Here is a 124,844-nt window from a genome sequence, read left to right on the forward strand (position 1 = left end):
ACAACCTCTGCCTCCCGGGCTCAAGCGATTCTCCTGCCTCAGCCTCCCAAGTAGCTGGGATTACAGGCACATGCCACCACGCCCGACTAACTTTTGTATTTTTAGTAGAGACGGGGTTTCTCCATGTTGGCCAGGCTGGTCTTGAACTCCTGACCTGAAATGATCCACCCACCTCAACCTCCCAAAGTGCTGGGATTACAGGCATGAGCCACTGTGCCGGGCCAAATTAAATAACTTAACCAAAGATGGAGATTGTCAGACTGGATAATAAAACAAGTTCCAATGGTGTGATATTATATATACAGGATATACACTTTAGATTTAAAGATGCAAACAGATGGTAAGTTAATTTTTTTTTTTTTTTTTGAGACGGAGTCTCTCTCCGTCGCCTAGGCTGAAGTGCAGTGGGGCAATCTCGGTTCACTGCAAGCTCCGCCTTCTGGGTTCACGTCATTCTCCTGCCTCAGCCTCCCACGTAGCTGGGACTACAGGTGCCTGCCACTGCGCCCGGCTAATTTTTGTATTTTTAGTAGAGACGGGGTTTCACCATGTTAGCCAGGATGGTCTCGATCTCCTGACCTTGTGATCCGCCTGTCTCAGCCTCCCAAAGTGCTGGGATTACAGGCGTGAGCCACCGTGCCCAGCCAAAGAAAAAAAAATTTTTTTTTTTAAAGATATACTGGCTGGGCACAGTGGCTCACATCTGTAATCACAGCACTTTGAGAGGCTAAGGCAGGCGCATCACCTGAGGTCAGGAGTTTGAGACCACCCTGGCCAACATGGCGAAACCCCGGCTCTACTAAAAATACAAAAATTAGCCAGGCATGGTGGTGTGTGCCTGTAATCCTAGCTACTCAGGAGGCTGAGGCAGGAGAATCGCTTGAACCTGGGAGGTGGAGGTTGCAGTGAGCTGAGATCATGCCACTGCACTCCAGCCTAGGCAACAGAATGAGACTCCATCTCAAAAAAAAAAAGATATACCATCTAAACAGCAACCTTAAGGGAGCTGTAGTGGCTATATTACTATCAGAAAAGATAGACTTTAAAACAAAAAAATGTTATTCAGGTATGGTGGAATGCACCTGTAGTCCCAGCTACTCAGGAGGCTGTGGTGGGAGGATTGCTTGAGTCAAGAAGTTTAAGACTGTAGTGTGCTATGAGCGCATTTGTGACTAGCCACTGCACTCCAGCCTAAGCATCATAGTGAGTCTCCATCTCTAAAAAAATGAAAACAAAAAATGCTTTCCCTGATAATCACAAGTAAAGCTCCATCTTTCAGAGAAAGAAAACTTATTTATACAGTGGTATTGATGCAAATTATCAATATGTACAGATTCTCATAGCTGACAAAGTAAGCAGTAAGCCTCCTCTGGAAACAATGGTCACCTTCAAAGCATGCTATGAGGTCAATGAAGAAGGATTTTTCAAAATGCTAAGGAATCATGATCAAGAACATTTTCCATGTCTTACCTTTCATTTCTCTATACATTTTCACTCCCTATATGACATAAATTTCTTTTTCTACAGCATTACAAATTTGTCACAAGCCTGCTAAATTTTCCACTAGAAATAACGTATATTCCATAGTTAATCCCTCTGTATTAAACATGCTGATGCAGGTCTCCAATTGGTGAAAACCTGATACCAAGTTTTCAATGGGATTTTTGTTTGTCTGTTTAAGAGATGGGGTCTCACCATGTTGCTCAGGCTGGCCTTGAACTCCTGGGCTCAAGTGATCCTCCTGCCTCAGCCTCTCAAAGGCTGGGACTACAGGCATGTAGCCCTTTGCCTGACTCAAGGGGAATTTTTAGTAAGAGTATATAATCCAAGTCTGTAGCAGTTGGAGGATGTCGTACCACGCTAAAATGTCACACATAACTGATGACTCAGTCCCCCAAGCCTATTTTATCATCGTAAAGAAAGCTATTTCTTTGATTATTCCAACTCGTTCAGCACCAGGACTGCTGTAGGGGCTGGATTCATGCTACCTGTAGTTGCAGTGTAAATTATGTGTCAGAGCCAACATCCTAGGAAAGTCAGAGACTAGGTTACAAGGACGATTCTTTCTAATCCTTGGTAAGCCAGTTTTTAACAGAATGAAATGCTCTTGGATTGACTGACTTGATTGGGCAAGTATTCATTATGCTCTTGTTCCATGCAAGGGCAGTCTACAAGGGCCTAGATATGGGGGCCCCCAAATAAGAAAAATCGGGTTTTCATCCTATCTTCTGGTTGACTTTCTTCCTTTATTATATTTGTTACATATGTTATTAAATTATTTCCATAAAAGAGGTTACGCTGAGCAGGTAACCAAATTCTTGTTCCCCAAAAAGACATGTATAATTTAGACGATTTATGCAATTAGAAGATGGGAGACTTAATCAGATAATAAAGTCTAGAACGTGAGAAAGCCCAGTCATTTCCAGGACCTTCAGATGCCCAAGCTGGATCCAGGTTTTCCACCCCAACAGCTCCAGGGAGCACGCTGGAGAGAGAGACTTCACCAACGGGAAGGCGCGCAACCCTACGCGCAAGGAACCTCAAGTCCCAGAATGCCATGAGGACTCCAAATCCCAGAAACCTGCACGCAAATCTATCCCGGGTGCCAAGTCGGCCGACCGCAGGCGTGACCAAGTTGCGAGGCTAGGGTGAGGTGTCGTAGAATTTGTCCCTACCATTGTTCCTCCAGGGAAGAGACTTTAGTGATCTAGAGCTGGTCATTGTCTCTTTCACAGCTCGCGTGAAAGCACCCCTCCTGGCCTGTTTGATGCCATAAGCAGCGTCTCCCATTCCCTCTGTCTCCTTTCTCTGCCCCCGTAAGGATGGTTCAGCCCGGCATTGAGGCTCCTTGAGCTGGCTAGATGGTTGCGCCCGCCCTACCCCGGAATGTGGGCCTTTGGAGCGAGCGAAGTGGGAGGGACCGACGCAGGAGGTGTCCTGGGCCCGGGCGGCTGTAGAGGCGGCGGCGCCTACGGGGAGTGGGAGGAGCCGCGCGGTTCCGGCTGCTCCGGCGAGGCGACCCTTGGGTCGGCGCTGCGGGCGAGGTGGGCAGGTAGGTGGGCTGACGGCCGCGGCTCTCCGACAGGCGCGGGCGGCGGAGTCCCCCACGGGGTCCGGAGCGCCCCCCCGCACCCCCGGCCTCCAGTGTTGAGGCGGGGGAGTGAGGAGATGCCGACTCAGAGGGACAGCAGCACCATGTCCCACACGGTCGCAGGCGGCGGCAGCGGGGACCATTCCCACCAGGTCCGGGTGAAAGCCTACTACCGCGGGTGAGTGTCCTGGGGCAGGGCGCGTGGGCGGGAGGGGACAGGCCGGCTCCACTCGGCATGGAGGAGGGGAGGGTGAGGGGCTGGAGGTGTTGTAGGCGGGTTGGGCTGGGCGGGCGGGCGGCTCCGGTGACTCAGGGCGAATGACGAAGTGATGGGGGTGGGGGCGAAGCAAGGGGACGCAGGACTGGAGGGGTACCCAGGTATGGCAGTGCGGGGACCCAAGGGGCCAGAGTAGGGTCCGAGGAGGAACCTAAGGGATAGAGTAGGTGCACCTGGTGTGGACGAGAGACTCGTCTACTGAGAGCTTTGTAGTGGCCTTGCATCCTTAAGTCTGGGTGTATTTGGGGTTGCGAGTTGAGGATTCCAAGCGGTGCTTTAGTTAACTCTGTTTGCTGTGGGGATAGAAAACGGGACTACTTCAGTTAGCTGGCCGTTTTGATTACCAGCAGGCCTAACGCCTCTTGTTCTCTTAGATATATCTTCATCCCCGTTGTGTTCACGTAGTGTATCTGCACTGCCAGTATATTAGACATAGGGGTTGTATTTAAGAATCAAGTCGATGCGTTTTCAGGGACGTGCAGTGGGTACTTATGTCTCGTCAAGATTAAGTTGCATGTGTGTAAATCAAAATTTTGTGAGCCTTTCTTTCTCGGTGTTGTTTGAACGACTACCCGATAGGGTGAGATACTGCAAAGTGCGACTAGCCTAGTTGCAGTTTTAAATTCTCTGATCTTCACTCTTACTATGGTTACAAGAAAAAACCCAGTTCTGAGTTCATTGTGTTAAATCATTTTCTGTCAGTGACGCAAAGTGTCCCCTTCCTTTAAATACAGTTGTGGTTTGAATTTTTTTTTTTTTTTTTGAGATAATTATGTTTAGGAGCATTAGAAATGTGAAATGTTAGTGTGACCATAAAGGTTTGAGACTGAGAAGTCACAAAAAACCCAGCTACTTTGACTTGCCTTACTGCTTGTCCAGGTAGAAGTAAATTGCTTTAAAAAACTCAAGCAGTGGTAGGTTGAAATTGTAGTGCATACTTTTACATTCCTGAGAGGATCAGTGAAGATAGCAAACTCTCAAACTGCCTCTCTTGTTTTGATTTCAAAGAAAATCTAAGCCCCTAAATGTTGTGTTGATTTGATGTAAGGACTTACTAGTTTGCTGCCATGAAGCCTCTGGCCTCTGTTTATTGTTAGCCTGACTGTATGCAGGAGTAGTTTATTGGAGTTATATAGGACAGTATGATACCTTTGTGTTTAAACAGGTAAAATTGAATAAGGAGATTTTGATTTTAAATCAGTACCAAGAAATCTGTGTATGTTTTTTTAAAGTTTGTAGTTGTCACAAGAACTGTTTTGACTTGAGGATGGTCAGCCATGAACTTTGCAAGGTGAGAAAAAAGCTTCCTTTGCTTTTTTTAAAAACCCTTACTTGTAATTTGATGAATGAGATGTTTCACTTTATTTTATTTTGTTTTTGTTTGTTGGTTTTTGAGACAGGGTCTTACCCTGTTACCCATGCTGGAGTGCAGTGGCATGATCTTGGCTCACTGCACCCTCTGCCTCCTGGGTTCAAGCAGTTCACTTGCCTTAGCCTCCCCAGTAGCTGGTATTACAGGCATGCGCCACCACACCGGGCTAATTTTTGTGTTTTTAGTAGAGACAGGGTTTCATCATGTTGGCCAGGCTTGTCTTGATCTCCTGGCCTCAAATGATGCGCTCGCCTTGGCCTCCCAAAGTGCTGGGATTACAGGCATGAGCCACTGCGCCTGGCCCTAAGGCTTTCAGTACATTCTTGGCTTATTAAATTGAGATCATCTTCTCCAATGAGTCTATGAAAGGTAAGAAATTAGTGCTTCTTTCTATTTTCCCATTTATATTAGTTTGACACATGTAAATAGGCCTAGTTAGTAAATGAAAATCGTTGTAAACTTCTCCTTTGAGAAGAAATCAAAGTCTTGCTGTACTTCATGAATTTAGATAGCAAATTATCTTAGCGTATTGCTCCAGTTATTAAAAAGAAGAGAATAAGGACATACAGCTTCTGTAGTGTTTGACTAAAAATTTTCGAAGACATTCAAGGTAACATTGTCTTCTAAAATCTGTGAAATTTTGCTGAGGCACAGATAACCTCTTGCCCATTGTATACTGGTCTTTGTTCAGTGAAAGCTTTCTAATGGTACCTTCATTTCAAGCCTCATTTAAAGACAATATCAGCACTCTAAATTGTACCAAATTTCTGTCCTCTGAAATTAGATCTGTTAAGATTATGTGTTTGTATAGTCTAAACTGATGATTGTGGTATTACATAGTCAGCTGCTCATTAATATAGATGAAGCTAAAATGAGTCACGGACAAGGATAGTTAATAAACAGGTTGGCTAACTAGAACACCTACCTGATTTTAAAATAGAAAATGCTTCCTTTATTCCAAGAAATGTAAGAACATTCTGCATTTGAAAAAGTTTTCTTTTCTCTCCAATCTTCTGAAGGGCCATTATTACATAGCATTTCCTCTATCCCTCTACCCTTTTCTTTCTTTCTTTTTTATATAGAGACAAGTTCTCACTGTGTTGCCCAGGCTGATCTCAAACTCCTGGGCTCAAGTGATCCTCCTGCCTCACCCTCTCAAAGTGCTGGGATTACAGGTGTGAGCCACCGTACCTGGCTCCACTACCCTTTTCTAACAATATTTCCTTCCAGTGAATGTTGACTCATTTAATAGCCAGCATTTTTTAGTGAATAAATTGCCCTCTCTTTTCAAAGGTGTGTATAGTGTTGTTATTCTGTTAAGCTTGATCTCAGTGAAAACGTGTTATCTCTAGATCAAATAACATTTAATTTTTTTCTAGTTTTTATTTTTATTTTATTTATTTATTTTTTTGGAGATGGTGTCTCGCTCTGTCGCCCGGGCTGGAGTGCAGTGGCGTGATCTCAGCTCATTGCAAACTCCATCTCCCAGGTTCAAGAGATTCTCCTGCCTCTGCCTCCTGAGTAGCTGGGACTACAGGCGTGCACCACCACGCCCAGCTAATTTTTGTGTTTTAGTAGAGACGGGTTTTCACCATGTTCGCCAGGTTGGTCTCGAACTCCTGACCTCAAGTGATCTGCCCACCTCGGTCTCCCAAAGTGCTGGGATTACAGGCATGAACCATCTTGCCCAACCAATTTATATCTAATTTTTAAGCAAGAGATTAATAGCACTGAAAATTCAATTTTATTGGACACCACATCTTAGTTAGATGCCTTTCTCATGGCCTGCACTCGTCGTTTCCTAGCAAGGAAGGTTTCCAGTGAGGGGCCTTCAATTATTACCTAGTGTTATTAGTTTGGAGGAAGAGAAACAGGTTTTGCTAATTAGTGATAAACTGTCAATGTATGTGCTTATCCTTATATAAAATTACTTGAAATTATGGGATAGACTTTACCAAGGCAACATCTGGACTGCTCGTATCTTTACATTATATGTGTATGGAAATTTTTGCAGAAAGCTTGTAAAAGTTCTTTTTAAACCACTGCTGCCAAGCAGTAATAACAATACAGAGGATTCCTTCTGTGCACATCTAGAAATAAAAGATTGTTAACTCTTTGCATATTTGGAATAGCTGCTTCAGTGAAGAAGTATGTAGAGTTTTTCTTACTGTGAACAAGTCTTGGCAAGACTTGTTTTTGAAAGAAATGCAAGATTATTTTAGAAATATACTTTAGTAATGGTTCTGAGGAAATACGAGTAGTATCTTGAGGGTTGGGGGGATGTTAGCTGATTGGTCTTGGAGCTTCAGCCATGGCACCTAACCCTAGGGCAGCTTATCCATAGCTTGGCCAGAGAGAGAAAAAAATAGAGCATGCTAGCCTGGTGCCAAAAAACCAAAACCAAACACAAAAAACCCTCAGAAATTTGAATGAGATAATATGGAGATAAAATTGGTCAGCACTGGGAACTGAAGCTGGAGTTGCAGAGAGAGTCTGATGAGGCCAGAACTGACAATGTGCAAATGAAAGTTGTGAAGAAGCAGAAACTGAGGAAGCAAAGGAGAAAGAAGCAACTCTGTATAGAAAAATTCTCCCCAGAGGTCCTTAGTTCATGATGGCTTTTGAATGCAACTCCCACCCCCCTTTTACAATTTTAGTGTCTGTTGTTTTTTTTTTTATGATTGAAATGTGCCTACTTTAAACATGAATTTTAAAAATTCCGATCTTGCTTAAGATTTCAAATATTACCAGAGATTATTCAAACTGAGTTTAGTAAATATTGTTGAACATCTGTAATCCAGGCACATGATGCTGTCGTAGCGCAGAGAATGCAGAGATAGGTAAGGCTCTGCCTTTAAGGAACTAAGAGACTTGCGGAGGGAAAGACATGAGTTACAATAGAAACAATTAAATTTGAAGTACGTATGTAAGGTATTTGCAGGAATGGATATTGGGGAGGAGTTTGGGATGATGGAAACCTCCCTGGAGGAAATGTCTGAGGCTTTTAAAGGATAACTAGGAGTTTGCCTGGTGAATAATGATGTTAGATGGGTGTTATAGGCATTAAACAACCACTAAGTTTGGAGAATTAAGATCAGTTTGGTTGTTAGTCTCATATTCATTCCTTATTAGGATATAAAGTATGAAGTAGGCACTGGTGAGAGATGAGGCCAAGAAAGTTCATAGGGGCTAGATTGTGAAGACACTTGAATGTCATAGTGCAGAGTTCAGACTTTTTCTCATTGATGAAAATTTTAAGTAAGAGAAATACATAATCAGATTTCCATTTTAGAAAGATAACACTTGAAATCAGCATGGGAGATGGATTGGTGATGGGTGAAACTGATTTGGAGGCTTTTGAAGTAGTCCAGGTGAGAGATTTTTTTTTTTTTTTTTTTTTGAGACAGAGTCTCGCTCTGTTGCCCAGGCTGGAGTGCAGTGGCCGAATCTCAGCCCACTGCAAGCTCCGTCTCCCAGGTTCACGCCATTCTCCTGCCTCAGCCTCCCGAGTAGCTGGGACTACAGGTGCCCACCACCTCGCCCAGCTAGTTTTTTGTATTTTTTGTAGAGACGGGGTTTCACCATGTTAGCCAGGATGGTCTCGATCTCCTGACCTCGTGATCCGTCCGTCTCGGCCTCCCAAAGTGCTGGGATTACAGGCTTGAGCCACTGTACCCGGCCCAGGTGAGAGATTTTAAGGAGAGAGAAAAGAGTATATGGATTCAGTGGAAATTTTAAGGGGTAGTATCAGTAGAATTAAAGGTAGTCTTATGGGGGTGACGGGAGTTGGGCAATCATAGGTTTCTTGTTTAAGAGAGACTGGGGAATGTGGAAGAGATCTGTGGGAGAAGTTAATTTATTGGCTGAAACAGTTCCCTGAATTTTGAGTTCGAGGTGCTTATGAGGTATTCAGGAGGAAATGTCAGAAAGAACGGAACAATTATTTATTGTCTGTCTGCTCTATGTTGCAAGCACTGTGCTTGACAGCTAACCTATGTAGGAATGTGACTGAGAATGATAATAGAAACAAAAATGACACCAGTGGCCAAATACAGATCACAAAGGCAAGGCACTAAAACTAAATATTAAAAATACAGAAATACAGAAAGAGGCTGGGTGCGGTGGTTCATGCCTGTAATCCCAACATTTTGGGAGGTCATGGTAGGTGAATCACTTGAGCGCAGGAGTTGGAGACCAGCCTGGGCTGAATGGGGTGAAACCCTATCTCTACAAAAAAATTAGCCTGTTATCCTAGCTACTTGGAGGGTGAGGTGGGAGAATCACCCGAGGCCAGGAAGTCAAGGCTGCAGTGAGCTGTGATTGCACCACTGCACTCCAGCCTGGGCAACAGAGTAAGACCCTGTCTCAAAAAAAAAATTTTTATATATACACACACACACATAAAGTTCCCCTGTAGTCTCTCACTCCCACCTTATTTTATTTTATTAGTTCATTTTTATATATTTAAAGGGTACAAGTGCAAATTTCTTTCTTTCTTACATGCTTATATCATGTAGCGGTGAAGTCTGGTCACTTAGTGTACCCATCACCTGAACAGTAAACAGTAAAACCTAGAAAATTACCTGTACCCGATAGGTATTTTTCAACCCTCATGCCCCTCCCACCTTTTGTAGTCTCCAATGTCTGTTATTCCCTCTTTATGTCCATGTGTGTCTTTTGTTTAGCTCTTGCTTATAAGAGATTATGTTGTATCCGGCTTTCTGTTTCTGATTTTTTTCACTAGGGATAATGGCCTTCAATTCTATCCATGCTGGTCTAGAAGACGTGATTTCATTCTTTTTTATGGCTGTCTCGCTCCCACTTTTTAGAGGTAGCCATCGTTAACAGTTTGGGATATTCCATATCATATCGGTATATTTATAAGTATAGATATATATGTGCATACACACACATAGACATACCCTTTCATTTTTCCAATAAATGAGTTCATATTTCCACACATGCATCTGCAACTTGATTTAAAAAATCATGGTCATCTTTCCATGCCAGGATAGACAGACCTCTTTAAAGTTGGTAATATAGTGTTCTACAATTGTTGTTGTTGTTGTTGTTTTAAGAGACAGAGTCTGATTCTGTTGCCTACGCTGGAGTGCAGTGGCATGATCTAGGTCCTTTGCAGCCTCAACCACCTTGTCCTCCCACCTCAGCCTCCTGAGTAGCTGGGATTACGGTGCGTACCACTAGGCTCAGCTAATTTTTTTTTTGTATTTTGTAGAGACAGGGCTGGTCTCCAACTCCTGTGCTCAAGTGATTCTCCTGCCTCGGCCTCTCAGGGTGTAGGAATTACAGACATGAGCCATTGCACCCAGCCACCATAATATGTTTAATCTTTTTTCGGGTTGATGAACATTTAAAGTTGTCTTCATCAACTCACTATTTCAAATAATGTTGAAGGAATCTCCTTATATTTAATATATATTCTTGCAAATATAGTCAAAGATATGCCTATCTCAAAATTTGATATTGTTTCCCAAAAGAGCTTAATTTACATTCTTAACAGCAGGACTAGTGAAACTTCTTCCTTATATTCCCATTGCATGTTATCTGTCTTTTAAATTTTTGACTGTCGGATTGGCAAAAAAATGGTAACTTATTTTTACAAGTATCTTTTATATATTAATGATAATTTATATTTCTTCTGGATTGTTTATTCCTATTTTACCCATTTGCTGTTGTATTATTTTTCTTATTAATTTGTTGACAGGACATTGACATTTTGTTAAATTTCCCAGCATTTCCCCAATCTGTTGCTAGAGTTTTTTGTTTTTATTTAATCAAATCTGCCCTTTTTAAGAATTTCCTTGATAGTTTCTGGACTTGCTGTCTTAGGTAGATATTTTTCATTTAAAAATATTCTATTTTTCTTCTATTATGCAACTTTTTTTTTTTTTTTTGAGACAGAGTCTCGCTTTGTTTCCCAGGGTGGAACCCAGTGGTGTGATCTCGTCTTACTGCAACCTTTGCCTCTTGGGTTCTAACAATCCTCCTGCCTCAGCCTCTTAAGTAGCTAGGATTATAGGTGCACACCACAACACCCACGCCACAACACCCAGCTAATTTTTGTTTGTTTTTTGAGACAGTGTCTTGCTCTGTCGCCCAAGCTGGAGTGCAGTGGCATGATCCTGGCTCACTGCAGCCTCTGCCTCCTGGGTTCAAGTGATTCTCCTGCCTCAGCCTCCCAAGTAGCTGGGATTACAGGCATGTGCCACCATGCCTGGCTAATTTTTGTATTTTTAGTAGAGACAGGGTTTTGCCATGTTGGCCAGGCTGGTCCCAAACTCGTGACCTCAAGTGACTCACCCGCCTTGGCCTCTCTAAGTGCTGGGATTGTAGGTGTGAGCCACTGTGCCTGACCTATTATGAAACTTTTAAAGTGATTATCTTTTCAGTGAATCTGGTATTTTGGGGTTTAGTCATTTATAAGGTACTGACACAACTTTTTATTTTTCAAAATTTATTCTAATACCATTATTGGACAGATTGTCCTTTTATCACTGATTTGAAATGGTAACTCTGTTATATACTACATTTCTCACAATGTGCATAGGTACTTTCTGTTGTTTCATTGATTTTAGGGGAGAGATCTATTTTTGCACATACCACTATTGGTTTAATTATTGTAGTATTATAGTTAACTTTGATATATGTTATGGAATGGCTTGATTCATTACTTAATTTTTTTCTTTTTTTTTTGAGATGGAGTCTTGCTCTGTCATCCAGGCTGGAGTACAGTGGCATGATCTTGGCTTACTGCAACCTCTGCCTCCCGGGTTCAAGCGATTCTCCAGCCTCAGTCTCTTGAGTAGCTGGGATTACAGGCAAGGCGCCATCATGCCTGGCTCATTTTTGTATTTTTAGTGAAGACAGGGTTTCACCATGTTGGCCAGGCTGGTCTGGAACTCCTTACCTCAGGTGATCCATCTGCCTTGGCCTCTGAAAGTGCTGAGATTACAGGCCTGAGCCACTGTGCCCGGCCTGTTCCTGTATTTTATAATCATGTGCTTTTGTTAATGGGGTCTTCTCATAGACCTATTATATACTGTTTTCTTTTTGTATGTTTAAATTAAACTTTCCACCTTACTAATAATTTACCTGTCTTAGAATTTTTAAGGTAGATAATGTCATCTGCAAGTAGCAGTTTTGCCTCTTCTTTTCTATATCTTATTTATTTATTTATTTATTTTATGTTTTCTGAGACAGAGTCTCTGTCACCCAGCCTGGAGTGTAGTGGTGTGATCTCGGCTCACTGCAACCTCCGCCTCCCAAGTTCAAGTGATTCTTCTGCCTCAGCCTCCTGAGTAGCTGGGATTACAGGCACGCACCACCATGCCTGGCTAATTTTTGTAGTTTTAATAGAGATGGGATTTCGCCATGCTGGCCAGGCTGGTCTTGATCTCCTGACCTCGGGTTATCCACCCACCTTGGCCTCCCAAAGTGCTAGGATTACAGGTGTGAGCCACTGCACCCAGCCTTTTTAATTTTTTTAATTTTTTTAATTTTTAAAATTTATTTTATTTTATTTTATTTTTTGAGACGGAGTCTCGCTGTCCCCCAGGCTAGGGTGTAGTGGCGCGATCTCGGCTCACTGCAAGTTCTGCCTCCTGGGTTCACGCCATTCTCCTGCCTCAGCCTCCCGAGTAGCTGGGACTACAGGCGCCCGCCACCACGCCCGGCTAATTTTTTTTGTATTTTAGTGGAGACGGGGTTTCACCGTGTTAGCCAGGATGGTCTCGATCTCCTGACCTCGTGATCCGCCCACCTCAGCCTCCCAAAGTGCTAGGATTACAGGCATGAGCCACCGCGCCCGGCTGCCTTTTTTATTTTTAATCATTGGCTAGGATTTTCTAGACGGTATTGAATTGTAGCAATAATCTCTTATCTTAGTGAAATATAATAGAAAAATTTCTGTCAATTAAAGAAAAAAACTTTTAAAGAATTAAAGTTAGTGTTATTCAGAAATGTTACTGAGACCGAGTGCAGTGGCTCACGCCTGTAATCGTGCCACTGCACTTCAACCTGGGTGACAGAGCGAGACTCTGTCTCAAAAAAAAAAAAACCTCAGCCAAAAAAAATGGAACAAAAGAAAAAGAACTGTGATAAGTATTTGGCACTTTTTTTTTTTTTTGAGGCACATTCCTACTCTGTCACCCAGACTGAGTACAGTGGTATAATCACGGCTCACTGCAGCCTTAACTGCCCAGGCTCAAGCAATCCTCCTACCTCAGCCTCCCAAGTAATTGGGACTGTAGGCACGCACCACTATGTCTGGCTCATTTTTAATTTTTTTGTAGAGACAAGGTCTGCCTATGTTGCCCAGGCAGGTCTTGAACTCCTGTACCCAAGCAATCCTCCCACACTGACCTTTCAAAGTGCTGGGATTATGGCATGAGCCACTTTGCCTGGCTGCACTCATTTATTTTCATTTATTTTTCATTTTTTGAGTCAGTGTCTTCCTCCATCACCCAGGCTAAAGTGCAGTGACATAGTCACAGTTCACCGCAGCCTCAACCTCCCAGACTCAAGCTGCACTTATTTTTATTTAGTCTTCATGATAATACTCAGAGGCAGATGTGATTATCTCCATTTTTCAGATGATAACATTGAGACTTAGTAACCCACAATACAAAGCTGAGTGTGTTTTTTTTTTAAGAGACAGAGTCTTACTCTTTTGCCCAAACTGAAGTCCAGTGGCTCAATCATGGCTCACTGCAGCCTTGAACTCCTGGGCTCAAATGATCTTTGTGAGTAGCTGGGAATACACTATGCCTGGCTAATTAAAAAAAATTTTTTTTAGAGACAGGGTCTTGTTCTATCACTCAGGCTGGCCTTGAACTCCTAAGGCGATCCTCCCACCTCGGCATCCTGAGTAGGTGGGATTACAGGCGCAAGCCACCTTGCTGAGCCAAAACTGGACCTTGAACTTCAAAGAGATTTCTCTTTTCCCCTTATTACATTGACAAAGCTTTATAACATTGCTTTTTTACTTTATTGTCAAATTCATATTTCATAATTGTTATTTTTGAGTTCACTATCTTTTTGATTATTAAAAGGTGGAAATTGCTTTATGACTTTTTTATAGTTAATAATTTGGGAGGTGATTCTTTGAGATTATATGAATACTCTAGTCCCCCAAAACATTTTGCCCAATGGTCTTACCATTCATGGATAATCTTGCCTAAACCAATTATTATAATGGTTATTGCAAATAAAAGTATTTTTTCTGAATAGTCTAATTTAGGAGAAAAACTTACAGTGAGGTAGCAGAAGGACTGAATTTGATTCTTTTGGGGGTTTATTTTTTAAAAGCAATTAGTCCTAAGGAAAAACTTTATAATAGATTCTATATTTTAGAATATAGGCACATTGAAAGCAGTTTGTCTTCTGAAACTCAATAGCAAAATTAAAAATGCTTAAAAAAATTCAGCTAAAACCATATCTAAATTCACCATTTTGGGAATCTTTGTGATATAGGAGACTATATTCTGTTGAAGATCAGTGGTAAAATAATTTGTGCTAATGCTGAAGTTAAACTAGAAAAAAAATCATGCATGCATAATTTGTTTTATACCTTTAGAATGTAATATCTTTATTTTGCAGCTCATTTTTAGCTTTGGTACTGTAACAAGGATCTGGTGATTGTGGAATGTTATGAACATAGTGGTTTCGCAATTACTGAGAGAAGTGTTTATATAAAACTCCCTTGAATGTTTTAGTTCCTGGAACTTAAGGAGTGGTAGTTGATAAAGCATAACTCCTTCATTGAGTCTCTGATGGGTGTCTATACTTGAACTTTTTTTTTTTTTGAAACAGAGTCTCACTTTCTCGCCCAGGCTGGAGTACAGTGACGTGATCACGGCTCACTGCAACCTCTGCCTCCTGGGTTCAAGAGATTATCTTGCCTCAGGCTCCCAGGTAGCTGGGATTATAGGCACCCACCACCAAGCCTGGCTAATTTTTGTATTTTTAGTAGAGATGGTGTTTCACCATGTTTGTCAGGCACCAGCCTTGGTCTTGAACTCCTGACCTCGAGTGATCCGCCCGCCTCAGCCTCCCAAAGTACAAAGTATAGCACCTGGCCTATACTTACACATTTTTTTTTTTTTTGAGATGGAATTTTGCTCTTATTGCCCAGGCTGGAGTGCAATGGCTCAATTGGTTCACTGCAATCTCCGCCTCCCGGGTTCAAGCGATTCTCCTGCCTCAGCCTTCTGAGTAGCTGGGATTACAGGCATGCACCACTACACCTGGCTAATTTTGTATTTTTAGTAGAGACGGGGTTTCTCCACGTTAGTCAGACTGGTCTCGAACTCCCAACCTCAGGTGATCTACCCGTCTTGGCCTCCCAAAATGTTGGGGTTACAAGCATGAGCCACTGCACCTGGCCTTATACTTACACTTTCAAGTATTACACAGATGTTTTAAAAGTATTTGTATGTTCTGATAAGTGTTTTTTAGCTTTTGAAAAGTAAAATTTATGTAAAAGCCTTGCTGTTTACAAATGTTTACCTATGTGTTAATTTTAAATGTGGACTTTGATAAGGAAGTTATATTTTCATGATATCCAGTGTAACTAATTTTTTTCCCACTTATTCAAGAAAGATAATTTTACACTTATTCTTTGACAGAGAAATTCTATAGAAATTTTCTTCTTCTAATTTAATTCCAGAATACATTCTTTCAACCCTGTGCCCTCACACTAGTAACCTTGAGGGTTCTTTGACAGAAAGATTGCTTTAAAGCAAGCAATTCTCTTTTGTCATTAAAATAAACTATTTTCTATTTTTATTTTTAAAAACTATTTAAAACAGTATAATTATTCAAGTGTATATATATGTATTTGATTTTTTTGTTTTTATTTTTTTTTTTGAGACAGTCTCCTCTGTTGCCCAGGCTGGAGTGCAGTGGTGTGATCTCGGCTCACTGTAACTTCTGCCTCCCATGGTCCCAGCCTGAAAAAGGATCCTTCCACCTCAGCCTCTTGCTAATTTTTTTTTTGTATTTTTAGTAGAGACAGGGTTTCACCATGTTTCCCAGGCTGGTCTTGAGCTCCTGGGCTAAAGTGATCTGCCCAGCTCAGCCTCCCAAAGTGCATGAGCCACCATGCCCAGCTTGATATTTTAATTTTTACTTTAATGAAATCATTTACTGGAAGCAGTGCATGTTGATGCACACACAAAATGACTGAAGTTCATCAGATTGTCAAGCATTCAGTAATATGTAGATCATTATTTTTAATCATTTTCAAACTTAAAACTCCTTTTCTTTTTCAGGGATATCATGATAACACATTTTGAACCTTCCATCTCCTTTGAGGGCCTTTGCAATGAGGTTCGAGACATGTGTTCTTTTGACAACGAACAGCTCTTCACCATGAAATGGATAGATGAAGAAGGTGAGTGGTAAAGGCAGGGCTGCCTGTGTAAGCATTTTATTTAAGATCTTATTCTATCATTTGTTCTAAAAATATATTAAGAGTCCTAAAAAGTTTAAAAGGAAAGACTATTAGAAATTTGATGTCATTCTTATTTTTTCTTAAAGTATTTAAAAGAATACTGAAGAGTTCAATCTTTGTTTTGCCCCTTTTATACCAAAATGATGTGAAATTAACTTGACTTTTTTTTTTTTTTTTTTTTTTTTGAGACAGAGTCTCTCTCTGTTGCCCAGGCTGGAGTGCAGTGGCCTGATCTCAGCTCACTGCAACCTCTGCCTCCCAGGTTCAAGCAATTCTCCTGCCTCAGTCCTCCGAGTAGCTGGGACTACAAGCGTGCGCCACCATGCCTGGCTAATTTTTGTATTTTTAGTAGAGACGGGCGTTTCACTATGTTGGCCGGGCTGGTCTCAAACTCCCGACCTCATGATCTGCCCACCTCGGCCTCCCAAAGTGCTAGGATTACAGGCATGAGCCACCTTGCCCAGCCTAACTTGACTTTTTTAAGCATGAGGTAAGCATCTCATCAAATAGTGTGATATTTTACTTTAATTTTGTTTTTTATTTGAATTAAATTTTTGTTTGTTTATTTATTTATTTATTTATTTAGAGACGAAGTCTCGCTCTGTCACGCAGGCTGGAGTGCAGTGGCGTGATCTCGGCTTACTGCCAACTCTGCCTCCCGGATTCACGCCATTCTCCTGCCTCAGCCTCCAAAGTAGCTTGGACTACAGGTGCCCGCCACCATGCCCTGCTAATTTTTTGTATTTTTAGTAGAGACGGGGTTTCACCGTGTTAGCCAGGATGGTCTCGATCTCCTGACCTCATGATCCGCCCACCTCAGCCTCCCAAAGTGCTGGGATTACAGGTGTGAGCCACCGTGCCCAACCTTTTTTTTTAATTTTTAAAGACAGGGTCTTGCTAAGTTGTCCAGGCTGGTCTCTAACTCCTGGCCTCAAGTGATCTTCCCACCGTGACCTCCCAAAGTACTGGGATTACAAGCATGAACCACTGCATTCAGCTTCACTTTATTTTTTTAATTTAATTTTTTTTTTTTTTTTTTTGAGACAGAGTCTGGCTCTGTCGCCCAGGCTAGAGTGTAGTGGCAGGATATCAGCTCACTGCAATCTCCGCCTCCCAACTTCAAGCAATTCTTGTGCCTCAGCTTCCCTAGTAGCTGGGATACAGGGGTGCACTACCACACCCAGATAATTTTCGTATATGTAGTAGAGATGGGGTTTTGCAGTGTTGCCCAGGCTGGTCTTGAACTCCTGGCCTCAAGTGATCTGCCCACCTAGGCCTCCCAAAGTGCTGGGATTACAGGTCTGGGCCACCACACCCGCCCCCCAGCTTCACTTTAATTTTGAATATGTGTTGTCTTACATTTTAAGAGATTACGTGTTTTTAAGCTGAATATTACCTTAAAGAAAATTTATGGAATGAAAGTGATTTTGACAATCATTATTTCAAAGTAGCGGCAGAAACCTGATACCTCAGTGACTTGTACTCAGAAAACATTTATCATATATGTAGGCTTACGCCTGTAATCCCAGCATTTTAGAGGCTGAGGTGGGAAGATTGCTTGAGGCCAGGAGTTCGAGAAGAGCCTGGGCAACATTGTGAGACCCTGTCTCTACAAAATGTTTTTAAAACTTAGCTGGGTACGGTAGCGGGCACCTGTGGTCCCAGCTACGTGGGAGGCTGAGGTGGTAAGATTGCTCAAGCCTAGAAGGTCAGGGCTGAAGATGGGCCCTGATTGTGCCACTGCTCTCCAGCAACAAAGCAAGCAACTCAAGACCCTGTCTCAAAAAAAAAAAAAAGGAAAAGCAAAAAAGAAGCAAATATCTGTGTTCTGAGGACAGACATTTCCTATCTTCAAACCCGTAGTCTGATTGGGAGATGGACACATGTGTAACAAATGTGATAAATTCTGGAACATAAACGCATTGGGGCCTTGAGGAATACAAAAGAAGACACATCTGTAATACATCTGCAGTGTTTTACCTAAACCTATAACAGAGTAAAAGTTTTTGAGGTAGAGGAGGTGAGGAGAAAACCATATAGGCTGAAGAAGAATACATAGAAAGGCACAGGAATGTGAAGAACATGATGAGTGAAAATCTGTCATTCACTGTATCTGAAGTACGAAGTGATGAGGTATGAGTTTGGGCTAGACCCTCGCTACTCAAAGTGTGATCTACTGGACTTGTTAGAAATGGGGACTCTTAGGTCCCGCTGCAGACTACTGAATTGGCCTACAGTTTAACAAGATCCACGGGTGAGCTGTATGAATACAGAAATTTGTTTGAGAAGCGTGAGACTAGATCCCCAAGAGCTTTGCAGATCCCATTAAATTTTATTTTACAGGACTGTTGTTGAAGTCTAGTTAAAAGGTACCCTAAAGGAAGGGTGGGTTGGGGGTGAGGGATAAAGGCCTACATATTGGGTACAGTGTACACTGCTCAGGTGATAGGTGCCCCAAAATCTCAGAAGTCACCACTAAAAGAACTTGCTCATGTAACCAAACACCACCTGCTCCTTGAAAACCTATGGAAATATAAAAAAAAGAGAAGATACCCTAAATAGACTACTTTTGTACAATAGTTTTCTGTTAATTGTTATACAAATAGAATTTCATTTTAAGGAATGTCATTATAATATTTAGCTCAATATTTGGGATAATTTCTATCTTCCCTGATATAAAGAGCTCTGGAAAGTCATTATTGAGGCTCCAAGCTATAGGTAAGTGCAAACACATTCTCATTTTTTAAAAGTGTTCCTGGAGTAATTCATGTTCACTGTTCAGGAAAAAAAGTAGTGCAAAAAATTATGAAATGTAAAAGAAGCCCCCTGTTTTTCCTTTTTTCTCTCTCTTCCCTCACCAATTCCCATTGTAAGAGAAGAATAGCTTAGTATATATCCTTCTATATATTTTCTATGCATTTGCAAACATGTATGTTTCTATAAATTCTTTATTAACAGTTTTATTAACATGACAAATGATATACAGCTGATATTTTGCAGTCTTGGTGGACATGGGGAGCTTGGGGCTCAGTGCCACCCATCTTGGCCCTCCATGGCCTTTAAAAAAAATTATATGGGGCGGGGCATGGTGGCTCATGCCTATAGTTCCAGCGTTTTGGGAGCCCGAGGCGGGTGGATCACCTGAGGTCAGGAGTTCGAGGCCAGCCTGACCAACATAGTGAAACCCCATCTGTACTGAAAATACAAAAATTAGCTGAGCGTGGCGGGTGCCTGTAATCCCAGCTACTAGGGAGGGTGAGGCAGGAGAACCGCTTCAACCTAGGAGATGGCGGTTACAGTGACCTGAGACTGCACCATTGTACTCCTGCCTGGGTGACAGAGCGAGACTCCATTTAAAAAAATATATATATATGTGTATATATATGTATATATATGTGTGTGTGTATATATATGTGTGTATATATATGTGTGTATATATATGTGTGTATATATATGTGTGTGTGTATATATGTACATACACACACACTGTTATTCAGTGTTTTCCTTTATAGTGTGCACTGGACATTTTTTCATTTCAGTGTATTTCAATTTGCATCATTACTCTTTTTTTTTTTAGTACTGCATAGTATTACATATTATAGATGTTTCTTGATTAATCCCTTATTGATGGACATTTGGACTATTTCTAGTTTTTCACTACCATAAACAGTATATAATGATTTTTTTTGTGTGACAGTCTCACTCTGTCGCCTAGGCTGGAGTGCAGTGGCTCGATCTCCTCTCACTACAACCCCCTCCTCCTGGATTCAAGCAATTCTTGTGCCTCAGCCTCCTGAGTAGCCAGGATTACAAGCATGTGGCACCATGCCTGCCTACTTTTTGTATTTTTAATAGAGATGAGGTTTCACCATGTTGGCCAGGCTGGTCTTGAACTTCTGGGCTCAAGTGATCCACTTGCCTTGGCCTCCCAAAGTGCTGGGATTACAGGCATGAGCCACCACTCCCAGCCTTATTTATTGATTTTTTAATATAGAGGCTGGGTTCTCACTATGTTGCCCAGTCTAGTCTTGAACTCTGGCCTTAAGTGAGCCTCCTGACCCAGCCTTCCAAAGTGCTGGGATTGCAGGTGTGAACCACTATGTCAAAACATATGTATATCAAAACATCATGTTATAAACCACAAATATAATTTTTGTCAATTAAAAAATTCAACTAGTTTTTCACACAACTACATGAAATGAGAGGATTTTTTCATTCTTGCCCTTACCAACCTTAGATATTATGAATCATTAACATTTTTAAAAATCAGTAAGTGAAATGCTAACCTGGTATTTTAAATTTTGCATTAAGAGGAAGGTTGAGTATCTTTATCTTTTTGACCTACTCTATCACAAAGATAGTTTAAATATGGTTACTTATAAATTTCATGAGTGTCTCACAGTATGTCTTCAGCCAGAAAATGAGACTATATATAATTTAGCACAGTGTGCAACTTATGCTTAGCATTCAATAAAATGCTTCTTATAAACGAATATTATTCTCATTTTAATCCTGTCCTGATCATTTCATACCATTTATTTGCTGATTAGAGTTGTTTTTCAGTCACTGATTTTCAAACTGCAGCGCATGTAGGAATCACTGGACAGTGCTTTTTATTAGAAGTACTTAGTTTAGCGATAGTCCATTAAACATTTTTATAATACCTTTGTATTATCCTTGCCTGGAGAGTTCTGTTCCCAGATTGTCACCTCGCTGTCTCTCATCATTCAGGTTTTAACTTCTTGTCATGTCCTCCAAGAAGCCTTCCTACCTCCATTCACTTTGTATCTTCTTACCGTGTTTTTTTCTCTTGTTTTTCTGTTTTTGGTGGTTTTTTTTGTTTTTTGTGGTTTTTTTTTGGTATGGTAGAATGTAAACTCCATGAGAGAAGAGGTCTTGTCTGTTTCGTTCATGTTGGAGCTGCGTGCCTAGAGCAGTACTAAATAATATTATGCTCAAAAAATATTTGTGACTGGGTGCGGTGGCTCACGCTTATAATCCCAACATTTTGGCAGGCCAAGGCAGAAGGATCCCGTGAGCCCAGAAGTTTGAGACCAGTCTGAGCAACATAGTGAGATAGTGAGACCCTGTCCCTACAAAAAAAAATTTTTTTAAATTAGCTGGGCATGATGGTGCGCACGTATAGTCTCAGCTACTCAAAAAGCTAAGGTGGAAGGATCGCTTGAGTGTGGGAGATCGAGGCTGCAGTGAGCCATTGTTGTGCCACTGCACTCCATCCTAGGCAACAAAGCAAGACCCTGTCTCCAAAAAAAAGATATATTTTTGTGTGTGTGTGTGTGTGTGTGTGTGTGTGTGTGTGTATTTGTGAGTTGTACAAAAGTCTAGGAGCAAGCCTTTCCTGGTTTAATTTTACTTCAGTTATTGGAGACTTAAGCATTGGCAGTTACTGTTTGTTCTGTTTTTTTTTTTTTTTCTTAAAGTAGCATATTTTAATTAACAGATGTACTTAGTAAATTCACTTTCTGATGAAACAGTCCTGTTATAATGCATTTCATACTTCTTTCTCCCTGAGTAGCTATTAAGTTTCCTAATTTTCTGGAGAAAGCTATGAAGCTGTAGGCTTTGTCTTGTTCCAGTAAAAGGTTAAATTTTTCATTAAGGTCTGTTGATTCCCATGTGATCCTTCTTACCTTGCTTAATTCTGATACCAATCTTTTCTTAATTTTAGACATACAGAGCCAACAGTAATTATTTTTAAGTTACTTTCAATTATTTTTCAGTTGTAATTTTGTCACCTTTGGTTTTAATCATGTAGGCATTGGGGCATGTCGGTCTGATCTGGAGAAAAAAAATTCTCTAGGATCAAAGACAGGCCAATCATTTGATTTCTTTGGCATATGAGAAGTGCTGTTCCTCAAGCCAAACGTTTAATTGTTGGGATTTTATGTTGGAGCAAGTAAAGATCTTAAGCTTTCTTCATCTGTTTAAAGAGATTTAAGACAACTGCCTTTTTCCCTTACACTCAAAACCAGTCTTAGTGATTTGTTTTACTGTGGAAAAACTGGTTTGCTTAATCTAACTAAACATTTTAGAATGAGTAGTAATTTTGTAACCATCATGCCACTCTCTTCTTGCTCATAAATTCTTGTGTAACAAAAGTGTGGGACAGGGAATGACAAATGTGACTTGATTTTTTTAACAAAGGTGAGTTTTCAGTTTTTAAAAAAATTTTTAATTGACAGATAATAATCGTATATGTTCATGGGATACAGTGTGATGTTTCAATATATGTATATGTTGTGGAATGAAAAAAATCAGGGTAATTAACACATCTATTACCTCAAATGCTTATTTCTTTGCGGTGAGGACGTTTAAAATCCACTGTTTTTGTTATTTTGAAATACGCAATACATTATTATGAATTGTAGTCACCATACTGTGCAATAGATCACCAGAACTTACTACTCCTGTCTAACCACAACCTTGTACCCTTTAACTGGCACCTCTCCTTTCTCTATCTAACCCACTCCCTCCAGCCTCTAGTACTCTATACGTGTATGAGTTCAACTTTTTTAGATTCCACATATCATGTGGTATTTGCCTTCGTATGCCTGGCTTATGCTTATTTCACTTAGCATAATGTCCTCTAGGTTCATCTGTGTTGTTGAATATGACAGAATTTTCTGCTTGAGGCTGAGTAGTATTCCATTGTGTATATATGCCATATGTATTGTATCTGTTTATCCATTGATGGGCATATCTTAGCTATTGTGAATGATGCAGATGCTATAGTGTAGTTCACCTTTGTTTTGAGAGAGAGAGAGAAAGAGAGAAAGAGAAAGTCTCACTCTGTTGCCCAGGCTGGAGTGTACTGACGCGATTATAGCTCACTGCAGCCTCAAACCTATGGGCTTATGGGATCCTCCCATCTCAGCCTCTTAGCTACAGGCGTGTACCACCACACCTAGCTACTTTTAAAAAATTATTTTGGCTGGGTGCAGTGGCTCACACCTGTAATCCCAGCACTTTGGGAGGCCGAGGCAGGAGGATCACCTGAGGTCGGGCCAACATGGAGAAACCCCATGTCTACTAAAAGTACAAAATTAGCCGGGCGTGGTGGTGCATGCCTGTAATCCCAGCTACTTGGGAGGCTAAGGTAGGAGAATTGCCTGAACCCGGGAGGTGGAGGTTGCAGTAAGCTGAGATCACGCCGTTGTACCTAGCCTGGGCAACAAGAACAAAACTCCATCTCAAAAAAATTTTTTTTTTGTAGAAACAGGGTCTTATTACATTGTTGCCCAGGCTAGTCTTAGCCAGGAGTTGAATTCAGCTAACTCTTTGGCTGAATGTGTAGCCAATGCTACTTCACCTATTTAGATAGCAGTATTATGACTCCAAACCTGAAAACTGAAAAATTAATTTTAACAGCCAGGCATAGGGTTCATGCCTGTAATTCCAGCGCTTTGGGAGGCCGAGGCTGGAGGATCACTTTAAGCCAGGAGTTCAGACCAGCCTGGGCAACCGCGAGACCTGTCTACAAAAAATAGTAAAGATGATTAGCTAAGTGTGGTGGCATGAGCCTTTAATCCCAGCTACTTTGGGTGGCTTACCCCAGGAGGTTGAGGCTGCAGTGAGCCAAGAGTGCACCACTGAACTCTAGCCTGGGCCACAGAGTGAGACCCCATCTCAAAAGAAAAAGAAAAGACAAGAAAAAATTAACAGCAATTAGAAAAGGAAAGCTAAGTACCTCCAAGCATATCTAGTTTTGTAACTTTTGTTTGAAGAACTTCCTTTAACATTTCTTTTGTTTTTGTTTTGTTTTGTTTTGAGATGGATCCTTGCTCTGTCGCCCAGGCTGGGGTGCAGTGGTGTGATCTCGGCTCACTGCATCCTCGACCTCTGGGGTTCAAGCAATTCTCCTGCCTCAACATCCTGAGTAGCTGGGATTACAGACACCTGCCACCATGCCCGGCTAATTTTTGTATTTTCAGTAGAGATGGGGTTTTGCCACGTTGGGCAGGCTGGTGTTGAACTCCTGACCTCAGGTGATCTGCCTGCCTCAGCCTCCCAAAGTGCTGGGATTACAGGAGTGAGCACCTGGCCTCTTTAACATTTCTTATAGAGAAGTTCTACTGGTTATAAATTATTCATGTTTTTAATTTCACTTAAAAATAAATGTATTGAGGTATAATTGACATATAATAAGTTATACATATTAAAACTTTACAGTTGGATGAGTTTTGATACCTAGGAACCCATCAGCACAGGCAAGATAGAGAATGTATCTGTTATCCCCAAATATTTCCTTGTGCTTAGCAGCACCTCACTCCTGCTCTTTTGTCCTCAGGCTACTACTAATCTGCTTTCTGTTACTACAGATTAGTTTGCATTTTTTAGAGTTTTATATGGGTAGAATTATACAGCATGTACTTTTTGGTGGGATGTGTGACTTCTTTACTTAGCGTAATTGTTGATACTTGTATTAGATGTGTGTATCAGTAGTTCATTCCTTCTTATTGCTGAGTAGTATTCTGTCCTGTGGATGTACTACAATTCATTAATCTGTTGAAGATCATTGGGATTGTTTCTGGTTTTGGCTGTTTTAAAAAAGGTGCTGTGAACAGTCATGTATAAGTCCTTGTATGGAAATATATTTCCATTTTTCTTGAGTCAATACCCAGAAGTAGAATAGCTGGATCATGTGGTAGGTATATATGCTGCTTTTATAAAATGGGAAAAGAAGATTTGGAAAAGGAGATGAGATGGGGCAGTTCATCCCAGGCACATCCTTGGGCAGATGGTTTTTAGTAGGGAATTCACATGGAAGTAGAGGATCAGTAAATTGATTCCTTTTAAAAATTGTCTATGCCTGTTCGTCCCTGAAAAGTTTGCCTGCACTCCAGGGGTACCGTTTTCCAATTAGAAGATAGCTGACTAGAGATGTCCCCAACTACTTCTCTTATTTCTGGCCTCTGCCCCTGCTCTGTTCTTCAGACAGACCTTATGCCCAGGAAATTCTGGCTGCCATCTTTTATACACCAGGCTGTCTGGTGGCCTGGGAGGAAAAGGAATTAGACTGGGGTTCACCTGGGAGAAACCCTTGGCAGTGGTGGAGTGGGGATGGATTCAGAGGTGAGGTGTGATACTATAATGTAATGAAAAAATATGTCTGCTATTCATCACTGGTTCCTGACAGTGCCTAAAACCCTTGTTCAAGTAAAAGGTTAGATTTTTCATTAAGGTCTGTTGATTCCCATGAGATCCTGAGTAACAGAAGTGAGAAGAGCATCTTTTGTTATTTATGATAAGCCCCTGCCAACCAAACCTTATTTTATGCTAATGAGGTGGCTCTTGGAGGATGGCTTCTGGTTGCCAGAGGAATCAACCATGTGGTTAGAGAGTTGGGACCTTCAGCCTACCTCCCCCTTATTTCTAGGGAAGGCAGAGGGGCCTGGAGATGGAGTTAATCACCAGCGGCCAATGGTTTAATCAGTCTTGCTTAGGTAATGGGACCCCCTTAAGAACCCAAAATGTAGGGGTTCAGAGAGCTTCCTGCTCGGTGAACAAATCAAGGTCCTGGGAGGGTGGTACCTCCAGACCAACTTGGAAGCTCTGCGTCCCCCCGTACCTTGCCCCATGTACCTCTTCATCTGGTTCTTCATTTGTATCCTTTATAATATCCTTTATAATAAAGTGTTTTTGGAGTAAATTGTTTAACATGAGGAGGGGGTTGTGGGTGTAGGGGCCAGGGAAAAGCTTCCCCATTGCTCTCCAAAGATTTGCTGAAAAATCAACTTGCTGGCAGGGCGCGGTGTCTCACGCCTGTAATCCCAGCACTTTGGGAGGCCGAGGCGGGCGGATCACAAGGTCAGGAGCTCGAGACCGTCCTGGCTAACACGGTGAAACCCTGTCTCTACTAAAAATACAAAAACATTAGCTGGGCGTGGTGGCGGGCACCTGTAGTCCCAGCTGCTGGGGAGGCTGAGGCAGGAGAATGGCATGAACCCAGGAGGCAGAGCTTGCAGTGAGCCGAGATCGCACTACTGCACTCCAGCCTGGGCGACAGAGCGAGACTCCGTCTCAAAAAAAAAAAAAAAAAGAAAAAAATCAACTCACAAGAGGCAGATTAATTGGAGAAAAGTCATACAGATTACAGATTTTATTACACGAGGGAACCACAGAGATTACTCACCCCCTAGTGGGGTTCGGAAGCATATGTAATATCCTGGCAAAACAGGTTGTATGGCTGGTCCAGGTGCAGTGGTGTTTACAGCTAATTGATCACAGCCAGTTACAGATTTCTTTGTTCCTTCTCCATTCCCATTGCTTCACTTGAGTAGCCTAAAAAATAAATTAATTAAATAAAACAGGTTATAGGAGAAGGGAAAAGAGAAATTTTGTTGTGGGGATTACTAGGAAGAATGAATGGATCAGGGAAGGGAGATTAACTTGTACATTATCTTGTGAAAGGATCTGTAATCTGTGTAATTACATTCTTGGTCTTACTGGGAGGGGAAGACAGAACAGTTGTTCTCCTTGGTGGGTCTGGATTTTGGGCTATAAAGGAACTTCAGAGAAGTCATTCTGGCTTTGGGAGAGGTCAGTTGTAGGGGTGCATGGTTGGGGGAGAAAGTCTGAGAAGTATTGGTTACTGAGTCCCAACATGGGAATGCCCAGTTTGTAGCCAAGTCAGACTAATTTGGCTGATTTGTGGCTGATTTGAGGATCCACTACTTGCAATTAGCATCTGAAGTGAGGGGCAGTCTGTGGGACTGAGCCCCTAAACCTATGGGGTCTGTGCTAACTCCAGGTAGTATCAGAATTTAATTAAATTGTAGGACGCTCGATTGGTCTCCACAGAGAATCAAAGATCTGCTTGTGGAAAACTCACACATCTGGTGTCAGAAGCATTGTGAGTGGAGAAACAGTTTTTTATTTATGAGGCAAGAGAGGCTGTGGGAGTCTTGAGGCGGTATTGGGGCCCTTAGACGCTGTCATCTGCTCCAGTATCTGGGAAGGTCTGTCCTCCTCATTGGCATCCCATCTCCAGTTGCCCTGTCTTCTTCTCCCTCATAGACCACTGCTCACATGGAGTACGCTTATGATCCCCACACTGTTTTCTCCTCACTCTCACTTCTCCATCCGTAGGCAATCACTGATCTGCTTTCTGTCACTATTGCATACATATAAATGACAAAATGTAGTGGGTTTTTTTGTTTTTGGTTTTGAGAGACTGGATCTCACTGTGTTGCTCCGGTTGGCCTCCAACTCCTGGGCTCAAGCAGTTCTCCTAGCTGAAACTACAGATGCACACCATGACTCCTGGCTCAAGCATAGTGTTTTTGTGCTTTTTAATAAATGACATTATGTATCCCATATTCTGAAATGTCTCTTTTTTCTCTGGATGTTATGTCTTTTTTTTTTTTTCTTTCTGACACAAATCCTTTCTTTGTCCCCCAGGCTGGAATGCAGTGATGTGATGATCATGGTTCACTGCAGCCTACCTCCCAGGCTCAAGCAATCTGCCTGCCATGGCCTCCTGAGTAGCTGGGACTATAGGAGTGCTCCACCATGCCCAGCTGACTTTTTTTTTTTCTTTTTGAGATAGAGTCTCGCCCTTGTCGCCCAGGCTGGAGTGCAGTGGCATGATCTCAGCTCACTGCAACTTCCGCCTCCGGTGTTCAAGTGATTCTCTTGCCTCAGCCTCCCGAGTAGCTGGGATTACAGGCGCCTGCCACCATGCCCAGCTAATTTTTGTACTTTTAGTAGAAATGGGGTTTTGCTATGTTGGCCAGGCTGGTCTCGAACTCCTGACCTCAAGTGATCCACCCGCCTCGGCCTCCAAAAGTGCTGGGATTACAGGGGTAAGCCACCGAGCCCAGCCTAAATTTTTTATTTTAGTTTTTGTAGAGATAGAGTCTTACTGTGTTGCCCAGGCTGGTCTCAAAACTCCTAAGCTCAAGTGATCCTCCCGCCTTGCTCTCCGAAAGTGTTAGGATTACAGGCGTGAGCCACCATGCCCAGCAGGTGTCTTGAGATCTGTTAATGTAGTTAGGGAACTAGTGTACCCTTTAAAATTTTTTTATTGTAATTAAATATAAATAAGAAAATTTACCAGTTCAACCACTCTTAAGTGTACAGTTCAGTGGCATAAGCACATTCAGTGTTGTACAACTATTACCACTATCCATCCATTTCCAGAACTTTTCATCCCAATCAGAAACTGTACCCATTAAACAATAGCTCCTTATCCCTCCTTTTGCAGTCCCTAGTAACCTGTGTTAAACTTTCTATGAATTTACCTATGCTTGGTCACCTTTGTTTTTGTGTTTTTGAAAGATGATTGTGATTGGTAAATAACTCCAGGTTGGAAGTTTTTTTTCTCTCTCAGTACCCTGTCTTACAGCTTGCATTGTTTCTGATGCAAAATCTACTGTCAACTTCCTTTCTGTATGTGAAGCATCTCTTCTCTGGCTGGTTTTAAGACTTTTTTTTTTTTTTTTTTGGAGACAGAGTCTCACTTTGCCACCCAGCCTGGAGTGCAGTGGTACAGTCATGGCTCACTGCAGCCTTGACCTCCCAGGCTCAAGCAATCCTCTCACCTCAGTCTCCCAAGTAGGTGTGCGCCACCATGCCCAGCTAATTTTTTAGGTTTTTTTTTTTTTTGTAGAGATGGGATCTCACTATGTTGCCCAGGCTGGTCTTGAACTCTTGGACTCAAGCAATCCTCCTACCTTGGCCTCCCAAAGTGCTGGGATTACAGGCATGAGCCACTGCACCCAGCCTTAAACCACTGTTTAATCCAGTGTTTTAAAATTGTTTTAGATGGAGGGTTATGCTATTCCATTTACTTCATCTCTCCCAATGTAAGCGTTGAGGCTGGATGCAGTGGCTCACGCCTATATTCCCAGCACTTTGGGAGGCCGAGGAGGGTGGATCACCTGAGGTCAGGAGTTTGAGACCAGCCTGACCAACATGGAGAAACCCCGTCTCTACTAAAAATACAAAATTAGCTAGGTGTGGTGGCACACGCCTGTAATCCCAGCTACTTGGGAGGCTGAGGCAGGAGAATTGCTTGAACCTGGGAGGCGGAGGTTGCAGTGAGCCGAGATTATGCCATTGCACTCCAGCCTGGGCAACAAGAGTGAAACTCTGTCTCCAAAAAAAAAAAAAAAAAAAAAAAATTTGAGGATGAGCAGCTTCATGGGATGGCATATATTTCTGTAAACACTGACTTACACCTCCCAGAAAAAGGAAGCAACAAGCCAAAAATTCACTACTATTGTTATTGGGCCTAATAGTGAAAGGATGACCACCTGAAAACTATGGCATTCTTGGAAAATTTTTGCAAATCTGTATTTTAAGCAGTGTAACCCTTTAAGGGAGTACAGTGACTTTTGCAAATGGTTTAGTGTTCTGACTGTATATCCAGAGGCAGGGTGGCAGCACGACGGTCCTGATGGGAACAGAGAGTGAGAGTCTGTGAGTCTGTGGCCAACTCAGATGTCTGGGAGAAGAATGTGTGACACTGTCTCAGAGGTTGCCAACTTTGGTATTAGGCTGTGTTCTTTGAAATGTGGGGCACTGAATTTAGGCATATACTGAAATAACTAAATAAAACGAGAGTTACATGTGTGTTTCATGTTCTATATCCTGTCAGGTTGTCTCATATAAATAATTGGATTGTGAATATTTACCTAACTTTTTGAGGTCTAATGCCCTAATTTGCTTTTGTTTTTATAGGTAAAAAACAACAGCAGCAACAAAAACAAAAACAGTAGATGTGTTGGGGAAAACAAGAAAAAAAACCTGCTAGTTTAATATACAGATTTCATTACCTTGAAATTCACTGCACTGAACAGGTCTCATTCTGGGTGTATTCCTGCTCTAGGATGTGAATTTGGCTTTTGTAATAGAGTGGGCTTTGAGAAATAACTTTTCTGCTCATTTTAGTTTCATGATGACTGCTTGGAATGTTTTGCTTCACACTTATGCATTCAGTTTTATCAGGCATTAAGCAGTCGGCCAAAACAGGTAATGCTTGAACTGAAGACATTCAGTCCAATAAAAAAACAAAATAGGCCGGGCGTGGTGGCTCAAGCCTGTAATCCCAGCACTCTGGGAGGCCGAGGCGGGTGGATCACGAGGTCAGGAGATCGAGACCATCCTGGCTAACACGGTGAAACCCCGTCTCTACTAAAAAAAATACAAAAAACTACCCGGGCGAGGTGGCGGGCGCCTGTAGTCCCAGCTATTCGGGAGGCTGAGGCAGGAGAATGGCGTAAACCCGGGAGGCGGAGCTTGCAGTGAGCCGAGATCCGGCCACTGCACTCCAGCCCGGGCGACAGAGCGAGACTCCGTCTCAAAAAAAAATAAAAAATAAAATAAAATAAATAAAAAATAAAAACAAAATGGATTTGAACATACGTAGAGTCAGTAACTAACTCTTATTTTCGTACTTCCTTATGGTTATTCAGAAGTGGTAGTCTCTAGGTACATTTTGAAAACAAGTACTTGATGTGGCTTAGATTTCAACTAAGAGCAAGCAGATACTGGCCTGATAAAAAGATGATGTCCAGCAAAAGTGAGATGGTTAGAATTGGCTTTTTTCATTCATAGACTACTACAGTAAAATCATCCTAACTGCAGAAGTCACTTGAAATATGGAAATCACAGTTTGCAATGTATTGGATTTGGTTCAATCCTTTTTTGCTTTCTGGGACATCAAAATTAGCCAGTGGGTCTAGGGAAATCTGGACTTAATGTTTTAATGTTTAGATTTTGAAAAGCCAAGATGCTTATAAAACACTCATTGGTATCATTTATGACAGAGAGAGAGCGTGCGCGCGCGCCTGTGTGTGTGTGTGTGTATCTTATTTAAAAAACAGTCTGGACTCAGTTTTCTCACCTGGAATATTAGAAATGAAGTGTTGGCTGGGCGTGGTGGCTCATGCCTGTAATCCCCGCACTTTTGGAGACCAAGGCGAGAGGATTGCTTGAGCCTAGGAGTTTAAGACCAGCCTGGTCAACATAGGGAGACCCTGTTTCTACAAAAAATGAAAGGGCAAAAAAAGCCAGGCATGGTGTCATGAGCCTGTGGGGTTCAGCTCCCACCTTGGAAGGCTGAGATAGGACGATTGCTTGAGCCTGGGAGGTCAAGGCTACAGTGAACCAAGATCATGCCACTGCATTCCAACCTAGGCAACAGAGTGAGACTTTGTCTCAGGAAAAAAAAAAAGGAAAAAAAAAAGAAATAATGATACTGACTTTCATATTTGTGGCAAAATGAGAGAAATTTACATAACTGAAAAAGGGAGTCTTTTTTTTAATGACTGACTTTATTTCTTTGAGAAAAAATAAAACAGACTTGTAAACTTTGCTCCTGCTACTTTGCAGGCAAACTTACTTTTGTAAAAATGCTAGACTCTGGCCGGATGTGGTGGCTCACGCCCATAATCCCAGCACTTTGGGAGGCTGAGGCAGGTGGATCGCCTGAGGTCAGGAGTTTGAGACCAGCCTTGCCTCTGTCTCTACTAAAAAATACAAAAAAAAAAAAAAAAAATTAGCTGGACGTGGTGGTGCACACCTGTAATCCCAGCTACTAGGGAGGCTGAGGCAGGAGAATCACTTGAACCTGGGAGCTGGACGTTGCAGTGAGCTGAGGTGGTGCTACCACACTCCAGCCTGGGTGACAGAGTGAAACCAAAAAAAAAAGAAAAAAAAGCTAGACTCCACACTCTTTAAAAAAAACTTTACTAAGATATAATTCACCAATGTAAAGTATACAATTCATTGGTTTTTAGTATAATCACAGAACTGTGCAGCTGTTATCACCATCAATTATAGAACATTTTCATTACCAACCCCCCCCCCAACAAAAAATCCCGTATCTATTAGCAGTCACTACTTGTTTACCCGCTATCCCTGTCTCTGCAGGCCCCAGTCCTAGGCAACCACTAATCCATCATCTGTTTCTATAGATAGGCTGATTCTAGACGTTTCCTATACAGTGTCATTACTAATTCCTTTTATGGTTGGATAATATTCCATTGTATGGATATACACATTTTATTTATCCATTCATCAATTGATGGACAATTGGCTATTGTGGGTAATGTTGCTATGAACATTTGGTTACAACTTTTTGTGTGAGTATGTTTTCATTTCATATGGTAACTGTTTAACCTCGCGAGGAACTGCCAGTTTTCTAGAGTGGCTACACCATTTTTCCAATTTCTCTGCGTACACTTAGACTTATTATTTATCAGGGTACTGAGTTTTGATCAAAAATAGTGTATCTGTGTAATGTGGTTAAATCATGTTGACCTCACTCTTTTTCATCTAGCCTCTTAAAATATCAATACTAAGACATTTATAAAATGAGCATATGAAAACCAGTAACTTACCTCCCTACAGATTGAAAATATTCAATCAGAAAGTATATTCAAAGAAAATATTTAATCTACAGTAACAACATAAAAACTGGTTTTTGAAAAAATCTAGTAATAAACCTGAGAGAAATTTGAAGAAACTACATAAAGAAACAAAAAACTAAATAGAGTGTCATAAAATGAAACTTGAATGAATGGTTTGGGAAAAAGCCACATTATACAAAGTGAATTCCCTACATATCCATCTGTAAAGAAAATATTTCTCCCAAATTTCCAACAGGATTTTAAGTCTGACAAAAATTTCATCAAGAAAAATAAATGCTCAAAAGTAAAAGGAAAATTTTGAAAAAGGAAGTTTGGAAAGAGAAGACTTTTCCTAATTTTGTATACAAGAATAGTAACAACTGAGAGGAAATATTTGCAACATTTACAACAAAGAATTACTATCTCTATTGTACAATAAATGTCAAGAATAGATGAAAAATCTACATAATAAGGTATAAATAGCCAATTCATAAATAACAGGCTCAAAAATCACTAATAATTAAAGAAGTTTTAAAATACTAAAGTGAGACATCACTTTTCACCTATTGGATTGGAAAATGCAGAATATAGTAATTATCTGTAAGAAATTAGGTGTGATGGCTCACACCTGTGATCCCAGCACTTTCAGAGGCCAAAGCAGGTGGATCACTTGAGGTTAGGAGTTCAAGACCAGCCTGGCCAGCATGGTGAAACCCTGTCTCTACTAAAAATACAAAAATTAACTGGGCATGATGGCGGGCCGCCTGTAGTTCCAGCTACTCAGGAAGCTGAGCAGGAGAATTGCTTGAACCAGGGAGTGGAGGTTGCAGTGAGCTGAGATCATGCCACTGTACTCCAGCCTGGGCAACAGAGTGAGACTGTCTCAAAAAAAAAAAAAAAAAAAAGAAAGAAATTAGGAAAGGTACACTGTTGGTCGAATAAATGTATGTGTCATAACTCTTTTGGGGGACAGTTGGAAATACTTGGCCAAATTTTAAATGGGCAGACTTTTTTGGTTAATTTTTTACTTTAAGTTTAATGGATACATAGTAGGTGTATATGTTTATGGGGTACATGAGCTATTTCGATGCAGGCATACAGTGCATAATCGTTGGGTAAATGGGATATTCATCACCTCAAGCGTTTATCATTTCTTTGTGTTACAAACATCCCAATTACACTCTTAGTTATTTTTAAATATACAATAAATTTTGTTCACTGTAATTACCCTGTTGTGCTGTCAAGTACTAGATCTTTTTTTTCTTTTTTTACTTTTTCTAACCTTTTTTTTTTTTTTTTTTTTTTTTTTCTGAGACAGTGTCTCACTCTGTTGCCCAGACTGGAGTACAGTAGCATGATCACAGCTCACTGCAGCCTTGACCTTCCATGCTCAAGCAGTCCTCCTGCCTCAGCCTACTGGGACTACAGGCTTGAGCCACTATTCCTGGCCATTTAAAAAAAATTTTTGTAGAGACGGAGGTCTCACTATGTTGCCCAGGCTGGTCTTGAACCAAATACTAGATCTTACTCATTCTGTGTGACTATAGTTTTGTACCCACTCTCCACCACTATCATTTCCAGCTTCTGGCAACTATCATTCTACTCTCTGTCTCCATGAGTTCAATTTTTTTTTTTTTCTTGAGACAGAATCGTGCTCTTTTGCCCAGGCTGGAGTGCAGTGGCACAATCTCGGCTCACTGCAAGCTTCGCCTCCTGGGTCCACACCATTCTCCTGCCTCAGCCTCCCGAGTAGCTGGGACCACAGGTGCCCACCATGACACCCAGCTAATTTTTTGTATGTTTAGTAGAGACAGGGTTTCATTGTGTTAGCCAGGATGGTCTCGATCTCCTGACCTCGTGATCCACCCGCCTCAGCCTCCAAAAGTGCTGGGATTAACAGGCGTGAGCCACTGAGCCCGGCCGAGTTCAATTGTTTTAATTATTAGCTTCCACAAATGAGTGAGAGCATGTAAGGTTTGTCTTTCTGTATCTGGCTTATTTCACTTGACACAGTGTCTTCCAGTTCCATCCATGTTGTTGCAAGTGACAGGATCTCATTCTTTTTTGTGGCTGAATAGCACTCCCATTGTATTGCTAGACACTTAAGTTGCTTCCAAATCATGGTTATTGTGAATAGTGCTGCAATAAACATGGGAGTGTACATATCTCTTCAATATACTGATTTCTTTTAGGTGTATATCTAGCAGTGGGATTTCTGGATCATATGGTAATTCTATTTTTAGTTTTCTGAGAAATCTCCGTACTGTTCTCCGTAGTGACTGTACTAAAGTACATTCCCACCAACAGCATGTGAGGTTTCCCTTTTCTGCACATCCTTTCCAGCGTTTGTTATTGCCTCTCTTTTGGATAAAAGCCATTTTAACTGGAATGAGATGATATCTTGATGTAGTTTTGATTTGCAGTTCCCTGATGATCAGTGATGTTGAACACCCTTTCATATATCTGTTGCCATTTGTATGTCTCCTTTTAAAAAATGTCTATTCAGGAGCCAGGCACGGTGGCTCACACCTGTAATCCCAGCACGTTGGGAGGCTGAGGCAGGCAGATCTCGAGGTCAGGAGATCAAGACCATCCTGGCTAACACGGTAAAACCCCCTCTCTACTAAAAATTCAAAAAATTAGCCAGGTGTGGTGGTGGGCGCCTGTAGTCCCAGCTACTCGGGAGGCTGAGGCAGGAGAATGGCGTGAATCTGGGAGGCGGAGCTTGCAGTGAGCAGAGATTGTGCCACTGCACTCCAGCCTGGGAGACAGAGCAAGACTCCATCTAAAAAAAAAAAAAAAAAAAAAAGTCTATTCAGGGTTAGGGATGGTGGCTCATGCCTGTAATCCCACCACTTTGGGAGGCCGAGGCGGGCAGATCACTTGAGGTCAGGAGTTCAAGACTAGCCAGGCCAACATAGTGAAACCCTGTCTCTACCAAAAATACAAAAGTTAGCTGGGCGTGGTGGCACGTGCCTGCAATCCCAGCTACTTGGGAGGCCGATGCAGGAGAACCACTTTAACCCAGGAGGTGGAGGTTACAGTGAGCCAAGATTATGCCACGGCACTCCAGCCTGGGTGACAGAACAAGATCCGTTTCAAAAAAAAGTCTATTCAGACTTTTGCCCATTATTTAATCAGATTATTAGATTTGTTTTCCTATTGAGTTGTTTGAACTCCTTGTATAATCTGGTTATTAATCCTTTGTCAGATGCATAGTGTGCAAATATTTTCTTCTATTCTGTGGGCTGTCTCTTCACTCTTTTGATTGCTTTGTTTTGTAGAAACCTAAGTTGATGTGATCTCACTTAACTATTTTTGCTTTGATTACCTGTGATTGTGGGGTGTTACTCCAGAATTACTTGCCTGGACCAATGTCATGGAGAGTTTCCACAGTTTTTTCTTTTAGTAGTTGCATAGTTCGAGGTTTTAGATTTAAGTCTTTAATTCATTTTGATTTGATTTTTGTATATGGCGAGAGATAGGGGTCTAGTTTCATTCTTCTGCATGTGGATATCCAGTTTTCCCAGCAGTATTTATTGAGTCTTATTTATTGAAGACTGTCTTTTCCCCAGTTTATGTTTTTGGTAGCTTTGTAAAAAATGAGTTCACTCTAGATGTATGAATTTATTTCTGGGTTCTCTCTTCTGTTCCATCAGTTTATGTGTCTGTTTTTATGCCAGCACCATCCTGCTTTGGTTACTACAGTTCCGTAGTGTAATTTTTTTTTTTTTTTTTTTTGAGACGGAGTCTCGCTCTGTCGCCCAGGCTGGAGTGCAGTGGCCGGATCTCAGCTCACTGCAAGCTCCGCCTCCCGGGTTTACGCCATTCTCCTGCCTCAGCCTCCCGAGTAGCTGGGACTACAGGCGCCCGCCACCTCGCCCGGCTAGTTTTTTGTATTTTTTAGTAGAGACGGGGTTTCACCGTGTTAGCCAGGATGGTCTCAATCTCCTGAACTCGCGATCCACCCGTCTCGGCCTCCCAAAGTGCTGGGATTACAGGCTTGAGCCACCGCGCCCGGCCTCCCGTAGTGTAATTTAAAGGCACAGAATGCGATTCCTCCAGTTTTGTTATTTTTGTTCAGGCTAGCTTTGGCCATTCTGGGTCTTTTGTGGTTCCATATAAATTTACAATGATTTGGCCGGGCGCGGTGGCTCAAGCCTGTAATCCCAGCACTTTGGGAGGCCGAGTCGGGCGGATCACGAGGTCAGGAAATCGAGACCATCCTGGCTAACATGGTGAAACCCCGTCTCTACTAAAAAATACAAAAACCTAGCTGGGCGAGGTGGCGGGCGCCTGTAGTCCCAGCTACTCGGGAGGCTGAGGCAGGAGAATGGCGTGAACCTGGGAGGCGGAGCTTGCAGTGAGCTGAGATCTGGCCACTGCACTCCAGTCTGGGCGACAAAGCAAGACTGTCTCAACAAAAAAAAAAAAAAAAAAAAAAAAATTTACAATGATTTTTTTTCTATTTCTCTGAAGAATGTTATTGGTATTTTGATAGGGATTATACTGAATCTGTAGATTGCTTTCAATCTACAGATGTCCAAATGTAGTATGGACATTTTAACAGTATTGGTTCTTCCAATTCATGAACATGGAATACCTTTCCTTTTTTTTTTTTTAATGCGTGTGTCTTCAGTTTCTTGCATCAGTATTTTATGATTTTCATTGTAAAGAAAGGATCTTTCACTTTTTTTTTTTTTTTTTTTTTTGGTGACAGAGTTTCGCTCTTGTTGCCCAGGTTGGAGTGCAATGGCACGATCTCAGCTCACCGCAACCTCCGCCTCCTGGGTTCAAGTGGTTCTCCTGCCTCAGTCTCCCGACTGAGGATTACAGGGATGAACCACCACGCCTGGCTAATTTTGTATTTTTAGTAGAGACGGGATTTCTCCATGTTAGTCAGGCTGGTCTCGAACTCCTGACCTCAGGTGATCCTCCCGCTTCGGCCTCCCAAAGTGCAGGGATTACAAGCATGAGCCACTGTGCCAGGCTGAGATCTTTCACTTCTTTTGTGATATTTATTCGTGGGTATTTTATTTTGTTTGTAGTTACTGTTAATGGAATTACTCTTTTGATTACTTTTTCAGATTATTTGCTGTGGCATATAGAAATGCTACTGATTTTTGTATGGTGATTTCATATTCAACTTCACTGAATTAGTTTATCTGTTCTAACAGTTTTTTTTGTGGAGTCTATAGGTTTTTGCAAATATATAAGATTATGTCATCTGCAAACAAGGATAATTTGACTTCTTCCTTTCTAATTTGGAGACCCTTTATTTCTCTTGTCTCATTATGTTGAATAACCATGTTGAAAATGGGCATCCTTGTCTTGTTCCAAATCTTAAAGAAAGACTTTCAATTTTCTTCCATTCAGTATGATACTAGGTGTGGGTCTGTCTTATATGGCTTTTATCGTGTTCAGCTATGTTCCTTCTATCCCCAGGTTTTTTAGGGTTTTTGTCATGAAAGGATGTTGAATTTTACCAAATGGCTTTTTTTTTTTTTTTTTTTTAGCATCAATTGAAATGATCGTATGGTTTTTGTCCTTTATTCTGTTGTATCACGTTGTATCAATGTGATGTATCACATTGATTGATTTGCATGTGTTGAACCATCCTTGCATCCCTGGAACAAAGTCCAGTTGGTCATGATGAGTGATCTTTTTAATGTGTTGTTGAATTCAGTTTGCTAGTGTTTTGTTGAGGATTTTTGCATCAATGTTCATCAGAGATACTGACCTGTAGTTTTCTTTTTCTTTTCTTTTCTTTTTTTTTTACGTATCTGTCTGGTTTTAGTAATACTGACAGGTATTACTGGATCTTAGAATGAGTTTGAAACTATTCCCTCCTCCTCCATATTTTGGAATAGTTTGAGTAGGACTGGTATTAGTTTTTCTTTAAATGGCACTGAAACCTTTGGGTCCTGGGCTTATCTTTGCTGAGAGACTTTTTATTATGGCTTCGATCTCACTACTTGTTAGCAGTCTAGTCAGGTTTCGGATTTCTTCGTGGTTCAGACTTGGTAGGTTGTATGTGTCTAGGAGTTTATCCATTTCTTCTAGGCTTTCTGATTCATTGGCATACAGTTGCTCACCATGACCTCTAATGATCCTTTGAATTTCTGCAGTATCAGTTGTATTGTCTCCTTTTTCATCTGTGATTTTTATTTCTTTGGGTCTTGTCTCTCTTATTTTTAGTTCGGTTAAAGATTTGTTGATATTGTTTATGTTTTCAAAAAATCAGGTTTATGTTTTGTTGATCTTTTGTGTGTTTTGTTTCAATTTCATTCATTTGTGTTCTGATCTTTATTATTTCTTTTCTTCTACTAATTTTGTGTTTGGTTCGTTCTCGCTTTTCTTGTTCTTTAAGATGCATCGTAGTTTGTTCATTTAGAACCTTTCTCATTTTTTTGATATAGGCACTTATTACTTGCTATAAACTCAACTCTTAGTACTGCTTTTGCTGTATCCCATTGGTTTTGGTAGTATGTTGTGTTTCTATTTTCATTTTCTTAAGAAATTTTTCAATTTTCTTCTTGATTTTGTATTGACCCACTGGTTAATAAGGACCATATTGTTAACTTTCATGTGTTTTTGTAGTTCCCAAAGTCCATCTTATTACTGATTTCTAGTTTTGTTCCATTGTGGTCAAATAAGATACTTGTTAGTTTTTGTAGGTTAATAACAATATTTGGATTATACTAAGGAATTTTTATCTAGAGTTATAGAGATTTTGTCAGAATGCTGCCATGGTAGAGAATAAGTGGGTGGGTATATAGGGAAAAACAACATTTTGAAATATGTTTCAAATTTTCCAGAATAAACAGTTAAAAAGAACAGTTGGTGAACCTAGAGAATAGTGTTTTACAAACCTAGACACAGGATTTCTATAATACTCAGTGGGCAACTTTGTCAGGGGCTACAAGAGAGATCACCTAGAATAAGGACTGAAAAGATGTCCTAGGTTTCAGCAGCTGGTTTCATGACCTTTGCAACCACAGTTTTGGTGTAGTGTTGGGGCTAAAACCTGGCAGCAGCATTTTGAGAAATGTGTGTAAGATAAGAACATGGAGAAAGGATATGATCACTATGTGAAAAAAAGTTGTTTCATTGTAAAAGATTACAAACTTATGATTTTTAAAATATTAAAGAGAAGTATGTAGTGAAAAAAACAAAGACCCTGCCGCTTTTCCTTTCTCATCTTCTCACCTGTTTCCTCCAGTTTTAGTCTCTAGTTTTACTCTTGAGATTTGTGGCTACTGAATGAATGGAGTGTCAATCTGAATGGGAAAGAGATTTTTTTTTTTTTCCCCCTGAGACAAAGTCTCGCTCTTGTTGCCCAGGCTGGAGTGCAATGATGTGATCTCGGTTCACTGCAACCTCCGCCTCCCAGGTTCAAGTGATTCTCCTGCCTCAGCCTCCCAAGTAGCTGGGACAACAGGCATGTGCCACCACACCCGGCTAATTTTTGTATTTTTAGTAGAGACGGGGTTTCACCATGTTGGCCAGGCTGGTCTCGAACTCCTCAGGTGATCCACCCACCTTGGCCTCTCAAGTGCTGGGATTACAGGTGTGAACCACTGCGCCTGGCCTGAAAGAGGTTTTTGAGAGGGAGACTCAGAAACTCCTTTGCCTGATAAGAGCTAGGAAATAGAAGGAAAGAAAAAATGGAAATGGAACTGATGAGCTCAGAAGATAAAAGGAAGTAGGGATGCAGTGGTCAAGTGGGAGGAAAAAAAGGAAGAGGCACTCTTCTTTGAGAAGCCAGGAAAAACGACTTCGTTTTTCTTTCTCAATTAGCAGACTGAGCTGTATGCTGGTGGTTTGGATAGGGTTGGTGGCATCTAGTGTATAGTAACTACAGGAATTAGCAAATCAATGGCAGAGTAAAGGACTCACTCTCACTCGCTCAGGTTCAAACTAGGCTCTAAATGACTTCTTTTTTTTTTTTTTTTTTGAGACAGTCTTGCCTTGTTGCTCAGGCTGGAGTGCAGTAGCACAATTTTGACTCACTACACCCTCCGCCTCCTGGGTTCAAGCGATTCTTCTGCCTCAGCCTCCTGAGTAGCTGGGACTATAGGCACACACCACTGTGCCTGGCTAATTTTTGTATTTTTAGTAGAGCTGGGGTTTCACCATGTTGCCTTGGCTGGTCTCGAATTCCTGACCTTAAGTGACCCGCCTGCCTCGGCCTCCCAAACTGTTGGGATTACAGGCCACCACACCTGGCCTGAATGACTTTTTCATTAAGGAATGCCATAGTCCAGGCAGATGTGCCACCTCATTGATTGCCAGGGATGACTCAGTTGTCTGGCTAGTTGGATAAGAGAGTTGTTTCTTCCGTCCCTTCTCTGTGTGTCTGTTACTAAAACTGTTCATTTACATTTCATAGCAGCTCAAGTGTGACTGTTCTTCCATAGTTTTGTAGCTTTTCATTTCTGTGACTCCTTTCAGGAGGCTCTGTCATGTGAAGGGAAAAATTTGATAAAATGATTACATGGAGACTTGTAACTAGTCATATTGTGGCAATTGAACTACTTTCACTTCCTCTTTTAAAGAAACAAGTAACAGAAAGCCTGCTCTTGGCCATGCCCATTAGACACATAGCAGTAACTATTTAAACTGTGGTCAGTAGCCAGGCATGGTGCTGCACGTCTTTGGTCCCAGCTATTCGTGAGGCTGAGGCAGGAGAATTGCTTGAACCCAGGCGGAGGTTGCAGTGAGCCAAGATCACATCACTGCACTCCAGAATGGGCAACAAGAGCCAAATTCCATCTCAAAAAAAAAAAATGTGGTCAGGAATAGATTCTGTTTGCTGTATTTGGGATATATACAGTGTTTTTTTTTTTTTTTTTTTTTTTTTTTTTTTTTGAGACGGAGTCTCACGCTGTTGCCCAGGCTGGAGTGCAGTGGCGCGATCTCGGCTCACTGCAAGCTCCGCCTCCTGGGTTCACGCCATTCTCCTGCCTCAGCCTCCTGAGTAGCTAGGACTACAGGCGCCCGCCACCGTGCCCGGCTAATTTTTTGTATTTTTAGTAGAGACGGGGTTTCACTGTGGTCTCGATCTCCTGACCTTGTGATCCGCCCGCCTCGGCCTCCCAAAGTGCTGGGATTACAGGCTTGAGCCACTGCGCCCAGCCTATATACAGTGTTAAGAACAAAATGGCCAGGTGTGGTGGCTCATGCCCATAATCCCAGCACTTTGGGAGGCCCAGGCGGGAAGATTGCTTGAGCCCAGGAGGTCAAGGCTGTAGTGAGCCGTGATCCTGTCACTGCATTCAGCCTTGAGTGACAGAGTGAGACCCTGTCTCACCAAAGAAAACCCAAAGAACAACATTTTATATCTATATAAATTAGTGTCTGTGAACCTCATGTAGTATTTTTGTACAAATAGAAATGGAAGTTATGTTACCTACTTCAGAAAATTGAATTGTCTAAATAAATATCTAAATATTTGTCCTTAAGCCAGGCGTGGTGCTTCACGCCTATAATCCCAGTACTTTGGGAAGCCAAGGCAGGCGGATCACCTCAGGTCAGGAGTTCAAGACCAGCCTGGACAACATGGTGAAACCCCGTCTCTACTAATATAAAAATTAGCTGGGTATGGTGGTGCATGCCTGTAATCCCAGCTACTCGGGAAGCTGAGGCAGGAGAATGGCTTGAACCCGGGAGGCAGAGGTTGCAGTGAGCCAGGATCATGCCACTGCACTCCAGCCTGGGCGACGAGAGCAAAACTCCATCTCCAAATAATAATAATAATAATAATAATAAAAAATATTTGTCCTTGTCACATATTTATGTTTATAAATATGAGTTTATTTTTTCTCAAAATTTACATTATGAAATTTGTTTAGTAATCATCACATTTAGGGGTTTTAAAGTGACCATTACTTTACCTTTGTATTTTTTAGGAGACCCATGTACCGTATCATCTCAGTTGGAGTTAGAAGAAGCCTTTAGACTTTATGAGCTAAACAAGGATTCTGAACTCTTGATTCATGGTAAGAGAGTAGTCATTTCATACTCGTCCAGAGTGATAATTTCTTTGAAATCACTCTTTATTCTTGACCATTTTGAAACATAATCTCAATGTCATTTTCTCAGTCTCTGTGACTCATGCCTAAGTAATTGTCCTTATTTAGTAGTTTCTCACATGCTATAGAAGGTAAAATTAATCTGCTTCTTACAGTCTGGGGAATTTTGTGATCTCTGTATGTCTCGTTGGATATTAAAATGTGATTTCTTAGTGTATCATAGCAAGTTTATGATGTAAGTTAAAAATTGAGAGTCTAGGGAATCTAAGTCATCTACTTGAAATTTTATAATGTATACAAATAGTGACCTCCAAAGGTAAGGTATCTTAAATATCCTTTCTTTTGCTTAAAGGTTAATAGTGAAACTATTTACATGATTCCTATATTTATTTTTGGGACAGAGTCTCACTGTCACCCAGGCTGGAGTGCAGTGGCATGATCTCAGCCCACTGCAACCTCTGCCTCCCAAGTTCAGGTGCACCTCAGCCTCCCAAGTAGCTGGGATTACAGGCGTGCACCACCATGGCTGGCTAATTTTTGTATTTGTAGTAGAGACAGGGTTTCACCATATTGGCAAGGCTGGTCTCGAACTCCTTGCCTCAAGAGAGCCGCCTGCCTTAGTCTCCCAAAGCACTGAGATTACAGGCATGAGCCACTGCACCTGGCCCATTTACGTGATGCTTTAGAGGCATTAGTATGTTTAAACCTCAGCAACCTTGCCGGGCGTGGTGGCTCACGCCTGTAATCCCAGCACTTTGGGAGGCCGAGGCGGGTGGATCACGAGGTCAGGAGATTGAGACCATCCTGGCGAACATGGTGAAACCCCGTCTCTACTAAAAATACAAAAAATTAGCCGGGCGTGGTGGCGGGTGCCTGTAGTCCCAGCTTCTAGAGAGGCTGAGGCAGGAGAATGGCATGAAGCTGGGAGGCAGAGGAACTTGCAGTGAGCGGAGATTGCGCCACTGCACTCCAGCCTGGGCAACAGAGCGAGACTCCGTCTCAAAAAAAAAAAAACAAAAAAAAAAACCTCAGCAACCTTGAGATGTAGGAAGTGGCATAAAAAGAAGTAACCTAAACTCAGTTATCATATATGTAACTGGCACATTGTAGACCTGGATTGTGAATCTAGGAATTCTGATTCCAAACTTGTGTTTATTTCATTCAACTATGCTAACCCTCAAACTTTTTTGTCATGTAAAACTTTTTTTTTTTTTTTTTTTTTTTTTTTTTTTTTTTTTTTTGAGGCAGTTTCTCTTGCTCTGTTGCCCAGGCTGGAGTGCATTGGTGCAGTTATAGCTCACTGCAGCCTTGACTTCCCAGGTTCAAGCGATCCTCCCACCTCAGCCTCCTGAGTAACTGGGACCACAGGCACTGCCGCACCACTATGACTGGCTAATCTTTTTTTTGTGTGTGGAGATTGGATATCACTACGATGCCCAGGCTGGTCTCAAACTCCTGGGCTTAAGGAGTCCTACCATCTGGGCCTCCCAAAGTGCTGGGATTAGAGGTGTCAACCACTGTGCCCACCCAAGAACCTCTTAATATACTGCATTTAATTGCAATGTATTGGCAGTATTTCATTGAACATTTTTGAGAGCTGTGAGACCAGACTTAGGAAACTTTTAAAAAAGTGAAACAAATGTAAATCTTTCCTTAAGTATAATGAATCATTTCAGTGCCTTGTTACTATTTCTTTGTATTTTCCTTTACAGTATATTTTTTTTAAAAAGCAGTGGTTTCATTTTATCTTTCTTTCTTTTTTTTTTTTTTTTTGAGACAGTTTCACTCTGTTGCCCAGGCTAGAGGGCAGCGGCACAATCTCAACTCATTGCAACCTCGGCCTCCTGTGTTTAAGTGATTCTCATGTCTCAGCTTCCGAAGTACCTGGGATTACAGGCGCCTACCACCATGCCCAGCTAATTTTTGTATTTTTAGTAGAGATGGGGTTTTACCATGTTGGCCAGGCTAGTCTCAAACTCCTGACCTCAGGTGATCTGCCTGCCTTGCCCTCCCAAAAGTTTTGGGATTACAGGTGTCAGCCAGCACACCTGCCCTGATTTTTTCTACCTCCAGAATTTGACATAGTGACTCACAAGCGATCCATAATGTACTTTGTTGAGATTCTAATAGGACTTTAAGAATCTATCTTTTTGTCATCTCTTTCCAGAATAAAATTACAGTGAATGCATAAAGAAGTGATTGATGAATGGTATTAAACAGTCAGTTTTAAGTCTTACTGCCTTTTAATACTACATCACAGATGCTTTCAGAAGCTAGCTTATGTTTCAGCTTTTAAAAATATGCATTAGGAACTATGCTTCCTGTAGTCTGTGCTCTTTATTAAGCTATGTCCTTTAGTACATCACAGACTAGCAATAGCTGACTAGATATTCATAAATACATTGTTGCTTTATATTCTACCTTGTTATAAAAATGGTTTGGAATCAGTATATAAATTTATAGTTTCTAATATAAATTTACATTTTTGATTTTGGTACTGTTTCTGGTGTTAATTTATTCCTAAGTTTAGTATACATCTTTTAAAAACTAGTATTTTATGTTTCATATTTGTATACATTTTGTAATTTAATTTTCATCCTTCATTGTGACAAACTTGTCCCACTATACCAACGATTTAACGAAATGCTAGTTAATGATTTATTTAAGGATAAGAAAATAGTGATGTAACAGGGACTGGAATTAGTAATTTGAGCTTCTGATGCTTTGGTTTTTTGTTTTGTTTTGTTTTTGTTTTTGTTTCTGAGATGGTGTGTCACTCTGTCGCCTGGGCTGGAATGCAGTGGCATGATTGCAGTGCACTGCAACCTTCGCCTCCCGGGTTCAAGCGATTCCTGGGCCTCAGCCTCCCAAGTAGCTGGTATTATAGGCATGCCACCATGCCAGGCTAATAGGCTAATTTTTTTTTGTAGTTTTTGGTAGAGACAGAGTTTTACCATGTTGGCCAGTCTGGCATCTCCTGACCTCAAGTGATCTACCCACCTTGGCCTTTCAGAGTGCTGGGATTAGAGGCGTAAGCCACCGTGACCAGCCTAATGCATTGTTTATAGATATATTTGTTTTTATAAGACTTTAAAAAAATTTTTTTTAAATATCAACAAAGCAAAGGCAAATAAAACCTTCTTTTATATGGCCTTGGTAAAGTGAATCCCTTTGGCAAATAATATTGACCGCCTGCTATCTTGTCTCAAATGAAGAGAGGGTCAGGTTGAAATCTGGGTCAGTGTCTTTTACATTTGAATTTTAAATTCTGTGTAATTTGTATGTTTTAAATATGCTGTTAACTCATGTTCATTTATTTTCTTTCAGTGTTCCCTTGTGTACCAGAACGTCCTGGGATGCCTTGTCCAGGAGAAGATAGTGAGTGTTTATATACATACTTTTACAAGAGTTACTATGCTATGGTACAAGTGAAAAAGAAATCAGAGATAGAATTTTTAGCTAGGCACAGTGGACAGTGGCTAATGCCTGTAATCCCAGCACTGTGGGAGGCTGAGGTGGGAGGATCGTTTAAGCCTAGGAGTTCAAGACCAGCCTGGGCAAAAAGTGAGACCTTGTCTTTCCAAAAACACACAAAAAAGTTAGCATGGTATGTGCCTATAATCTCAGCTACTTGGGAGGCTGAGGTGGGAGGATCCCTTGAGCCCAGGAGTTTGAGGCTACAGTGACCCAAGGTCGCACTACTGCACTCTAGTGTGGGTGACAGAGACAGGCCTTGCCTCAAGGAAAAAAAAAAAAAAAAAAGGAAATAGAAGTTCTAATTCATTTGATTTATTTTCCATTTTTCAGTCGGTTTAAAATATATTAGTGGCCGGGCGCGGTGGCTCAAGCCTGTAATCCCAGCACTTTGGGAGGCCGAGACGGGCGGATCACGAGGTCAGGAGTTCGAGACCATCCTGGCTAACACGGTGAAACCCCGTCTCTACTAAAAAAATACAAAAAACTAGCCGGGCGAGGTGGCAGGCGCCTGTAGTCCCGGCTACTCGGGAGGCTGAGGCCGGAGAATGGCGTAAAAACCCGGGAGGCAGAGCTTGCAGTGAGCTGAGATCCGGCCACTGCACTCCAGCCTGGGCGACACAGCGAGACTCCGTCTCAAAAAAAAAAAAAAAAATATATATATATATATATATATATTAGTGACTGCCCAAATGCTACTTTTGCCAGATCAAATTCAGATAGTTCTTAGTTACAACTTACATGATTGTCTGTTGCACATATGAAAGGAAAATTAAGTTAAATTTAAGTTTTAAAATTTAATTTTGGAAATGTTCAAACCTATGCAGAAGTTGAAACAACATTGAAAACAAGGATACCTATATATCCTTTGCCCAGATTTACCAATTTTTAACATTTTCCCTGTTTGCTTTATCTCTGTATCTATGTCTATGCATGCACAGTTATACATAACAAACACACTTGTGTTTTTTTTGTTATACCACTTGAGAGTGACATGACACTCAGCGCATGTCGTTAGGAATTGGCTTTTATTTTTCTGCAGTTTTTTTTTTTTTAACAATTACTAAGTCACTGTTTTTTTTGTTTTGTTTTGTTTTTTTAAGACAGAGTCTTGCTTTCTCACCCAGGCTGGAGTGCAGTGGCGCAATCTTGGCTCATTGCAACCTCCGCCTCTGGGGTTCAACAATTCTCCTGCCTCAGCCTCCTGAGTACCTGGGATTTACAGGCGCTGCTAACATGCCCAGCTGATTTTTGTATTTTTAGTAGAGTTGAGGTTTCACCATGTTGGCCAGGCCGGTCTCAAACTGCTGACCTCAGGTGATCCACCCACCTCAGTCTCCCGAAGCTCTGGGATTATAGGCATGAGCCACCACACCTGGCCCCAAGTCACTTATTAAATGTCTTAAATATTGCAGACTTCCTACAATTGACCCAGAGAAATGTGTATATTTATTAGATCTCCAACTCCTAGTAACTTCAGGTAACCAACCATAGTCCACAGTGGAACAGTGGTTCTTACCCTTGGACACATTAAAATTGTGGGATGCAGGGAATGATCAATGCCAGATTTCCATCCCCAAGCCTAATGAATTAGTCTGTAAGTGAGACCTGGACATCTTTGTATTTTAAAACTAACTCTCAAAATGTAGCCATTGGGGTCCACGGTGTGAGCTTCACCTGAGAACTGGATAGAAACTGCACTCAGGCCGGGTGCAGTGGCTCATGTCTGTAATCCTAGCACTTTGGGAGGCTGAGGTGAGCTGAGGTGAGATCAACTTGAGGTCAGGAGTTCAAGACCAGCCTGGCCAACATGGTGACAGCCCATCTCTACTAAAAATACAAAAAAGTTAGCCAGGTGTGGTGATGCATGCCTGTAATCCAGCTACCTAGGAGGCTGAGGCAGGAGCATTGCTTGCACCTGGAAGGCGGAGGTTGCGGTGAGCTGAGATCACGCCACTGGGCAACAGAGCGAGACTCTGTCTCAAAAAAATACTGCACTCCAATCTACGTGATTCATAAACTCTTGGACTGGGGCTGAGCTACCAGGTTTAACAAGCTCTTCAGGTGATTCTGATGCACACTACAGTTTGAGAACCACCACTTAAAAGCTTCCCCAGGTCAGGAATTGTTAATAGAATTTCTTTGGAATATCTAAGCCAATGGTTACTATTAATGAGATGCACTCTAAAGAGTCCAACTACTCTTTGTTCTAATGTAATTTAAGTATGCAAACTTATGTTTGATTATAAGTTATTGCTTTTGGTATTTGGCATAATTTACTAATTGTGGGTATTAGGCAACTCAATTTCATTTGTGGTTTCTGCACATGCTCATGACTTTAGAAGGAATAGTGGTAAATGTTTTGCTTTTAATTAATTAAAATAGCTCTAAACTTTCAATTCTGTATTAAGCTATCCTAAGAGTTCTAATTGAGAATATTGCAACTGGTCTTTAGTATCTTAATTTTAAATAGTAAACCCATTGCTACATTTGGTTTAAAATATGACTTTGGGAACCTAATGTAATATTTCTGTGGTATTAACTATTACTGTTATTACCATTACTGTGGGATGTTATTATTAATGACTAATAGACAATATATATGATAGCGATGGACTTAAAAATATGAAGGTGGACTAGATTTGATCATTTGGAACCTCTTTCTCTAACTATACTTAAGAAACATATTAATATAAAGACCACTGGATGAAAAGTTGTTGGGGAAAAAGATACGCTTCTGGTACAAAATATCTCTTTACAGATAGTTACAAAGAGTGAAATGTACCTTTACAATGAAGAGATCTAGCAGTCAATACCTTTAATGATTATTGAACATCAGTAGTGGGAGTTGATATTCTGACATTTGTGTACCTTATGAAAGGTAATGAGATAAGAAATACACAACACTACCTATGTATTGTTTTTGCCAAAGGTATTTAATACTGCCTCTAATTGTAAGTAAACAGACAAACCCAGAATGTGGGATGTAATATAAAACAACTAACCAGACTCTTTAAATAAATAATAAATAAATAAATAAGTCAACATCATGAAAAAGAAGTAGCAACAAATAAGGCAGAGTGAATGTTTTAGAATGTTAAGGAGACCAAAAAAGCATGATCAAATGCAGTCCCTGAATCTTGATTGCATCCTGGATAGAAAAAGTGAGCTTTGAAAGTCACTTTGGGGCCGGGCACAGTGGCTCACGCCTGTAATCCCAGCAATTAGGGAGGCTGAGGCAGGCAGATCACTTGAGGTCAGTGTTTGAGACCCGCCTGGCGAACATGGCAAAACCCCGTCTTTACTAAAAATACAAAAATTAGCCGGGTGTGGTGGTGTGTACCTGCAATCCCAGCTACTTGGGTGGCTGAGGCAGGATAATTGCTTAAACCCAGGAGGCGGAGGTTGCAGTGGGCTGAAATTGCACCACTGGATTCCAGTCTGGGTGATACTATGTCTCAAAAAAGAAAGTCACTTTGAAAGCAGTTAGGGAAGTTTTGTATATGAATTGTATATTGGTCGATATTGAATTAATATTGATTTTCTAAGACATGGTAATGGTATTGTGGTTAGGTAGAATTGGGTCGAGTAGAGGGGGTGGAATATCCTTAATCTCAGACAATGGATACTTGGGTATTTAAGGGTATTTAAGTGTCATGATATCTGCATTTAATTCCAAGTAATTCAGAAAAAAAAAGTATGTTTTTTTATAGTGAAGAAAGTAAATATGACAAAACATGAATAATTGGTAAATCTCGGTGGAAGATGAAGGTGTCTATTCTTTTACCTTTTCTGTGGGATTAAAAGATGTTCAAAATAAAAAGTTGGAGGAAAACTTTTAAAAAGAAAAGCAGTAGTAGGCCGGGCGCGTTGGCTCACACCTGTAACACCAGAACTTTGGGAGGCCGAGGTGGGTGGATCATCTGAGTTTGGGAGTTCAAGCCAGACTGACCAACATGGAGAAACCCCGTCTCTACTAAAAATACAAAACTAGCTGGGCGTGGTGGCGCATCCCTGTAATCCCAGCTACTCGGGAGGCTGAGGCAGGAGAATCTCTTGAACCTGGGAGGTGGAGGTTGCAGTGAGCTGAGACTGTGCCATTGCACTCCAGTCTGGGTGACAGGTGACAGAGCAAGACTCTGTCTCACAAAAAAAAAAAAAAAAAGACACGCAGTAGTAGTCAAATATTTATACCCTGTGGATTATTTTTGTCTGGTCCCTTGATGAATCTATTTTACTTTTTGACGTTCATGTTTTTATCAGTATTTTTTTTTCTTGCAATGAGTATCATGAAAAAAATTACAGACTTAATTATAAAATGACTTTTACTCACACTTGCTCTTTTTTCTTTTTTTAACTATTACTCTCTCTTCAGAATCCATCTACCGTAGAGGTGCACGCCGCTGGAGAAAGCTTTATTGTGCCAATGGCCACACTTTCCAAGCCAAGCGTTTCAACAGGGTAAATGTAGTTTGTTGAATGATGATAATGTGAGACAGCTATTTTTTTCCTTTCTGCTATGAAAGAAAGGTAGTTTGTTATTAAGTCTTGTTACACACTTTTAAATACATAAGTAACATGACCTTACGTTTCCAGTTTGCCTGAGGCAGTATGCCTGTAATTTTTAATAGCATCTCTTTTCACTCTTAAAAATGCTCCAGGCCAGGGGTGGTGGCTCAGGCCTATAATCCCAGCACTTTGGGAGGCCAAGGCTGTTGGATCAGTTGAGGCCAGGAGTTCAAGCCTGGCCAACATGGCAAAACCTTCTCTCTATTAAAAATGCAAAAATTAGCCGGGTGCAGTGGCGTACGCCTGTAGTCCCAGCTACTCGGGAGACTGAGGCAGGAGAATCACTTGAGTCTGGGAGGCAGAGGTTGCAGTGAGCCGAGATTGTGCCTCTGCACTCCAGCCTGGGCAGTGGAGCAAGACCCAGTCTCAAAAAAAGAGCTCCAGATTGGATGATTAATTATTCCACATAATATACCCTAGCTGTAAGAAAATTGGATTTTAAAATATAATTTAAGGCAGCCAGAAAACAAGCAAGGTTTATTTTCTTTATTTAATCTTTATTTTGCCAGTTAGTGTTGTAATTTGATTTTCACGGTTTAGAAAATAATAATAGCAAACACTTATCTGGGTTGTACCAGGCACTTTTCCAAATGCCTTATATACATTGATTCATTTAATCCTTACAACAACCCTGTGAGATAGGTACTATATATTTCCACTTTATAGATGGCAAAACTCAAGTGCAGGGCTGTTAAGTAACTTGCCCAAGATCATACAGCTAGTAAGTGATAGAACCAAAGTTTGAAAGCAGCAGTCTGTCTTCAGAAGTAAGTTATTAATTTATTATTTATTTATTTATTTATTTATTTTAAAGATGGAGTCCCGCTGTATCACCCAGGCTGGAGTGCAATGGCACGGTCTCGGCTCACTGCAACCTGCATCTCCTGGGTTCAAGCGATTCTTGTGCCTCAGCCTCTTGAGTACCTGGGACTACAGGCGTCAGCCAACAGGCCTGGCTATTTTTTGTATTTTTAGTAGAGACGGAGTTTTACCTTGTTGGCCAAGCTAGTCTCAAACTCCTGACCTCACCTGATGCATCTGCCTCAGCCTCCCAAAGTGCTGGGATTACAGGCATAAGCCACCATGCCTGGCCAGAAGCGAAGTTTTTAAATACTCTTGATAACTGCAAATTTTGGATGCTATTTCCATTCTAAAATTAATGCCATGTCTTAAATTAATTAATGTAAATAGAAACCACCACCTGAAATCCCTCTCCAAACTCTTTTACTTCCAGTAGCACTGACATTTAAGAAGGCTTTGAGGCTGGGTGCAATGGTACCTGCCTGTAATCCCAGCACTTTGGGAGGCTGAGAAGGGGGAACACTGAAGCCCAGGAGTTCGAGACCAGCCAGGGCAATGTAGTGAGATCCCATCTCTACAAAAAATACAGTCATTAGTGGGGCATGGTGGTGCACACCTGTAGTCCTAGCTACTTAGGAAGCTTGAGCCCAGGAGGTTGAGGCTGCAGTGAATCAAAGTGACTCCACTGGACTGCAGCCTGGCTGACAGAGCAAGACACTGTCTCTTAAAAATAAATAAATAAATAAATAAAAAGAAAGACCGAGCGTGGTGGCTCACACATGTAATCCCAGCACTTTGGGAGGCCAAGGCGGGTGGATCACCTGAGGTCCAGGAGTTTGAGACCAGCCTGACCAGCATGGTGAAACCCCGTCTCTACTAAAAATACAAAACATAGCCAGGTATGGTGGCGCATGCCTGTAATCCCAGCTACGCTGGAGGCTGAGGCAGGAGAATCACTTGAACCTGGGAGGTGGAGGTTGTAGTGAGCTGAGATTGTGCTATTGCGTTCCAGCCTGGGCAACAAGAGCAAAACTGCGTCTCAAATTAAAAAAAAAAAAGGGGGGAAGGAAGGAAGGAGGGAGGCTTTGAAATGAAAAGTCACTTTAGGTTATTGCTCTTTAAGAAAACAGAGCTTTGGTTTGACCTCTGAACAGCCTGCAAGGTTAATGTTTGCTTAGGAGTCCTTCGATGGCTTTTTCTGCCATGTATATTTCTAATTTAATTCACTTTTTCTGTTTTCATTATTCTGAACTTAATTATGTAAAGACTGAAAATTCTTAGACTTAGAAAGAAATGTGGTTGCAAGTTTCACTGTCTGTTTAAAATAAGCTCTGTTTTTCACTGACCTTCATAGCTTTTAAAAAATTATGTATGAAGAAGCTTTGTTTTGCTTTTGTTTTTGCTTTTGTTTTTGTCATGGGCTGACAGTTGACACCATGACAAAGGGAATTGAGTCAGCAAACTGGGAAATGATTATGACCTTCTTTTTGGTTAATAAAATATTGTTGAATTACTCTTTTCAGCGTGCTCACTGTGCCATCTGCACAGACCGAATATGGGGACTTGGACGCCAAGGATATAAGTGCATCAACTGCAAACTCTTGGTTCATAAGAAGTGCCATAAACTCGTCACAATTGAATGTGGGCGGCATTCTTTGCCACCGGTAAGATACAGTTGTCTGTCCTTTTTTTTTTTTTTTTTTTTTGTTAAGAGCGTGCTTGATAATACTACTGGAACAGAGTGCTAAAATAGGGAGGTGTTCAGGAATTACGACACAACAGAGTAGCTACAGAGTGTGGGTAGGAATACCTTACATTCCTGTTAACATACCTTGAACTTTGGAACTTCGAAATATCTGTGGTAATATTTGTTTGTGGGATACAGTTAGCTTCTTTGACCTACTATAAATTCCTCTGGTCTAAATTAGGAAAATATAGAGAGAACCATTTTAAGAGACTTTTTTCCCCTCTCCTTTAATCTGAACATATTAGTTTATAGCTCACATTATTCTGGCATCTCTCCTAAGCAGATATGAGGTAAGGGTCAAAGATACCATGTTTGCTATTTGAAGTGTGAGATTACTGGGGAGGAAAGCATTTAAAATTTTTATTTATCAATTTCTATTTTAAGTATATAAATAAAATATGTTTGTTAGAGAAAAAATACAGAATACAGATGAATTAAAAAAAATTAAGTAAAAGTCCACATATATTCTACCATCTAAAGGTAATTGTCATTTGGTGGATATCCTTCCAGAACTTTTCCTGTGCAAATTTATATGCATAAACATTTTTAATTTTCCATATGGAAAAAATGTAAACATGTATAAGAGTAGGTAGAACACTATAATGAACTCCCATGTACTAGAGACCCACCTCCAACAGTTATCAACTCATGACTAATCTTGGTTTCATCTGTACCCCCATTCACTTAACTTCCCCTTGCCCTGTGTTATTTTCAAACAAATCTCAGACGTATTTCAGTATGTACCTCTAAAAGAGAAGGACTTTTTAAAAAACTAACTAAAAAACAAATTCCTTATGTAAAATATCCAGTAAGTGTTCTCATAAATATTATAATTTTGTTTTTATAGTTTTCATTATGAATCAGGATCCAAATGAAGTCCACCTGTACAATTGATTGATCTCTTAGATATTTTTTAACTTACTGGTTCTTTCTTCATTTATCGCTCTCTCTTCTTTTTTTCCTTACAATTTAATTGTAAAAGAAACATTTGTTTGTCATTTACACTGTTGCAGAATTTGGCTCATTACTTCTCCATGGTTATGTTCAGTATGTTATTGTCTTCTTTATTCTTTTGTCTTGTACAGTAGTTGGATGTCCGGGTTTAATTAGATTCTGGGGTTGGTTGGTTTGTTTTTTGGTGGGTTGTTTTTCAGTCAACTTTACAGAGGGTTGTTTATCCACCAGAGGGCACATGTGCTTGCATGTGTCTTTTTATTGTTGTTGTTTTGAGACAGAACCTGGCTCTGTCTCCCAGGCTGGAATGTAGTGGCGCGATCTTGCTCACTGCAACCTCCGCCTTCCGGGTTCAAGCGATTCTCCTGCCTCAGCCTCCCAAGTAACTGGGATTACAGGTGTGTGCCACCACGCCCAGCTAATTTTTATATTTTCAGTAGAGACGGGGTTTTGCCATGTTGGCCAGGCTGATCTTGAATTCCTGACCCCAGGTGATCCACCCACCTCGGTCTCCCAAAGTGCTGGAATTACAGGTGTGAGCCACTGCACCTGGCCAATCTTAGTGAACTTTCTGGCAAATCTTACTTCCTTAAGGATCCAGAATTAGAATTACTGCATTAAAAGATATGCATTTAAAAAGATACCTGGATGCAGCTTGTCTAAGTGCATTGCCTGTCAATTAGCCCTGCTCCACAAGGAACAGTCAAAAAAAGAAAGAAAGAAAAATACCCGAATGCATCTTTCTAAATTGTTCTTTAGAATTGTTATTCCATGTTTATTCATGGGACTTTCTTTGGACATTGTGAAAACAGGTTATTACTGGTAGCTCTTTGATATTAGAATTCTTTAATTAGTTCATATAAGCTTAGGAATGGGTTTGTAGTAAAGGGGAAAATCCAATCTTAAGGAAAAACAGAGGCTGAATATTTCCAACATAATTTATATAGATTACTGTTAATATTTTTAAGTATTATTTGGTGACATATGGAAGGAAAGGGGGCAGGGTTAGTGATTATATTGGAAATTTAGGATGGGGTTAAATGCATTTAAAAATCCTTAAGCTTACTTATGAGCCTGTCTTTAAGGCAGCCTTGAAGTGCTAACTGTATCATTAATGTTCTTTCTCAAGTTTACCTTTTCCTGCTGGTATTCATTAAATGTGAGTCTAAGAATAAATCAGTAATAACTTGGGTTTGAATTTACCTTTTTCCTGAGATTATTCGCCGTTATTTGGGTAAGTTAGTTTCTAGGAAGTATTTTTTTTCTCTTTTTTGGGGCCACTGACACCCTTGAGAATGTTCAGGAAAATGAGAAACCCACAAAATTTTACATGTAATTTTAAGGTGTTTTTGATATCCTGAAATCTACCCCTGGGCCCCAGCTAAAGAATGCATATTCCAGACACTTATTTTTGCCAAAGATTTGAAGTGGAGCTTGAAGGAAGAATAGGTAGTGTTGAAGAAAAACAAAGCAGAATATATGGCAGTTTAATTTGATTTCTAATTGGTGGTCTGAAATTAGTTTTGTATTTTCTTTTCTGTAAAATGTGACTAACATTACCTCATTCATAGCAGTATTGTATAGTTTCATAAAACAAAATTAAGAGTAAATATAATTCTCACTTAAGTTATATTCTTTCAAAATTAAATTTTAATATGCTGTGTATTGTTGAAATAGTGTTGTTTCTGGGTGTAATAGAGGTACTCCACTGAGTTACTGTGTCTTTGGAAATGTTTGTAGGAACCAGTGATGCCCATGGATCAGTCATCCATGCATTCTGACCATGCACAGACAGGTAAGAGCGGTACTGGCACAACCCATTGTTCATTCACAGAGTAGCATGTAAAGACTTACTTAGGTGACTCTCTTACCCAAGTTTAACAACATTTATTTCTTTCCAATTAAAAGTAAATACATATATTTCGCTGTGGTAAAATCACACAATTTAACATACACATTTGGCATTTTTAAAAGACAACTGTGCGCTGGGTATGTTGGCTCACACCTATAATCTCAGCACTTTGGAGGTAGAGGCAGGAGGATCCCTTGAGCCCAGGAGTTCAAGACCAGCCTGGCCAACATAGGGATACCCTGTCTCTACTTAAAAAAAAAAACAAAAAAGTTACGTAAACCACAACAGATGACTATTTTTTCTAGTTCACATAAATTTCTTTTGAGACTCCTTTAAATTCAGCAAACTCAGTTTTTTTCCATAATGAAAACCATGAAGCTGATTTTGTGACCCATGTTGACTGTGTTCAGGTGACTTGTTTTTTTCTTTTTCTTTCGAGACAGAGTCTTGCTCTGTTACCCAAGCTGGAGTGCAGTGGCGCGATCTTGGCTCACTGCAACCTCCACCTCCCAGGTTCAAGTGATTCTCCTGCTTCAGCCTCCCGAGTATCTGGGATTACAGGTTCATGCCACCATGCCCATCTAGTTTTTTTGTATTTTTAGTAGAGACGAGGTTTCACCATGTTGGCCAGCTGGTCTCGAATTCCTAACCTCGGGTGATCTGCCCGCCTTGGCCTCCCAAAGTGCTGGGATTACAGGCGTGAGCCACTGCGCCCAGCCGAAGTGACTTGTTTTTATTAAAAGCTTTATTATCAGAAGTAGAAATTAGGTGAAAGATAGAGAGATGCAATATAGGAAATTCCAGGAAGATGGTATAAGTGAAAATGTTAGATAGGTACAAAACCTTAAACACGTATCTGGGAAATTTGGAGAGCAGTGAAAGGAGGTAGAACAGCATGATCTTCTTTGGACTAAATCAAGAAAGGGAAAACAAGGGAGTTTTTCTGGAAAGACAAGATGCAATCTCCTAGTCATAGAAGGATCAGCTCTATGAAATGTAGGCTGTGTTTTTTTGCCCCAAGTAGCTTTAAGAAGTAGAAGTTCCATTCTTGTCTGTTCTTTACTTGACCATTGTGGTAATCAGGAAAATTTTGAGTACAATGGAGTGAGAAGTGAAAACCAGAGGTCCTGTATCTCTGTGTCTTAATCATAGTAAAAAGTTTAAGCATATCTTATAGAGTCATTCATTTAGAAGGAAGTGTTTGATTAATTTGTAAAGAAGAGAAATGTTTTAAAAATAACACAAGTACTTGTTAAACACAGTACTTGGCTACCGGATTGTAATGCTTACTCTCTTTACCCTCACTAAAGATTGGGATTTAACTATTGTATTTACATACAATTTGTTATTAGTAGGACAGGTATTCAGTTTTAAATAAGGAAATTTATTCAGAAGTAAAATCTAAAATAAAAATCAGGAGATAATTTTTATTTCAAACTCATTAATGGTTGCTGTTTTTTTCTCCCTGTACCTTTTTTTTTTTTTTTTTTTAAATGGGTTTTTAGTAATTCCATACAATCCTTCAAGTCATGAGAGTTTGGATCAAGTTGGTGAAGAAAAAGAGGTAAGATAATTTGTCTTATTGTACATTATGTCATTAGTGTTTTAATAAGGCTCAGGAGTTTAAAAGTATGACATATTGACCTGCTTAGACTTTAGATCATAATGGTGAAATACAAAAATGATTTGTGATGATTCCAGAGTTTTGTCCTCATTTAATTTACTAATTAAATCACTAATTTAAAATAGGAAATAATTTAGTGGGATAGCTTATTTTCATTTTAAAATAGCTGAATCTAAAAATCACAATGTATTTGATACTGTTTAAAATACTTGGTAGTATTGTTTAAAATATGTAGTAGACCCTTCCATTTTGTGCCTGAATTGCTTATTTAGATAACAAATGATTAAACATGTTAACTGTCATTATTTTTTTGACTATTATTTTATCAGTTTTTAAAACAAAACAAATTCTTAATTAAAATTATTTGATTACAATAATAATCAGTTTTTTGAAAAAAGCTTATAGTGAAAAAGATGATCATGTCTCACACCTTCCACTCCCAGTTTGACTTCTTAGCAACCTTTTAAACCATTTCTAGTTATGTCCATAATGTTTGTATTTCTGTTTTTTAATTTTTCATTTTTGTGTATTTCTGGATATGGAAGGTTTAGTTCACACTGTTTCTTTTTCCCATATCTTTCTTTTTTTTTGAGTTGGGGTCTTGCTGTGTTGCCCAGGCCGGAGTGCAGTGGTGTGATCATGGCTCACTGCAACCTTGAACTCCTGGGCTCAAGTTATCTTCCCACCTTAGCCTCCCGAGTAGCCAGGACTGTAGGCATGCGCCACCACACCCAGCTAATTTTTTCATTTTCTGTTTTGTAGAGACAGAGTCTCACTATGTTGCCCAAGCTGGTCCCGAACTCCTGGCCTCAAGCAGTTCTCCCAGCTCAGCCTCTCAAAGTGTTAGGATTACAGGCATGAGCCACCGTGCCCAGCCAAAAATTTCAAACATAAATAAAAGTAAACAGAATAATATAACAAAGCCTTTGTATCTATTGTTAGTTAAAACAACTATCAATTCATGGCCAGCCTTATTTTGTCTACTCACTTCCCTCACTCCTGTATTATTTTGAAGAAACCTATAAGTCACCTGTTTGATGTTATGTTTTAGTTTCTTGTTCTGTTTGTCTGAAAAAGTCTTTTTTTCTTTTTAATTTTTTTCTTTTTTGTGTGTGTGAGACAGGATTATTGCACAGGCAGCCGTGCAGTGGTGCAGTGATGGCTCACTACACCTCAACTTCTTGAGTTCAAACAATCCTCCCATCTCAGCCTCTCAAGTAGCTGGGACTACAGGCATGTGTCACCACTGGACCCTTATCACCATATACAAAAATTTACTCAAGATGGAATAAAGATTTAAATGTAAGACCTCACACTATAAAAATCCTAGAAGAAAACCTAGGAAATACCCTCTCAACATTGGCCTTGGCAAAGAATTTTTGGTTATGTCTCCAAAAGCAATTGCAACAAAGCCAAAAATGGACAAATGGGACCTAATTAAACTACAGAGCTTCTGTGCACCAAAAGAATCTACCAATAAACAGACAACCTACAGAATGGGAGAAAATATTCACAAACTATACATCCAACAAAGATCTCATATCCAGAATCTATAAGGAACTTAAAAACAAAAAACAACCCCATTAAAAAATGAGCAAAGGGCCAGGCATGGTGGCTTACATTGGTAATCCCAGCACTTTGGGAGGCAGAGGCAGGCAGATCACTTGAGGCCAGGAGTTTGAGACCAGCCTGGCCGATGTAGTGAAACCCCATGTCTACTAAAAATACAAAAAAGAAAAAAATTAGGGCATGGTGGCACACACCTATAATCCCTGCTACTTAGGAGGCTGAGGCATGAGAATCATTGGAACTGAGGAGGCAGAGGTTGCAATGAGCCAAGATCATGCCACTGCATTCCAGCCTGGGCGACAGAGCAAGACTGTTTAAAGAAAGAAAAAAAAGGTGGGGGGGGAACAAAGGACATGAACAGACATATCTCAAAATAAGACCTATCAGCAGCCAACAAACCTGAAAAACCATTCATCATCACTAATTATCGAGAAATAGAAATCAAATCCACAGTGAGATACCATCTCACACCAGTCAGTATAGCTGTTACTAAAAAGTCAACCTGGGCGTGATGGCTCACACCTGTAATCCCATCACTTTGAGAGGCTGAGGCGGAAGGATTGTTTGAGCCCAGGAGTTCAAGAGCAGCCTAGGCAACGTAGTCTTTACAAAAAAATAAAACATTAGCCAGGTCCAGTGCTGCCCCCCTGTAGTACCAGCTCTTCAGGAGATTGAGGTGGGAGGATCGCTTGAACCCCAAAGGTCGAGGCTGCAGTGAGCCATGATTGCGCCACTACAGCCTAGGTGACAGAGTGAGACACTATCTCAAAAAGAAAAAAAAAAAAAACTCAAAAAACAACAGATTCTGGTGAGGCTGCAGAGAAAAGGGAATGCTTATACACTGTTGGTGAGAATGTAAACTAGCTTAGCCACTGTGGAAAGCAATTTGGAGATTTCTTAAAGAACTTTAAACAGAGTTACCGTTTGACCTAGCAGTCTCCCATTACTGGGTATGTACCCAAAGGAAAACAGATCATTCTGTCAAAAAGACACATGCACTTGTATGTTCATCACTGCACTGTTCACAATAGCAGAGACATGGAATCAACCTAGGAGTCCATCAATAGTGGAGTGGGCAAAGAAAACATGAAACCATGTGTTTTGTGGCAATATAGATAGTACTGGAGGTCATAATCCTAAACGAATTAACGCAGGAACCGAAAACTGAATACTACATGTTCTTACAAGTAGGAGCTAAACATTGAGCGCACAGAAACATAATCATAGGAGCAGCAGACGCTGCTTGCGGCGGGGGCAGCATGGGTTGAAAAACTACCTATTCAGTACCACGTTCACTACCTGGTTGCAATATACCCATGTAACAAACACACACACATAGCCCCTCTAAGATAAAATTTGAATTTAAAAAATATTACAAATAACACTTTTACTGTTTCTCTAGAAAATGCAGTGCTTGGCACACTTTAAATTCATTCCTCTTCCATTCCTGCCTTTGGGTGCTATTATTGTCAGAGTTTAAAATTCTGTGTGTGTGTATATTTGTTTTTTTAAACAGTTACTCCTTATGTAGATTTACCCACATTTTACCCTTTTTGTTTTTCGTTCCTTCCTACATCTTTGTTCTTCTATCTGAGATCATGCTTTTTCCCCTTCAAGAACTTTAGTTTTTCCTTTAGTGAGTGCCTACTAGTGATGGATCTACTCAGTTTTTGTTTGTCTGAAAATGTTTTTTTTTCACTTTCACTTTGTGAGCTGCTTTTGCAGGATAGAGAATTCTAAGTCAGCTGTTTTCTTCTCTTTTAGGCCCTTTGAAGATGACGTTTCACTGTTATGTGGCTTCTGTCATTTCATTCAGCCTTATTATTGTGTCCGTGAAGTTTACTCTGCTCTTTTTTGCTCCACTTGATTCTCTCTTATAGTTTCCAGTTAGCCATATTTCAAGTCTATATGTTGACTTATTTTCTTACAATTCTCTTCTTTGTTAACCTGCCCGAACATGGTTTCTTTTCATTCTGCTTTATTTATCCTTGTGTGTTAGTCTGTTTTGTGTTGTTACAAAGGAGTACCTGAAGGTTGGGTGTTGCGGCTCAAGCCTATGATCCTAGTACTTTGGAGCCGGAGGATCATTTGAGGCCAGTAGTTCGGGACCAGCCTTGGGAACTTAGCAAAACACCCCATGTCTACAACAAATAAATAAAAATTAGCTGGGTGTGGAAGCACATGCCTGTAGTCCCAGCTGCTTGGGAGACTGAGGCAGGAGGATCACTTGAGCCCAGGAGTTCATGGCTGCAGTGAGCTATGTTCGTGCAACTGTACTGCAGCCTGGGTGACAGAGCAAGAACTTTTCTTAAATAAATAAATGAAGGAAGGAATAAAGGGATACCTGAGGCTGGGTAATTTATACACGATTTATTTGGTGCACGGTTCTGCAGGCTGACCAATAAGTGTTGCACTAGCATCTGCATCTGGTGAGGGCCTCAGGAAGCTTTCAGTCTTGGCAGAAGGCAAAGGAAAAGCAGGTGTGCCACATGGCAAGAGAGGGAGCACCAGAGTCAGGGGAGGTGCCACACTCTGAACTCACTCATTAACCACACAGGAATGCACAAAGCCATTCATGAGGAATCTGTCCCAGTGACCCAAACACCTCCCACCAGGGATCACATTTCAGCATGAGATTTGAGATTTGGAGGGGTCAAATATACAAACCGTATCACCTTGTTACCAAAACAAATTATTATTATTATTATTATTGACAGGATCTCACTTTGTCACAGAGGCTGGAGCGCACTGGCACAATCACAGCTCACTGCAACCTCGACCTCCCTGGCTCAGGTGATCCTCCCACCTCAGCCTCCCAGGTAGCTGGGACTACAGTGCACACCACCAACACCCAGTTATTTTTGTATTTTTTGGTAGAGATGAGGTTTATCCCCACATTGCCCAGGCTGGTCTTGAACTCCTGGGTTCAATCAGTCCACCTGCTTCAGCCTCCATAAGTGCTGGAAATACAGGCATGAACCACTGTGTGCAGCCCAAATTATTATTTCTAAATTTAAGTTGTTGTTCTCACTCAGTTTTTCTAATACCCTTCTTTCAGTTTTGTGCTTGCAGGTTTCTTTGTCTTTCTCAGAATTTCCTCTTTGCTTTTCTTGGTATTCTTCACTTCAGAGATTTCATACTTTATTCTCATGGGTCCCTTGTATGTTGATGATTTTGCAGGCATCTAATAAAAGACTGTCTTCAGGCTTCTCTGTAAATTGCCAGAAGCTTACATTTGTAGTTGTGAATGAATTTTAAGGCTTACTATGTCGTCCCAGAGGGGCCTTGGTATTCTGTGGAAAAGAATGTCTTCCATTCGCTGAACTACTTCTTGCTTGTTTTCTGTCTATAGCATCCAAAAACGCCTCTGAATGTGCGTTCTCACTAGCTTACATTTTATGCATCAAGCTTCCAGCAGACTCTTTCATCTTGATGTCTCATTATAATTTCTGAATTTATTATGAAAAATCCAATCGTTCTCTCCAGTAACTTTGTCAATCTTATCCTAGCCACACACTTGACGTTCCCTGTCAGTGGTACCCCCAATCTCTTGGTCACCAAGGTTAATGTGTTTTTTAAATTCCTGCATCTCTATTGCCTCTCTACCTGAAAGTTATCATATCCTTTTTAAGACGTCCTTCAATATTTTTGTGATTTCAACTCCCTCCCCACCTATTCTTATTACCATCCCTCTTATCTCAAAATTCATCCATATAATCTGGGTAGTTAGATTATATGGTTTGGAATGACATTTGAAAACTATTAAGAACTTAAAACATATTTCTGTTAGGAAAATATCTTTAAATCGTTACAGGTACAACTAGGTGTTAGAAATATAATGTACTATGCAAAGCATTTCCCATTATAACTCTGATACAAATGTTCTCAACAGGCAATGAACACCAGGGAAAGTGGCAAAGCTTCATCCAGTTTAGGTCTCCAGGATTTTGATTTGCTGCGGGTAATAGGAAGAGGAAGTTACGCCAAAGTACTATTGGTTCGATTAAAAAAAACAGATCGTATTTATGCAATGAAAGTTGTGAAAAAAGAGCTTGTTAATGATGATGAGGTAAGCACTGCGTATTTTATTGTTTCTAAACTGCTTAAGAATACTATTCTTTTTTTTTTTTTTTTTTTTTTGAGTTTCACTCTTGTCACCCAGGCTGGAGTGCTAGTGGTGCAATCTTGGCTCACTGCAACCTCTGCCTCCCAGGTTCAAGTGATTCTCCTGCCTCAGCCTCCCAAGTAACTGGGATTACAGGCATGCACCACCATGCCCGGCTAATTTTTGTGTTTTTAGTAGAGATGGGGTTTCACCATGTTGGCCAGGCTGGCCTCGAACTCCTGACGTCAAGTGATCCGCCTGCCTCAGCCTCCCAAAGTGCTGGGATTGTAGGCATGAGCCACTGCGCCCGGCCAAGAATACTATTTTAAAGAAAACCTCTATGTTTGTGCTTTATTATCTCATTCTGCTTTTCTAAATATGTGCTAAGTAAATGAAATATATTATTTCAGTTTACTTTTCTTATAGACTGTATAAGATATTTAAAGTAATTTGATTATTATTAGATTTTTTTAGAAAAACAAAAATCAAACCACATTATTATCAGGAGAAATACTTGAGCTTTGTAAAACTTTTCTAGACAGTTTTTTTTTTTTTTTTTTTTTTTGAGACGGAGTCTTGCTCTGTCACCCAGGCTGGAGTGCAGTGGCCGGATCTCAGCTCACTGCAAGCTCCGCCTCCCGGGTTTACGCCATTCTCCTGCCTCAGCCTCCCGAGTAGCTGGGACTACAGGCGCCCGCCACCGCGCCCGGCTAGTTTTTTGTATTTTTAGTAGAGACGGGGTTTCACCGTGTTAGCCAGGATGGTCTCGATCTCCTGACCTCGTGATCCGCCCACCTCGGCCTCCCAAAGTGCTGGGATTACAGGCTTGAGCCACCGCGCCCGGCCTAGACAGTTTTATAATACTGAAAGATTTACTAGTGTTATTTTTCTCTTTGTTTGTAAATTTTCATTTCATGATTATCAAAGGTTTTGATATTTAGCCTAGTTAACCATTGCATTTGCAACCATTGAATTGCTCAGAGCAAATTTATCATTAAATGTGATATCAGTTTGACATAGCTTTCTTACATGTTTCAAAACAGGATATTGATTGGGTACAGACAGAGAAGCATGTGTTTGAGCAGGCATCCAATCATCCTTTCCTTGTTGGGCTACATTCTTGCTTTCAGACAGAAAGCAGGTAAGATTGAAAGATAATAGAATGATTACTGGGCTTCATATTTTTGGTCATATTACATAGTTAGAACCTTCCTGCTCTAATTCATGAAGTAGACATCATGGAGGACGCAACAGTGTTAGGCCTGTAACTTCCTGCTAATAATACTCACATCAGTGATACCAGTTTGATATTAGATCAGCATTAGGAAATGACCTACTTTAGGCAGAAAAAGAAATAGCCATGTCATAATTATGGCAATAGAAATCCAACCTTTTAAATATCCCCAATATTCTAGTTTTATGACTTAAAATTTTCTAGAGTTTAACAAGGAAGAAAAATACCTTGATAGTCAAAAATTACTTATTTAGCAAATGCTGAAATTAGGATATTAATGAGTGACTCTGGGTTGCAAGTGGTACTACTTTAGAACAGAAGTAGTCGGTTACGAAATTATTATCATGCTGGTTTACTTTCTTGTATCTTCCGTATCTTCTGTACCCTAGATACTCTTTGTTTCCACCAAAATTTTGGCATCTTTTTAAAGGCTAAATAGTAGAGAATGCTGTCTGTTGTGATGGTTTCTGAAAATGCAAAGTTACACTACCTTATTTTGGATCTTGATTTCATGGGTTCTCCCCTGTGTTTTAGATTGTTCTTTGTTATAGAGTATGTAAATGGAGGAGACCTAATGTTTCATATGCAGCGACAAAGAAAACTTCCTGAAGAACATGCCAGGTGAGTTTTTGTTTACTGTTTGTGTTGTTTTCTTTTTGGGGCCTTGTGGCTTTTTATGTGCAGTGGTTGAAACAGTAGATAAATAATTTATTTTTCTACAATTAATTCTTCGTAAGTCATGCAGAGGCTGAGCTAAAAGTTACTTTACATTATATATGAAAGTGTAAAACACTTATATATGTGTAAAACAATTATAGTGTATATGATTTTACATTTATACACATACATGTACATACACATGCACACAGTGCTTCCTAAGCAATTGAAAAGTGTTAACAGTATTAAAAGGGAAACTTTTAGTCTACTAAAACCAATCTTTTTCAAATATTTTGTCTGTTTAGCATCAGCCATTTAAATAATTGAGACTAATAAACACTTAATTAGTCTTTTCAGGTTTGTAGTGGTCTCTCAGAGAGTTTTTCACGATAAAAGTGCTATTCATATATACTTGAAAGTAATTAAATGATCCCTCTGGCTGGGCACAGTGGCTCACACCTCTAATCCCAGCACTTTGGGAGGCTGAGGTGGGCAGATCACCTGAGGTCAAGAGTTTTGAGACCAGCCTGACCAACATGGTGAAACCCCATCTGTACTGAAAATACAAAAATTAGCTGGTTGTGGTGGCAGGTTCCTGTAATCCCAGCTACTCAGGAGGCTGAGGCAGGAGAATTGCCTGAACCCAAAAGGCGGAGGTTGCAGTGAGCCGAGATCGCACCACTGCACTCCAGCCTGGTGACAGAGCAAGACTCCGTCTCAAAAAAAAAAAAAAGAGTATTGAATATTAATTTTGTGCCCTTAATTTGATATTAATACACAAGATTGTAAATTGTTTATGAGTTGGAGGAGATTGGTGGGAAGGGATCATGGCCTTGAGTAAAAGGTTTAATCCATCAGTACCATGTTTTGTTTCTTATTCATAATCAGCGGTAATTCTCACCCTTTCCTACTTCACAAGAGTAATGCCAAAATGAAGCACGTGAGTTTGTGTATGTATGTAATTATCATGCAGGGAACAAATATTAGAAATTTCATTTAAATTAAAAACTTTTGGAAAATTTGCTACTTCATTATTGCTTGTCAAAAAGTGATAATCTTTAATTTCATAAGAAGATATAAATTGTACTTATCTAATCTTGAGGCCAAGCTGGGTTTTTTATTTGGGTTTTGTTGTTGGTCTGGTGTTCATTTATTTTCGTTGTGTATTTATGCCTTATCAAATGGTCACCCTTCTAGCAGAGCCACAGATGATATTTTGAATTGCAAACATAGCCAATATTTGTTCCTTGTTTGTTCAGTTGAATGTGGGAAAGCTAGTCTGGTTTTTACTATATTAATGTGCCAGTTCTGGTTTTATACCATCTTTGCTTCTGTGAGGACGAAAGCCCAGGATAAGGGCTTAAGTTCCCGAATCACAGAATTAAGTAGCTCGAAGGTGTATGTTATGTCCCTCCACACATGATCATGATCATATGCCACCAAAGCAGCCATACATCAGCTCAGGCGTTCCATTTTCATTATTCAGGCCAGAAGTTCTGGGTTGTCACCAGTGAGTTGGTAGCAGTTTTTTAAAGTTCTTCGTTTAATATTGAATTTTATAGTTGTAGAGTATTTTCATTTAATTCCTTTTCTAAAATCTTCATGAGGATTTTATGGTTTTGAGTAGTCAACTCGTAGTATTCTTTCTATTCTCGACCCCATCAGTGGTTCTTAGCCTTCTCGGGGGATCATGGGTTCCTTAGAGAAGTGATGAAGCTTTGAGGACTCTGTAGATACAGTGCATGTACATTTGTGCATACACCTTTGCCCCCAGTTGTAGAAGTATGGACTGCCTGAAGTTCACCCAAGGACCCAGATTAAGAACCCCTGTTTGAGACTTATCAAATTAATAGCTTTATGAAAAATGTGAGTTTAAGTTAGACAGGAACTTTTACAATTGTGTCTTGGGCTCAGATGTTTTAAAGTGGTTCTTCAGTTCTTTTTTAAAATTTGTTCCTAAAATCACTGGGAGAAAAAAATATGTTTTGATATGAATTTTTGTGTTTCCGGTTACAAATGTAGAACTTAAATATGGTTGAATCAAATGACTTATTTTTTATTTTATTTTAGATTTTACTCTGCAGAAATCAGTCTAGCATTAAATTATCTTCATGAGCGAGGGATAATTTATAGAGATTTGAAACTGGACAATGTATTACTGGACTCTGAAGGCCACATTAAACTCACTGACTACGGCATGTGTAAGGTGAGGAAAATTTTCTAGTTATTTTAAAAGGTCTTCAGCAGCTAGTAGTCTTTGTAAAATAACTTCATGTTTAAAGATGGGGAAATGATTACTAATGTTGCTAATTTACTTAAGAAACTTTGTGGAATTCTAGCACAAAGACAACATTTGTAAAATTTGTATCTTCTGTGTTATGTGTACTAAAATAAGAGTTAATTTCTTTTTATTATACCTAACTTTTTATTTTGAAAGTTGAAATATAATTGAAGAAAATTTGGAAATAAAAATTGTCTGCAATTCCACTGCTTAACACAACCATTTGTATATGACCTTCCAATTTTTGCCGTTTAGTAGTGAATCTTATATAGTGCATTCAGGATTTTCCTCAGAAGTAAAACTTTTTTATATTTAAATTTTAAGCATCTGACATAAAGCATAATAGGATAAAACAAGAATTTTAGTTACTCTCAGAATATGTCTTCTTTATTTCTTGATGTTTTATTCTTTTTATAACAGTGTTCCATTTTAAAGGTCTGATATTTTCCCACAAAATGCATAAGGAACTACTCCTTGTTAAGGTAACTGATACCAAATTATCCTCACATAGTAATAACAACAACCAGTATGTAAATGTGTGAATTGCATTCCCTGTTCACCTGTGGGAAGTGCCTCCAGAGTCTGGAGATTATCTAAATGCTAATAACATGGCATATGACAACCTAGTTGTATCGAAGATTTAACTTTATTATTTTTTCAGCATGCATTAAAGAATAAAATATTCACTTAAACTATGTTTGATTTCATGTACAGAATTCAGCCGCACTTTTCACATGATACTTATTCATTAATTAATTTTGTTTTTCTTTTTTTTTTTGGAGACAGTCTTGCTCTGTCATCTAGGCTGGGGTGCAGTGGCACCATCTTGGCTCACTGCAACCTCCGCCTCCTGGGTTCAAGCCATTCTCCTGCCTCAGCCTTCCAAGTAGCTGGGATTAAGGTGCGCCCTATCATCCCTGGCTAATTTTAATTTTTTAATTTTTAAGACAGAGTTTTGCTCTTGCTGCTGGCCCCAGGCTGGAGTGCAATGGCACGATCTCGGCTCTCTGCAACTTCCACCTCCCAGGTTCAAGCAATTCTCCTACCTCAGCCTCTCAAGTAGCTGGGATTACAGGCATCTGCCACCACACCTGGCTAATTTTTTTGTATTTTTAGTAGAGATGGGGTTTCACCATGTTGACCAGGCTGGTCTCGAACTTCTGACCTCAGGTGATCCACCAGCCTCAGCCTCCCAAAGTGCTGGGATTATGGATGTGAGCCACCGTGCCCGGCCTTACATATTTTTATTATGTAAGTTTTCAATCATAAACAATTAGAAAGCTTAGCGAGTGGAACCCCTGTGTACTTATCACTTATATTTGTGATACTCTTTTGATCTCTGTGTCATTTTTTTTCCCTGAGGGATTTTTTCTCATTTCAAAAAAAAGTGACAGTGATAGAGGAGTCTTATCCCCAAGAATAAATGAAACTGAACAAAAAACATGGAGAGTATTAACCTTCATACGAAGTGCACAAATTAAAACGAGTTTTTTTTTTTTTTTTTTTTGGCCTGTGAGATATTGGTTTTAAAGTTAGAATAGTCTGTATGTATAAGAGTTTAAAGAAATGGGCCGGGCGCGGTGGCTCACGCCTGTAATCCTGGCAGTTTGGGAGGCCGAGGCAGGTGGATCACGAGGTCAGGAGATCGAGACCATCCTGGCTAACACGGTGAAACCCCGTCTCTACTAAAAATACAAAAAATTAGCCGGGCGTGGTGGCGGCGCCTGTAGTCCCAGCTACTCGGGAGGCTGAGGCAGGAGAATGGCGGGAACCCGGGAAGCGGAGCTTGCAGTGAGTCGAGATCGCGCCACCACACTCCAGCCTGGGCCACAGAGCCAGACTCCGTCTCAAAAAAAAAAAGTTTAAAGAAATGGGCATATGTCACTGGTGTGTGTATAAATTGTTACAGCCAGGCGCAGTGGCTCATACCTGTAATCCCAGCACTTTGGGAGGCCAAGACGGGCGGATCACAAGGTCAGGAGATCGAGACCATCCTGGCTAACACGGTGAAACCCCATCTCTACTAAAATACAAAAAAAATTAGCTGGGCGTGGTGGCGGGCGCCTGTAGTCCCAGCTACTCGGGAGGCTGAGGCAGGAGAATGGCGTGAACCCAGGAGGCGGAGCTTGCAGTGAGCCGAGATCGTGCCACACAGCACTCCAGTATGGGCGACAGAGCAAGACTCCGTCTCAAAAAAAAAAAAAATTGTTACAAACCTTTTGAAAAGCAGTTTGATGGGGAATTGTCAGGAATCCTAAAGATGGCCATGTTCTTTGATCCAGTAATTCTGCCTCTTGGATATTCCAAGTAAATATTTTGGTTTATGAAGAGAGATTTCTGACTAAAACTTTTATTGTAGTTTATGATAGATATTATAAAGTCACTTAAGAAGATCTTTATTTTTATTTTATTTTTACTTTTTTTTTTTTTTTTTAAGTAGAGACGAGGTCTCACTGTGTTGCCCAGGCTAGTGTCAAACCCAGGAGTTCATAATGTTAGCATTTAGATAATCTCCAGGCTCTGGAGGCACTTTCCTCAGGTGAATGGGGAATGCAGTTCATACATTCACTTATTTGTCTTATTACTATGTGAGGATAATTTTGTTCCAGTTACCTTAACAAGGAAAGCAAGCCACAGCTCCTGGCTGAAGATGTTTATAAAAAATACGTAACACATGATGGCTCAGACCGGTAATCCCAGCACTTTGGGAGGCCGAGGCAGGCAGATCGCTGGAGCTCGGAAGTTCAACACTAGCCTGGGCAACATGGCAAAACTCCATCTCTACAAAAAATAGGAAAATTACACTTCCTTGGTTGTGCTTGTAGTCCCAGCTACTTGGGAGGCTGAGATGGGGGATCACTTGAGCCTGGGGCTGTAGTGAGCTGTGTTCACACCACTGCATTCCAGCCTGGGTGACAGTGAGATCCTGTCTAAAACAGAAAGACATAACAATGCTTATAATGCCTATAAAATGCTTATAATATAACATTAGGTGAAGTCTTAACATACAGAGTTGTCTGATTCTTTTATGTATCGTTCTGTTATGTAGCATCACACGTTGATTCTGTTTACATTTCAGTATTTTTCAAGTTGTTATTTTAAAATGTTATGTTAAATGTGGTTACCAATTGCTTTACAGTACACTAATGCATTTTAATAACATTTTAAAATGTTATTTTTAAATAACAACTTTAATGGAATTACTGCATTGTTTAAACAATGAAAATGGGCAGGATGTGGTGGCTCATACCTATAATCCCAGCACTTTGGGAGGCTCGGGCAGGCAGATCACTTGAGATCAGGAGTTTGAGACCAGCCTGGCCAACATGGTAAAATCTTATCTCTACTAAAAACACCAAAAAATTAGCTGGACATGGTGGCACACCTGTTGGGACCACAGGAGACTACTCAGGAGACTAAAGCGGGAGAATTGCTTGAACCTGGGAGGCGGAGGTTGCAGTGAGTGGAGATTGCACCACTGCACTCCAGTCTGGGTGGCAACGTGAGACTCCGTCTCAAAAAAAAGAAAGAAAAAAAAAAGAAAGAAAATATAATCACAAAAATGAATTAAGACTTTTCTCTTGGCCGGGAGTGGTGGCTCACATCTGTAATTCCAGCACTTTGGGAGGGCAGGGCAGGTGGATCACGAGGTCAGGAGATCGAGACCATCCTGGCCAACACAGTGAAACCCTGTCTCTACTAAAAATACAAAAAAATTAACCGGGCATGGTGGTGGGTGCTTGTAGTCCCAGCTACTCGGGAGGCTGAAGCAGCAGAATGGCAAGAACCTGGGAGGCAGCTGTTGCAGTGAGCTGAGATTGCGCCGCTGCACTCCAACCTGGGCGACAGAGCGAGACTCCATCTCCAAAAAAAAAAAAAGACTTTTCTCATTTTGTCTTTCTTAGTCTTTTGTTACCCTTACTGGAAAATAATATTGGCTTCTTATACATTTTCATTTCTTACAGGAATCCTCAATTAAGTTAGTCCAGGTCTTTGATAAATTTGAGATCTTTATTGAGTAGGTCTTTAAATCAAATGTCCTCCTACCTCCCTTTCTGCCTTTCCCCCTTCCCCAAGAGCTGCCTAGGGCAGGTGCAGTGGCTCATGCCTGTAATTCCAGCACTTTGGGAGGCCAAGGCAGGCAGATTACTTGAGGTCAGGAATTTGAGACCAGCCTGGCCAACATGGTGAAAACCCATCTCTGCTAAAACCACAAAAACTAGCCAGGTGTGGTGGCGCGTGCCTGTAATCCCAGCTACTTGAGAGGCTAAGGCAGGAGCATCTCTTGAACCCAGGGTGGGGTGGAGGTTGCAGTGAGCTAAGATCACACCACTGCACTGCACTCCAGCCTGGGTGACAGAGTGAGACTCCGTCTCTTTCTCTCTCTCTATATATATATAAAATTAAAAAAAGAAAGTTTATGAGACATTCACCCTCCAAAAGTTTGAATGCTCTTTTATGACTTAGAGTCAACATTTAACTTACCTGAAGCTTGACTTCATGCAAGTGTTGGATGAATTTCTTTATAAAGATTGCAGAGGATAGTGATGAAAACTTGAATTAATATCTTTAGAGTTATGTTTGAAATGTTTTATGAACATTGATTTTTTGAGTGGAAACCTTTAGTGGTTTTATGAACTGATGTGCCTTTAAGTGTTTTTTTAATCAACAGAGGAATTCTAATAACATCTATGTTATGCTGTAGAAAACTCAGCAAGTGGACCTACATTCCAACATTCACTCAACAAGTGAATGATTAAGCATAACTGTTACAAGTTAACAGACTACATCTCTTACCTCTGACTAGTACACTGAAAGTACATGTCATTTATCATGAGAATGAACTGCCATTGCCAATAATAGAAAACAATAAAAACCATATTCACATTGCTAAAAATAGCATATAATATCCCTTTTAGAAATCATTTAAAAAATTCTTGGAGTCACAACATATTACTAAATATTTATTCTAGATGTTTATAGCAGTGTTATATATAATAGGGTGAAATTTGAAGAAAAATATGTTCACCATGCCCAGAATATCTCTGGAGGGCCACATAATAGTGGTTGCCTCTAGGGAGCTGGAACTGGGTGAGTCAGGGACAAGAATGGAAGGAAGGGCCAGGCGCACTGCTCACGCCTATAATCCCAGCACTTTGGGAGGCTGAGGTGGGCGGATCACCTGAGGTCATGTTGGTCAGGCTGGTCTCAAACTCCTGACCTCAAATGATCCACCCACCTCGGACTCCCAAAGTGCTGGGATTACAGGTGTGAGCCACTATGCCCGGCCTGTATTTTAATAGCTACAGGATGGAAAAAATTAAGGCAAAACACACTGGGCATAGTAAAGGAACTACCCAATAATTAATGGGGCAATCACCAAGAAGTTGTAACAAATATAAACTTGCATACACTCAACAACACAGTCTCAAAATACAAAGAGTAAAAAAGGACAAAATTAGTATGAGAATTTCACAATCTCCAATCATGATAGGAAAAGTTAATATGAGAATAATCTATATTAGAAAATGATACATCACACATACTAAAAATCAGTAGGCAGAGAAAGATTTGGAAAGAAGCTAGAGCTTTTATATATATATATATATATATATGTAGAATATGTATGTCTATATGGGTGTGTGGAGTAAGGGAGAAGGAAGAGAGACATTAGAGAGAGCGAGACTCCCTGCATGTAAAGATTATATATCCTTTTAAATACACATGGGCTACTGGCCATATATTAGGTCATAAAGGAAATCTCAGTGTATTCCAATGAACTAATATTCAAACCATTCTCTGGCCACAAGGCAAATTAAAAAAAAAAAAATCAACAGGGCAGGCGTGGTGGCTCATGCCTGTAATCCCAACACTTTGGGAGGCCGAGGTGGGTGGATCATCTGAGGTCAGGAGTTTAAGACCAGCCTGACCAATATGGAGAAACCCCATTTTCTACTAAAAATACAAAATTAGCTGGGCCTGGTGACACACGCCTGTAATCCCAGCTACTTGGGAGGCTGAGGCAGGAGAATTGCTTGAACCCGGGAGGTGGAGGTTGCAGTGAGCTGAGATTGTGCCATTGCACTCCAGCCTGGGCAACAAAAGTGAAACTCTGTCTTTAAAAAAAAAAAGTGTTCTTAGGAAAAATAAACAGAAGGAAAATATTGTAGTCTTATCAATGGTTGTATTAGGAGGTGAGATTTAAAATGCTTCTTTTCTTCATGAAATATGCCTTATTCTACTAATATTAAAATTTTGGTATTAAATTTTAACTTGTATGTAAATTATTTTAAATGCAAGTCTTACCTTAATTGAATCAACTCTAGCAACATCTAATGAGGACAGGTTTTCTTCAAGCTATTTAGTTGTGATCTGTGATTTTAATAATAAAGGCAGTTGCCAGGCATGATGGCTCACGCCTGTAATCCCAGCACTTTGGGAGGCCGAGACAGGTGGATCACTTGAGGCCAGGAGATCGAGACCAGCCTGGCCAACATGGTGAAACCCTGTCTCTACTAAAAATACAAAAATTAGCTGGGTGTGTTGGTGCCTGCCTGTAATTCCAACTACTCAGGAGGCTGAGACACAAGAATTGCTTGAACCCAGGAGGTGGAGGTTGCAGTGAGCTGAGATCGTGCCACTGCATGCCAGCCTGGGCGACAAAGCAAGACCCTGTGAATAATAATAATAATAATAAAGGCAATTGTTCTAGTGAGTTTAATGTATCACTACAGATGCTGAACTTATATGATAGGTGAAATAGAAAGGGGAAATTTAAAACAGAATTTTTTATCTCATTCTTTCTTTCTGTTCTTTTTAATAAAAGGAAGGATTACGGCCAGGAGATACAACCAGCACTTTCTGTGGTACTCCTAATTACATTGCTCCTGAAATTTTAAGAGGAGAAGATTATGGTAATAAATAAATTGGTGGTATTATTTTAGCTATTGCTAGATGGGTGGTTAAATGTGGTGCCAATTGCATTACAGTACACTAATGCATTTTGATATCATCTTATTAATATAAGCATTCTTGATCCTTTTAAAAACTACACGGAGAGCCCCAGACTTTGAAATCAGAGACAGTGGGACCTTGACAGTATTTGGGGTTACCAAGCTCAATAATGTTTTATTAGTGACAAAACTAAGCAGTAGCAGGCACTATTCTAAGCAGTTTACATATATTAACTAAGTTAATCCTCTTAACACTGTGAGGTAAGTACTGTTAATGCTCCTTTTATAGATGAGGAAACTGACATACAGAAAGATTAAATAACTCGCCTAAGGTCAAGGATTCAGAACAGCACCCAGGTGACTCCAGAGTCATGAACCCCTGGAAGATTTTTCAGACTTCCTGTGATATTTCCCCCAGGAATCTGAAAGATGGTGGAAAGATTAACTGTATCTCAGGCACCCGAAGATACACCCGAGAAAACATTTGACTTTTTGGGTTTTGGCCCTCTGCCTTCAGCAGATATAAAGGAGAATGTGGTACTTGTGAAAGCTGCTCAGAGTCTGCATCCACTGTCCTTCACTGGTCTTTATCAGCTAGCAAAAGATCAAATTTAAGACCAAGGAGATAACTCTGAAATACAATTTAATTATATCCTCAACACACAATATTAGATATTGGGCATGAGTCTGAAAGTAGACATACATGGAAAAAGAAAGGTTTTTTCCTCATAATTTTATTTTTAAAATTATCTTTTAGGTGCCTACCCTTGTAAGTGAAGCATTTTTATAATCTTCAATGCCTACCATGATAGCTGGAATGCATTTAGTTTACTTTTTCATTGTTTCTTTTTCCTTTATGTGATAAAATCTCCAGTTACTAACTTTCAAGAATGCAAAGTGTATAATTTATTGCTTTAAAATTTCTTTCTGAAGGTTTCAGTGTTGACTGGTGGGCTCTTGGAGTGCTGATGTTTGAGATGATGGCAGGAAGGTCTCCATTTGATATTGTTGGGAGCTCCGATAACCCTGACCAGAACACAGAGGATTATCTCTTCCAAGGTAATTTGGAGTATTTTACAGAGGTTCTCTGAGAAAAACCTATTCTAGAGTACAAATGAGAGTGACTCAGGTTACTACTTTGAGTAAGAAAAATGAGCATAATCTGGAAAATATACTTCTGACTCATTGTATTAGGTTTTGTTGTTGTTTTTGTTTGTTTTTGAGACAAGGTCTCACTCTTTGGCCCAGGATGGAGTGCAGTGGTGCAATCTCAGCTCACTGCAACATCCATCTCCCTGGTTCAAGCAATTCTGCCTCAGCCTCCCGAGTAGCTGGGATTACAGGCACACACCACTATGCTCGGCTAATTTTTGTATTTTTAGTAGAGACAGGGTCTCACCATAGTGGCCAGGCTGGTCTTGAACTCCTGACTTCAAGTGATCTGCCCACCTCAGCCTCCCCAAAGTGCTGAGATTACAGGCATGAGCCACTGCGCCCGGCCTCTGTGTATTAGGTTTTGATGTTTTTTAATACATTATTTCTTCTCTATAGTCTTCACTCCTGTTCACAGTTACCTTCTCATACTCAAAATCATAACAGGGGTTATTTAGAATTATCCATCACAGACAGATTAGAGAAAGGAATCCTGTGGCTAGAGAGGATAATCTTTACACAGGGACCCTGAGGCTGGGTGCACAAGTTCAAGAACAGTATGAGGGGAAAATAGAGCACCAAGGTGATGAGTGATCAAAAGATGGGGAAAAAGGCCCCACATCAGGGAATATAAAGAATTGACAGAAACAAGCAGACAAGTACAGGGACCTCTAGCACGGAATCCAAAGAAGTATGAAAACTGCTATAAAATTCTACATTTAGTGATTAAAGCCATCACGGGATATAAATAGGCATGTCATATAACAGAAAGCCCAAATGGCCATGGAATATGTGAAAAGACATTCATTCTCACTAGCAATTAAGGGAATGCACATTAAATGTTAATGAGTTACCATTTCATATCGGTACATTTGATTAAAATATTAAAGTTGGATAATACCAGTGCTGGTGAGGATGTGGAGCAACTAGAACTCCTCTAGACTGCTGGTAGGAATGAAAACTGATGAAACAGCTTTAAAGAATAATTTGGCAATGTCCAATAAAATTGCATATTGTATATGCCAAGCATTTTACAAATGTTATTTAAACCTCATAACAATCCTATGAAGTATTTTTTTATTCCTATTTTACAGACCAGGAAATTGAGGTACAATCAGGTAGTCAAAGAATAAGACATTCATGTAAATGATAAATAGTATTCAGATTAGAGGCTTTCTCTGAGAAGAATGGAAAAGAAGGGGATTAGGAAAGTACAGGAGGCACTTCAGTTACATATATAATATCTTATTTTTTCTCCTGGAATGCCTTAAATATCTTATAATAAAAATTGAAAGATTGCACCCAGGCATAGTGGCTCACGCCTGTAATCCCAACACTTTGGGAGGCCGAGTTGGGTGGATCACTTGAGGTTGGGAGTTTGAGACCAGCCTGGCCGACATGGCAAAATCCCGTCTCTACTAAAAATAAAAGAAAAATTAACTGAGTATCATGGTGGGTTCCTTTAATCGTAACTACTCAGGAGGCTCAGGCAGGGGAATCACTTGAGCCTGGGAGGCGGAGGTTGCAGTGAGCTAAGATTGTGCCACTGTACTCCAGCCTGGGCGAGACAGTGACACTCTGTCTCAAAAAAAAAAGAAGAAATTTAAAGATTGCCAGGTGCAGTGGCTCACACCTGTAATCCCAGCACTTTGGGGGTCCAAGGCAGGAGGATTGCTTGAGTGCAGGAGTTCAAGACCAGCCTGAGCAACATGATGAGACCCTTATCTCTACAAAAAAAAAATTAAAATTACCCAGCCATTGCTGGCTGCAATGACTCATGCCTGTAATCCCAGCACTTTGGGAGGCTGAGGTGGGTGGATCACTTACCTTCATGGGTCAGGAGTTCAAGACCAGCCTGGCCAGCATGGTGAAACCCTATCTCTACCAAAAACACAAAACTCACTGGGCATGGTGGCACATGCCTGTAATCCCAGCTACTCAGGAGGCTGAAGTGGTAGAAGCGCTTGAACCCGGGAGGCAGAGGTTGCAGTGAGCTGAGATCGTGCCACTGTACCTAGCCTGGATGACAGAACAAGACTCCATCTTAAAAAAAAAAAATTAGCCAAGCGTGATGGTGGCGCCTGTGGTCCCAGCTACTTGGGAGGCTGAGGTGGAAGGATTGCTTAAGCCGAGGGGGTCAAGGCTGCAGTGAGCTGTGATTGCACTACTGCACTCCAACCTGGGCAACAGAGCAAGACCCTTTCAAAAAAAGAAGAGAAAAGATTAAAGCCATGTAAAAGTTAAATATAATACTATAATTTCTATCTTTCTAGTTATTTTGGAAAAACAAATTCGCATACCACGTTCTCTCTCTGTAAAAGCTGCAAGTGTTCTGAAGAGTTTTCTTAACAAGGTATAAACTGTGTATAAAAATATTTTGTGATTTGTCTCTTTATATATCAAACTGGTCAGTAGCAGTTTGGGAAATGTAAAATTCCAAGACAGTAGAGAATGTAACTTTTTCAGTTTGACCCAGAATTTTCTCTTACCCAAAGAGTAATTGACAGCATTAGATCCTGAGATAAGTTAGTTGTCCTTTCCATTTTGGCAATAAAATTTACTCCCCAGCTATATATTACATTTTTTTGTGTGTGTGTAAATAATACATACCATATTCTCACATAGGGGAAGATTTAATCTTTGGGTTTAGCCATAATTGTACTTTGAACTCTGTTTCCATTTTTTCTGTGTCATTATCCATAGAATCTATTTATTACCATGTACTTTTTGAGCACATGGGCCACAGTGCTCCCTACAAATTCTCATGTCGAAAATGCTATAATTAGGTAAAATTCAGAAGAAATGAAATGCTATCTTCGGCTCTTAAAAATGTGAACATCATTCAATTGTTTGTTGCTGTTGGTAGGCTAGAGGAGTTTTAGAATCTAAGTGTGGTCTTGGCAATCATAAATTCTACCTTAAATAAATGGTATGATAGAAAGTTTGATGTACATTTACCTTCTAAGGTAAATAGATAATGAATTTTAATAAAATAAGAAATTGAAGCCTTTTTTAAAATGAACAATTTATGTGAGGAAAGATTTAAAATTGAAACCTAATTTTTCACATAGTGATGAAAAATGAAGGCAAGAGGTGTTGATATGCGAAATAAAATACCTTTTATCAGAAAGAAAAATGGGAACATATTCTCATTCATAGTAATGAATAAGCCAAGACTTTTTATAAGTTGCAGGCTTGGATTAAATTTGTAAGTTGGATTAATGTCTTACACAGGCGATGATTTGTTGCTGTAATTGGGCATGGGGCTTTTAAATTAAGCTAAAAACAAACTTCTGATGAAGTTTGGAGGTTTGCATGTTTTGACTGTCACACTAGGTCATACCAAAGAAATGGCTGGGTGCTGCTCAAATGATTCTGCTGTTCTCTTTTTCCTCCTATTTTTCTTTAGCAAGGAATTGGTGATGATTCTCTGTTTTAATTACATGATAGGTGGAGAAAGTGCCACAAAGAAATCTTACCTATCACAAGCTTCAGATAATTCAATTTGTTCTGGAGTTGTACTTTCTAGAAATAAAAGGTAGACCATTCCAACTTCAGAAATAAGACTATCATGTGAGGGCACAAAATACAGATCACAAAGATGATTTATTTTAAAGCACGACATTCACCCAATTCTTGAAACATTTCTTTCACCATAGGACCCTAAGGAACGATTGGGTTGTCATCCTCAAACAGGATTTGCTGATATTCAGGGACACCCGTTCTTCCGAAATGTTGATTGGGATATGGTATGTAAATTTTGATTACTTTCTCTATTAGGTTTCATTATTATCTTCAGCCAAATCTTTTTTTTTTTTTTTTTTAGGACAGAGTCTTGCTCTGTCACCCAGGCTGGCATGCAGTGGCACGATCTCGGCTCACTGCAACCTCTATCTCCCGGGTTCAAGCAGTTCTCCTGTCTCCGCCTCCCAAGTAGCTGGAATTACAGGCACGCACCACCACACCCGGCTAATTTTTGTATTTTTAGTAGAGATGGGGGGGTTTCACGATGTCGGCCAGGCTGGTCTCGAACTCCTGACATCAGGTGATCCACCCACCTTGGCCTCCCAAAGTGCTGGGATTACAGGTGTGAGCCACCGCACCTGGCCTATCTTGGGCCAAATTTTATTGTCTTAGCTAACATATCACAGCTTTAAAAACTTAAAACCACTTTCTAAACTGCTTTTTAGAAAACTTTTAAAACAAAAAAAATCCTTTTTTTAAAAATGTATTGTTTTTTCTGAGATGGAGTCACATTCTATTGCCCAGGTTGGAGCGCGATGGTGTGATCTCTGCTCACTGCAACCTCCGCCTCCTGGGTTCACGCAATTCTGCCTCAGCCTCCTAAGTAGCTGGGATTACAGGCACATGCCACCATGCCCAGCTAATTTTTATATTTTTAGTGGAGACAACGTTTCATCATGTTGGCCAGGCTGGTCTTGAACTCCAGACCTCAAGTGATCCACCTGCCTCAGCCTCCCAAAGTGTTGGGATTCCAGGGGTGAGCCACCGTGCCCAGCCAAAAAATTGAATATTAATGTAATAAAGCAGGTTATAATGTTATTGAAACCCATATCAATGTTTATACTTGTTTTTGTTTGTTTGTTTGTTTGTTTGTTTTTTTAAGAGAAACAGTCTCACTCCATCGCCCAGGCTGTACTGTAGCTCACGACAGCCTTGATTGAACTCCTAGACTCAAGAGATCCTCCTGTGTTAACCTCTCAAGTAGCTGGGACTATAGGCATAAGCCATGGTACCCAGCTAATTTTCAATTTTTTTTTTTGGTTTGTTTTTTTTGAGGTGGAATCTTGCTCTGTCTCCCAGGCTGGAGTGTTGTGGCACAATCTCGGCTCACTGCAACCTTCGCCACCTAGGTTCAAGCAATTCTCCTGTCTCAGCCTCCAGAGTAGCTGGGATTATAGGTGCACGCCACCACGCCTGGCTAATTTCTGTATTTTTAGTAGAGACAGGGTTTTGCTATGTTGGCCAGACTGGTCTTGAATCCCTGACCTCAGGTGATTTACGCACCTTGGCCTCCCAAAGTGATGGGATTACAGGCATGAACTGCTGTGCCCAGCCAATTTTTAATTTTTTAATAGAGATGGGGTCTTGCTATATTGTCCGGGCTGGTCTTGAACTCCTGGCCTCAAGTGGTCCTCCCATCTCAACCTACCAAGCAGTTGGGATTATAGGCATGAGCCACCATGCCCAGCTCATATTTGTAAATTATGTTCATCATTGCTAATATCATTGTACCGTGCTTCAGGACTCACTTTAATAAGGGAAACAATGAGTGCAGAGGAGAACTGTAGAGGTGCAATTTTTCTAATAATACAGACTTGAGCTGTCATCCAATATGTCTTTTCAGATGGAGCAAAAACAGGTGGTACCTCCCTTTAAACCAAATATTTCTGGGGAATTTGGTTTGGACAACTTTGATTCTCAGTTTACCAATGAACCTGTCCAGCTCACTCCAGATGACGAGTAAGTAATTCTGTACACTGAAATTTTTTTTTAAGTTTTTTGGAAATCCCATTTTTAGTGACTATGCAATGTTTCATGATCAGATTATACTATTAATTTTTTTATTTTTTATTTTATTTCATTTTATTTTATTTTTGAGACAGAGTCTCGCTCTGTCTCCCAGGCTGGAGTGCAGTGGTGCAATCTTGGCTCACTGCAACCTCTGCCTCCCAGGTTCAAGTGATTCTCCTGCCTCAGCCACCCTGAGTAGCTGGGACTACAGGCTCATGCCACGACACCCAGCTAATTTTTATATTTTTAGTAAGGACGGCGTTTGCCATGTTGGCCAGGCTGATCCTGAACTCCTGACCTCAGGTGATCCACCCACCTTGGCCTCTTAAAGTGCTGGGATTACAGGCGTGAGCCACTGCGCCCGGCCTATACTATAATTTATATAACCATTCAGTTACTGGTATTTGAATCCACTGTACTATTATAAGTTTTAATAGTAACTGTCATTTTCTCCTTTGCTTTATCGTGCATTATCTCATTTTCACAACAACTTTGTAAACTAGTTAAATTGTCATCTTCATTTTACAGATGAGGAAACTGAGGCTCAGAGAGGTTAAGCAAAGTTACACAGCTATCAGGTGGTAGAGTCAGGATTCAAACCCAAATCTCTCTGTCCTGCTGCACTGTTTCCCATTTGACAAGGACTGTCTTTGTCTGTCTAAGTTCCTGAGTATTGCCTTAAGATAGATTCTTAGAAAGGGAATTAGGTCAGAGGGTATTAACATTTTAAAGCTCTTGATATGTATTGCCAAATTGCTTTTTTTAAGGAATTACATTGAGTTATTAAATCCAGCCAGCAGTGAGCTGATATATTTTTTTGTACTTATACTGCATCTTTTAAAAATATACCTTAAAATAATTGGGGGATATTTTGATTATTTACCTGTTGTTACAGATTCATTCTCTCTAATCTCAAGGAGGCCCTTATTGTTTGGCAGTCATTTTACTTCTATCTTATTTCTTACCACATTTCTCCCAGCACCTGCTCCAAACAGTCTCTTCATTTCAGAAGCCTTCAGTTCTACTCCTTTTTCCATCACTGTTAAAGGATTAACCTTGTCTTATTTTGATGCAAGGACTGATAACCTCTCTGGCGTGACCTTGCCTCCTTTCCAGCTGTCACCAGACCACCTTGCATCTCAGAATTGCTTTCTAATTCTTTTCAACATTTTCTTATTCCCTACTCTTGGAAGGCTCTCCTTTACAAGGAGCGTCCCTCCTATTTTCCTAGACCTGTTTCTGTAGTTTTCTCCAATATTTCATTTTGTCAGTTATCTTGTTATTGGACCTTCTTAGATTTATTTTTTTCTAGCTTGCTTCCCTCTGTGTAAGCATGCTCAGATTCTCTGATTTTTTCCCCCTAACTCATAGTCCCTCTTTGAACAACCACATTTTTCCTCATTTTCATTTCGTCTTGAAGCCTCAAAAAAAAAAAAAAAAAAAAAAAAAAAGTCAATAGATGTTCATGGTCAAAGAAAAATAAATATGCAGCACCTCTAATCTAACTTCTTCAGACTAGTCAACGTTGATTGTCTTGAATTTTTTTTTTTTCTGTCAACACTTCAACCCCTTACAACTGAGCCTGTCCTCCAGCTTTTGAAAGTTGAATCAATTTCTTAATTTCTAAATTGTAAAGCATTTTGGGGTGAGTCCTCACCTCCCTTGATGAATGTAAAGCATTTGGTCCTCATGGCTTTGCCTTGGGTGGCACTGCCTATTCTGGTTCTGTTTCATCTCTGTGACTACTTTTCTCTCATGTGTTTTCCCTGTCCCCTTGAGACCAGGATGCTTCATGGTTCTGTTCATGACAACCTTCTTTTTGCTTCATGCAGTTTGTACCTTGGAGATTTCAACCAGCCCTGTAGCATAGATACCAGCTAATTAAATGACTCTCAGTTAAATGGCAAATGGTTATTGAGCAAAAGGCGTTATGCTAAATACTAGACATTCAAAGATAAGACAGTCTAATCTCCCCAAAAGCGTCCTGTCTACTGGAGGAGAAAGATGTGTACCAAATCATTATTTCTGACAGCATTGTGTATTAAAAGGAACACTGAATTTAATCAAAAGATAGGAGTTTGAATCCCAGTGCCACCTCTTACCAACTGGGTAACCTTGTATAAGAATTGCATAACTTCTCTGAGCCTGTTCTCGAATTGCCTACCTCATAAGGTTGCTGTGAAGAATAAATGCATGATGGTTTCTGAAGCACTTATCCCCTGCCGTTAGATCTCCTCAGCTGCATTTCTGTTTAACATGTCCCCCAGTTTGTCATCAAGCAGCTCAAATATATGAAGTCTAAAATCAAAGTAATGACCCTTTATGGTCTCTTTCTATTGTTCTCAGTCAGTTCCTTTTTTTTAGTTACCTAGTTCTGCTCACACTACCACAGTGTGTTCCTGTCGTTCAGATTCCAGATGTCAGTGATTGTGGACTACTCCTTTTTCTTAACAGATTACATAATACCTGCAGCTGCCAAGTCTTTGTCTATGTTTTCATTATTTCATCATTACATCAGGTCCTTCTTTTCTCTTCCCATTGACACATCCTAGTTCAGGCCTCATTCAGGTCATACCCAGAGTATTGTATCAGCCTCCTAATTGATCTTTACTCCTTCACTTTGCAACCTATTCTGTATGCCTTGTGAAGTACCACTCCAATTCTTGAACCCCTTTAATCAGAAACCTTCAGTAACTCCTTCATTGCCTATTAGGTAACATCTATCGTCTTGGCTAGCATTTAAGGCCTCCCCACATCTGCTCCAGCCTGACTTTCTAGTGATACCTCTCACCATAATACAAACAGTGTTCTCATCAGTCTTTGCTAGTCACCATTCACTAATAGTATTATTATCTCTGCCTCTGCCTGCTCATTCCTGTATATTCCCCCTTCATTTTTACCTGTTGAAATCTTCCCATCTTTCAGAGCCACCTCAGATGCAACCAGATCTTTGATGGATCAAGGTGAAACTCCTTAGAAACATCACTGGCTTCTTTGATTATTAGCCATTATTTTTCTTCCAGCATCATCTGCCATCTAACACACTTCTATTCCTGTGTTCCACCCTAATAAATTACTTGCATTTCCCCAGACCTACCACAGTCTTTCATCATTCCATTTATTAAGTGTTTGCAAAATGAATACTGCCTTCCTTGATTTCTCCAACTAGAAGTCGCGCCTTTCTTTAGAACCGTGGTTAGAACAGGACTTAGCTTATTGTGTGTAAAATTTAACAAGTACTGCTTTCTCTTCCAGTATGAGTTACCTCCCCTCCTTGAAGGAAGGGACTGTATCCTCTGTAACTTTGTGCTTCTTAGTATGGCATATACATTTATGTATTAAATATTTGATAGCACTACTCACTGTGTATTAAAGTAGAAGCCAGTGTAACAAAATGACAACCTCTCCCCTCTCTGTGACCCAAGGTCTCCCTGTGGTGTTCTCTCCTCATTCCAGGTCTCTCAGTGTACTTGTTCCTATTGCCTTTTCCTTTTGGCTAACTACTTCTTGGCTACACCATCTAACATCTAGCTGTTGAGGTGACTACTAAATTGAATGCTAATTCAAACCTGGATGTTCACCTGTAACTAAGAATATTGTTCTGGTCCAAAGTTAAGATTAACTGGAATGGTGACAACTGGTGCCTTCTTTATTCGGTCCTCAGTTTCGAACTCCTTTTTGGCTCTAAACTTGCTTGTGGGATTATCGGGGCTTTTTAAATTTTCAGTACTCCATTCTTGATTTGTCTAGAAAATTTTGGGGATTAATCTAAAAATTTATAGATTTTCTTTCAGTACAGTTAGCCTAATTATTTGTTTTTTAATCTTATTTTACCATTTAAAGGTTGAAGAAATCTTTATTATGATGAAAATAAATTTATTTTTCTTTCAACAGTGACATTGTGAGGAAGATTGATCAGTCTGAATTTGAAGGTTTTGAGTATATCAATCCTCTTTTGATGTCTGCAGAAGAATGTGTCTGATCCTCATTTTTCAACCATGTATTCTTCTCATGTTGCCATTTAATGCATGGATAAACTTGCTGCCAGCCTGGATACAATTAACCATTTTATATTTGCCACCTACAAGAAAACACCCAATATCTTCTCTCATAGACATATATTAATCAATTGTTACATCTATTTTACTATGAAAAAGAAATTAATACTAGCTTCCAGACAATCATGTCAAAATTTAGTTGAACTGGTTTTTCAGTTTTTAAAAGGCCTACAGATGAGTAATGAAGTTATCTTTTTTGTTTAAAAAAAAAAAGAAAATCACTGCATTAAAAAAGTATCTGTTGCGTTAAGGCACGTAGTGGGATTACATCATAAACCTCCCATAATTTTTGTCATTATGTGTTAAATCATTTCAGGGTTTAACTTTGAAATAAAAGATTAATATAAAATGCAACAACTTTTTATATTACCTATTAGTTTTGGAGTTCTTTATGTTTAAAAATTCAGGTGTAAATTTTACTGCCTTGGATAAATAAATAATCGATTTTTTAAGGCAGCAGTTATTAAATTGCTAATAGAGATGCTGCTTGCTTAGAATTGGGAAATTCAGCTGAGTGCAGTGACTGACGCCTGCAATCCCAGCACTTTGGGAGGCTAAGGTGGGCAGATCACTTGAGGTCAGGAGTTCGAGATTGGCCTGGCCAACATGGTGAAATCCCGTTTCTACTAAAAATACAAAAATTAGCTGGGCATGGTGGCAGGCACCTGTAATCCCAGGTACTCGGGAGGCTGAAGCAGTAGAATCGCTTGAACCCAGGAGATGGAGTTTGCAGTGAGCCAAGATTACTCCAGCCTGGACAACAGTGAGTGAGACTCGGTCTCAAACCAAACCAAACAAAACAAAAACCAAATTGGGAAATTCTTCTTGAGTTAAAATGCAGACACTTTTTATTATAAATCAGATTCCAAATCATTAACTATTTTTGCAAAACTGGCACAAGTGATTTTTCTTTTTAAGTATATTAACGGGGTAGCTCCCTTCTAAGCCTATCCGTTTATGGGAAACTTTAACTGGAATGTTAATTTATATGATGCAAAGGACCAAGGATGCAGTTGAATGGAAAATTACTCAGTATAAAGAAAGGAAAAAACCAGAAATTTAAAATAGATACAGAAAAGTACAGTGGTCATATTTTTATTTCCTATTGGAGAGTGAATCCCCACAGTTGCTTTTTGTGACTTGATTCAAATGAGGCACTCAATATTGTTACCAAACTTGTAAAAGCATTCCATGTATTCAGTGGAGGCAGAATGTATAATATTTTTTCCTTATAATTTAGTATATAGGAAAATTATTTATTTTTTTAAGTAGGATATCTTAATTATCCTCATTTCTTCCCCTAAACCACATTTATGATTGGACCCTGTTTATTATAGAGTCTTTAGTGAAATCAGAAAAATAAAGTAGGCATGAATGTTCAGGACACACATATACACTCACACACATCACAGTATCAGCTCTTTCAGTGAGTTTTTATTAACTGATAACACATGTAACACATAGTAGAATACATTTCAGAGGCAGAGTTCCTTGGATTATTTTTTATTAATATTAGTGTTTAGCAGTTTATTATTTAAAGGGGTGCCAAATATAGCATCCTTCTGTTTATTTTAAATATTTTTTTAATGAAAAGGGACTTAAAAAGTAACCATGATTATCTAAATTACTTAAAATTTTTTAATCTTAGTAAGACTTAACTTTAGGAAATTATCTAGTTTAAATTTCAAATGTTTTAAAATTTGTAGGCATATAATAAATTATCTTTTTTTGGAGGGGTGGATGCTGCATTTCACTGGAAATGTCATTTTTCCAAAGTTTCTAGCTATGTACTCTCTTTCCTTCAAATAATGTAAGTCTGAAAGCAATGAAAACCTCAAAGGAAAATGTTTATATACATCCGCATGTTTATTTAATATGTTTCTCTTAACACCTGAAACTTCTTTTAAAACAAAAAGCAGTATTCACTTCAAATCATAAACTTATAATTCTGTATTTGATGTCAGAAATATGTTTATGACCTTGCTTTTCAGTGGTGCTGTTTCCCATAGGGCATTAGTTCTCAGATTTTGGAATGTGAAATAATCACCTAGGAAGTTTGTTTAAAATGCACACTAGTGGGCCACCTTAGACTTCTTTTGGGGCCTTCGACACCTTCTTCAGGTTATTCTTTATGTTTGTCCTGTGGTTAAATATGAGTATTCATGATAAAACATTTTCAGAAGGGGTAAGCCGTGAGTTATTATCCACAATTGAAAGCAAATTTTGAATGAATCTTTAAGTTAGGTATCTACCTTCCCCCCAACCCCCTAAAGAAACCTCTCAGTAGTTTCTATCAATAATGTACAAAATGATGAGCATTTTTCTATGATGAGGTTTTAACGATTATTCAGGGTGGTCTTTTGTTTTTAAATCTTTTTTTAACTAATAATATTTACGGTGTATATTTTATACAGAAATGCATTGTAATGTTTTTAATTGTGTTGTTTTTTGCAGTCTTTTAAGTGCCATGCCAATTGTTTTTATATTCTATAAAAGTTCGCTGAAAATACTCAACAGGGGAATAGGCAGCGGACAGTCAGAATGGTTGGAATTTTGGCGTTCTAAGAAAAACTTTATTTTGCATAAGCATTTGGTCAGATCATTTTGTGCATATGCAGCCTGGATTGGATGTTAAGTAAATGCTTGTTCAGTGCCGGTACATTTACTTAAATCTGTTTTTATTTTTGTCATGTAGAATACTACTGTGGTCATCATAATGTAATCTGTATTTCTGTACCTTTTTTTTTTTTTTTTTTTTTACTTTGAAGTCTTTAAATAAAATGTATAATACCCATTGAGAGTGGATCATTTTTCACATGTAGTATATCAGAAATTTTTTTTTTTTTTTTTTTTTTTTTTTTGAGACGGAGTCTTTGCTCTGTCACCCAGGCTGGAGTGCAGTGGCGCGATCTCGGCTCACTACAAGCTCCGCCTCCTGGGTTCACGCCATTCTCCTGCCTCAGCCTCCCGAGTAGCTGGGACTACAGGCGCCCGCTACCACGCCCGGCTAATTTTTTTGTATTTTTAGTAGAGACGGGGTTTCACTGTGTTAGCCAGGATGGTCTTGATCTCCTGACCTTGTGATCCACCTGCCTCGGACTCCCAAAGTGCTGGGATTACAGGCGTGAGCCACCGCGCCCGGCCATATGTCAGAAATTTGTATAAGAACAAAGAAACATCAAAATTTGTTCAAGAAAAAATGAAAATTTTAGAGTTTTGAATTTTGCTTTACTTAAAGCAGCATTCTGGTAGAACTGATGCTGTAGTATTTACATTTAATAATGTTACATTTAGCTGGACATAGTGGCTCACAACTGTAATCCCAGCACTTTGGGAGACTGAGGTGGGAGGATCACTTGACCCTAGGAGTTTGAGTTCAGCCTGGGCAATATAGTGAGACCCCATCTCTACAAAGAGAAAAATAAGAAATTAGCCAGGCATGCTGGCAAAGTGCCTATAGTCCCAGCTACTTGGGAGACTGAGGTAGAAGATTGCTTGAGCCCAGGAGGTTGTGGCTGCAGTGAACTATGATCATGCCACTGCACTCCAGCCTGGGTAACAAAGTGAGACCCTGTCTCAAAAAAATTTGTAATGTTATATTTATTAATGTAGAGATTATTAAAAATTAGTAATTAAAATATTCTGCACTGTTTTATTTATTTTAGCAACGGTCTCAGTCACCCAGGCTAGGGTGCAGTGGCATGGTCATAGCTCACTATAACCTTGAACTCATAGGCTCATGGGATCTTCAGCTTGGAGTAGCTGGGACTATAGGCATACACCATGACACATGGCTATTTTTTTTTTTTTTTTTTTTTTGCAGGGGGTAGAGATGAGGTCTGGCTATGTTGCCAAGGCTGGTCTCAAACTCCTGGGCTCAAATGATCCTCCCAATTTGGCCTCCCAAAGCGCTTAGATTGTAGACATGACCACCACACCCAGCCCTCTCCAATATACAGTTTTAACTCATCTTTCCATTCATCTCTAATTGAAAAACAAACTCGTTAAGACATCAGCTGAACATAGAACATTTTAACTGGTTTTAAAACTGAAGCAAGCCTGGGTGCAGTGTCTGACGCCTGTAATCCCTGCACTTTGGGAAGCTGAGGTGGGTGGATCACCTGACGTCAGGAGTTCGAGACCAGCCTGGTCAACATGATGAAACCCGGTTTTTACTAAAAATACAAAAAATTAGCTGGGCATGGTGGTGGGCGCCTATAATCCCAGCTACTCAGGAGGCCGAGGCAGGAGAAGCTTGAACCTGGGAGGCAAAAGATTACAGTGAGCCGAGATCGCACCACTGCACTCCAGCCTGGGCAACCAGAGTGAAACTCCGTCTCAAAAAATAAATAAACGGGCGCGGTGGCTCACGCCTGTAATCCCAGCACTTTGGGAGGCCCAGGCGGGCGGATCACGAAGTCAGGAGATCAAGACCATCCTGGCTAAGAGTGAAACCCTGTCTCTACTAAAAATACAAAAAAACTAGCCAGGCATGGTGGCGTGCGCCTGTTGTCCCAGCTGCTAGGGAGACTGTGGCGGGAGAATGGCGTCAACCTGGGAGGCGGAGCTTGCAGTGAGCCGAAATCACGCCACTGCACTCCATCCTGGGTGACAGAGCGATACTCCGTCTCAAATAAATAAATAAAACCGTAGCAAATTCAAACAGATTATCTCATGCTTTACAGTGATCTAAAATCTAATATTTCTTCTTTTTCTATTGTAACTAGTGTCCATATTGTAGCTAGTGTCTATATAAACAAGTCCCAGTGCCTTTACTTTCTTTTTTCTTTTCTTTTTCTTGGTAGAGGCAGGATATCGTTGTGTTGTCCAAGCTGCCCTTGAACTCCTCCATCTTTCTGCCTCAGCCTCTCAAAGCACTGGGATTACAGGCGTGAGCCACCATGCCCCATCTCTTTTTTTGTCTTGATTACAGTCATGAGCCACCACACCCAGCCTTTCCAGATAGGATAATTATTTTATCCTAATTTCAGCTCTTGCTTAAAATGGAGTTCTAGGCAGTATTAAGAAAGTGCTTTCCAGGCTATTCCCTGTATCATATCATAAATTTGGTTGTTTTCTGTGAGTTAGTAAAATCCTAAAACTGACTCCACAGAGGAACTTGAAGCTTTAGGGAAATTTATCATTAAGGCATTCCATCACTGGGATAACCAGTTTCTCCCCCAAAGGTAGAACCAATCTCCAGTCCTTGAAATTCAACAGCTTGCTTTGTGGACAACGCCCAACAATGAGTCATTTGGTCTATCTGAAGGTCTCCTTTCCTAGATTTGCTCTTGTTTACTCTAGGACTTAAGAATCAGTTAAGAACCAGATGGCTGGGCACGGTGGCTGAAGCCTTAATCCCAGCACTTTGGGAGGCCAAAGCGGGTGGATTGCTTGAGACCAGCCTGAGCAACATAGTGAAACACCATCTCTAAAATTTCCTGGGCGTGGTGGCGTGTTCCTGTCATCCCAGCTGCTCAGGAGGCTGAGGTGGGAGGTTTGCGTCAGCCCTCAAGGGTGAGGCTGCAATGAGCACTCCAGTCTGGGTGACAAAGTAAGACACTTGTGTCAAAAAATAAAAATCTGAATAGTTTATATCCCTAGCTTATTCCAGAATATACTGGAATTTACTGTGCACAATGCTAAATAAGGCTAATAAAAACAACCTCTGCCGTTGATGTTAAACGTAGAAAACAGACATACTGAGATGTTCATCTCCACAATGAATAGTCCAGTGACAAAAGCCAAATAAATGCATCAAAATACACATTATGTAATCATGATGGTTCACTCATGAAACTACAGGAATTTTATTTAACATTCTTTTGTAATTAACGCTGGACATTTTTCAGATTTATGGTAGATTCCACAGCTTTCTGGGTTTATATATACACAATAAGAATAGAATCTTTAGATCAATCTCTTAACATACACACTATAAGATTGTTTTTGGCTTTTGTGCTGAGAAGTATGAATTGGATTTTGCCTGGGAATGGGAGAGCAGATTGTCAGATGCTTCAGCTCAGACTAGATCTTTTACAGTCCATCTCTGAAATTTATAATTAAAATGAATCCAGCTCAGAATTTAAGAGTGATTTTTGTGGCAGTGCAATTCACTTTCATGTAGTAACTTGTGCCTTACTGGTGTTAATTTTATTTTTACTCCAATTACTACTTTTAGTATTTGTATGAATAAACAGATTATAAGTACCTAAGAATTAAGTGATTGTTTAGTGTGATCTTTTACAAGATATCTGAAAATGAAAACCCATGCCAGATGGATTCATTAGACTTGAGAGAGTTTTCATCAACAATGTAGCTGGTCAGAAGCAAATTCTAATTGTTTAAGAAAGAGGCTGTTGAAACGCTGTAGCAAAATTTTTGAAAATTTAGATGCTTTGTTTTTTCCATAAAAGGGAAGTGCTGGGTGGTTTCTAGAGGTAGTGCCACGTAACTAGATTTAAGACTCGCATGAGATAAACTATCTGCAATGTGGGTGGTGACACTTGATGACTTTTTACATTATTCGTAATATAGGAATAAAAACATGTAAAGGAACTCAAATACAGAAAATTAGCTCGCATTTTATGGCCTTTTACAGAAAATTTTTTAAGAAAAAAATTTTTGAGGCAATAGATTTTTATTTAAACAGCCAGATTTTTTCTTTTTCTTTTTCTTTTTTTTGTTTTGAGACGGTAGTCTTGCTCTGTCACCCAGGCTGGAGTGCAGTTGTGCGATCTCGGCTCACTGCAACATCCGCCTCCCAGGTTCAAGCGATTCTCATGCCTCAGCCTCCCAAGTAGCTGGGATTGCAGGCATACGCCGCAACGCCAGGCTAATTTTTGTATATTAGTAGAGACGGGGTTTCACCATGTTGGCCAGGCTGGTCTTGAACTCCTGACCTCAAGTGATCCACCGCCTCGGCCTCCCAAAGTGCTGGGATTACAAGCATGAACTCCCGCACCCAGCTCAGATTTTTTAATTTAAAGATCATGAACGAACATGCATTTATGTACAGTTTGGCTCAAGTTTATCCAGTTAGAAAGTATTCATTTTCTAACAGGGAAATTTGAATCAGTGTGCTAAAGACTTACTACCTTCCTAGATTATTTTTATGTTTTACATTTTAATTTATGTATTTATTGAGGGCCTTATAATGTGTCTAGCACTATGCTAATTCTGTAGGATTTGGGAAAGTGTTATGTTAAATAATTTTTTGTGTTAGAAGGAATAAGTGCATTTCAGAAAAACTGGCCTAAAGTTTAAAAAAAAAGGCCTGTGTGTATTAGACGATACTTCCCATGATTGAAATAAAAATGAATGTTCTCCCCCAGTAGGGGGGAGTGCGTGGTAAGGGGGCAGGGTAGGCCTGGTAGACTGCAGTGTGCCTGGTTGGCAGAATACTGATTCTATCTGCTTCACCACCACCAGGGGCCAGTCTTTTGCTATAATGAAGGTCAGAGTTACCAGCACCATAGCCCTCTGGAGGAGCCAGTGTATTCACTACAGGCCGGTTACCTAGAGGTTCCAGGATTCTATCAGTGCTGATCATGTGTATTCTGATTTTACGGAACTATTAAAAGTCAGTATACCGGCCGGGTGCGGTGGCTCACGCCTGTAATCCCAGCACTTTGGGAGGCCAAGGCGGGTGGATTACTTGAGATCAGGGTTTGAGACCAGCCTGGCTAACATGGTTAAACCTCGTCTCTACAAAAATACAAAAATTAGCCAGGTGTGGTGGTGCATGCCTGTTATCCCAGTTGCTCAGGAGGCCGAGGCAGGAGAATCGCTTGAACCAGGGAGATGGAGGTTGCAGTGAGCCAAGATCACACCACTGCACTCCAGCCTGGGTGAGAGAACGAGACTCCGTCTCAACAACAACAACAACAAAAAGTCAATATACCCTTTGAACTGTTCTTCAGAACTCTAGTATGTTATCAGGAAACCTGGAAGATTTTGTAATAGAATTGCTCTGCCTGCTTTAACCATTCTGGATGTTAGAACTTCCATATAAATTAAACACAAACAGGGCCTGTTAAGTGCCAGGCACTGGAGATTCATCAAGCAAGAGTCTAATTGTGTCATGTTTCATCTGTGAAGAATACTTTCAGTTGAAATAAAACCAGGGCTGATTTTGGTCATTAAAACACAAAGGAATTCAATTAAAACAAAATCCAGGAAATTATCCACATTCTTTAGTTTTTGTAAACTTTATTTATTTATTTATATTTATTCATTTATATTTTTTGAGACGGAGTCTTGCTCTGTTGCCAGAGTGCAGTGGTGCAATCTGGGCTCACTGCAACCTCTGCCTCCTGGGTTCATGCCATTCTCCTGCCTCAGCCTCCAGAGTAGCTGGGACTACAGGTGCTGCCACCACGCCTGGCTAATTTTTTTGTATTTTTTTAGTAGAGACGGGATTTCACTGTGTTAGCCAGGATGGTCTCTATCTCCTAACCTCATGATGCGCCTGCCTTGGCCTCCCAAAGTGCTGGGATTACAGGCGTAAGCCACCCTGCCTGGCCAGTTGTGAACTTTCTATATCAAATATTGCATGGCATTAAAATAGTGTCATTTACTATGACCTGGCATTCATATGCAAAGAAAAACTTTTTAAAAATAGTGTCACTCACAAATTTAACCCATGGATATTTACAGACACTCAAATTGTCAATTAGAAACATGATTTCAGAAGTGTTTTGACTATGTTGCTATTTCACAAACATTACTTTTTGGAAAAAAAAAAAAAAAAGAGTTGGGTCTATGTTGGCCAGGAAGATCTTGAACTCCTCAGGTGATCCTCCTTTCTCAGCCTCCCAAAGATTACAGGGATGAGCCACCACGCCTTGCCCACTAAACACTTTTGTACTGGAGGTAAATATTGGAAATGTCTTTTCCCAAGGAAAGACATTTATCTTCTAATCCTATTGAAAATTAATTTTTACCATCCCTCAATTTCAGGCAGTTGTTTACCTCATTGCCCAAAATAACTGTACAACGTGCAATAAGTTGCATTAAACAACCTCAAATCTTCTCCACGAATTTTTTTCATCAACTTTTTAGATTTGTTGTATTATTGACAACACTTTACAATCTACTCATTTTAGCTAGGCGCGGTGGCTCATGCCTGTAATCCAAGCACTTTGGGAGGCTGAGGCAGGTGGATCACCCAAGGTCGGGAGTTCAAGACCTGCCTGGCCAACATGGAGAAACCCTGTCTCTACTAAAAATACAGAATTAGCTGGGCATGGTGGCGCATGCCTGTAATCCCAGCTACTCGGGAGGCTGAGGCAGAGAATCACTTGAACCCAGGAAGCAGAAGTTGCGGTGAGCTGATATTGCCCCATTGCACTCCAGCCTCAAAATAATAATATTAATAATAATCTGCTCATTTTAACTTGGTAGTAAGAGTAATCGGGAAGTATGAAATCTGTCCTATTACAAAGTACAAGAATTTTTAGGCCAGGTGCAGTAGCTCACATCTGGGATCCCAGCACTTTGGGAGGCTGAGGTGGGCAGATCACTTGAGGTGAGGAGTTCGAGACCAGCCTGACCAACATAGCAAAACCCCATCTCTGGCCGGGCGCGGTGGCTCAAGCCTGTAATCCCAGCACTTTGGGAGGCCGAGGCGGGTGGATCACGAGGTCAGGAGATCGAGACTATCCTGGCTAACATGGTGAAACCCCGTCTCTACTAAAAATACAAAAAACTAGCCGGGCGTGGTGGCGGGCGCCTGTAGCCTCAGCTACTTGGGAGGCTGAGGCGGGAGAATGGCGTGAACCCGGGAGGCGGAGCTTGCAGTGAGCCGAGATCACGCCACTGCACTCCAGCCTGGGAGACACAGCGAGACTCCGTCTCAAAAAAAAAAAAAAAAAAAAAAAACAACCCATCTCTATTAAAAATACAAAAATTACCATGCCCACGCTTGGTAGGCTGGTTGGGAGGCTGAGGCAGGACAATCACTTGAACCCGAGGGGCAGAGGTTGCAGTGAGCCGAGATCATGCCACTGCACTCCAGCCTGGGCAACAGAGGGAAACTGTCTCAAAAAAAAAAAAAAAGAATTAAAAAAAATATTTTAAAATAGAAGGGGAGGCTGGGTGTGGTGGCTCACACTTGTAATCTCAGAACTTTGGGAGGCCGAGGTAGGTGGATTACCTGAGGTCAGGAGTTCGAGACCAGCCTGGCCAACATGGTGAAACCCCATCTCTACAAAAAATATAAAAATTAGCCAGTAGTCTCAGCTACTTGGGAGGCTGAGGCAGGAGAATCACTTAAACCCTGGAGGTGGAAGTTGCAGTGAGCCGAGATTGCGCTACTGCACTTCATTCTGGGCGACAGAGTGAGACTGTGTTTCAAAATAATAATAATAATAATAATAATAATAAATAGAGGGAGAAGCTGGTACCTTATAACCGTAATGAGGCCTGGTGTTTTTTTTTTTTTTTTTTTTTTTGAGACGGAGTCTCGCGCTGTGTCACCCAGGCTGGAGTGCAGTGGCGCGATCTCGGCTCACTGCAAGCTCCGCCTCCCAGGTTCACGCCATTCTCCTGCCTCAGCCTCCGAGTAGCTGGGACTACAGGCGCCCGCCACCACGCCCGGCTAGTTTTTTTGTATTTTTAGTAGAGACGGGGTTTCACCATGTTAGCCAGGATGGTCTCGATCTCCTGACCTCGTGATCCACCCGCCTCGGCCTCCCAAAGTGCTGGGATTACAGGCTTGAGCCACCGCGCCCGGCCGATGCCTGGTGTTTTTAATTTATGTTTGTTTTCAGTGATGCCAAAGGAAGTTAACTTTCCCAAAAGAAGTTACTCCTTATGTTAGGTCCAGTAAATGGAAATATTATTTATGGGTTATAATTGCTGACCTTGTCCAGACATGTGTTAAACATTTTGCATATGTCTCATTTAATTCGAACAGTCCTCTGACAGTGTTTTCCACCCCAGAACTACTGAACTGAAATCTCTGGGAGGTAGGATCTGGGACTAGCATCTCAGGTCAGTCTCAGGTTAAATTTTGAGAGCCACTAGCCTGTATGAATATGTGCTATTATACCCATTCAACAGACAGAGGGGGAAATAGATGTAAGGAAGTTAGGTAGCTTATTCATGGTCCATATGGCTCCAGTATGCCATTACCTCTCAAGAAAACAAACACAAAATGTGCTCAAAATATAACTTTCCGGCCAGGCACAGTGGCTCACGCCTGTAATCCCAGCACTTTGGGAGGCTGAGACAGGCAAATTTCCTGAGGTCAGGAGTTCGAGACCAACCTGGCCAACATAGTGAAACCCTGTCTCTACTGAAAAAAAAAAAAAAAATATATCTGGGTGTGGTAGTATATGCCTGTAATCCTAGCTACCCAGGAGGTTGAGGCAGGAGATCACTTGAACCTGGGAGGTGGAGGTTGCAGTGAGCTGAAATCACACCACTGCACTCTAGCCTGGGTGACACAGTGAGATTCTATCTCAAAAAAAGTAAATAAATGAAAAATAAAAATAAAATATCAGTCTCGCTGGGAAAAAGTACACACACACAACCAGTGCACTGTTTGTCAAAGTGTCTTGCTTACTTCTTGATGGCCATCTCTGGGTATCTGTTTAAGGCCTTACTCCCTTCTCTGAAACTGTCTGCATTGTCTCAACCCTGCCAGGCTTTTTCCATAATGTTGCGCTCTATCTTTCAATGGTTTGAACCTCCGATGTCATGTACCTGTGAAATACACTTTCTCAGGCAGCCCAGGATCCCTTTCTTTTAAATTCTCAGAACTGGCCGGGCGCAGTGGCTCAGGCCTGTAATCCTAGCACTTTGGGAGGCCGAGGTGGGCCGATCACAAGGGCAGGAGTTCGAGACCAGCCTGGCCAATATGGTGAAACCCTGTCTCCACTAAAAATACAAAAAATGAGCCAGGCGTGGTAGCGGGCGCCTGTAGACCCAGCTACTAGGGAGGGTGAGGCAGGAGAACCACTTGAACCTGGGAGACAGAGGTCCCAGTGAGCCAAGATTGCACCACTGCACTCCAGCTTGGAGGACAGAGCAAGACTCTGTCTCAAAAGAAAAAAGAGAGAAAAAAAGAAATTCTCAGAACTGTGTGGTATCCCATCATAAATGGATCCTATTGCCATCATGGGATATGAGCCTGTCCAACAAAATAGTACTGTTGCTGGCCTCCTCACTTGACTATGACTCTCTTGGATAAAAAAAGTCCAGGAGGCTGCTGATTTCTGGGAAAGGAGGGAGGGTGCCCCCGCGATACACACATACCTCTAATCCACTAGATGACTGCTGGGGTTAGATCTCTTGAATATCTTGGAATAGTTATATCCATATGCTTGTTATCTATGGCGACCATCCAAGATGTGCCTCCGGTAACCTAGCCTCCCTCCCGTCCTGCTCTGTTCTTGCCCTTACCAAACTCAACCTTCCCTTTGTCCTCCCCTCCTTTCTCCTGTGCATACTGGAACTCGCTTTCTGAGTAAATGAGCATCTACGTTCTCAGCTTTTCCGTTGCACTTTCCCCTCTGACTATCCCCTGACGACACTGTTTTTCTTGCCACCCTCTCTCAAGAGGAGGCTGCGTGTTCTCTTGGTGTTTTCCTGGGTTCCACATTCTGGCTCCTTCATGCTGCTTGTGTGCTATTATTCCTCCACCATGTGTAAAAAAAACCTACTTCTTTGGGGTTTACACTAGGTGGCTGTGCCTCTTTGCCATATGCCACATTGCTGTTTATTGAATTTCATCTGAGGAAGGTTTGGCACCTGGGTCACTGATTGCTCTACCCCAAGGCCTTGCCATCCTTGATAACTTCAGTGTCTAAATAGGCCAAGGATCCGACTGCAATGAAACACCAAATCCCATCCCTTCCTTCTTCTTAGTGTGTCCTACCACACTTGTTTCCACCTATGGATCTTAACACATGTTGTCCCCATACCTTAATACTCTCCTTCCCTCTTTCCCCTTATAACCTTCAGGTTTGTGTCACTTCCCCAGAAAGGTGTACTCAAGGCCATCTTATCTAGTGGTTCCCTCTGCTATTCTCTATCAATGACCCTTCATTGCGCCTCTTCCTCATAGTGTCTCTCACAATGTGTGTGTGTGTGTATCTGCTGGTTTATTTCATTGTCATCTGTCATTTCCAGCAATCTGTATGTCCCTCAAGGACGAGGCCATGTCAATTTCATTTACTTTTGGAGTCTCGGCATAAGAACAATGCTTGGCACACAGACCCTCCAGAAATATTTATAAAATAAATAAATAAATAAGTGGATAGACTTAGCTCTGTACTTTGAAAGGAGAGAGCTCCCATTGGCTCATGGTTCCACCATCAGTAGAGGTTGGCAAGGAAACTTTCACTGCTCCTGCTGGGTGAAGGCTAAGGAACCAGTAATGTTTTAAGGCAGAAGTGCAGAAGCAACAAAATATTTTTGGCTTCAGTTTTTAAAGTATTATGCTCTTTTTTTTTTCTTTCTTTCTTTTTTTTTTTTTTTGAGATGGAGTCTTGCTCTGTCACCCAGGCTGGAGTGCAGTGGCACGATCTCAACTCACTGCAACCTCCATTTCCCAGGTTCAAGTGATTCTCCTACCTCAGCCTCCCAAGTAGCTGGGATTACAGGTGTGCACCACCATGCCTGTCTAATTTTTGTATTGTTTTTTAGTAGAGATGGGGTTTTGCTGTGTTGGCCAGGCTGTTCTCGAACTTTTTGACCTCAAGTGATCTGCCTGCTTCAGCCTCCTAAAGTGCCTCCCAAACAATTAATAAATGCTTAGGAAAATATTTAGTAAGCTTGTTCTGTATTCCTGCACAAAGAGTATAATAGCACCATATTCTATAAGAGTAAAGCAAAATAAGTAAAATTATTGCAAGTAAACTAAATTAGAAGGCTTTTTATGAACTGGGCAGTTGTTGGAACTAAGCTGGTATGGGATTGTTAACTGACTGTAATGTACCCAGAATTAGAATATTGATCCAGATTTTCACATTTCCCATCCCTTTTGGGGTTTTTTTTGGAGCAACAATTAGAGCTCATTGGTTGGTTTACAGGAATAAGCAGGGTTAGCCTAGCAGAAACAAACTGAAAAATAACTAATGAGACTAGAATTTAACAACGAGTATACCATAGTTTTTGAAACATAATATTTTTCTTTCCAGTTTTCCATTTTTATTAAAGACAAATTATAGTAAGACTGATTTGCTTTATTATACTTGATTATTTGTATAAAGTGCAGGAAGAATATTTTTTATATAGGCTTTTTAAAAATTGGCTTTAATGGAACTTTGCTCCGTAGATGGAATATTTTATTTTATTTTAAGATGGAGTCTTGCTCTGTTTTCCAGACTAGAGTGCAGTGGCACCATCTTGGCTCACTGCAACCTCTGCCTCCTGGGCTCAAGTGATTCTCCTGCCTCAGCCTACCAAGTAGCTGGGATTACAGGCGCCCGTCACTGCGCCCAGCTAATTTTTGTATTTTTAGTAGAGATGGGCTTCACCATGTTGGTCAGGCTGGTCTCAAACTCCTGACCTCAGGCAATCTGCCTGCCTCGGCCTCCCAAAGTGCTGAGATTACAGGCATGTGCCATCGCGCCTGGCCTAAATTTTACATTTTTAAGACATTTTATTTTACCGATAATCTTTAAAACTGTCTTTATTTTTAAAAGACTTCTGAAATCATGTGAACAAAAAGGCATTAAAGTGTTTATTTTTCTGACAAAATATTTTATTTAAGCACTTATTTTTTAAACCAATTAGAGGTCTTTTACATATAAACATACAACACATATTAATACACAGACAGAAGATTTAGCACTGTAATATTTTTCTATTTCTAGTTTTTTGTTTCATTTTGCTTTTTTGTTTTTGAGATGGAGTCTGGCTCTGTCGCCCAGGCTGGAGTGCAGTGGCGCAATCTCGGCTCACTGCAAGCTCCGCCCCCCGGGTTCACGTCATTCTCCTGGCTCAGGCTCCCTCTTAGCTGGGACTACAGGCGCCCGCCACCACGCCCGGCTAATTTTTTGTATTTTCAGTAGAGACGGGGTTTCACTGTATTAGCCAGGATGGTCTCCATCTCCTGACCTCGTGATCTGCCCGCCTCCGCCTCCCAAAGTGTTGGGATTATAGGCGTGAGCCACCGAGCCCGGCCTATTTGCCCGTTTTTTAACTGGATTACTGGCTTCAGGGCAGAGCCCTTGGAAGAACAGGGCCAGGAAAGCTTGCGTTTCTAGGGCCAAATAAGCAGCAAATAAACTGCCGAAAGCAAAGACAGATCCTCGAAGTTAAGGGTGCCATTTTATATTGGTTCCTGGATGCCCAAAAGGAAGGAAATACTAGGGGAGCAGAGGGTGCAGTGCTTCTACTCTTCATTTCATTGCAAGGCAACGCAAAGCCAATCAGCCCATTCCTCATGGGAGTTTTATTTCCTAGTGAGGCTGGGGTGTCTCCCTATCTTCTAGGTGGCCAAGAGCATGCTTTTTTGATTCAAGTATGCAGAGTCAAGTATCCCTCCATAGCTATTATTAGCCATCCCTTAAATTATATTTCCTACCTAGTTATTATATTATAAAACACCAAAGCTTTTTCATAATGTGAAGTAATTTCTGATATCCCCAAAACTCAAAACCATTAGATAACACAATGCAAACCAGAACAGAGCCTTTGATTTTTTAGAGAGATCTGTCTGCTTTTAATTCCTGGGGTTTCATGAAGGAACCAGAGGGTTTTTTTCCCAAAATAGAGTCTGTGGCTCCTCATCCGTTTTTCCCAAGGAGTCCCAGGCTACCAGAACTTACCTTAGGGCCCCTCATATGTGCATTGAGAGTGGCAAAACAAACAAAAAACGGAGAAAAATAATTCAGGCGACTGAGAAGAAAAAAATTTTTTCCCAGAGACACAAGTTCCAAGAATAGAAAAATATAAAGGCCTTTTAAATATATCTAGAGCTTGTTTATCCACTTTTAATTAAGGTGACTTTCAACCATAGTGCTCTTTAAAAAAAAAAAAAAAAAAGAAATTTTTTCAGATCTCTTATTACCCGCCTTTAGCCATGCCAAGCCGCCAAAATCTCCAGCTTTTGAACTTTACCGAAGGTAACCTTCCGGGCACTTAGAGAAAGGAAAATTTAGAACAGTCGACAGAGAAGAGAAGAGACAAGGTCACTTGGATATTACCCCAGAAATGACTTACTTCCTAGGTGGGGAATAGAACCTAGACCACCACTGTGACAGCATAAGATCCTAGTTACTGAGCTACAGTGGGCAGCATCCTGTGTGCCTCTTCTCAGAAGAAGTCTAGAGTAGTTAATTTTGAGCTTTCAAAGGCTTTTAACTATTTAATATGATTTTTAGAGCTAACTATGACACGAACCCTAAAATTCCTGTTCCCTGGAAGGCGGAGACCAAGAGAAAATACCACCACGTGATTAAAAGGTCATGCTCCCAAGAACATAAAACAAAGTGGAGACTTCATCCAGTTTTTTTGTTTGTTTCAGGGACCTACAGCCAAGTTTCTTACTGACCAGCTTGCTGGGTCGTTTTGAAAAGCAGGCTTAACTTTTCAAAAGCTCAAGCCTGTAATCCCAGCACTTTGGGAGGCCGAGATGGGCAGATCACGAGGTCAGGAGATCGAGACCATCCTGGCTAACACGGTGAAACCCTGTCTCTACTAAAAAATACAAAAAACTAGCCGGGCGAGGTGGCGGGCGCCTGTAGTCCCAGCTACTCGGGAGGCTGAGGCAGGAGAATGGCGTAAACCAGGGAGGCGGAGCTTGCAGTGAGCTGAGATTCCGCCACTGCACTCCAGCCCGGTCAACAGAGCAAGACTCCGTCTCAAAAAAAAAAAAAAAAAAAAAAAAAAGAAAAAGAAAAGCAGGCTTACAAGTGTTCTAAGCCCATGTTTTACTTTAAAGTACTACTCAACACAGAAAAACAAATTTATAGCACAAAATACACCAGTTTAAGATTAGCCTTAGAATTTTTTTCAGATTAATTAAAACTTTACAAAGGAGATAAACACCGATTTATTTATTTATTTATTTATTTATCCATTCATTCAACCATTTTCACAGAGAGAGAAGCCAGAAATCTGACTGGTAGGAAATTCTTACCCTTTTGCCAGCATGCCAGGCTTCTGGGTCCCTTTCCCTGAGTGGCATTACTGATCAGACTTGTGGCACCATCGTCTTGGGGGCCAAGCCACATCATAAAGGAAAATTGTTTGTTTTTGTTCTGGCGAGAGCAAAATACATATGATGAAACAAAATACATGTGATGAAACAAAATACATGTGATGAAAGCAAAATACATGTGATAGACATGGCTGGGCGCGGTGGCTCAGGCCTGTAATCCCAGCACTTTGGGAGGCCGAGGTGGGCGGATCACGAGGTCAAGAGATGGAGACCATCCTGACCAACATGGTGAAACCCCATCTCTACTAAAAATACAAAAAATTAGCTGAGTATGGTGGTGCGCACCTATAGTCCCAGCTATTCGGAAGGCTGAGGCAGGAGAATCACTTGAACCCGGGAGGTGGAGGTTGCAATGAGCTGAGATCGCGCCCCTGCACTTCAGCCTGGGTGACAGAGGAGACTCCGTCTTAAAAACAAACAAACAAACACAAAACATAGACATTAGCTACTTTACTTAGCACTCAATATCAAACTGGCGAGCCTTAAATTTGCCCCCAGATGGGTCCCATCATCTTTGATCCAACCTCTGACTGGGAGTTTCAACCCGTGGTCTCTGGGCAAGATGGTCGCCTTGAGTAATAGAAAAAATAAGAAAGGGAAAGGAAAAGTAGAGAAGGAAAACAGCAAGGTGGGGAAGGTCAAATACTCAGGGAGGCCAGAGAAAGACCCCCTCATTGCAGCGACACTTTAAAGTTCAGGTGGCTGCGGCTGCTGTTGTTAAGGGGTTTTTCCCAGCAGTCCCACCAACTGTCAGGTTTCCCCTTTTGGGAAGGAAAAAGCTCCCAATGTCCCACGATCCTGTACATGTCTAACCCTGTCACCCACAGCCATCAGCAAAGAGTGCAAGGCAGATTAACCCAAAGAGAATTGCAGTTAACATCCCATAGTGCTGAACCTGTTCTTAGCCGAGAGGGACTTTACCTAGAGGGGTCTCTAACCCTCTAAATCTCAGAAGAGACTCTAACGCTGCTAAGTTGGGTCTCTAACCCAGTCCCATTCTTTACCTGGGTATATACACTCTACTTACCCTAAGTCAGCCAATTGGTGAGCACAGATGATTTTCCTTTGGGTGGGGAGTCTCTTCAGTATGGTCCCTTTTGTGGTTTGCAAGAAAGATGTTACAGGACCACAACACTTACCCAAAGGTAGCCACTGGGTCACGATTTCTGCACTATAGTCCCTTCTGTAGTCGCCAGAAATAAGTTACAGGACAGAGAAATACGTTACAGGAAAGGGGTCCTGATCCAGACCCCAAGAGAGAGTTCTTGGATCTCGCGCAAGAAAGAATTCAGGGCGAGTCCCTAGTGCAAAATGAAAGCAAGTTTATTAAGAAAGTAAAGGAATAAAAAAAAAGCCTACTCTAAGGCTGGGCGCTGTGGCTCACGCCTGTAATCCCAACACTTTGGGAGGCGGAGGAGGGCAGATCACGAGGTCAGGAGATCGAGACCATCCTGGCTAGCATGGTGAAACCCTGTCTCTACTAAAAATACAAAAATTAGCCGGGCATGGTCGCACACACCTGTAATCCCAGCTACTTGGGAAGCTGAGCAGGAGAATTGCTTGAGCCTGGGAGAGGAAGGTTGCGGTGAGCCAAGATTGCGCCACTGCCCTCCAGCCTGGGCGACAGAGTGAGACTCTGCCTCAAAAACAAAAACAAAAAAACAAAAACAAAGGCCACTCTATAGACAGAGCAGCTCTGAGGGCTGCTGCTTGTTTATTTTTATGATTTTTTTTAATAATATGCTAAACAAGGGGTGGATTATTCATGCCTCCACTCTTTAGAACATATAGGGTAACTTCCTGACGTTGCCACGGCATTTGTAAACTGTTTTGGTGCTGATGGGAGTGTAACAATGAGGATGACCAGAGGTCACTGTCGTCACCATTTTGGTTTTGGTGGGTTTTGGCCGGCTCCTTTACTGCAACCTGTTTTATCAGCAAGGTCTCTATGACCTGTACTTTGTGCTGACCTCCTATCTCATCCTGTGACTTAGAATGCCTTAACCGTCTGGGAATGCAGCCCAGTAGGTTTCAGCCTTATTTTACCCAGCTCCTATTTAAGATAGAGTTGCTCTGGTCCACCTGCCTCTGACACTATCACCAGGTAGACAGTGTTTGTTAGGACACTCAGTTGTTAACCACTGCAGAATTGCTTGGTTGTTGATAGGGAGAAATCCCCACACATTTTGGTGACCGGAGGGGAAGTATTCTGTGTTGAGTATTTTAACCAGTGAGAGCAGGAAAACACTTTGTTTTGTTTGTTTGTTTGTTTCCCCATCCTTTTCAAAGACTACATTAAATGCTAAGGAGAAAGGTAGCTAAAAGAGAAAGGCAGTTTTAAAGACTTCATATAAAAGATAAAGCTAGATATTTCCTATACCATTCCAAAGCTTGTTTTGTCATTGTGCTCATATGACCTTTCCGTGTTTTTAACAGCGTTATAACTACATTTTGAAATGAGGATCTGTTTTAATAAAAATATGAAAGCTATAAAGAGAAATATGTATGCAGCCTAAAAGTTGGACTGACCAAAAAATTCTTTAGAGACTTATGTCTTGCCAGATGTGGTGGCTCACACCTGTAATCCTAGTACTTTGGGAGGCCGAGGCAGGTGGATTGCCTGAACTCAGGAGTTCAAGACCAGCATGGGCAACATGGAGAAACCCCGTCTCTACTAAAAAAAAAAAAAAGAAAGAAAGAAAGAAAAGAAAAAAATTAGCCATGCATAGTGGTGCGTGTCTGTAATCCCAGCTACTCGGGAAGCTGAGGCATGAAAATCGCTTGAACCTGGGAGGCGGACGTTGCAGTGAGCCAAGATCACCTACCACACTCCAACCTGGGTGACAGAGTGAGACTCTGTATCAAAAAAACAAAAAACAAAAAACAACAACAAAAAAAACTTATGTCTTTTGGCTAAGTGAACCTGGAGAAGGAATTGTAAGTTATGGAATGATAGAATTTTAAAAGGATACGCTAGGTAGGAAACAAATCCTTCATTACAGAACTCGACTTATTTGAACTAAGAGGAGAAAAAACAAATGGATGGTTTAAAAGGAAATGTTTGACTGAAGCCTGCCTTCTGTACCCATAGCTACCTGCCCACAAGAATGTGGCTCCCTGGTGACAGCTGCACTAATTATAGAAAAACAAGTTGAGTGGAAGAAGATGAATTATGTAAATTTACATTGACTGAGGATCCTGCTGGAGCATTTAGGAATGTTGATTATTAAGAATAAAGTGAGGATTTTCTTACATTGAAAATCAATGAAAAGATGAAGGATAATTTGCTATAGTCTTAGAATAAACTCTGGATCAGCCAACATATCATTTATTAACGTTACTGTAAATGTTTTGCAGGTAACAGCCATTTTGTGGATTTGAGAGGAACTATCAAGTGGGTTTTAGGCTGCAAATTTACTTATTTTTTGTTTATATACAAAATGAAAGATACCCCAAAAGTCACAGTTCTTGTAAACCCTTGCTGTTACATAAAACGGAAGTCTCCAACTATCTCTGCTTTGTTTTATGCAGCTTTCTTATTTTTAAGTATCAACCTAGCTTAAAAGCTGATGATTAGAAAACAATAAACAATGGAAAGCCAATCTTCCACAAGAAAACATTTTTTGTGTATTTCCAAAAATGGTCCATTATGAAATCAAATACCTTAATAAGCATGCTTAACATGAATCTTTACATCTGTAGAAATGTGACAAACTCAGGTTTAGTTAATATGTTGCAAAAGCAAATGAAACTGGTATTTAACATTTTTCTGAGTGAAATATTACTGAACACTTAATTTAACTGTGCTGTAGTTTTAAATGAATCCATTTTCCTAGGCAGACACACTGGAAATGCAGCTAAATTGTTTCAGCCGCCCACTCACTGAACAAACAAAACAAAACAAAAACTCAACCATGTATATTATTTGTTACATATCAGGAAGGTTAAGGGTCCGCCACAGAAGCAGTGCAATTCGCAGGGAATGTTCTTTTCTCGCTCTGCATCAGATCATCACACTTCCAATAAGTGGAGAAAGCACTGTTACATCAGGGTCAGAAAACTGTGCTAATGCAAAATGTCCTGCGTTTACTGCCATTTTTAATTCCCAAATTTGTATATTTTAGTAACCTACAGTTTAAAACAGAATAGCCAAGCCTTTTTCCAAATGCAAATCTCTCTCAGAATTTTCGTTACACTGAAAATCCCTGAGCAGACAAAGGACAGCTTGAGAATACCCAAATGTTCACATTTAGCACTGACACAGCACTTTCATCTGTAACATGCCTTACAAACATTAACTAATTAAGAGAAACAACACCGCTGCAAGGTATTTAGCAGGATGTAACAATGAAAATCTACAAGCAAGACAGCCAGAATGCATAAATCATGAAGTGTTAAATCAACATGACCTGAAAACCAGCAGGACTCCCTCCCTCTTTTCTTGCCATGACTGTCTTTTGGGAAAGGCAAGAAGTTAGATTTTATGCCACGCTAAGAGCGGGAGGGGGTGATGTCTGGGTGGAGGTGGATAGGAGGATTGTAATAAAATTCTAAGTATCACGTTTGCAAAGGGGAAATGTTCTACTAACTCAGAGAAGGGGCTTCAAGAATATAACCCTTTTAGAAGTGCCCCCAGAGCATACAAAATCAATACAGTATTTAATTAATCTACTACAGATTGACTTCACATAAAGAAGCCCCAACCAGGAGAGTTCCATGCTGGGAAACCAGACAGATCACGGTTGGAGGATATGAGTGGCCTGTATAATCTGCATTTTTTGTCCTTTCAGGGGATGGAGGAGAGCATTGTGACTGTCCTGTGGTCTGACTGCACAGACTTTGCTTGCTTGCTCTGTGAATGCGTCCTCAGTAGGTAACAGTATTAGACAACAGTAAGTGAAATGAGCTCCGTATCTTTTAGAAGAGGCAATGAGTGTTGTTCAGAAGAATTTGTGGTTCACGGCTCTGGAGGAAGACAAGAATTCTTTGGCCTGATAGAAAGATGACTGAAAAAAAGGAGAAGGAAAAAAAGACTGGGATTCTAACTAGTTCTATGACCCCGTTTCTTCATGCTTGACATAGTTAATTAATTAATTTATTTATTTGTTTATTTATTTATTTATTTATTTTTTGAGAAGGAGTCTCGCCTTGTCGCCCAGGATGGAGTGCAGTGGCGTGATCTCGGCTCACTGCAAGCTCCGCTTCCCGGGTTCAAGCAATTCTCCTGCCTCAGCCCACTGAGTAGCTGGGACTACAGGGCCCGCCATCACACCCAGCTAATTTTTTTTTTTTTTTTGTATTTTTTAGTAGAGACAGGGTTTCACCGTGTTAGCCAGGATGGTCTCGATTTCCTGACCTCGTGATCCGCCCGCCTCGGCCTCCCAAAGTGCTGGGATTACAGGTGTGAGCCACCGCGCCCGGCCTTGACATAGTTTAATAAGCTCTACCTTAAAGTAGGTGCTAGAAAATTAAATGAAATGGACATAAAAGTGTTTAACTGAAAAGTAGTTGTTTAATGAATTGTAATTCACTTCTTACCACCTTGGGTGTACTGCGGAGATGAGGCAGGTTCAGTTTTGTCTCAACCCCAAGAGGTCTGTCATCAGAAGCAGTTCTAGAGGCAGGACTTGTCTCAGATGTCCACTAATATCCAGGACCTAATACCTAGGAACTGTGTTGTCCACCATGGTGGCCATGAGCCGCATATACTACTACTGGGCACCTGCAATGTAGCCAGTCCAAAGTGAGATGCGGTGCCGCTGTAAACTACATGCTATATTGTGAAAACTTGCTTAAAAAAAGGAAAAATGTTTTATTTATAATTTTGATGTTGGTTACATGTTGAAATGAGAATATTTTGGATATATTGGATTAAATATAACATTAAAATTAATTTCACTTTTTTTAAAAATTGCAGCTATGGAAGACTTAAAGTTACATGTGAAGCTCACATTTGTGGTTCACATTATGTTTCTGTTGGACAGCATTGCCCCGGAACATAACTCTCAAATATATTGGATCACATACTTCATCAGTTTAAAAAATGTTTTAGAATGCATTCCCAAATATGTAAACTTTTTGTTTATAAAAATACTGTATATACATTTGAGAAAGCATGCAAAAATAGAAAGCAAAAAAGAATGAAGCTCGGCATGGTGGTGCATGCCTGTAATCCCAGCTACTCAGGAGGCCGAAGAGGGAGGATAGCTTGAGCCCAGGAGGTGAAGGCTGCAGTGAGCAATGAATGGGCCACTGCACTCCAGACTGGGCAACAGAGTGAGAACCCAACTAAAAAAAGAAAAGCGAATAGAAGTCCTAGTATCTTCTTCCCATACCCCACGGATCATCCTGTGTCCCCCTGAGATGTGCACATGCCCCTTTGGAGGCTGCTACTTTAGAACTGGCTCTTGATGGGGCAAAAGACCCACCTCTCACACTCCTTTGCTGAGGAGGGAAACTGGGTAATTTTAATTGGAGAGAATCAAAATTACAATAAAAATTGCAACAATACATAGATTACAAAGTAAATTAGTACAAATGTAACAAGAGAAAAGTGAAAAAATTAAAAAGGCTGCCTGTAGGCTCCCTCTGGCTACAGTTACAGAATTTTGTTTTGCAGGTGGGCAAGTAAATGAGGGGCCAAGTAAGAAGCAATGGGTTCTAGCAGGGAAGCTTTTTAAAAGTAGAACATGACATAAAATTGGGAAGACGTCACTTGTTTGAACGAAAGATTGTGGGAGAGGAATAAGGCAGGCCCCAGTTGCTCCTTGCTACCTTCTCTCACCATCCCTCATACAGTAAAGAGGGGCGAGATCTGGGTTTCCAAAGGTTCTTTAAGTGAAGCTGTTTTCCTGATTTTCTTAGATGTGGAGGAGAGGAATGGGGGTGGAGAGAAGAAAGTTCTGGGAAAGCAGTAACTGCAACCTAAAAAGGCAGCTGTGTCTATGTTTTCAGGTTCTATGAGCAGAGAAATGCAAGTCCCACTCCATGTAGGGCCCCAAGAAGCAACAAGAATCTTCTGATGAGAGGTATTAGGGGATGCTAATATTTTAGGTCAGCAGTGAAAGACTCCTCCCTGCAAGTCTGGCCCAAGAACTGAAGAGATTACAGACTTGGGCAAGGTGTGGGGACCTATGTGCACTGGGGACCAGAGGGTCTGCCCTGTATATTCAAGAATACATGAGAGGCCGGGCGTGGTGGCTCAAGCCTGTAATTCCAGCACTTTGGGAGGCCAAGACGGGCGGATCACGAGGTCAGGAGATCGAGACCATCCTGGCTAACACGGTGAAACCCCATCTCTACTAAAAAATACAAAAAAGCTAGCCGGGCAAGGTGGCGGGCGCCTGTAGTCCCAGCTACTCGGGAGGCTGAGGCAGGAGAAAGGCGTGAACCTGGGAGGCAGAGCTTGCAGTGAGCTGAGATCCGGCCACTGCACTCCATCCTGGGCGACAGAGCGAGACTCCGTCTCAAAAAAAAAAAAAAAAAAGAAAAAGAAAGAAAGAATACATGAGAACATCTGGGACTCTTGCATGGCCTTAGGGAGAGAGAGAACCCCCAAATCATGACTGATTAATGTCCTGGCAGCAGAATTATTTGAATTAGAGACACGTAAAAATGTGATGTTTTTTAAATTTCTTCTTTTTCTTTTTTTTTTTTTTTTGAGACAGAGTCTCGCTCTTGTTGCCCAGGCTGGAGTGCAGTGGCGCAGTCTCAGCTCACTGCAGCCTCTGTTTCCCAGTTCAAGCCATTCTCCAGCCTCATCCTGCCAAGTAGCTGGGATTACAGGGGCCTGCCACTATTCCTGCCCGGCTAATTTTTGTATTTTTAGTAGAGACAGGGTTTCGCCACATTGTCCAAGCTGGTCTTGAACTCCTGACCTCAGGTGATCCACCTGCCTCGGCCTCCCAAAGTGCTGGGATTACAGGCATGAGCCACTGTGCCCAGCCCTGATATTTCTGAAGTTTCCGTGTTTTACAATTTAAGGACACTTATGGGAGATGAAAATTCAACACTTTTTACATGCACATGCACACACACACGCACGTGTGGGCACACAAACACACTCTCTTTACCTCTCCTCTCTCCCCTCAGCATAGTTATACACAATTTTGGGCTAATGATAAGGTCTTTACATTGCTATGATTATGTCAATACTTTCCATAGCAGAACCAGGTAATGTATTATGATTTTTCCTTTTTCCTTCTTGAGTAACTTTTTGATTTTTCTTCTTTTCTTTTCTTTTCTTTTTTCTTTTCGTTGATGAAGTCTTGCTCTGTAGCCCAGGCTGGAGTGCAGTGGCATGATCTCGGCTCACTGCAACCTCCGCCTCCCAGGTTCAAGTGTTTCTCCTGCCTCAGCCTCCAGGGTAGCTGAGATTATAGGCACGCACCACTGCACCCAGCAAATTTTTTATATTTTTAGTAGAGCAGGTTTCTCCATGTTGGCCAAGCTGGTCTTGAACCCCCAACCTCAGGTAATTTGCCCACTTCAGCCTCCCAAAGTGCTAGAATTACAGGCATGAGCCACCGTGCCTGGCCAACTTTTTGGGTTTTCCTACAGTTAATAAGTACCTTACAACAAAAATTTTGCTCAGTTTTCTAGTTACCTGCTTACCACTACTCACCTTCAAAACTTCTCACTAAATAATAAATCTCTCTCAACATGTTCAAACTTTAGGAAATGTGTCATTTTCTGTCACTTCTCATCCTCCTGCATTAATCTGGACCGGTACATGATTGTGATTCTGAGGCTTCCCTTCACCATCGGTCTCTCTTTGTCCTCTTTGCTTGCAGTTTTCGTCCTTGTGGATTTATGCTTAGTTTAGTCATTTACTTCCCTTTTTATGAGGATTCAGAAACATACAGACATTATTTTTTTGGGAGGGCTTATCAGGTACTGGAAACATGACATACCCTAGCCTGAGATGATTCCAACTATCTGCATGACAGTCAGATTTCAGAGTGGAAAGAAATGTCCTTGTAATCTCTAGTAATGCTAATTCTAGTCTACAGATAACACATTTAAGAAACTCATGACCACTCCTTTTGTAAGTTCTGGCAAGTAGCTCTTAGCCATATGGGAAAGTGAACACTGATGTGGTTGTTGGTCATTCATCTCAAAGAACCAAAGGACTCTGTGGCCAAAAGTGGGAAATTTGAGTCAAAAACAAACTTTAATGGATTGAAACACATAAAATATGCTCATGAGGACACAGAAAACTAAAACCCAAAAACTCACTTGTCATATGTTTGGAGGATGTTCATTATCCTGAAAATTGGTAAATAAAAATAAACAAACAAATAAATAAAACATCCTGCCTTTCCTGAAAAAAAACAAAAAAGCTGTATTTCAAGGTAACCAATAGATGATAAGCAAAAGTTCTTCCTTTTAAAAAATATTTCCAGCTAATACATGAAGATGAAATAAATGATATTGCAATCCCTAATGAAATAATGGATCCAAGCAATAACCATCAATGGCTGCTGAAACCACTTGCTGAAAACTGATTGGGGAACATTATAATAGATGGATCAGGCTGACAACACCTGAACACACTGATCAATCTTAATATTACAAGAGGGATAAGTAGCTATTATGTGTATCATATCATGTAAGAGAAAGTATACAAAACTGACAATAAAATCTTCTTGCCACAAAAACATCACATGCAATCTGATTAAGTCCCTAGATTTTACTACCATTCTCCATAAATTTTTTCTTAATAACTAAAGGGAAAAGAGAGGGAGGCCAAACATGATAAATTGGCATTATAGGGACTCAAAAGGATAATCAAAATTCAGAATACAAGAAACTCTATAAGACAAATGATACCGTTTTTTTTTTTTTTTTTTTTTTTTTTTGAGACAGAGTTTTGGTCTCTTGCCCAGGCTGGAGCACAGTGGCGCGATCTCAACCTCCATCTCCCAGGTTCAAGCGATTCTCCTGCATCAGCCTCCTGAGTAGCTGGAACTACAGGCATGCACCACCACACCTGGCTAATTTTTGTATTTTTAGTAGAGAGGGGGTTACCCAGGCTGGTCTTGAACTCCTGACCTCAAGTGATCTGCCCACTTCAGGCTCCCAAAGTACTGGGATTACAGGCGTGAGCCACAGCACCCTGCCAAATGATAGTTTCTTCCACAAATAAAGTGCAAGAAAAAAGAAGGAATGCCTATAGATTACGGGACCTAAACACACTCAAGCACAGCATGTGAACCTTCATTCAAGCACAGAAACTATAGAAACAAATATCTATGAGACATCCAGGAAATGTGAACACTGGCTAGATATTTGATGATATTATATTAAGGAATTATTGTTAATTATTTAACAATTAAAAGTTATTGTTGGCCGGGCGTGGTGGCTCATGCCTGTAATCCCAGCACTTTAGGAGGCTGAGGGGGGCGGATCATGAGGTCAAGAGATCAAGACTATCCTGGCCAACATGGTGAAACCCCGTGTCTACTAAAAATATGAAAATTAGCTGGGTGTGGTGGCACGGGCCTGCAATCCCAGTTACTCAGGCGGCTGAGGCAGGAGATCACTTGAACTTGGGAGACAGGTTGCAGTGAGCCAAGATCACGCCACTTCACTCCAGCCTGGCAACAGAGCAACTGTCTCAAAAAAAAAAAAATAAATAAATAATAAAAATTATATATATAGATATATATAGAGAGAGTTAATTGTTTAAGGTACTATACTGGTATTGTGATTGTGGGTTTTTTTTTTTTTAATTTATTTTTATTGTGTTTTAAAGACTTCTTGCTGTTTGGGGATACATACCGAAGTAAAGAGAGGCTTATGTGACCTGCCTTCTTTGTCCCACAACTGTTATCCCACAGGGTTGAGTCTCTTTATAACAGAGTCAGAAAACTGGCATAGAGGCCCAGGAACCCAGGCCCCCTCTGACTCATCACAGAGCTTGCCTTTGTGAGTCACCAGAGTCAGCCTGGGTCTGCGAGCCAAGGTAGATCCAGGGTAGCTGGTCACTGAGAAAAGTAGTAATTGCTGAGTATGAAAATGTTTCCCTGGGCCAGTGATAGGAAGTGGTGGGACCATGGTAAACTGAAGAGTATGCTCTAGCTGAAGGCATTCAAATTCAATGAAAGAAGAAGGTGGGCTGGGCATGGTGGCTCACCCCTGTAACCCCAGCATTTTGGGAGGCCGAGGCTTGTGGATCATGAGGTCAGGAGTTCAAGACCTGCCTGGTCAAGATGGTGAAACCCTGCCTCTACTAAAAATACAAAAATTAGCCAGGCATGGTGCCGGGCACCTGTAATCCCAGCTACTCAGGAAGCTGAGGCAGAGATTTGCTTGAACCCGGGAGACGGAGCTTTCAGTGAATCGATATCACACCACTGCACTTTAGCTTGGGCGACAGAGAAAGACTGTCTCAAAAAAAAAAAAAAAAAAAAGAAGAAGAAGAAGAAGGTGGGGAGAGAAAGAGAAACACTGAAGACCAAAGAAGTTACATTCTCCGGCCAAATTCATGATCCCTAAAGTAGACCTAAACCTATACTTGAGCTAAATCCAGACTTTGCTTGGGAGTGCAACTTTTGGCCATACGCATCTCCTTATAGTCAATACAAAACTCTAGCACTTCATCAGAGTGAATTAAAAATATTACGCCTCTCACTGACACAGCAAGAATGGCTAGGAAGTGCTCTACCAGGAAAAAGGCAATCCCTTGAGGAGACTGACTGTGTTGATTTAATGATAAGATTTTGTACACATAAGTGTGTCAGCCAGCACAGGCAACCCATGCAGGTGGAGGCTTAGAAGTCCCCAATCAGTACTGATAGCCCGCAGTCACAGTGAAGGGGTCCAAAGGACAGGCACCCTTTTGCATACAGACAAAGGGCATATTTAGACTGCCCAGTCACGGGAGACTTCCCTAGGCACTGAAAGAGAGTAAAGGCAGGGAGTAAGGGCCTCAGAAAGAGGCAAAAACCTACTTCTGCTTTTCTCTCTGTAATTGGTTGATTTTTTATTCAATTTAAAAATAGGGCCAGGCACGGTGGCTCAGGCCCATAATCCCAGCACTTTGGGAGGCCGAGGCAGATGGATCACCCGAGGTCAGAAGTTCAAGACCAGCCTGGCCAACATGGTGAAACCCCGCCTCTACTAAAAATACAAAAATCAGCCAGGTGTGGTGGTGGGTGCCTGTAATCCCAGCTACTCAGGAGGCTGAGGCAGGAGAAATGCTTGAACCCGGGAAGTGGAGGTTGTAGTGAGCCAAGACGGTGCCATTGCACTCCAGCCTGGGCAACAGAGCAAGACTCTGTCTCAAAAAAAAAAAAAAAAAAAGCTGAGATTTTTATGTATTTATTTTACTTTAAGTTCTAGGGCACATGTGCACAACGTGTGGGTTTGTTACATAGGTATACATGTGCCACATTGTTTTGCTGCACCCATTAACTCATAATTAACATTAGATATTTCTCCTAATGCTATCCCTCCCCCAGTCCCCCACCCCACAACAGGTCCTGGGGTGTGATGTTCCCCACTCTGTGTCCAAGTGTTCTCATTGTTCAGTTCCCACTTATGAGTGAGAACATGCAGTGTTTGGTTTTCTGTCTTTGTGATAGTTTGCTGAGAATGATGGTTTCCAGTGTGATCCATGTCCCTGCAAAGGACATGAACTCATCCTTTTTTATGGCTGCATGGTATTCCACGGTGTATATGTGCCACATTTTCTTAATTCAGTCTATCATTGATGTACAGTTGGGTTGGTTCCAAGTCTTTGCTATTGTGAATAGTGCTGCAATAAACATACGTGTGCATGTGTCTTTATAGCAGCATGATTTATAATCCTTTGAGTATATACCCAGTAATGGGATGGCTGGGTCAAATGGTATTTCTAGTTCTGGATCCTTGAGGAATCGCCACACTGTCTTCCACAATGGCTGAACTAGTTTACAGTCCCACCAACAGCATTCCTATTTCTCCACATCCTCTCCAGCATCTGTTGTTTCCTTACTTTTTAATGATCGCCATTCTAACTGGTGTGAGATGGTATCTCACTGTGGTTTTGATTTGCATTTCTCTGTTGACCAGATATGATGAGCAGTTTTTCATGTGTCTGTTGGCTGCATAAATGTCTTCTTTTGAGAAGTGTCTGTTCATATCCTTTGCCCACTTTTTGATGGGCTTGTTTGATTTTTTCTTGTAAATTTGTTTAAGTTCTTTGTGGATTTTGGATATTAGCCCTTTGTCAGATGGGTAGATTGCAAAAATTTTCTCCCATTCTGTAGGTTGCCTGTTCATTCTGATGATAGTTTCTTTTGCTGTGCAGAAGCTCTTTAGTTTAATGAGATCCCATTTGTCAATTTTGGCTTTTGTTGCCATTGCTTTTGGTGTTTTAGTCAAGAAGTCCTTGCCCATACCTATGTACTGAATGGTATTGCCTGGTTTTCCTCTAGGATTTTTTATGGTGTTAGGTCTAACATTTAAGTCTTTAATCCATCTTGAGTTAATTTTTGTATAAGGTGTAAGGAAGGGATCCAGTTTCAGCTTTCTATATATGGCTAGCCAGTTTTCCCAGCACCATTTATTAAATAGGTAATCCTTTCCCCATTTCTTGTTTTTGTCAGGTTTGTCAAAGAACTATTTTAAATTCTTTTAAAGCATCTTTTATTTATTTATTTAATTTATTTATTTTGAGATGGAGTCATATTCTGTCGCCGAGGCTGGAGTGCAGTGGCATGATCTCGGCTCACTGCAAACTCCACCTCCCGGGTTCAAGCAATTCTCTGCCTCAGCCTCCCGAGTAGCTGGGATTACAGGTGCCTGCCACCAGGCCCAGCTAATTTTTGTATTTTTAGTAGAGACAGGGTTTCACGATTTTGGCCAGGCTGGTCTTGAATTCCTGACCTTGTGATCCGCCCGCCTTGGCCTCCCAAATTCCTAGGATTACAGGCGTGAGCAACCGTGCCCGGCCCAAAGCATTCTTTTAAATGCTAAAAATTATCAGAAGGTGAGAGGAAGCCGTTACCAAAAAAAAAAAAAAAAAAAAAAAAAGGATTTAGGCTGTGTTTCAATATTTTGCTCATCAGGTAAGATTCTTATTTATTGGTGGGTTAGCAGAAAGACTCAATGTATCAACTTCTGCACTGTCAAGAAGGAATATTTATTGAGAGTACCATGTAAAGGAACCACAGCAAACTGTGAGGACACAGATATGAAGAAGATGCAGTTTCTGCCCTGCCAGATTGTACATGGTAGATGAAGGTTTTACCCGAGGTCAGGAGTTCGAGACCAGCCTGGCCAACATGGTGAAACCCTGTATCTACTAAAAATACAAAATTTGCTGGTCATGGTGGTGGGCACCTGTAATCCCAGCTACTCAGGAGGCTGAACCCAGAAGGTGGAGGTTGCAGTGAGCTGAGATTGTGCCATTGCCCACCAGCCTGGGCAACAAGAGGGAAACTCTGTCTCAAAAGAAACAACAACAAAAATATCACCTAAAAATAAATAAATTACATTCTAAGACATAATGTGGTAAATGCACAGGATTGTGAGATTAAGAAAGATTAAGAAAGGCTGGGCATGGTGATTCATGCCTGTAGTCCCAGCACTTTGGGAGGCTGAGGTACGAGGATCGCTTGAGCCCAGGACTTTGAGACCAGCCTGGGCAACATAGCGAGATGCATCTCTACACAAAATTATAAAAACTGGCTGGGTGTGATGACACACGCCTATAGTCACAGCTTCTCTGGAGGCTGAAGGTCAAGGATCACTTGAGTTAGGGAAGTGAAGGCTGCAGTGAGCTGTGATTGCACCACTGCACTCCAGCCTGAGTGACAGAGTGAAAATCTATCCCTGTAAAAGAAAAAAAAGAGAGATTCTGGCCAGGTGTGGTGCCTCACGCCTGTAATCTCAGCACTTTGGGAGGCCGAGGGGGGTGGATCATCTGAGGTCAGGAGTTCAAGAGCATCCTGGCCAACATGACAAAACTCTGTCTCTACTAAAAATGGAAAAATTAGCTGTGCATGGTGGCGCATGTCTGTAGTCCCAGGTACTTGGGAGGCTGAGGCAGGAGAATTGCTTGAACCCAGGAGGTGGAGGTTGCAATGAGCCGAGATCGTGTCACTGTACGTCCGCTTGGGTGACAGAGCGAGATTTCATCTCAAAAAAAAGAAAAGGAATAAAAGAATGGCTACTCCATAGACAGAGCAGCCGTGAGGGCTGCTGATTGCCCATTTTAATGGTTATTTCTTGACCATATGCTAAACAAGGGGTGGATTATTCATGCCTCCCCTTTTTAGACCATATAGGGTAACTTCCTGATGTAGGCATGGCATTTGTAAATTGTCATGGTGCTCGTGGGAGTGTAGCAGTAAGGATGACCATAGGTCACTCTCGTCCCCATTTTGGTTTTAGTGGGTTTTGGTCACCTCCTTTACTGCAACCTGTTTTGTTTGTTTGTTTGTTTTCCTGAGATAGAGTCTTACTGTGCTGCCCAGGCTGGAGTGCAATGGCGCGATCTCAGCTCACTGCAATCTCTGCCTTCCAGGTTCAAGCAATTCTCCTGCCTCAGCCTCCTGAGTGGTTGAGATTAGAGGTGCCCACCACCATGCCCGATTAATTTTTGTATTTTTAGTAGACACGGGGTTTCGCCATGTTGGCCTTGCTGGTCTCAAACTACTGAGACTTCAGGTGATCCACCTGCCTCGGCCTCTCAAAGTGCTGAGGTTACAGGTGTGAGCCACTGTGCCCGGCCACTGCAACCTGTTTTATCAGCAAGGTCTTTATGACCTGTATTTCGTGCTGACCTCCTATCTTATCCTGTGACTCAGAATGTCTTAATTGCCTGGGAATGCAGCCCAGTAAGTTTCAGCCCTATTCTACCCAGTCCCTATTTAAGATGGAGTTGTGCCAGGTCCGGTGGCTCCTGCCTGTAATCCCAGCTCTTTGGGAGGCTGAGGTGGACAGGTCACAAGGTCAGGAGATCCAGACCATCCTGGCTACCACAGTGAAACCCTGTCTCTACTAAAAATACAAAAAATTAGCTGGGCATGGTGGCACGCACCTGTAGTCCTAGCTACTCAGGACGTTGAGACAGGAGAATTGCTTGAACCCGGAAGGCGGAGGTTGCAGTGAACCAAGATTGCACCACTGCACTCCAGCCTGGGCAACAGAACAAGACTCCATCTCAAAAAAAAAAAAAAGAAGATGGAGTTGCTGTGATTCACAAACCTCTGACATTTCCCCCCTCCCTTTTATAAGAGAACCTTTAATCCTAAGAGCTGCAGAGGGAGGAAGATCCAGCTTCTGTAACTTCTTCAGGCTGAATAGGGTGATGATATTCCTGCCTAACTATGAGGGTCTCTTGCATTCGGGGTAGAGAGGAGCTCAGTCAGAAAGCATCGGTATGGTAAGATACACTCATAACTCTTGAGTTTCGACAAGAAGTGGTATCTGGAAGATTAATAAGTCTTTAAGAAAAGATTCAGTAAACTTGTCCTGTGTTCCTATACAAAGAGTATAACAGCAATATATTCCCCAAGAGTAAAGCAAAATAGGCCAGGCACGGTGGCTAATGCCTATAATCCCAGCACTTTGGGAGGCTGACACGGGCAAATCACTTGAGGTCAGGAGTTCAAGACTAGCCTGATCAACATGGTGAAACCCTAACTCTACTAAAAATACAAAATTATTCATGCATGGTGGGCATGCCTGTAATCACAGCTACTTGGGAAGCTGAGGCAGAACTGGTTGAACCTAGGAGGCGGAGGTTGAAGTGAGCCAAGATCATGCCATTGCACTCCAGTCTGGGTGACAAGAGCAAAACGCTGTCTCAAAAAAAAAGTGTAAAGCAAATAAATAAATCAATTCCAAGTTAAATTAGAAGGCCATTCATGAACTGGGCAACTGTTGGAACTAGGTCCATATGGGGTTTTTAGCTGATTGTAATGTGCCCAGAATTAGAATTCTGATCCAAATGTTTGTTACCCATCCGTCTTGTTTCTTCTGAGCAGCAGTCAGAGATTACTGGTTGGTTCACAGGAATAAGCAGGGTTGCCGGGCACAGTGGCTCATGCCTGTAATCCCAGCAGTTTGGGAGGCCAAGTCAGGCGGATCATGAGATAGGGAGTTCGAGACCAGCCTGTCTAACATGGTGAAACCCTGTCTCTACTAAGAATATAAAAAATGAGCTGGGTGCAGTGGTGTGTGCCTGTTGTCCCAGTTACTCAAGAGGCTGAGGCAGGGGAATCACTTGAACCTGGGAGGCAGAGGTTACAGTGAGCTGAAATTGTGCCACTGCACTCCAGCCTGGGTGACAGAGCGAGTCTCTGTCTCAAAAATAAAAAAGGAATAAGCAAGGTTAGCCTACATTAAAGAAGCACACTTAAAAACAACTAATGAAACTAGACTCTAATAACAAGTATACCATAGTTTTTGAAATATAAATATTTCTCTCTCCAGTTTCCCATTTTTACTATAGACAAATCATGGTAGGAGTGATTTGCTTTATTTTACTTGGCCTGATTATTTGTATAAAGTGCAGCAAGAATAATTATTTTTCATGTAAGATCTGTTTGTTTTTATTTATTTTATATGTTATATTTTATATTTTTTGAGATGGAGTCTCGCTCTTGTTGCTTAGGCTGGAGTGCAATGGTGCAATCTTGGTTTACTACAACCTCCACCTCCTGGGTTCAAGTGATTCTCCTCCTTCAGGCTCCTGAGTAGCTGGGATTACAGATGCCCAGCACCATGCCCAGCTAATTTTTGTGTTTTTAGTTGAGACGGGGTTTTACCATGTTGGCCAGGCTGGTCTCAACCTTCTGACTTCAGGTGATCTGCCCGCCTTAACCTCCCAAAATGCTGGGATTACAGGCATGAGCCACCATGCCCAGCAGAAGCTCTTTTTAAATTGGCTTTGATGGAATTCTGTTCCATAGAAAGAATTTTAGATAAGGCTTTTTTAAAGCTGAGCCCAGCTATGGGTTTGTAACCACAAATACAAATGAGTTGGGTAAATTTCTTTCCTCTTGAGGTCCAAGATAACTTGGGGCTCCTGGATCTGTCAGAAAGTGACATTCTTTACTCACCACAGGTCAGAAACCCTGCACAGGGACTGTTGTAGGCAAGGTATGAGGCCAGTTCCCCATGGGGCTTTGATTGGCTCTATAAGTCAAGTTTAATTCCCTAAAGAAAAACACACCATTCCAGTCAAAGCCTTGGCAAAATAACCAATTTCTCCAATTGTGTCCTGTTACAAAAGAAAATAGATTCTTTTTTTTTTTTTTTTTTTTTTTTGAGACGGAGTCTCACGCTGTTGCCCAGGCTGGAGTGCAGTGGCGCGATCTCGGCTCACTGCAAGCTCCGCCTCCTGGGTTCACGCCATTCTCCTGCCTCAGCCTCCTGAGTAGCTAGGACTACAGGCGCCCGCCACTGTGCCCAGCTAATTTTTTGTATTTTTAGTAGAGACGGGGTTTCACTGTGGTCTCGATCTCCTGACCTTGTGATCCGCCCGCCTCGGCCTCCCAAAGTGCTGGGATTACAGGCTTGAGCCACCGCGCCCGGCCAAGAAAATAGATTCTTATTGCACCTATGCAAATAACTATATTGCCATAAGTTAAGAATACTCACAACTACTTTCCAAATTTGGGAGAAATCAGGTAGAGAGAAACAAATATGCTCCAAATTTTGTTCACAGGAATATACTCAACTGTTAAAAGCTGTAAATAGCTCAAAAGAAAAGTTTTCTTGACTCTGAAAAACGAAACAAAGGATCAGCAGCATTTTAAGCAAAGTTAAAAAGATTAGACTTATTCAGTTTAGTCCATGTAGTTAACTTCTGTTTGATAGTTATTAACATTTTAGTTTTCTATGAGAGTTCTGAAAGCTTTTTCTGCTATTTTGATGTCACAGTCTCCAAGGTTATTAGAAAATCTGCATTTAAGAGCACCTGTTAGAGTTAAAACAAGACAACAATTGTCTGTGGAAGATAAAAAGTTTTAGGACAGCTGCTATTAAAGCCTCAATTGACAAGGAAATTTGGTTATTTCTGTGGCACACAAAATTTTACATAACAATTATAATCACTAGTAACATACACTAAGTCATATTAGAATTATAGGAGTTTCCATAACTTTGGAACTTATACCAATAACACATTTATGTGAAGATAGTCCAAAGAAAGCAAAATACCATTCCACATTTGATAATGCTTCCTGTATTATTTTTATACTAAATAAGCCAAATTTCACCTTCACATTAATGTACTAGTAATGTTAAACCCAATTTTTAATAAAACCTTATAGACATATTTACCCAATTTTAATGTTTAGCCATAAGGTAAGATTCTTATAAACCTTTTATAACCTCTTTTTTTTTTTTTTTTTTTTGTGAAAGAGCAGATTAGTGTTCTAAGAAAAACTTGTTGTGCTTTTATTCCAATATTTGATTTGTGGAAAAATTGAATAATACCCCTTTAACTTTAGTCAATATGTTCACATACAGAATTTCTTACAATTAATTTTTATAAACCTTCCACAACTTGTTTGAACCTTTAGCGTTACTTTATCTAACTTAAAACAATTATTTAACCCTTTAGGCAATAACCATATTCCCATGCCTTGTTATAATATTTTACCAAAAGTACATTCTACTTCCCTTAGACACCTTACATGTAAAATTGTTTACTCAATAGACTCAATTACATGTCACAATGTTAACTTTTAGCCACTTCTACTTTTGGTGAAAACCCTGGTTAGTAAGCCATTTTAATTGTGTACTAGGTGTGAAGTTTAGCCTAGGACACACAAGGCAGAAGTGCAGATAAGGGCTGACTCTCTAGCATAGCTAGGGGGCAAGGCTAACTCCACACAGCCCCAGGCCTTACCTTAATTAACAGGCGAGTTGTACAGTAAGAGTCATAGTGGCATTTCAGGAAGCATTTAGGAGACCTAACAACCTTTGAATTGTACATTTCTTGCATAAATTCCCTTCTACTACTTACACAGACCATCTGAGACATTCTTGGACTTTGTGACTTGCCCTAAACATCCCTCCTTTTAAACAACCTGTCAATTTACTTTAGAACAAGAATTTATCATGCAAGATCTTTTCTTACATAAAATCTCTTTCTTTATAATCTTCTTTGTATAGCTATGGGGCATGGCTAATTCCACAAGTCTACAGGCCTTATCTAGAATCTAATGGCTTTGAGATAGCCATTGAACAATTTTTAAAAGTTAAAGAAGCAGTTTATGACCTTAAAGCATTATCAAACTTAATATTTGACCTGTGTAATTTAGACTAAATCTTTTTATCAATAATTTTTAAAGCTGTTTTTATTTCCCAAAAATTACTAAAGTTACATGAACTGAAAGGCATTACAGTTTGTATTTTGCTTTCAAAATATATATATATATTTTTTGAGACAGAGTCTCACTCTGTCACCCAGGCTGGAGTGCAATGCGCAATCTTAGCTCACCGCAACCTCCACCTCCTAGGTTCATGCTATTCTCCTGCCTCAGCCTCCCGAGTAGCTGGGATTGCAGGCGCACACCACCACACCCGGCTAATTTTTTTGTATTTTTAGTGGAGATGGGGCTTCACTATCTTGGCCCGACTGGTCTCCAACTCCTGACCTCGTGATCTGCCTGCTTCGACCACCCGAAGAGCTGGGATTACAGGCGTGAGCCACCGCGCCCGATCTCATCCTTGCCTTTTTTTAAGAGGGACTTCTAATCACTCTGTTTTGGAAGAGACTCTAACTCTCCTAAGTTGGGCCTCTAACCCAATCCCATGCTTTATCTGGATACTCCATCACTTACCCAAAGTTGTCCAATCAGTGCTACAGTCTATTTCCTTTGGGTCAGGGGGTCTCCTCAGTATTGTCCCTTTTGTGGTTCATGAGAAAGATGTTACCAGACCCCAACACTTACCCAAAGGTAGCCGCTGGGTTGGGGGTTTCTGCACTATAGTCCCTTCCGTGGTTGCCAGAAATATGTTACAGGACAGGGGTCCTGATCCAGACCCCAAGAGAGGGTTCTTGGATCTCACGCAACAAAGAATTCAGGGCAAGTCCGCAGTCCAAGGCAAATGCAAGTTTATTTTTTATTTCATTTTATTGAGACTGAGTCTCGCACTGTTGCCAGGCTGGAGTGCAGTGGTGCAATCTCGGCTCCCTGCAACCTCTGCATCCTGGGTTCACGCCATTCTCCTGCCTCAGCCCCCCAAGTAGCTGGGACTACAGGTGCCCGCCACCACGCCCAGCTAATTTTTGTATTTTTAGTAGACACGGGGTTTCCCCATGTTGGCCAGGATGGTCTCAATCTCTTAACCTCGTGATCTGCCTGCCTCGGCCTCCCAAAATGCTGGGATTACAGGTATGAGCTGCAAGTTTATTAAGAAAGTAAAGAAATAAACTGGGTGCAGCGGCTCATGCCGGTAATCCCAGCACTTTGGGAGACCAAGGCGGGCGGATCATCTGAGGTTGGGAGTTCGAGACCAGCCTGACCAATATGGAGAAACCGGTCTCTACTAAAAATACAAAATTAGCCGGGCGTGGCGGCCATGCCTGTAATCCCAGCTACTGGAGGAGGGCGGGGTCCGGGCTGAGGCAGGAGAATTGCTTGAACCCGGTAGTCAGAGGTTGCAGTGAGCCGAGATAGCACCATTGCACGCCAGCCTGGGCAACAAGAGCGAAACTCCGTCTCAAAAAAAAAAAAAAAAAAAGGAAAAAAAAAAGAAAAGAAAGAAAAAAAACAAGAAAGTAAAGGAATAAAAGAATGGCTACTCTATAGACAGAGCAGCCCTGAGGGCTGCTGGTTGCCCATTTTTATGGTTAGTTCTTGACGATATGCTAAGCAATGGAGGATTATTCATGCCTCCCCTTTTTTAGACCATATAGAGTAACTTCCTGACATTGCCATGGCATTTGTAAACTGTCATGGCATTGGTGGGAGTGTAGCAGTGAGGATGACTAAAGGTTACTCTCGTAGCCACTTTGGTTTTGGTGGGTTTTGGCCGGCTTCTTTACTGCAACCTGTTTTATCAGCAAGGTCTTTATGACCTGTATTTCGTGCTGACCTCCTATCTCATCCTGTGACTTAGAATGCCTTAACCGTCTGGGAATGCAGCCCAGTAGATTTCAGCCTTATTTTACCCAGCTTCTGTTTTAGATGTGGTTGCTCTGGTTCACACGCCTCTAAACATACCACTTGTAAGTCAAAGTTATGAAGAAAAGAAGGTGTACTTGGTGACCTGGGAGCCTGAGGACTTTCTGGTTCCAGTTACAGTTTTCCTTATAATCCACCACCTCCACATGACTTAAAGCTAATGGAATGGATATCTACTCCTTAACCAAAATTATCTGATTATATGGACAGGATGGATGAAAATAATGACAAAGTTTTTTTTTTCTCTCTCTCTCTCTCTCTCTCTCTCTCTCTCTTTTAGTTCTGAGATCTTCTTGGAACAAATACTTTGTACTAAAAAGAAAGTCATCTTAGTATTTATAAGG

General features: G+C 40.8%; 1 protein-coding gene across 3 annotated transcripts; it reads left to right on the plus strand.

The window, feature by feature from the left end:
- Positions 1–2,922: 2,922 nt before the first annotated feature.
- Positions 2,923–87,982, plus strand: PRKCI (protein kinase C iota). Of its 3 annotated transcripts, XM_015131633.3 has the most exons (19): positions 2,923–3,269; positions 4,601–4,659; positions 16,032–16,153; positions 42,501–42,590; positions 45,951–46,001; positions 50,473–50,558; positions 52,991–53,131; positions 55,909–55,963; positions 57,526–57,584; positions 63,106–63,282; positions 64,362–64,459; positions 65,087–65,173; positions 67,280–67,415; positions 74,317–74,404; positions 75,377–75,502; positions 77,869–77,948; positions 79,255–79,344; positions 80,964–81,079; positions 85,025–87,982. In XM_015131633.3, the coding sequence occupies exons 2-19, from the start codon at positions 4,646–4,648 to the stop codon at positions 85,110–85,112; spliced, it is 1,704 nt and encodes a 567-aa protein (XP_014987119.1). In that variant the 5' UTR covers positions 2,923–3,269; positions 4,601–4,645; the 3' UTR covers positions 85,113–87,982. The 3 variants fall into 3 exon arrangements, with proteins under 3 accessions (XP_014987119.1, XP_014987118.2, XP_077847798.1); XM_015131632.3 differs by lacking the exon at positions 4,601–4,659; XM_077991672.1 differs by lacking the exons at positions 2,923–3,269; positions 4,601–4,659; positions 16,032–16,153; ... (4 more) ...; positions 55,909–55,963; positions 57,526–57,584 and adding an exon at positions 58,768–58,946.
- The last annotated feature ends 36,862 nt before the right edge of the window (positions 87,983–124,844 follow it).

The sequence above is a fragment of the Macaca mulatta genome, chromosome 2, assembly GCF_049350105.2.
Source record: "Macaca mulatta isolate MMU2019108-1 chromosome 2, T2T-MMU8v2.0, whole genome shotgun sequence".
Lineage (NCBI taxonomy): Eukaryota > Metazoa > Chordata > Mammalia > Primates > Cercopithecidae > Macaca > Macaca mulatta.

What these genes read in the sequence shown, in the direction of transcription:
- PRKCI (XM_015131632.3), top strand. Translation starts at nt 3,169, where the DNA reads ATGCCGACTCAGAGGGACAGCAGCACCATGTCCCACACGGTCGCAGGC. An exon ending in GTGAAAGCCTACTACCGCGG is followed by an intron (nt 3,270 to 16,031) that starts GTGAGTGTCCTG and finishes TTTCTTTTTCAG; the next exon opens with GGATATCATGATAACACATT. An exon ending in AGAGGATTATCTCTTCCAAG is followed by an intron (nt 75,503 to 77,868) that starts GTAATTTGGAGT and finishes CTATCTTTCTAG; the next exon opens with TTATTTTGGAAAAACAAATT.